The following is a 132,218-nucleotide window of genomic DNA, read 5'->3' on the forward strand; positions in this document are numbered from 1 at the left end:
AACCTATCAAGTTTGGAAGCATATGATATGCAGTTTGGAAAACACAATCACTACCATTTTTGAACATGGAGGAACGAACAGCAGTAGCTACATAAATACATTTGTATTCAGTATATTTACTGGTAACACTTTACAATAAGGTTCATTAGTTAACATTAGTTAACTACATTAGTTAGCATGACCTAAGAATGAACTGCACTTATACAGTATTTATTAATCTTTGTTAATTTCAACATTTACTAATACTTTATTAAAATATTAACATTAATGCACTGTGAAGTAACGAACAATCAACAGCTGTATTTTTATTAGCTAATGTTAACAAAGATTAACAAATACAGTAACGAATGAATTGCTCATGGTTAGTTCATATTAGTTAATATATTAACTAAATGTTAACTAATGAACCTTATTGTAAAGTGTTACCCATTTATTTTTGTACAAATGTGTTGGCTAACGATATGCGGTATGAAACTGAAATCACAACACTCAGATCCACAAAAGTGTGTCGCGGTGTGAAGGCACAGAAGGCACACCCCTTCCAACTCCCAGAGTTATCCTTCCCGTCCAGATCCAATGCTACCACATCTTTAAATTACTATTAGTATTATTTGAAGTTAACATTATAAAATAAAATAAATTTATAAACATTGTTAATAAATAACACTATTAACAACTAGTTAAGGATAAATTATTTCAAATTGGGCAATTCCAGCGTTATGGACGTTACATATGCAGTCAAAACTTGAAATATAAATTCTCCTAAAATGCATTTAATACCAGTATACTGAAACGTCTGTTTATATCCATACTCCCTTAATAAAGGAGTCCAGGCATTAGAAAAATATCAGTCTACACATGCGTTTTATATTTAATATGACGGAAATACACATCCGTAACGGACGTGACACAAAAAATCTTTAACTTTTAGGTGGCAAAATATGTTTTAGTAATCCTGTGAATTACACTGCGCAAACCAAAAGTAAAACTACCCACTGGATGAAGAAGGGTTGGCTCTCAACAGAACATAAAATATTCATTTTATTTTATTTAGTTCGCAGAGGAAAAAAACAATGTTACAGACATGACCGCTCTGAAAGCGGCACTAAAAGACTGCTTCAAAACTTTCACAGAGACCTCAAACAGAAAGCACAAAGCCTTTCTTTAAAGTGAATTTCGTTTTGTATTAATTGTATCTTAATTTTAATCAATGTTTCATCAACCAATTGCCTGGATTTTATAAATAAGAAGTAAATATAGCAGACAATGGATAGGCTATAATCACGACACGGAGGCACCGGCGCGTGAACTGGAGCTCCTCTCATAAATGAACCGAAACTCATTAGCCTATTAGCCTACTTGCCTCACAGACCTGAGAAATATATCTATAGAAAGCTTGAAATGTCTGCTTTTAAACAAAACAATTCAAAACGAAAGAAAACAGACTGCTCTTATGTAATCCGTATGAAATGTGCATTTCTCTCTGGCGCGTTCACTACTGCGAAGATCGCGAGTCAGCATCGTCAACTTCATCTTTGGCACCGGCACTGACACAGAAAACACTTATTTATAAATAAACAATTAAAATGTCTCCTTGCTATATTTGATATATTCATAATCATTACTTTTGCCGGTTCTTTGTGACAGCTTTTAGGTGCTTTATTGGCAGCGCCACCCGTCACATGAACGCGTCACCACCGCATCAGCAAATGCGCTCCTTTTCGGTTGTTGAAAACAAGGGGTTCAAGTATATACTTAGTGTGCTCGAGCCCCGTTATGCATCACCAAGCCAGGCGCATTTCTCTCAAAATGTGCTACCAAAACTTCTGGAGAAAACAAAGGATAAGGTGGAGGAAGGCTCGAGGAAGGTTTGAGTAAAAAAAAGTACTGTATAAATGAAAATTTTCTTTTTGACTTTTTCCAGTCAATTTTTACCTACTGTTAAAATCTATCTAAAAAGCTCAGTGATACACAAGAGTATTCAGCTAGTCAAACCTGACATCCTTGTATAGTATAGAAAGCAGTCAGAGTCAACAAAAAACGTATATAACAAATATTTCCATGGTGGAAAAAAAACACAAAAAACATCTAAACATTTTGACCAGTGTGGCAAAAACACTTTATTTTGGTGACATTGCATGGCCAAAATACTGACACAATAACTAGGTCTTAAAGCAGGGTTCACCAATCTCGGTCCTGGAGGGCCGCTGTCCTGCAGAGTTTAGCTCCAACCCCAATTAAACACACCTGAACCAGCTAATCAAGGTCTCACTAGGCATACTAGAAACTTTCAAACAGGTGTGTTGGAGCTGGTTGGAGCTAAACTCTGCAGGGACAGCGGCCCTCCAGGACCGAGATTGGTGAACCCTGTCTTAAAGCATGAATTAATGTTTTGGGTGTGCAACTACATTTTGCTGACATGCAATAGAGATCTGATGTTCCAGCAAACAGTTGTGACAATTGCACATACAGTTTAGAGGAGGGGTGTCCAATCCTGCTCCTGCAGAGCCCAGCTTTAATCCCATTAAACACACCTGAACCAGCTAATCAAGGTCGTACTAGGCGTTCTACAGTAGAAAATTTCAGGCAGGTGTGTTGAGGCAAGATGGAGCCAAACTCTACAGGACAGAATTTGGACACTCCTGGTTGAAGTCGCTTTTGACATTTTCGAAACAGTAACATGATAGGTAGCCTACTGTAATGGCCAATTTCATTTGTTTGATTGAAACAACGTTATTGTTGGGAGAAAACCAAATTACTATACAGCCGCAAGCTGCAATCATCAGGGTCCAAGCACCAATAGTCCATGTGAATGATTAGCGATCCAATTCAAACATATCTTATGGTGTGCTTTTTATAAGTCCATCTTGAATCTTCTCTGAAAGTTAGAGTTTGATCAAAATATATTTGGTGTGTGTGGACTCATATTCATCATTTAAATTAATATGAAACGCATGGTCAAAACCATTTCAAATGAATGTGAAGATCTGCAGCTCAACACTTTATCAGAAACATGTCTTTTTATTGTTATAATTTATTTCCACTGTACATATATTCAAACCTTATGCTTGCATATACCCCACAAAAATTTGAATGCATATTGTGAAAAAGAAAAAAAAAGTAAAATTGTAGTAGCAGTATTTTTATGTAGCAGTTTTTTATTTATTTAAGTTTTTATTGGGAAGGGATACAATTCATGTCTGATCACATTTGTCACTTTTACAGCTTTACGTTTTCATAAACATTTGTTAAACAGGACTAGCAAAACTCTCCAGGCAGTGGCAGTGACAAAAAATAAAACACCTCAACATATCCCTTTACAGTTTTCTTCAGATTTAACACAGAAACTATTTACAAAAGAGGGGGGAGGTAATCTCATCACTCCAAAAAAACTAAAAACTAAAAAAAACTAAAAAGCACAAAACAAAGACAAAACTCTAAATCAAAAAAGTATTTGGTTCAATAGGAGTTATGTAGGCTACTCAATCCATTTAGACCAGAAATTGATAAACAAATCCTTCTGAAAATTCACATAAAATGTAATTCTCTCCATATTGAAAATACATTTTAAAACATTAATCCAATCCTGTATTTGTGGGGGATTAGGTTTATACCAGCATCTGGTTATTGCTTTTTTGCTTGATGCAAGAATTATTCTAAACATGTATTTGCTCCTCCTTTCCCAGGAGACCATCGGCACAATGCCCAAATAAGTCTCAAAACTGCAATCAACTGTGATGCCTAGAATCTTTTCTAGTATACTGTGTATATCTTTCCAAAATCCTCTGATGTTAGGGCAATCCCAAAATATGTGAAAGTGGTTGGCATCCTGAGAACCGCACTGTCTCCAACAATTTGCGCTACCTGAAAATTTGTTTTTCTGTATTGGAGTAATAAAAAAAAAGATAATATTTCTCCAGCAAAATTCTCTCCAGTATAAGGAGCGGGAAGTTGCCCATTGTTGTTTGCATATTTTTTCCCAATCCGCAGTTGTTATTACCAAACTGCTTTCCTTTTCCCATCTCTCCTTAATATATAGGGATGAATCTCCTTGTAAATCTGTCAATGCTTTATATAATTTAGTAATAGTCTTCCCCATTGGTTGAGCATTATACGCTGAGGTGATTATTTTAACTAAAGCAATCTCATTTGGATCTTCATCAGATGCTTTTTTAATTTTCTGATATAATTGTTGTCGCAGTTGAAGATATCTGAAGTAGTCCTTAGATTCTAAATTTAATCTTTCTTTCAAGGACTGAAAATCTAATAACTGACCTTTATCCATTATTGAACAATAGGCTGTAATCCCTTTCTTAGACCAGTTTGAAACAAGTGTCTTTGCTCTAAAGTCTGAGTCATATGTACTCCATTTCAGTATTCTCACACAATCCTTTATTTTATACTCCTTAATAATCTTGTGCCAAATTTTCTGAGTTACCTTAATACATTGATTTTCTCTTTTGTTTTTGATTATAATTTCATCTACAATTGTCGCTTGTACAGGAATCTCCCCAAACCAACCAATCTCAATATCTTTCCATCTTGCTTGGTATTCTGGGTTGCTCCAACAGACTATTGGTCTCAATTGTGTAGCCCAGAAATATGTTTAGACATGGAAGGGCCGCCCCTCCCTTTTCTTTACTCAACTGCAGGGTTTTAAATTTGACCCTTGGCCTCCTACCCTGCCATATGAATCTGGAGATCAATTTGTCCCATTCTGTAAATTGTTTTTTGGGCAAGGCAATAGGCAGAGACTGAAACAGATAAAGTAATCTTGGTAGTATGTTTTGCTTGATTGAATCAATTCTAGATATCATATTTAAAAAAGGTAATAAATTTCATCTTGCAATGTCTGTTTTGATTTTTTTATTTATGGGATCATAATTAAGTCTTTCTAAGTCCTTTATATCTTTGGGGATATGTATTCCTAAGTATTTAATATATTTAAGATCCCATTTTAAACAATAGTCTTTTTTAATTTATTTCGGAGGATTAAAGTTAAAAGTTAATACTTGTGTTTTTAGAATATTCAATTTAAATCCTGAAAGGGATCCAAAGATTTTTAATGTTTCCATCAACTCCACCAACGACTCTGTTGGATCCTTTAAATACACTAATATGTCGTCGGCAAATAGAGCTGCTTTGTGTTCATCGCCATTAATATTGATACCTTTTATTTTTGAATATTGTCTGATCCACTGCCCCAAGGGTTCAATAAACAATGCAAAGAGGAGAGGGGACAGAGGGCACCCTGGTCTAGTACCTCTCCCCAGTGTGAAGCTCTTAGACAGATCATGTAGCAGTATTTTTAATCATGTCTAGCAACTTAAAAATGTGTTTTTATTGGTTTCTTTAACAGTTAAATAAACATTGCATGACCTATAAGCATTTCACAGATTTCTATGCACACTAATTTTATTAAACAATAATGTCAGTCAACCAGTTACACAAATGAACTGAATCAATGCACTTATTTCCATTCAAAGGGATGAAAATGGACAGGAGAAAAAAAAAAAGATTAGGCTTAAAAGATTCCTTATTCTGTGTCGCCCTCTAGTGGACAACATCAATATCACAGCCTTCATCTTTCAGTTGAAATGTCTGATAGTCAAGCATAATTCATGAAACTAAGCATGTTTGCTCATAATAACTTGTTCTCCATAATGTACAAAGGGTTTCACTTTATTGTGATGGTCTCTTTAACACATTCTGTTGACTATAAATAACATTGCACCTACATGTCTACTAACTCTACAGAGTGTTAGTAGAGTATTAGTAGACTGTTAGGGTTAGAATAAGCTGACATGTAGTTGCAAAGTTACTAAGACATGTTGGGGGACCTTTACAATAAAGAGTAAACAGATATTAAGCAGACAGTCAGCTAGTTGACATGTAGTTGCAAAGTTACTTATAACAGAATGCTCAAAAGGGAACATCAAAATAAAGTGTTACTGTAAAAAATTGAGAAGTTTGGATTTTGTGCACATTAACAAGAAGGGGAGGTCTTAGATCACTGAAATTATGGGTTAATCACTTTTATTTGTTGCAGATCACTTTCTTGCTACTTTTTCCACTTTTCCCACACATTTTAGTTTCCCACCAATGTTCTGTGCACTGGGCATCTGGGCTGCCAAAGACTATGGTGGAGTACTGAATACATTTCACAGGGAAAATCTTTTAAAGGTTGAAGGTGAGAGAATAGCAACCCAAAAAAACAAAGCAAAAAACAAGATATAAAAAAAAAAGAGAAAAAAACACTTGTGTACTACAAACGTGGTGCGCCATAATCATCTGGCATTCTCTCAATGTTATACCTGTAAAATAAATGTCATAACAGTTGCATTAATTTACATAGGTTAAAATAAATTCTACTGTTACAAATTAATACATATACACAATTTATATGCATTTACAAACACACGAACATAGAAGTCCAATCTGACAACAAAAAAAACTTCATAGAACAGGGTATCTGCAGGTATTAGTACTAATAATTCTTTATAATACCACAACCCCCCACCCGTAACAACCTTTTGGTATGCTGTTTAGAAAGAAAAATGAAAAGAAACAAAATTACAATAATTTGGGGATAATCAATATATTATGAACAATGTACTGCTATTGTGTGAATGACATGCAATCAATAAAAAAAGTATCTAATTAGATGAATATTTTCTGCCTATACGACATCACAATACAGATAAGACTGATCTCATTCTCAGAAACTGGCATTTAACATCTCTCGTACCTGCCATTATCGCATTCGCCAGCACTATACTACATTTTCTATTTGGGATTGTTTGCTTTGTTGAAATTATATGCTATATCCTTCCATGGATATTTTGCAGGAGGCAGTTCATGGATATCGGTTCAAGGCAGCCATGACAGTTATGTTACATCATTAAGGCAGTAGGTGGCAAAAAGTGATCATTTTGAATATTATAAATTAATCACTGAATCATTCAACTTAATTGTAAAAAAAAAAAAAAAAATCAGAAATGAAACATGAGGATTCTGTGCTGCACTGCTGATCCTGCTTTGGCTTTGTTTTGAATCATTTTTGTTTGGGTAAGTAAAGCAGACAAAATAACTGGTAGGGCTGCACGATATTGAAGAAAAATGCGATATGCGATAACTCATTAAATAATGCGATATTCGATACAATAATGCTTAAAGTGTGTAAAATAAACAAATTATCTTTAAAATATATTTAAAATTATATGACCTACATACGTTTCACTTTTTTGTGACAAGAAAACATCCCTACAACTTTTGAAAGTGAACAGCAGTGTTTTACTGTAACATAAGAAGTGTTATTTTAACATCAGTGTAAACAATGGGGTTTAGGGTATCAGGAAGGCCTACATTAGGGTTATTTAACAACAGAAACTGAATAATCAAATGTAAAAATAAAAAACAAAGTTTTCACTGTATGAATTAAATATATACTGATTCTAATTACAGCTACAAAAGTTATTCAGCCAGGAGCAGTGAGTGATTTTCTCTTTGTCATTTGTTCATGACCCCAGTTATTGCATGCCGTTGTGATATGTATATTGCGATATTTTGATAATTTCGATATATTGTGCAGCCCTAACAACTGGCAACTCAAATTTAGGTTACTCTTGTTTACCTTCATGTTTAGTAAAAATATAAGCCAACCAAATAGTAGCTACACCATTTCCCACTTGATAAAGGCTTTATTCAATTTCTGGAGCTTGCACATAACCTAGGCTCTCTCTCTCTTACACTCACCAACTAGTAAGTGAAACCCCTACCAACCTCACCCCCCACCCTCCAGGACCCCTCATTAGTAACACATTAATGCTAGGCTTAGCTAAGGGTCAATTCATACATTGGTAATTAAACCAGTTCTTAATTAAACCAAGCAGAGCGAGAGCTGGTGTACCTGTGATTGGAGATGTACATGATTGGGACTCCTGGGATCTTCCGAATCCTCCTTTTTAGGTCCCTGTCCACCGTGGCCACAATGTAACACTTGTGCTAGTGGAGCAAAAGGGAAACATTTGATCAGAATTTAAAGCAAAATATAAAATATGTATCGGCTCTGTGGTTAGAATCGTTTCATAGTCCCAAATGATTAATTTGACATTGAAATCACAAATCTTATTTATTAATTTTTTACTTCAAACATACGGTATGTTTCAAACATACATTTGGTATCTATTAACACTCATAATGCAATTAAAATATGCATATGATTTTTACATTGGAACGTAATCTTATAAAACAGTCATAAATTAAAAATGTAAAAAAAAAAATTCATGAAAAATCAAGAAAATATTTTTCAATATCCAGAATTAAAAAATATATCATATTTAATTTATAACATAATTATTATAGAATTGCCAGTATCAACTCCTTTGAAATCAATGAATTTAATTGAATTAATTGGAACTTATGAGGCATGACTGCTCAAAAATAGTCCAAAATACATGGTTCCAACAAAACATCAATATTATTCTGGCATGTTTTAAAACAAAATATATTAATTTTACTTGCATAAACTTTAACTTCCAGATGAAAAAGAACCATTGCAGCATGAAAAACTAATCAATAGGTGTGCATAATTTAAAAAAAATACAGCAACAAAATTCGGTTCCGCTTTATTTTGATAGTCCACTTTAGACATTCTACTAACTAGAAGTAACTTTGCAACTACATGTCAACTAACTCTCGTTAGTATTAGTAGGCTGTAGTAGACTGTCAGGTTATGGTTAGGGGTTCGGGTTAGTAGAATACGTTTTTATGTAGTTGCCAAGTTACTTATAGTCTGTAGAATATCTGTTTGGGACCATCAAAATAAAATGTTAGCAGATATTAAGCAGACAGTCTACTGACACTCTAATGACAGTTAGTTGACATGTAGTTGCAAAGTTACTTATAGTTAGTAGAATGTCTAAAGTGGACTATCAAAATAAAAGTGTTACCCAAAATTCAATCCCAAAAGTGTGAGAGACATGATGAATAACAGCGTCATCCTACTTCCAGCATCTACTGTAAATGTAAATCTAACTCAAATTCCTCAGGTGATACCTGGGTCAAAATGGAAGGTTTATTTTTTTTACTGGTTCTATCCAAGTGCGCTGCACAAATCCTGAAAAGTTAAGCCAAAACGTTTTGATCGCCCCCAGGAGGCTGGACGCAGTTTAGGCCATAAACCCCACCCTCTCCATGTAATCTAATGGGACAGGAGACAAACTAAACGATCAAATTACAATAAAAAATGTTTTTTCAAAGATCGTTTCTGTCATTTTAGGTAGTTTTAATCACGCTGATGCAAGTTCAAGTGTTCGTTTTTAAAATAAGTTTGATTTTAGTGTGAAGTCTTCTCTCAGCGGCATTTCCATAACTTTATTTTACACCAACATAAGGTGTTGTTCTGCATTAAACTGTACAAACCGAACCTGTGGGAGTGAGGGCGGGACCTTGATACCACAGCTTCACTTCACGCTCACTACTGCGCAGACTCAGGCTCAGAATCTGCGTAATCAGCGCAAGATGTAAGCGCCATATTAGGACATTGGCGGCTTAACTTTTCTACAATGGAAGAGAGTGAAGGTGCGTCATCCACCTTTTTTTTTCCACCTTTCTATCTCTTAAAGGTGACATATTATGCCCCTTTTCACAAGATGTAATATAAATCTATGGTGTCCCCAGAATGTGTCTGTGAAATTTCAGCTCAAAATATCCCCACGGATCATTTATTATAGCTTGTCAAATTTGCCCCTTTTTGGGTGTGCCCAAAAAACGCACTGCTTTTGAGTGTCCCTTTAAATGCAAATGAGCTGCTGCTCCCAGAAGACGGCCGATCATTTACACGAGTTTCGGATACTCTGGCAATAACAAAACACCTTAATTTCAGGCAAATATCCAGTAGCGGAGTGCAGCCTTACGTAGAAACTCAGGAAGAGGTTGCAACTTTTAGACGCACATGGATGTTTCTGAATGGTTAGTGGATATATACATTTATGTAGTTGTTGTGGAGTTACATTGATTCATCTCATCGACTTGCATGTATCGTCATGTTTATCTTTTACACAAGTTGACAGTTCCCTGAGGTCTCATTTTTCGGTCAAATAGTGTTCTGTTCTCATCTATGCAGCAACGACAGAACAGTTTGCTGCTTTGCTCAAACTTTTGCCATTGCATTAGAACTGGTTACACTGTTGTCGTTTGCGAAAACCAAATGGCGGCGCCGTGAGTGGAAACGTGCAGATTACGTCAGAAGGGGAGCGAAATCTGATCGGCTTATTTGCAAAGTTGCAGTACTAAAAACAATATGCATTTGTCTCCCTGTTGTATTTGTGAATCTTTAATTTATTAGGGAATACGAAACAATTTTAACCCCACAGCTAACAAAGTTCTCATACCTGTGTTACTCTTTGTACCAAGCAGTCATCAGCATACGTTCCTTTGTGTGAGCAAGGCAAGCGATCAAAGCGGGGATCTTTGGCAATCCTGCACAAAAAGTTAAAAAAGCCATAAAAAGCAAGGAAGAAAGAGTAGCAATTTTCACAAATGAAAACTGCAGTAAAATTGCCTATATTACATTTTCTGGTAAATGCACCATATCTACTTTTCATCTTTTATCTTTTAACTATTTTGCTACCATTCACAAATCAGCAAAGAAATGCTGTTGAAACTGTGATGATAACAAATTGTAATTTTCGGCAAATGACACTACTGCACACAAATGTGGTTAATCTAATGTGGGATAATCTATCTTATCCCACCAAATTGCTGAAGCCAATCTGCAAACATTTAAAAAAAAAAAAACAGGCCCTGTTCACACATGAAAAATGCCTTTAAATACACCTAAGGGCAAACAAAGCTAGTTCCAACAATCAGAGAGGACTAGAACAGAACAAATCTCAGAATCAAATGCTTGAGAAAAAAAAAACATAGCTCCATAACATAAATCTGCAAGATATTTATCATTTTCAAAACCATTAGATCTATCAAAAATTGGATTTTGTTTTGTGCTGTGGAATATTGTTTTTACAATTCTGCATCGATTTAAAAATTTTTTTTTTTTGTAAGTAAAGTACTGTTATTATTAATAAAAAAAGTTGCGCATGTGTGTCGGAAGTGTGTCGGATGCATCTGATGTTCGTAGATATTGTATCTAACTTCTTGAAAGCAGATATCTGGGCACATTTCATTTTTTATGAAAATAATATGCATGAATGAGAAATTAGGTCTTAATATAATAAATCTGTTGCTGTTTGTTAATCAAACATCAAAAGAAAAGATGGGATCACTCACTGCTTTTGACTGAATAACTTTTGTAGCTTTAATAATAATACATTTCATTTTAATTAATACACTAAAGACTATGCAGTGTTTATTTGATTATTCATATTCTGCATTCCAATGTTGGGTAAGGTACTCTAAAAAAGTAATTACTAGCTACATCTTCAACAGAGTAATTAGATTATTCTCTCTAAAAAGTATTGCATTAGCCTATACATACATATACATATACACATATATACATAATATATATATATATATATATATATATATATATATATATATATATATATATTTGTATGATACAGCTGCAAATAAGTATTTGAACACCTGTCTATCAGCTAGAATTCTGACCCTCAAAGACCTGTTAGTCTGCTTTTAAAATGTCCACCTCCACTCCATTTATTATCCTAAATTAGATGCACCTGTTTGAGGTCGTTAGCTGCATAAAGACACCTGTCCACCCCATACAATCAGTAAGAATCCAACTACTAACATGGCCAAGACCAAAGAGCTGTCCAAAGACACTAGAGACAAAATTGTACACCTCCACAAGGCTGGAAAGGGCTACGGGGAAATTGCCAAGCAGCTTGGTGAAAAAAGGTCCACTGTTGGAGCAATCATTAGAAAATGGAAGCAGCTAAACATGACTGTCAATCTCCCTCGGACTGGGGCTCCATGCAAGATCTCACCTTGTGGGGTCTCAATGATCCTAAGAAAGGTGAGAAATCAGCCCAGAACTACACGGGAGGAGCTGGTCAATGACCTGAAAAGAGCTGGGACCACCGTTTCCAAGGTTACTGTTGGTAATACACTAAGACGTCATGGTTTGAAATCATGCATGGCACGGAAGGTTCCCCTGCTTAAACCAGCACGTCAATAGCAATATAGCATGTCAAGGCCCGTCTTAAGTTTGCCAATGACCATTTGGATGATCCAGAGGAGTCATGGGAGAAAGTCATGTGGTCAGATGAGACCAAAATAGAACTTTTTGGTCATAATTCCACTAAACGTGTTTGGAGGAAGAAGAATGATGAGTACCATCCCAAGAACACCATCCCTATTGTGAAGCATGGGGGTGGTAGCATCATGCTTTGGGGGTGTTTTTCTGCACATGGGACAGGGCGACTGCACTGTATTAAGGAGAGGATGACCGGGGCCATGTATTGCGAGATTTTGGGGAACAACCTCCTTCCCTCAGTTAGAGCATTGAAGATGGGTCGAGGCTGGGTCTTCCAACATGACAATGACCCGAAGCACACAGCCAGGATAACCAAGGAGTGGCTCTGTAAGAAGCATATCAAGGTTCTGGCATGGCCTAGCCAGTCTCCAGACCTAAACCCAATAGAGAATCTTTGGAGGGAGCTCAAACTCCGTGTTTCTCAGCGACAGCCCAGAAACCTGACTGATCTAGAGAAGATCTGTGTGGAGGAGTGGGCCAGAATCCCTCCTGCAGTGTGTGCAAACCTGGTGAAAAACTACAGGAAACGTTTGACCTCTGTAATTGCAAACAAAGGCTACTGTACCAAATATTAACATTGATTTTCTCAGGTGTTCAAATTTGCAGCTGTATCATACAAATAAATAGTTAAAAAAATCATACATTTTGTTTTCTGGTTTTTTTTTTTTTTGATTATGTCTCTCACAGTGGACATGCACCTACGATGACAATTTCAGACCCCTCCATGATTTCTAAGTGGGAGAACTTGCAAAATAGCAGGGTGTTCAAATACTTATTTTCCTCACTGTATATACACACACACACACACTACCGTTCAAAAGTTTTAGATCGGTAAGATTTTTAATGTTTTTAAAGAAGTATCTTCTGCTCACCCAGGCTGCATTTATTTGATTAAAAATACAAACAAAAACAGTCATATAGTGAAATATTTTTACAATTTGAGACAGCTGTTTTCTATGTGAATATATAGTTAAGTGTAATTTCTTCCTGTGATCAAAGCTGCATTTTCAGCATCATTAATCCAGTCTTCAGTGTCACACGAGCCTTCAGAAATCATTCTAATATGATGATTTGATGCTCAAGAAACATTTATGATTATGATTATGTTGAAAACAGTTTTTTTTACATTTTTATAATTATTTCATAATGCTATGATGAATAGAAAGTTCAAAAGAACAGCATTTATATATATATATATATATATATATATATATATATATATATATATATATACACACACACACACACACACACACACACACATACATATATGTATATGTTTATGTGTGCGCGCATATATATATTCAATCTGAAAATGAACAACAAACACAAATAGTGCAGCAAGTAGTGTAAACAATTGTGAAAAGTGTCTTGTGCAACAAAAATACAAACAATGCAAATGATTTCCACAAGCTATTAGTAGTATTTACAATACGAAACGGAACTCTTGGCTGTGCCAGTTATCTCAGTCGGACGCAATTCCACTGGGACATTGTGTAGCGACTCATTTGAAAACACAAATTTTAGTGCCTCATCCGATGTGTACCGCTGTTTTATATTTGTTTTTACATTGTGTTATGCTTTGTCAGAGAGTGCTCTCATGCAAATCTGTTATTTTGTGTTTGTTTTCATGCACACAAATATGCATGCACTCACGCAACTACTTTCACTTTGCGTCAAAGATTCAAAGTTTTATTTGCCATTTGCAGAGCACAAAAAGAATTGTACACATACATAGGAAATGTATGTCAAATCGAGTTTCCAACGAAAGATGCTAATTGGTGGATGTTGTTGATAAACAAAACCTATGTTTATTGTTTGAGTAGGTGATAGTTCAACCAATCTGGCCATGGTGGTTGGAATAAGCATCAACAGTCGTTCCTGTTTGGCTCAGAGGAACAAACCGCATGGGTTTTTTTGACAAATCAATGCTGATCAAAACTTGATGACGCAATCACATTCACTACAGGGCATCTGAATGTACAAACACAAAAACCGCGTTCTTTTTACAAGACTTTTTAAAGCATACAGATTAGATTAGCGGTTCAAAAGTTATTAAACATTTAAGAAAAATAGTTATTTTTGGCCGTGGCCGGCTGTATTGGTCTTTAAGGGTTTACTGAGCTGTTTAAATTCGACATATTAGGCAAATGATTAAGAGTGAATGTGTGCATATTTAAAGATGAAACTTATTTTCAAATAGTTAAAAATGTATTACTTTCAATTGGTTTGGTCCAAGACACTATTTTTACATGCATGTCATTTAAGAGTTTATTACCGCAAAGCCACTCGAAACTTCATTCCTAATTTCTCAAGCTCAGCCATCACACAGTCTGTTATGCAAGGAACACCTGTAACGCAACAAAAGAAGTTTCCACACATTACTCAAGTAATCATGAAAAAAAAATGAAAAAAAATGCATAAAACATATTAGCTTGAAAAGTACAAATGTATGTGTTATTAGTTTAGTCTGATTGTGTTGGTCTGTAATTATCACTGAGATCATATTTAATCAGTAATCAATGCAGAAACTGTGATTCCAAAGGGTTCACAAACATTTTCTTGCAACTGTTCCCTATTCAAAGGATCATGATCCATCACTTTGACTGACTGGGTTGTAATTTTTCCATCATGTTATTTTTTTTTCCCTCACTATCGCCATCTGTAGTTAAAATTAAACCAAGACCCACTTCAGAACAATTCATGTTATTCATTCAAATTATGTTACAGGTGAATGTACCTTCAAAAAAGCTGTTAAATTCTATTGCCAGTATATATATATTTTTATATATATATATATATATATATATATATATATATATATATATATATATATATATATATATATATATATATATATATATATATATATATATATATACACACACACATGCTGTAAACTGCATTCCTTGTGTGGCATGTGTACAGAGTGTATGCTGTAAACTGTGTGTTGCTGCATAGCAATCCCTACAGTCATCAACACATCCAAAATACATTCACTCACTTCACATTAACATTATTGTAAATAATTCTGAGAAAAGAATGTGGGGACTTACATTTAGCATAGAGACAGTCCATCATTGACTGGACAACATCTAATTTGGCCTTAATAGAAAAGTTGATAAAGTTGGTATCAACAAGGATGTAATATGGAGGTCCAAGCTGGGTGTTGTATTGAAAGAACAGACAAGATGGATACTTTGCTCTGAAAAAAAAAGGGTTGAGGCAAAGATTATTTCTCCTAACATACAATAACTAATGCAAACACTCAACATATTACTATAAATATCTCTATAAGAATTACAATGATCATTAATTTTATGTTGCTGCAAGCACACCCTGAATGTTTTTTGTTTTGTTTTTTGTTTTTCAAAGAGCTCAATGCGCTCTCTCTAAATTCATATGAAATGAGCATAAACCCAGAACTCGACAATGCAATATAGTAAACTCAATGAGGGTTTGTCATTTCCTGACTTTAAATAATTGTATCAAGCATTTCAGATAAGACTGCTAAAACCTGGGTTAAACCTGACTCTCCTGTTCCATGGCGAGCTCTAGAAACAAATATAACCCATTCTGTTCAAGTGTCTCAAAATGCTCTTTTGAAAACTGATGGACCAACCCTAGAACATTCCCTTGATGAATGGAAAAAGATTGAAAAAAATAATAATGGGAGGCCCATTTTATATAAAGACAAAACCCCTATGGCATCATTGTTTATGTATCGGTAAAAAGCCATTTGTATTTAAGACTTTGGCATTCACACGTTGAATGACTTTTGTGAGGAAGGCATTAAATAATTTCAGTGTTTTTTTTTTCTTTCTCTCTTATACTTAACACCTATACTTTTCTTATACTCAGCTCTGAAAGCCGATGGCAGGTCCTCAAATAGCAGACTGTGGTACAGTTCCGGTCCCTGGCTTGGTTCGAACTGGACCATGAAACAATGACAAGGGTAGCACCATTTTACTGTTTCTACAGTTTAAAGTGAGCAGCGTGTCAAAACAACAGAGCTGTACACTCAAGCACTCAGGGTCGTTTATGGTAATGATCTTTCGGCGCTATATCCTCTAATATTTTTATCTAGAGCCAAGCACGCTTCATTCAAGCCATTTCCATTCCGTGGGCTTTGCTTCTCTCTCCTGCTTAAGAGCCACATTAAGTGATGCAGGTGATCTGGTTATTTTAATAACCGTGTCAAAAACACAGTGAACAGCAAAATAGAGGAATACTTTTACTAAACCAAGGCACAGAACGAGAATGCAGCAAATACAAAAAAAATTTTGTTACCTCTTAAAGGCACACTATGCAAGATTTGTTCCTTAATATAACAGCTTCGAAATCCTTTCAATGGTAAATTAACTCGTAGTAAGGAGAATCATCACAATAGCAACGCCGCTGGCAAAATCAGCAATGCAAGTTTGAGAGGTGGCGCTCCGCCAAATCTCGCGAGAATCACGACTTGCTTTACGGCATGACGTCACATGCATCAACAACATTTGAAGCAGCCTCTATGGAAGACACTAGCACGAATCCAGCTGCAGCCCCGCAGACTCACCTCCGGCTAGACACCACTGGCTGGACACCAGTGGATAGACAGCCTACGTCATTTCCATTTTCTCCGTCATTTCCGTTTCGGCGCTAATTTCCGTTTTCACCGCTGGATGGACAGCAATTTTATTTCCTATTTTCACCTCTGGATTGACATATATTTATTTTATATTTTCATACTAGTATCGGAAATGCCGCCGATACCAATAAAAATTCTGGCATCGGTATCGGCGAGTACATCTACCCATGTACCGATCCGATACCATTTTATTAAACAATACCTAGTTATGCACGCTAGCTTTGCTTAACGCTGCAAAACGGAGATCAATTCTTCTTCGCTGCTCTAAACAGTGGTTGCTTGTGGCAACACAGGAAGTTGTGCTGTTGCCACAAGCAACCACTGTTTAGAGGAGCGAAGAAGAAATGAAAACGCGCGCAGTATGAGTATTTCAGACTGGACCAACCAGCCAGTTAGTGCAATAGCATCCAGCTGCAGCCCCGCAGACTCACCTCCGGAACATCCGTTTTTCTGAGGTGAAAGACTTTTTATTTCAGCGTACACATACGTCACTGCCTGGTAGTTCCTATTGTGCTGGGTTTTCTGAAGTAGTTGTGATTCGCCTCTCATAACATGCTCTAAATGCACGCAGAGTGGATTTTTTTTTTTTTTTTTTAATCGTGGCATCCATAATCGGAATCGCGATTAGAAATTCGATTAATTGTGCAGCCCTAATTCTGGTGTATATTGTGAGCCAGTGTTGTTATGTCATGCCATTCACATAAGCAGATTTCAATTTCATTTGATGTATGGCAAACTCTGAAAGGTAATAAACACAATATTAGAGAGAATTCAAACTTACACTTCCTGTTCTTTAATGGCTGACGGATCTTCTTTCTTCTTCTTTTGTGTTTTTGCTCTGTCCTGTTTTTTTCTAGACAAAAAAAAGAAAAAAAACAAGCAAAGTTTTTATCAGATGTTCAAATATCAACACAGTGATGAACTGTTTAGTGATGCTGTTGCCGATAATCTACTGTTTTTACAGCATTTATACATTTTTTTTATTTTATTTTAGGATTACACCATTGTGCTGTTGAATGCTTGATTATGATTGGTTTACAGACATTCTAATGTATGCAATTAAGCACACACTTTTTCTACTGCTCTCTCTATCTCTCACATGCACAGGCAGACAGACGAGAGATACACATTCACTTTTGTCAGTGCTACCCAGTTACTTTACAGATAAAAAAAAAAAAGTTTCACAACTAAAGTCACATGACATTCTACAGAGGAGTTAGCTTTGAAATTTTGCAGATGCTGCATACTGCCCAACATTGATGACAGCTGCACAGATGCAGGTAATTCACGCAAAATTAAAGTCAACATGAAATCAAATCTCTTCTCTGATCACGTGTATACTGAAAGTGGGCTGAGCAATGAGGTTGTCAATTGGCCAGACGATTCTCAATCCTTCCCCTCCAGCAACCTGTCACTCACATTAAACGCAAATGACAATGATCAAATCAATTTCTGATTTCAAAATCAAGTCCTGCCCCTCATTCTTTTCATCATTTGAGGAGTCGTTTCACACGGATTCTGATCACAATTTCCGTTTTATGCTGACTTAAAGTGATAGTTCACCCAAAAATTTAAATTAGCCTATGCCTTACTCACCCTCAAGTCATCCTAGGTGTATATGACATTCTTCTTTCAGACGAATACAATCCGAGTTATATTAAAAAATATTTAAAAAAGCTTGTCTTCCAAGCTTTATAACGGCAGTGAATGGCCGGTTTCTGTTTTAGTCCATAAAAGTGCATCCATCCATGATAAATGTGCTCCACACAGCTCTGTGGGGTTAATGAAAGGCCTTCTGAAGTGAAGCGATGCAATCGTGTAAGAAAAATATCCATATTTAAAACTTTATCGACTAAAATAACTAGCTTCTGGCAGACGGCCGTACGCATCGATTTACGATTAATAACACTTGACCTGACGCATCGACGAATGCGGGAGTGCAGAGAATAGAGCAAAACAAAACACCATTCACAAACTGGAAGTCTAAACGAGAATTTTTAAAGAGAAATGTCGGAGGAGCTTGAGTTTGTTGCCCATCGCTATTTGTTTGAACCGCGAGAGGCGTCAAAGCTTGCTCTATTCTCCTACACTCTAAAAAGTTTAACTATGATTTACTTTAATTTTTTGGTGAAACATTTTTACCCTCAAAAAATTTTAGTAAATTTTAAAGCTGTGAAATCAATGAACTACTGTATGAATTGAGTAAATGCAAGTAAAAAAAATAAGTAAATCTGAGTAACTGCATCTGGTACATTAACAAATAAAATTGAGTAGAAATAATTTAACATTTAAAAACCAATATTTATGAGTAATATTAATTGTTTTTATTAATGAGTAATATTAACTTTTTTTATTTCCTCTAAACCTTTGTAAAATAGTATTCCATACAACCACCAGTATACATGACATTGGCCTTTATTGTCGATGAGTACAGCAATAGAGCTGGTAAGCCCATCCGTAAAACCCCAAGTGGACCTCTAGGTTGAAAAATCGTCAATGCAAGTGAATGTGAGAAAATAATTATTTTCTGGTCCCGTTTGAATTGTGCCATGAATGTGAACATATGTTGTCTGTGAATTTTTTATATAATTTTTCATGTTACGAGTTTGACAGTATATTGTATGATTCTTTGGCTAGCAGTTGTGGAAAAGACATAACGAGAAAGACTACATGTCGCCTATGTGACGTCACCCCATAACACATTTTCCCTCCACTTGTCAAATCACGGTGCTAATGCTGCGATAATCTGTGGAGACAGATCGAGATGCCTGTGTGTTTTGTACACAAATGTCACCATTCAAACCAAATGGGCTGTTCTTTCTTCAGATTCCCGTCTGATGTAAAAAGAGTTGTAGTCCACAAAGTGCTCTAACCGATAAGTCTAACCGTATCAAACTTCTACCCGCTAAATTGTAGCATTCTTCACACGAAAAATTATATTAAAAATTCACAGACAACATATGTTCACATTCATGGCAAAATTCAAACGGGACCAGAAAATTATTATTTTCTCACATTCACTTGCATTGACGATTTTTCAACCTAGAGGTCCAGTGGGGTTGGCGGAAGGGGCGGGACTTACCAGCTCTATACAGCATATTTTACACTGTTTTAACATGTATACAATATTGCCTACATTTAAACTCATTTAACAAACATTTTAGAAGTAAAAATTAAACATTTAAACATTCAGGTAGCCTAATTCAAGTGTAATCAACCGGTTTGTTATCCAATTTCCACCGGATCAGCGCTGGTTCTCGTGCCAGAGACAGATTTGTGCTCTGCGGGTGAACTTCGAACTTCAGACCGCCGTCCTGCGTTTCACTCATAGCCGAAAGATACTGCGAGCGACTGACTCCATAACCTGCCAATAAACAAACAGCGACAGTTCTGAGGACATTTTATAATCCAAATTAATTATATTCATTATCATTAGGAATAAAGTTGTGGTTTTTATGCAAGGCGTTTCAGTCACGCGAAAAGACAGGTGCGACTCTCGTTTAGGAATCACATTACGCCTCTGTATGTTGTTTTGCATTAAATAAAATGTCACAGTATGATTTTATAGATAAAATAAAACATACACAAACCTGAATTTCACAGAGGAAATGCACCAATTCTGTGATGCTGAGAAGAGAGAACTGTTCTGGAGACTGGAGAGTTCAAACAGCCCGCGCTCACTCAAACGTTGAGTTGTCGTCACGTCAGAGGGTGGGAGGGGTGCATTGTTTTAATTGAGTAAGCTTACTCAATTTCTTAAGAGTGTGTTAAATATATTACTAATATTGATTTGAATTAAGTAATATTTTTGTTTCTTGAAACAGATCAGTTTAATTCTCCATTCTCAAATATTTTGATAGAAATTTCACAAATATATTAAGTGTATTATAAATAAATAATTGGTTAGTCAAATACTAAATTCTTTTAGTGAAAAATAAATAAATATAACTGTAAATTTTAGATAAAATTAACGCATCGCTTCAGAAGGCCTTTATTAACACCCCAGAGCTGTGTGCACTTCAGGACTTTGTCTGAAAGAAGAACGCCATATACACCTAGGATGGCTTGAGGGTGAGTAAATCATGGGGTAATTTTTGGGTGAACTAACCCTTTAAATCAATGGCTGAAAAAAAATGCTGCCTCCACAATTAGCATAAGAAGGTAAGAAGACAATATGTCAAATCCCAAATCTAGCGCATCACATCCTGTCTACAGGAAAACATTCATCTGATCAATTTTAGAAGGCAGAATAGAGGAATTCTTCGGTACCTATGGTATCCCACCACCCTACCTATAATGCCTACGACATGATCAGCAATTGTAATCTAAACATGGAGTTGCATATTGTGTGGCATAATAAAACACATAGGAAGGCTATAATAGTTTGGTCAAATATTGCATTTTGGCTGTGGGGAACAGTCTGGAAGAGGGACAAAAATGAAACTCAGCCTTTAAGAAGCTGCTGCTAGTAATCATGGTATTACTACTCATATGATGACTAAAATGAACCATGGTTCAGACCTAAAATAACTGTTTAATACATTACTTGGTGGGATGTATATCACAAGATATTAATAATGCACTAACAATTTATTATTTTGAAGAAACACATAGAAATAACATTATTTGTCAATATTCCAATCAAAGACAATATTTTGGGCGATTTACCCGTATGAGCTGAACAATGACTGAACACTGGTTAACTGAGGCGCTTTTCAACAGAGGTGTTCTGAACGGCTGTGTTTATCATGTGTAATGAAAGTACTTTGCAATGATTTTCTAATACATTACATTCCCTTATTTGTAACACACTTACTTATAGATAAAATAACAATAATACAAATACTCACATCCTCTGATCCTTCAAACTGATCATTCTTTTCATGGTAGCATATTTTTTCGTTTTCTTCTGTTTTCCCTAATTCACACAAACACAAATTGTCATTCAACCAAAAAAGTAATAAAGCAATTATGTTACGAACAAACGCTGTTGAACATTGTTGAGATAAACCCTTAATTTTACCATGACGGCAGAATATGCTCGAATATGCTTTTCACTCTCTAGCCCTCGTGTGTTAAACTCATAGACAGTATGGTTAAACTTTGCGACAAAGCGTATTTCGACGTCATTATCATGCGACACAATCCACATTTTACTTACGCTGCGCCATTTCCTACGTCATTTCTTGCGCTAGATACTGCGGTGTTTCCGGTTCTCAGTGACATCCATCAAGGTAAATATCTAGAAGATAATACTGCAGCTGTTCGCTAAAGATTAATTGCTATATGAACTCATACAGTACGTCTGGGTTTGTTGTTTACTTTGTATGTCAGTGTTGGCTCTATGAATGACATTGTTTGATTATTATTTTGCGTCGCATATTTTCTGTTAATGCCACTGTGATACTTTAAGATATGCATGGTTGGATTGTTGTTTCATTAGGCAACACACACTAAAAAATTCAAGGACGTTCTTCTCTGTATTTTGCTTCACTAGTATGCATCAGTGCTGTATAATATTAAAGCCTGTACTGATATATATTTATATTTGAATGTTTAAAGACCAAAATGACTTTTTAACGGTGGAGCTACAGTCATTTTTTAACAGAAGCCTGTCACTCGGTGAAACTAGTGCACGTGTAGATCTGCATTCTTGCCAGAGGAAGACAGACGCTCTTTAAGGGCATGAGAATGGATGCTAAGTTGTTAGTGTATTCTTAAATTACTGATTAAACACATGCTCATCTCGAAAGTTATAATATCTTTAAAACCCAACACAAAATAATAATTATCCCTTTAAATCTTTTAGTTGAGTTGCAGCATGCTTTTTTCAAATGTCTAGATAACAGTCCTGTTTCCCAACTCCTGTAACAACTTCACTGCTTTCAGAAAGTATTCAGACCTCTTCATTTTTTCTCTCTACATTTTGTTATGTTGCAGTGTTATGCTGAATTGCTTTATTTTTCCGCTTCAGTCTACACTTTATACCCCATAATTACAAAGCAAAAATCAGATCTGTGATGTGATAACTTTGCAAATTTATTTAAAAGAAAAACTGAAAAGGCATACCAGAGCAAAAACTATGCCATGAGGTCAAATGAACTGCCTGCAGAGCTCAGAGGCAGAATTGTGTCGAGGCACAGATCTTTAGAAGGATACAAAACATTGTTTTTTACCACATTGAAGGTTCCCAGTGCACAATGGCCTTCATAATTCTGAAATGAAAGAAGTTTGAAACAACCAGGACTCTTCCTAGAGCTGGCTGCCCAGGTTTGTCCATACAATAGAAGTCAATGGACTCCAATGTTGTTTGGTTCCCAACGTTCTTCAAAATATCCTTTTTTGTGTTCCACAGAAAATCCCTAAATCCAGGCGTGCAGAGCTTGTCACATCATACCCAAAAAGATTGAGGCTTTAATCGCTGCCAAAGGTGCTTCAACGTAGTACTGAGTTAGGAGTGTTATTGAAATATTTCTGGTTTTTTTTTATTATTATTTTGTTTATAAATTTGCAAAGTTATAAGAAATCAGTTTTTTGCTTTGTCTTCGTGGCGTATGGAGTAGGCCTATACATTGATGTGAATGAAAAATATTTAAAGCATTTTAGCAAGTTTGCAATATAACGAAATATGAAAAAAAAAAAAAAATCAAATGGTTCCAATACTTTCTGAATGCTTTGCTCATGTTTGTACATTTCAATTGAATATGTTCATGAATTGTATGTATCCTGTCCTTTTTCCCGGTAGGAGAAGACATGGGAGAGGTGGTCAGGACCAGATAGGACAGCAGAAGTCAAGGCAGACTCTGAGCTCACAGAGGTCTGAGCGGAGGCTGAACATGGTCTGATGGACCGCCTCTTTTTGCTGACCTTCTTCTTCTGTTCAGTCTTGTGGGTTTTGTTCTGGGAGGTGCGCTGGAAGAAAGGCAAGGAAAGTCAGATTGAAGAATGGCTCCTGGGACACAGCCTATCCGAATACAAGTATTTGTTTGAAGGTTAGTTAAATGCTTAAAAAAAAAAAAAAAAAACTTTTTGTTCTTGAGCATGTGGGTGATTATATATTATATATTATGTCCTGGTCATATTTCAAGTCAAGTCAAATTTATTTCACAATACACATTGTGTCAAAGCAGCTTTACATGAATGCATAGTGTAATGTCTATAATGCCTTAGTGCTTTACCATATAGCATGTTTTAGGACTGGTCGATGATGATGTATAACGATGACATAAGTGATCCTCCGGATTAAGATCTAGTAGCCATATAATGTTTTTAGTGTTTTCTAGCATATATATCAGTGACACAGTGACTCATGCACACGTCTGAGCTTTTTTATTTATTTATTTTTACAATTAAGAGATTTAAAGGGATAGTTCACCCAAAAATGAAAATTAGCCCATGTTTTACTCAACCTCAAGTCATCCCAGGTATATATGACATTCTTATATATATATATATATATATATATATATATATATATATATATATATATATATATATATATATATATATATTATATATATATGACATTCTTCAGACGAATACAATCGGAGTTATATTAAGATACACTTTTATGGGCACCAAAACAGAAACAGCCATTCACTGCCACACAGGACTTTTTTTTTTATTTTTTTTTATATGTTTTATTGAGCACCAACCATACAAAGTGTACACAATGTTAAACAGTACTTATAAATATGAAACAGTGCTCACATTTTTTCTCTTTTTTTTTCCACACCCCCCCCCACCTCACAGGACATGTTTTAATATAACTCGGATTGTATTCATCTGAAAGAAGAATGTCAAATACACCTAGGATGACTTGGGTGAGAAAATCATGGGCTAATTTAAATTTTGGGCGAACTATCCCTTTAATAGTTGGTAGGATTTGTTCCAAGCGAGAATAAGCAACAACAAAAAAACTATTCATGAACATATAATCAGTTGCTGAAAAAATACTTTAATAAAGAAATAAGAAATTACAAATCTAGGGTAACCTAAACCTAACCTTGTTTACATTTGCCCTGTTCCAAATGGCACCCTAAACACTTGCGGTCTTCCTCTGAGTCCGCACTTTCGTGACGCAACGACGCTTTGACTGTTGGGAAAAAGTCTGCTGCGGACCTCGCTTCAGTGCAGACTCTGCAAAAGTGCACATCGAGGGCGCATATCGACCGCAAAGGGGGCACTTGCGAACACCCTTCTGAAACCTATAATGACAAAATGGGACACCCTACTGGACTTAACGGACGTGCGTGCGCATGGCAGCCATTGTTAGTCCATGAGACTGAAAAAACTGAAGTGTGCCATTTTGGGAGGGCCATTAATTCAGTAACTTGCTAACTAATCTTTTTGATATAGTATAAGGCAGGGAGCAATCACACAGCTTGTTTTATTTAGTTCTGATTGTTGTCAAAAGTACTGATACTCTGGTACCAAGTTGATAGGTGTCAGTTGAAATTGAATGATATCATCCTTTCTGCAGTACCGGTACAAAATACCTGGTCAATCTGGTACCTGCTTTCAAACATTCCCACTCATATTTGTTTCAGCACCATGTCATGGCCATAAACTGTACATCCTGTAAGACTTATGTAGAGAGCAGTATATTTATTTAGGGCGTGATGCTTGTCTTTTATTCCCTTGTTACTTGTATTAACTACATTAATAAATATTAAAGTAAATAAAAGATATCCGAACTGAACCAAAAAGTAACACTCCAAAAAACATAAAAATAGATACATCCAAAATGAATCAAAAACACTTGAAATAACACAAAATTTGAATTTGTATGAAACAGGTGTCCGTTATGCAATAAATCGGAAAAAGTATATAAAATAAGCACCACCATAACAAGAATAGCAATGTACAGTGAGAGATTCACAAGATTATTTTCAAGTCATTACTTTTACAACAATTTACATTTCTTAATGTAGTCAAATCTTAATGCATCATGCAAATGTCTCTCGTTACCTAGTGTAATATGGTCTAAACTTGCCTCACAGACCTGAAAAATATATCTATAGAAAGCTTAAAACGTCTACTTTTAAACAAAACAATTCAAAACGAAAAGAAACGGGCTGTTCTCTGCTTATTTAGGCTAATTCGTAGCAAGTGTGCATTCACTGCGAAGATGGCGAGTCAGCATCGTCAACTTTATCTTTGCAGCCGACACTGACACAGAAAACAATAGTTTATTAATAAACAATTCAAATGTCTCATGCATAATTATTACTTTTGCAGGTTCTTTGTGGCAAGCTTTATGCGTGCGCTTGAGATGCGGAATAGGCAATATATCATGAAAACGCTAATTATAGTTTAGTATTCTCTCCCATAGGCCTTCATATTTAAGTAATTAAATTAATATAAATATGCAATTAGAAAAAAAACATAGTCATGCATGGGCAGCCCTAGCCTACTTGTTTTTACATATTTTCGAACCAGCATGTCACAAAGGGCATTCTGGGTTGAGCGAGCGGCCCTGAGCAGAATGAGCGAGCGGAGCGTAATCTTCAGAAAGGCGCTCTCCGCTCTGGAGGAAATATTACCACTCCGCTCAAATGCTCTGGTGTGAGACTAATGCCTCGTTTCCACTGAGCAGTACGGTACGGTACGGTACGGAACGGTACGCATTTATTTGCGTTTCCACTATCAAAAGTTGTGAATGGTACCAAAATGCCGAACCGTACCGTACCACTTTTTAGGTACCCTTCCATTGGGGTACCTAGCACAGTGGAACGGTACTAAAAGGTGGAGCTAGACTCACTGCAGGACGTTGATTGGTTGACAGAGAATCGTCACTTGCGCGTGCTACAAGGGGAATGACAACATAAGAAGCGCCATTTTTTAATATACAGTTTAATATAATACTACTGTTACTGTATCACGAAATGTAATTTTAAGAGTTTTTCAGGCGAGAATGTAGTTGTTTAAAGCTCAAATCTGTGGTTTATTTATAAAGATGATTTTTTTTTTCCCCGGTTGTGAGATCCATGCGTTCAGCGGGGCTCGGCGCTCATGTTTCCCGGCTGGATGAGCCTTTCCTCGGCTAATCTTCTGACGTTCGTCGCTTACTCCGACGGTAGTGGTTAAACATGAGATATAATTCGTCTTGTGTAGACCTAACGGGCGATCTTTGCTCTCGTGAATATATAATGAGTTCCCTGTCAATCGTTTTGGCTGAGGGCTAAGTTTAGTTTCATATTAACGTTATAGGCTATTTATATTTAACTTTACTTGTAATGTTAGACTAGAGCGCTGCATTTGGATATTTGACTGAATTGTTTGCTTTATTTCTTATTGTATAGCTTCTTGTACCTTTTACTTAAACTTTTATATAGGCTATTATTGATAAAACTGAAATTTTACAAAAAGAAATATGGTTTCTTGTCATTTTTTTATTACAAGATTATCACTGATGTTTATTGCAACATTTGTACAAACGCATATATTGCCTGGAATATGTTTTTTTTTTTTTTATTTAAACGAAAAGAGGTAACGTTAGGGTTGTGTTTTAAATTTCGTTTTGTTATAAATAGAATAACGTATAACGTGCAGTGAATAATGAATATGCGTTGCGCATGAACCACATTTGTGTCCCTATAATGTTTAATTTATTTAAATGAAAACGAAAAGAGGCAGAGTGGTGTTTTATAACATATTTCGTTTTATTGTTTCTTAAAATGTACATACAGAGCAAGTTAACAGAGATAACCGGAGTAGCAGAGCAAGCTGAGTGACGCTTTTAAAAACGCTCTGTACCATTTGCATGTAGGAGTCGCACATGGCAAGTACAAACTTTGCGTACTTGATATTGAGAAAAGCCTAATGTCGGCGCTTGTCTTCTTGTGACAAACATGTCGAGGAGCAAGAACAAGATCTGCTGCATGTCATCCATTGTAGCATGTTCTACATGCTCTATGTTCTTCTTCGCGCGAAAATGACGTTGATCGAAACACCACGCCTATCAAGTAAGGGTACTGTTGGCAGTGGAAACGCTAGCCAGATCATGGTTAACAGACCCGAACCGTACCGTACTGTCCCGTACCGTACCGTACTGCTCAGTGGAAACGAGGCAAAAGTGTATCTTCTTCTGTTGTCTGAGAGTTGATTGACAGCTTTTAGATGCATTATTGGCAGGGCCACCCTCTGGTTACATGAACGTGTCACCACTGCATCAGAACCGAAAACATGGGGATTTTTTTAAAGACAATAATCGCACAACCTATTCGATATTCTATAATAAAATCAACAAGTCGAATATTCGAAAATCTTGACTCATCCCTACTACCTGGCGACAAAGCGTGAAAGAGTCACAATAAAAGCCAGAACAGCCACATGTCAAAAACATGTCAATACTTACATTAAGCGCAAGAGAAACATGTCACATGCTAGCCAGTGAACCTAGTGGAAGCCATGCAACTAGCAAGTGTACTACTGGGGCGGCGCTGACGCCCTTAGCATCAGTCAACTGTAAGCATGCCCATATAAACTCATGCAAGCCAAGCATTGCTCTGAACAGGCATACAAAATCGGAGCGGCATCAAATGCTGGTGCACAACAGTACTCAGTAAGTCAATAAAGAACTGATGACAGCCTCGCTGGCATTGACTTGACGACATCAATATTCAGCATATCGCATTTGCACACACAGCAGTACAGTGGATATGAATGTCGTTTATCAGCTATACGATCTAGTCAAAACTACCTCTCACCAAGAACAGGTGTTTGTCTGTTATAGGACAACTTAGTTTGAATAAAATGAATATTTGTGTAGTGTTCAATGTTGTTATCGATAGAGATGGGGTATTATTTCATCCGCAACCGCATCACAAAACTCATCATCCGCACCAGCGTTTTTTTACCAGATTTCAAAGCCGCACCCGCCTGCCATCCGCTGATTGTTTTGCGGTCTATGGATGATGCAATGCTCTGCTGATGCGAGCCGCAAGAAAGCCCTTGTCTGTTCTAGAAAGGATGCAGCAAAGATATTTAATGCTAATGTATGAGGCATAGGCCTACGCTGAGTTTCATTCATTTACGATGAGATGCGCTCTAGTTCAACTTCACAATGCAATGCAAGTGAACGCGGCGCACAGGCACCTCCATGTTACGGTTATTATATTGTCTCCTATATTTGCTTTTTATTTATTAAATACATGCAATTGGTTGATGAAACATTTATTAAAATTAAGATACAATTTGTACAAAACGAAATTTGCTTTAAAGAAAGGCTTTCTACAAAGCAAAACTTAATGAAGTGGTAAAAATCATGTCTGACGATTTACAAAACAAAACTTCATTAAGTGGTAAAAACCATGTCTCCCGATTGCAAATGTTCATTGCTAATGTTTATTATTGCAAATGTTTTTCATTTGTTTAATAAATCTCATAATGATGGCACATCACTATATCATAGCTTTTATTTCTATCTCAAATGATTGGCGGTCGGTCAAGGGGCAAAGAATCAAATACAGTTGTAAACGATGTAGACCATTAATAACACAGACTGTTAACAATTGTTTTTAATTAGTATTTAAACATTCTCTATGATAAAAAATGTTTGTAAAAAATATTTTAATAACACGGTTTTGGCGGTTATAGAGTTCTAATGACGGTGTTCAACTATAACCGTCGGTCTCACAGTTATATACTAACCGTCACACCCCTACTGAGAACGCCAGCCAGAGCCACACAGTGCTCGCATTCTCCGTGTTCATTAGTTTACGATCTGTCTAACAGTCCGGTCTAATACGTTATGAGATAGAACTGTTATACATAGAAAGTATACAGAAATGAAAAGTTATTAGCGTATGCCATTTGGTTGATGTCCAGTGTTGCTAGCTGAGCAGAAATACATAATCATGTTTCGCTTGGTCCCCTCAAAGTTGTGTTGGATTTGCTCCTCAGCGTAAAGGTTAAGAGGTCAATCTATCACTGTTTTCCATGTTCATAGAGTTAATTTCTGGAGTAAATATATAGGCTATAATCTGTGTGTTTACACAGCTTTTTAAAAAATGGCAGGTGCTGGTGTTTCGCGTGCGTTCGGCCAATCAGCGTACACTAACGTCACTGGTAGTTCCTATAGTGCTGGTTTAGACCCTACTCTGAAGGAGCTACATTAGTTCCTCCAAAAGGAGTTCCTAGAACTAAAATCATTCCTAGTTCCTGTGGTGCGAATACGCCAAAATCTGGGTATTTCCACCAATAGTTCTAGGAACTATGAAAAGGTTCCTTCGGTGCGAAAGCCCCTAGGCATACATGGTGAGCCAATGGCCGCTTGGCTCGAATGCCCTTGCACAGACAATACATGCAGTGCAAAAGAAGGGATTTCTTGATCGTAAAACCTAGCAAAGGTATTCTGATAAGACAAACCTGTGGCAAATCAAATATCCTGAATAGACATACCTCTTGTCCAAGCCAACAAGGACAGCATTCCACTAGTGGAGTGGGGCTGAACTAGACTGGGTAAACCCAGCCTGATCTGCCGGCGATTTGATTTCGCCCTGCAGCTCAGACTGGAAACCTGTACATCTATCTTTCCTGCTTCCTTTGCAAACTTTTGGGAACCAATCACAAACTGGCTTATCCACCTGCCGTGCTATTGGCGGGTTTAATCCAATCCAATTCCAGAGCCGTCACGGCTCTGTCCAATTCCTTTTAACTTCTCTACAATGCTCAATGGCTTCTTTTTAGCAAACAAATCGCTGAAGTGGGTGTAAATACCACACATTTCCTGCCTGGAGTTTTCGCGTCGCTCTGCAAAGTACTTCACCCGGATCGTTGGTCTGATTGGTTGAAGGACTATCCAATTGCATACAGAGTCATTTGAATTATGCCCGTTGATCACGCCTCTTGTGCAGTAGAAAATACATAGCAGACTTCCCAGGCCAGTGTTCAATCTTAAAAGATTGAGTTTGGTCTGGTGATAGCCAGACTAGGGCTGAACCCCATTTTGGAAAGTTTCACCTTGCAAAGCGTAAGCTAAATCAATCGCCTCCACAATGCAGTGAGATAATCTCTGTTTCAAAACTGGCATACCCTTGGTACTGCCTCCAAAACAAATGAAGAGCTGCTAGCGCGAAACTGGCTGGAGCGCTCAATATAAACACACAACGTGTATACAGGACACAGCAGTGAAGCAGTCGTGGCCTCCATCGTGACCCCTCCAGGGCAAATTCTTGCAGTATTATATCTTGGACTTTGAAAGGTGTTGTAAGCACCTTAGGGACATAGCCACGCCTCGGCTTCAGCCTGACTACACAGTCATTCTGTCCGAACTCCAGACAAGTGGGGTTAATGAACAGCATTTGCAGGTCTCCCACATTCTTTCAATACTCTAAAGCAAGCCAGAGCGCTGTCTTCAACGAGAGCACTCGCAGCTGGGAAAGTGCCCTCAGGCCCCGCTGATCTGCCAGACATGAAGATCCCACAGATCCGTCCTGGGGTGCTAAATGATACCCTTCACAGAACTGGTCATGGAGGTGCCATTAAGAGCTGAATCAGCTCCGGGAACGATGGCTGGTTGGGTCATTTTAGCGCAACCAACAGTAATGCCTCCCACTCCATTTTGTGTTACTAGTTTAGAAGGATTAAATTGTGTTTGTTTATAATTGTGAGTTAAATTAAAATCATTTTATGATTAATCAATGCAGAAATTCAGATTTCTGCATTGATTAATTCAAAGGGTTTACAAACTTATTCTTGCTACTGTATTTATAAATCAGTGATCTCAAGAATGTAGAACGTGCACCTGGCTCTATCCATTGGTTGTTGATTGGATTTTTAGATGTAGGCGTTGTCCTCAAAAATTAAGTCAGATTTAAGGCCTAATTCGCTCCGTGCACAATATGGCGACCGCTGACGTTCGAACTTGAGTGTGTGGGCCAGTACTTCTGGTGAAAACTTCCGGTGATCTGACAGCGAGAGCGAGAGACAACAGCAACCTAGTTCCATTACCAGAGAGATCATTTTTCACAATGAGTGTTTTTAGGATTCAAGAGAGGCGACTTGCCTTTCAGAGGGTGACAGCCTCAGCACTTCATTGTTGTGTGCCGTTATGTACCGTTTCATCACGTTACAACAAAGAAGTCAGCTTTCATGCATTCCCCGTTGACGCTGCGGTACGGGCTGAGTGGATGCAGAAGATCCGGAGGGATGACTTCAACCCGACCAAATTTTCAGTGTATTTCACCTGTGCGTTTCTATGCTTTCTATTACTGCATTTATTTTATGCAAGTGAGACAGATAACATAAATCATTATCTGTCTGGTGTTTATAAGCAGCGCATACAGTATTTTACTATGTGTCCTTCGGATGAGACGTTAAACCGAGGTCCTGACTCTCTGTGGTCATTAAAAATCCCATGGCATTTCTCGTAAAGAGTAGGGGTGTAACCCCGGTGTCATGGCCACACACCATTGGCCCTTACCAATCATGGCCTCCTAATAATCCCCTTACATTGAATTGGCTCTATCACTCTCTCTCCTCTCTCCACCTATAGCTGGTGTGTGGTGAGCGCACTGGCGCCGTTGTACTGTGGCTGCCGTCGCATCATCCAAGTGGATGCTACACACTGGTGGTGGTTGAGGAGAGATCCCCTGACATGATTGTAAAGCGCTTTGGGTGTACAGTAGTACATATGAAAGCGCTATATAAATGCCCTATTCTATTCTATTCTATGTGTAAAATATACACAAACTTAGCTATATTAAATTGTTTGTGGTACCTACAGTTAAAAATGTAAATGTAAAATATGTGATGATAATATTGATCGAGCAATTGATGTAAGTAAGTGAAAATATATGCGCAGAATTGAGAAAACATTGTTCACGATGCATTTTATGCAAACAACTCTAATCGTAGTTGTAACTCTATATTTACAGTAGGCATAATTGTCATTGCGTATGCAGCATGAGTCAAATACAATCTTCTTTTCGTGAACAGTTGTATTTCATTCATCAGTCTGACTAAGCATCCGTGCATTTAATTGCCATTGGCTCGTGTGATAGTAATATGGATCTTAGTAGTATTTTAAGTGATGTAGTTGTTTATAGAATCAATTATAAGAGATCATTTTCGGCTTTCTCCGGCTCCCTGCACCGGCCGTAATGCAAAACCGCAAGTGTCTACCCCCACACTCGCTGATCGGAAATCCAACATGGCGGCCACGTGCAACTAGCCTATTTCATGTGCACTTGCGATTTTGTGAATTTGCAATGGTCACTACATGTGTGTCTATGAAGTCAATGATCCATAGGGTAAAACAGTTTTAAATGCTAAAATAATCAATGAAATGTATAGAATGTCTGGTCAAATAATAAAATACTTAAAAGCAATTTTATTTCCTTGTATGATGAATTATACACTTACAAAAAGAAGTGTCATTTTTGTTTATTCATTTTAATAATCAGGAATGCTTCAGGAAGGGCATCTAGCATTAAAAAAAAGGCTATGTGGATAATTCCTTTCTGTTGACCTCTAACTGGAGGCAGCCAGAAGAGAAAGAGAGAGATGCATGAAGAAAAAAGTAGAAGAAAATATAATTTCAAAACTTTTATGTTGGGCATACACTGATTTCTGCTGTCATGGGAGCTCACAAGCAATTTCCCAGCCGTAGTTTTGTGTAAAGGCAGGTGCTCAGGGTATGTGATTAAAAGTGTGGTTGTGATCAAAACATGTTGGTTGGCTAGATTACAATTCGTTATGCATTAAAAAATTTATGTTTTAATGATCCACTTCACATTGAGTGGTTCTTTGTCTCCACAACCATAAAATGTGTAGTTTTCATTGTGATTCTTGTCACATAATTCTAGTTAAGTCAAATTAAATGCATTATGTATAAATCATTTAAAAATATTTTGTACAGCCAGTATGAAATTCTCTTATGGAACACAAATAGAGATTTTAGGCAAAATGTTAGTTTGATTTTCCACTTGCTTTTATTGAGTGCTATTAACTATTAAATTGATAGGTAACTGAGGCTGAAAATAGTAAGTAGCCGGTTCACAATACTTTACTTGTAAATAGGAAGATACATTTCTGTAGCTCTGATTAATTTTAAATTGTATTTTTGGCCACCCCTGAAATGGGTAATAGGAATGACATAACCTTAAAGGAGAACTCCGGTCAATTTTAACATTGAGCTCATTTTTTGTAAATTTGGAGTGCTGTCAATACAGAGAACAACGACAAAAATCGGTGTTGCCTACACCGTGTTATCCTCTTTTTAAAATTTGCACTCTGTTGACTTCAATGGGGCAAGTTTTAAACCTGCTTTTAGCCTCTTAACATCCTTGATGTGTCATTACAAGTGCACAGCCAATGTAAGTGATTCCTTCAGAGTGAACACGGTGAATCTGACTGCAGTAGATGTGAAAGATATGAATAAAAGTGATGTTATTTCAGCCAGCGCACATACCTGTATTTACATCCTGTTTTCGGTCGAAGTCCACAGTAGTCGATTGTCGAGTTCTCCACTGTTGCTTAGTTACCTATGATCACGTGCGTGAACTCGACAATCGACTACTGTGGACTTCGACCGAAAACAGGATGTAAATACAGGTATGTGCGCTGGCTGAAATAACATCGCTTTTATTCATATCTTTCACATCTACTTCAGTCAGATTCACCGTGTTCACTCTGAAGGAATCATCTAACATTGGCTGTGCACTTGTAATGTGAGAGTTTACAAGTGGAGTTCTCCTTTAAGGAAATGCGCTAAAAAAAAACTCATTAAAGGACATGCATTTATTACATGGACAGAGCAAGAACATAACATAATTGTCTCAAATGCTAAATAATAAAATGTACCCTCTTTAACTTATTACTGTTGAACTGAATGCAAAATTTCTGCTGAAATAATCAGACTGAAATAAAAGTAAGCAATTTATCTGTCAATCAGATGTGAGTGGAAGTTGTGTTTGCTACGAGCAAACAGTAGTCATCATTGGTCAATGGAAAGAAAAAGTAAAAACAAACAAAATATTTTTGTAAATATTTTGAATGAAAGACCAACAGGATAGACAGCAAAGACATTTTTTCACAGCCGTTTGCTCGTATACCGATGGTGGCAATAATAGTGGAGGGCACTGTATACATGAGGCCCTTGGACTTTGTGCTGACTTTATCGCTCAGCCCGCACCTATGTGCCACCGAGCAAAGTGTTGGAGCACTTTAACTGTCTGCCTGGTCACATCTTGCTTCCATTTGTCTCTGTTTGTTTATGAATGTGTATAGATGTTCAGACTCTGGAGGAGCTGAGTTTATGTGTGCTGTCTCGACTGGAGGAAGTAGTAAAGGAAAAGCATCACTGGAGGAAGATCACTGAGGCCCACGTGCAGCTGCTCAGAGACTTTGCCTTCCAGGAGTGGCTTTGTTCCCAGAGCCTGGAGCACTACTATCACACGTGAGTTCACATACACATTATTGCCAATCAGGTTTTTTAATGTTTTTGAAAGTAGTCTCACCAAGGCTGCATTTATTTGATTATGAATACAGTAAGAACAATAATACTGTGACCCGTTTCGTTGCTTTAAATGATAATGAGCAACGGCTTACCCCACCCCTCTCTTCCGTGGGGCGTGTCGACACAAGACACATAAAGTGCTGCCTTGGCGGACAGTATACAAATGGCTGAGGGCGGAAATATGTTAATATGGGACAGTCCGTCAGCGGTCGTGGCCAGAGCATGAGCAATATGACATCATATTGCTCAGAAAATCCAAACGGCTTGATCATTGAGAGTGTTTAGGCTTTTTGAGGATAAAAAAAAGGAGTGAATGGATTTTTTTCATTGTATGGTGGTTGTTTCCACACACTGCAAAGACATATTTATATGCAAACACCATATAAAAGTGAATTTTGCATCCGATGACCCCTTTAATGTTTCCAAACTTTTGAATGGTAGCAGGGCGCGATTGCTAATGAGAGACCACATTAGCTAATCCCGATTGCTAATCCCAGCGCCACACGGGAGTCCCGGTGAATATAAAGGAATGAGGACATTTCATTCTACTGGACTACCCTCAATTGCTGAATTACTACTCATACAGGTCATGCACGACCGCCCACACTGTGATTACGTCATTTTTGCCGCGCACACTTTCACGCTCTTGCGGAGTAAGTATAAACCAGGCTTAAGGATCACACGTCCTCCAAGTTGGAAAAAAAATTACCATCAAACCTTCCTATAGCCATCTCTGACATGTTTGATAAATGTCAGGAACTTCTGGAGTTCTGCAAATATGAGCAAACATAATGGGCTCCCATTCTTTATATTTTGGCAGTCTGAAGACCCTGGGCTGCACAACCCTGGATGATCTAGCCCAGTTTGACAGCCAGCTTCAGCTCTCTCTGGCAGCGTGGGGCTATTACTACGAGGATTACATCAAACTGTCCACAGGCGTGAGGGTCCTCCAAGCATCTAAGGGAAGCAGAGATCAAGACTACGAGATTCAGCTGGTGCACAGCCTTGCTGAGAGGCGACTGAATGAGAAGTGGTCTTTTGGTATGTGACGTACTGTTGGAATTTATTCACATTTATATCAAGCTACTAAAAGAGGGAGCGGTATGGAAGTAAAATAATGCCAAATGTTTTTTAAACAAAAAACCTTGTTGAATTGCACTAATTGAAAAAAAAAATGCATTGCATTAACCGTGCTTGCATTTTAATGCATTGTATTTTAAGGGCTTGCATTTTTATGGACTGAAATTCAACATAGTTGAATATTTAAGCTCTGAATATTTCAACTCAAAACATTTCACACACATTTTCATTAATAAAAATTCTATAATCCATATTCACCTTTCAGATTTCACTCCATTTTGTTGTATAATACAACCTATAATATTCAACAGACAATTTTCAGTCCATTTTATTTTGCTTTACAAATTCGCTTCCACAAATTTAGTGGTTCAAATTCGACAGAAAATTCAACATTTCACATCTGGGAACTGCAGGAATATCAATAGATTGCCGATTCATAATCTCAATCTGCTGTTAGTCGACCTCACCAGCAGGAGGTGCAAGCGGCTGTTGACGAAGACTAGAGCAAGGAGTGAGAGACTCATTCATTCATAAAAACTGATTTACTGAAATGGAGCAAGCGGTAAGTATTTGTGATGATTATCAGGGCCAGTAGCTATATATGGAAACGCTGATAAAGACACAAAAGCACTTACATTTAAGTCTTTGCGGTTACTTTTGTACATGTAAGCAGCTTTCTCTACCGTGAACGAGATTAAAACGTTATTCCCCGATGCTGACGTACAGATCAAACGTTAAATCTGAGTTAGTAGACATATATTTCTCTCGGTTGTTTAGTTTCCTTAACTTTATATGGCAGTGCTGCACTGGGGCTTCCCTCAGGATTCCCCTGCCAGTCTCCCTTGAGACTCATAGCTTAATAGACTTAATACTGTGATATAAAATACCATACTTGCACCTTATTATGAATGTAGTAGGCTATACTATATAAGATATTGGATATATTATAGGTTGTGTTTTTAAACAGAATGAACATTTTGGAAGTGAAATCTGAAAGGTGAATATGGATTATTGAATTTGTAATAATGAAAATGTGTGTGAAATGTTTTGAATTGAAATATTTGCAGCTTAAATATTCAACCATGTTGAATTTCAGCCCATAAAAATGCAAGCCCTGAAAATACAATGCATTAAAATGCAAGCACGGTTAATACAATGCTTTTTTTTTTTAATTAGTGCAATTCAACAAGCTTTTTTGTTTTGAAACATTTGGCATTACTTTACTTCCATAGAGTATTTTGCCACTGCGGGTTACCAGTCACCCTCATCGTTTCTGCGGCAAATGCATTTGCAGCTTTTTACCAGTAAGTGGCGCTTAGGATGCTAAATTTGAACTATATTGAGGGTGCTAAATTGCAAATGAATATCGGATATCTCAAACTGTGTTGCATGTTGAGTGATTAAATTAATGACAACAAAGGAGTAATTAAGGGCACTAAACAGTATTCACCTTTAAATGATACACCATTTTTTTAAAATAATACAAATATTAGGGAAAAGATTATTGCAGATTTATCTGAAATAAATATAATAGAAATAAATCCGAGAACACTTTACAACATTATCTAACAATGAGCAATACATGTCTTACAGTATTTATTAATCTTTGTTAAAAGTTAGTAAAAATACAACTCTTTATTGATAGTTCATGTTAGATCAGGTCTACTAAATAACAGATAAAACTTTTTTGATTTTAATAATGTATTAGTGAATGTCTAAATTTGCAATGTAAAAATCTATCTATCAATCTATATATAGAGATATATATATATATATATATATATATATATATATATATATATATATATATATATATATATATATATATATATATACATATATATACATACACACACACACACACACACACACACACACACACACACACACTGTATAGTACCGGTCAAACATTACTATTTTTAATGTTTTTGAAAGAAGTCTCTTATGCTCATCAAGCCTGCATTTATTTGATCAAAAATACAGAAGAAAAAAAAAACAGTAATATTTAGAAATATTATTTCAGAAGTTATTAGCAGAAATGTGAGTGCAGATCTTCGCACACTGCATCTTTAAAATAAGAAAACATTTATAAGAATCCTGCATTATGCGTTATAATTGTCCCAAAGCCTTCATCCTAGTCTGTAAGATTGTACATTTGAATAGAAATAGTGCCAATATTTTAAGTTGATTTTCCATCATTTGTAGCACAGCTCTTCCTCTCCGTTGACGGCAACCCATGTTTTCACGGTTATATGGTAAGAGGGGCTATTACGCATCTTATGAAAGAGGACAGAATATCTGGATCAAAACATGTTTGATAAAGAATTAGAAACAAGTGATAAAAGCATTGCTTATGCACATGTAAAATAACATGATCATCAAACATTAAACAGCATATAGATCGAAATTGCCTAACGCTACCGAATGAAATGTCGTCTCAGCACAAGGTATATGACTGTGCAAGCACTGAATGCCACCAAACCATAAAGGTACAGTTGCCGTAAAAATCGGTCTGCCTCACTTCCCTGAAAGCAAGTGAAAACGCTGTCAAACCACAACCACTCAAACTCACACAAAAAATAATGCACAGAACACACTACTTGTATGTGAAAGGTGAAGACGCAACCACAACTTCTGTTGCAGCAACTCTTATCTGAAACTTATCACTTGCTGTTTTAATCATCTATCTATCAATCTATAAATTACAGAAACGTCTGTATGTCTGTCTGTATGTGTGTGTGCCTGTTATTCGCATATCTCTCGAACCGTTAGTCCGATGGATTTCAAACTTGACAGGTGTCTCGCTACGGGCACGAGTAAGTGCAGTGCCAAGTTTGACGTTGTTTGGATGAGAAATGCAAAAGATATCGTTAAATATATCATTTTTAGAAGGTTGTGGTTTAAAAATAAACATTCTGACATAATGGGTTGTGGTTTAAAAATAAACAATAAACAAACACTCTCTGGATGTTAACTGAATCTGTAAGTCACGCTGTTTACTTCTTAATATTTAGGGTCCAAGCCCTGAAAGGGCGAAGGCCCTATTGTTTTCGTAAGGATTATTAGGGCCCAAGCCCTGAAAGGGCGAAGGCCCTATTGTTTTCGTAAGGATTTTTTTTTTTTTTTTTTCATTAGGGCCCAAGCCCTGAAAGGGCGAAGGCCCTATTGTTTTCGTAAGGATTATTAGGGCCCAAGCCCTGAAAGGGTGAAGGCCCTATTGTTTCCGTAAGGATTATTTATTTTTATTTTTTTTATTATTATTTTTTTTCCACCTTTCTGCCACTTTTGGGGCCCTTAACATGCTCAAAAACTCTTGAAATTTTGCACACACGTCAGAACCTGCGGCCATCAGGGCCGGACTGAAGCTGGTACCCGGGCGTGGCAGGGGGGCTCGACAGCGCCCCCTGGAATGGTGTCCGAAAACTTGGTCCATATAGACCAATTTCGAGCCTACGTCACAGTTACGTCACAGCGTTAGCTGGTGGCAAAACGAATGGAAAACTGGAGGCGGCCAATACAAAGCAGCACAGACTCGGCTACATAATAAGGAGCTTAAATTATTATAATTGTTATTAAATGTCATCTTGTTGTGTTGTTGGGTGCAAGAATCGACGGAGTACAGGCTCCAATTTGAAATTTTATCGCATGTTTTCTAAATGATTGTGATTATTTGTGAATCATCATTGTTTTGACTGATTGTGACTATAACAGTTACTTTTTGAGGAACCTGGTAAGAAAGGGTAATTAAATACATAGTTTTAAAAATGAATATGCTGTATCTGGAATTTTTATTTCTAGAAAATATTCACATCGTTAAAATTGCACCGTAATGTCACTCTTTACATTCATTGTCGTCTTTGTGCCTGGCCGTGGCGCTGGCTAGGCAGAACTGCAGATCGTAGGCTAACTTACCACACAAGTCTTGTACGTAACGTGACCATTTAGTACAGTTATAGGCATCTAAAGATTTATATGCCCTCAGTTTCTCTTTACGCTCAGTTTCTCTATCGGGCAGGTGTAGAAGTCAGGCCACTCAACCGGAGGCAGCGTTAACATTAATCCTGTCAGATCGTCCATCCATTGACTGAGCGTGTCCGTTAAAATTAACTTTTGCAAATAACAATCGCGGCCCTGGACAGTGAGTGACCTTGCACATTAAGATAAAATCGGATTTTCTCCAGTCATTATTAAAAAACAAGCTAACAAAACTTGCAAACTAACGTTAGTAAAGCGGCCAGAGGAATCGTTCTGCCACCACCTAAGCTCCGCCCACAAAAAAACGTCACCATGTTTACCAACTGAAAATTGGTCTATATCAAACACGCTTGCATGTAATAATATGAAACTCAGTACACATATAGATCTCATCGGCCCGAACAACTTTCGTGCTCTAAGTTTTACACCAGCCCAACAGGAAGTCGGATATTATACGTTGTTTGGAAAACGCATACAATGGAATGTGAAATACTCCTCCTAGGGAATTCATCCGATCGCCACCAAACTCGGTGTGAATGAAGTCAAGACATTGAGGATGAATTCTTGCGAACGGATTTTTGATATCTCGAACGGTTTGGCCGTGGCGAGGAAACAAATTTATGGCGAATAATGGGACACAGGAAGTGTTATAACTTCTGCATACATTAACTGATCTTGATGAAACTTCAGCAGTGTGTTCGTTGTAAGAGGCCGATCACATGGATGTGACTATTATGAGTCAAAGTTATAGCGCCACCAACTGGCAGCAGGAAGTTTGTCACTTTCAAAATGCTTTGAAATCACTCTCTTATTTTTACCCGATTTGCTTCAAACTTTATGTGTATAATGTACACACGGCAGATGTAGACCTGTGAAAGGATTATTGATATCTTAGATACTGTTGCCATGGCAACGCATCGAACTTTAATATAATTTTTTGATGCTTTTGAGACTCTTAGCATGCTTGAAATTCGATGAAACTCGACAGACACATCACATTTATTAGCCAGTAGACATGTGCAAAGTTTCAGAAACGGGCGTGGCAGGGGGGCTCAACAGCGCCCCCTTGAACGGGGTCTGAAAACTTGGTCCATAGATCAAACACGCTTGCATGAATTAATATGAAACTCAGTACACATATAGATCTCATCGGGCCGAACAACTTTCCTTTGGTCAAGTTTTACGCCAGCTCAACAGGAAGTCGGCTATTATGGGTTGTTTGGAGAACGCTTGCTGTGGAATTTGAAACACTCCTCCTAGAGAATTAATTCAATCCCCATCAAACTTGGTGTACATGAAGTCAAGACATTGAGGATTCTAAATTGCCGACGGATTTTTGATATCTCGAACGGTTTGGTCGTGGCGAGGAAACGAATTTATGGCGAGAAAAGAGAAACACGAAGTGTTATAACTTCTGCATACATTTACTGATCTTGATGGTCCATATATCAAACACGCTTGCATGTAATAATATGAAACTCAGTACACATATAGATCTCATCGGGCCGAACAACTTTCCCTGGTCAAGTTTTACAAAAGCCCAACAGGAAGTCGGTTATTATACGTTGTTTGGAAAACGCATACAATGGAATGTGAAATACTCCTCCTAGGGAATTCATCCGATCGCCGCCAAACTCGGTGTGACAAGACATTGAGGATGCTAAATTGCGGACTGATTTTTGATATCTCGAATGGTTTGGTCGTGGCGAGGAAACGAATTTATGGCGAGAAAAGAGAAACACGAAGTGGTATAACTTCTGCACACATTAACTGATCTTGATTAAACTTCAGCAGTGTGTTCGTGGTAAGAGGCCGATCAGATGGATGTAACTATTGTGAGTCAAAGTTATAGCGCCACCAACTGGTAGCAGGAAGTGTGTCACTTTCAAAATGCTTTTGACAAAAGTGAGGGGGTTAATTTTATGTACAGTCACAAAAATCAGTACACATATTGGTTTCATCGAGCCGGACAATTTTCTAATTTTCAGTAATTAGCTCCGAGCAACAGGAAGTCAGATATTTTGGTTTGAATGTGGATTTCTTTGCAAAATCAGCCTCTGAATTTTTACCCACTCCTCTTAAGTGGTTTATTTTATTCCCACCAAACTTTTTCAACATGATGAAAATACATTAAAGATGCTAAATTGTAAACAGATAATAAATATCTCAAACGGTTTTGCTATGGCGAGGGATTAATGTCAAAAAAGGAAACACTAAAAACCTCCTATCTTCTAAAAATGTAATTATACACCATTTATTTCTATATAAAATTATACAAATATCAGAACTAAACCCATTTTATTCTTTTTTTCAATTTAATAATTGTTTAAGTTTAAAAACATCCAGAATGTTTTTTTAGTCCAAAAAATAAATAAATTATGTCATTCATAGTGCTATACTGCCCTCTTGGGTATTTTTGGGTGTACAAAGGTCTTAGTAACACAGTTTCTACAACAGTTATAGCCAGACATTAATACCCGCTAGCTTTAACCGAGGACCTCGGCCAATGTTTCATATTCGCGTCGTGCCTAACAACGCCCTTCAGCCGTGACTTATTCAGATACAGCACTAGCCTGTATCTGTCCGCTGTTTAACTGTTACGTGTCTTTTGGTTATTTTAAGTTTGTGTACAAAAAGAATCACAATGCTGATTTTCATTTCCAGTAACAACTTCTGGATGAGAGAAAGCGAGTCTACCTGCATTTACAGTAGGCTAGATATAGCATTTTCCTTCAGGTCAGTCCTATATTCATAATAAAAATTCCGTTTGAATGTCCGGTGTGATATCTTGTACTTTTAACAGTTAATAGGGGTTGTCCGTGCCTATAGTCATGTCAGTTGCGTCTTTCTTCTCTGTGATCACAAGTTTGAGTCATTTCAAAAGTCTTCTCTACTGACTGACTGACTCACTCATTAAGACAGTCTTTGTCTCCATCTAATGGAGAAATAATGTAACTTCTTCTGTTGCTTTACGGTCAGGGACTATTTTTTTTTTTCTCCAGCGGAAGGAATTGTCTTTTAGTGATTCATTTTACTTCATGAAAGTTGCATAGATACATATGTTTCGGGATTAATATTTGTATTGCGTGGTAACCGTTTTATAAAAGCAATAAGGTACTCTAGGCTAGTGCTGTATAGTGGTGGAAATTTTGATTCTTTCCAGAGACTCGTTCATTTTCAGTTCGTTCACCAAAATGATTCGTTCAGTGATAATTTCTTCATATTACATATACTGCAGCAGGTGGCGAAAAAGAGTGTATTTTATGCTATGTTTTAACGAACGTATTTACTTGTTACAAAAAAAAGTGATTTGGCTTTGTTAAAATGTGTGCCTTATTTACTAAATTAATAACATAAGTATAAAAAAGTGGTTCAGATGACCAAACCAAGGTTTTCTTGCATAATTAACATTTTAATTGTTTAGTCGGACATACACATTCATAAATCTGGGATTATAAACGTTGATGTTCTGTATGTTGTTGAATATGAATATAAACAATTATATGTGCACACCTATAACTGCGCTTTGAATGAGATTGAATCACATGCTAAATGACCGATCTACCCCAGTAGGCTACTCTCATTCACGAACGAAAGTACCAGTTAGTTCAATTCGTTCACGAACGAGATCTCTCTCTCTCGTTCAGACTCAAAACAGAGCGATCTCAGTCAGTGATAGGCATATTCGTTCAGTAGATCCAACCAAATACATGCCACTTCACAGCCCGAACTGAAATGCTGCTGACGTTACGCAAATGAGACAATACTGTCATATTTTTTTGGTTTGTTTTAGTTTTTAGAGAAGTGCATATGACATGAATACAACGTAATGAATTCATTTTTGATAATACAAAATGAACACAAGTAGTCAAGTAAATTGTTCAAATTGCAAAATACCACAAAACTAAGACTAAAACACACAAACAAAATATAAGAAAAGCAGGTAACGAGAAGTGTAAATTTAAATCAAGTAAACAGTCAAGTGTACCCCCCTTAGCTCAAACCAAGTAAAAAATGACGATGTTAATTTGTCTTTGTTATATTTAACCATTAGCTTGCGTTATTAACCTGTTTTCATTACAATGGTAAAGTGTAAATTTGTTTCTTTGATGCAAACATGCTAACTACACAAACCTAGCTCTATCGGTTCGCCATTATCGTTCAAACAACTGGTTATTTTCGTTCATGAACGACATGTACCAGTTCGTTCAACTCGTTCACAAACGATAAGCTCTCTCTCTCGTTCAGACCAGAGAATGTCTAATATGGCGAGAAGTTTCACTCTCACTACACTTCCGGCTTCTGAACTGGTTGCAGTTCCACTCTGATTCCATATGAGGGCGCTCACAGGACGAGTGCAGAATGAATGGAGGTCAATGGAGCTATACCAATAAAAATCCACTTTTCTCAGGATATAATTTTTTGTTTAGTAATTTGAATGTTGTATTCGAAAGGAGATGCAAAGAAATTACACATTGCTGGGTGTTCGATTTTTTAGAGTCACTTATTTGCTTTAAAAAGTCTTTCAAAATGTCAATGACGTCAGAATGCTGACGTCATTAGCAGAATGCTAGCGTGTTATGGGCAACAACAACTCAACCTGTAAGAAATCAAAACGACATAAGTACTCGTTCATTCAACTTTCGACCTAAAACCCATGTTGAACTTGCAAAATCTACAATCAGATCTGAGATTTCTCAACGGCAATCGGGTGAAAGAGACAAATTTAGCCGTCTAGCCCCATAGACTCCCATTCATTTTGCACTCATGGCGAGCGCCCCCAGTGGAACTCTGGTGGTACTACAACCAAAATTCGGTACAATAGGGCTTAATAGGGAGTGGGCAGGCTCTCCGTAGACGGGCTCTGTTCAGACCTATGGTTCAAAAGCAATTCGGTCAGTCAGTGAAGGGCGTATTCGTTCACTACATCCAACAAATCACATGCTCCGTCACATCTCATACTCGAAGGCTATTGGCTCGAGGTTCATTCTTTGACAGGTTGAAAACACCGGTTCACTGAGCTGCGCATGCGCTGCTAATAGCGCCGCGCTGCTGGAGGGACGGATTTCAGTGAACGAGAAATATGAGTCAATGGATTACGTGAACGAGAACGATTCGTTCACCTAAAGGATTCGTTCAAAAAGAACGATTCGTTCACGAACGTAACATCACTAGTGCTGTATCTGAATAAGTCACGGCTGAAGGGCGTTGTTAGGCACGACGCGAATATGAAACATTGGCCGAGGTCCTCGGTTAAAGCTAGCGGGTATTAATGTCTGGCTATAATTGTTGTAGAAATTGTGTTACTAAGACTTCTGTACACCCAAATAGTTGAATTTCCAAAACAGCCTAATACATGAATGAACCTCATCGTCGATTATGGTCTAGTCTGAGTCTAACATCATAATTAGGTTATGAATTCTAGCTTTACAGAAGGCGTGTCTCAGCGCTGTTACTAGAATAAGCCACACCCACTCATTAACATAGAATTTGCATGCAGGTTGTCTTTGAAAATGAAAACGAAAATGAAAACTGTGAAATAAAAGAGGAATTAAAATGAAAACGAAAATTTACATTTGTATTTGAATTGCGTCACTATTATTGCGTGAGCATTACTAAAGAGCATTGTAAAAACTGTATTTGCAGTTTCTTTTTCACGTTTGGCTTTTCATTTTAATATTGGCAGTCTTGCCTCGAGACTGTAGTGAAAATGAAATGTGAAATCACCAATTGCATTTTATTTTTCAATTTGACAGGGATAATGCCGTGAAAATGAAATCATTTAATTTCATTCTCAATTTTGTCACATTTTTGCATACAGTTTTCTGTAATGAAATCGTTAATCTGGTTTTAATTTTCATTTTAATCATTTTATTTATTTATTTAAATTTGGCAGAAAATGCCTTCCATAGCTCTAGGGCTAGGAAATCAGCTCCGTAATACGCAATACGCCCCCAGCGGACGTCGTACTACACCGTTGAAAAGCTTCGGAGGCGAGTAGAACAAAAATGGCGGAGAGATTACCGGTTGATTTTGTCACTGTCAGAATGTACAATTCTGTATGATCTCTCTGTTGAGGGGGTTAGAGACAGGCTGCTGCGTGGAAGAAAGTTCCCCAGGACGTTGACATGTCAGGTCGGCTAAATGTGATATAGTGGTATATAGGGCTTTTAATTGTATTAACTGCCCCAATAACGTTAGAAAATCATGAAAATAAAAAAATGACATGACAACTTATCGTTATAAAATCATTATTTATTTTATTAAAAGTTAAGAATTCAGGTTTGTTTATCAGTACCATAGCAACGCTAACTTCCGCTGGAATTGTCGGATAGGAACCGTCCGTAGCCTTTCGCAAGAGTTAAATTTTTTGAACGCATCCGGATGACCAACGGACACGATTTTTTTCGCACCGCTTCGGACCCATTCGCATGCGGTCTGCGAATCTCCATAGGAAATGAATGACTTCCGGTCGTTTCGTAGCCGTATCGGAGCTGATTTCAACTGCCAGTGTGAAGCCTTGTTTATACTTTCGCCTGGCTCCGTAGCGCGAGTCTCCGCACACTGCGAGCGCACCTCCCCAAACGGACGAGGCGTTTATTTAGGCGTTTTTATGAAAACGCCACGCAGACGCTATGCTCTATGGCAAGCCAAGTATTCATAAACGCCTGGTCAGGCGTCTGATTGCACACTGACACGTCAAAAGCGTGCGTTTTTGCCATAAAAGCGCGCATTCTTAACGTGCGCTTTGTGGTCACGGAAAGCACGTCAGAAACGCACGGTTTTTGCATCAAAACAGGCGTCCTAGACGTGTGATCTGCTATTTAAAACCCACGTTCTCGACGTGCGCTTTGGGGTCACCGAAAACGCACGTTTTTGACGCGCGTTTATCGTAACAAAAATGGGCGTCAAAAACGTGTTTTGAGTAGGACAAAACGCACATTATGAACGTTTAAATAGGTAAACCAAACAGGCAGTGCAAACGTGTGTCAAGTATGGAAGGCGAATGGGGCCAAAAGTCTTTAAACGTAACGCGTGAATTTTGACCGCGTTAACGCAGCAATTTTTTGTGTTTCTTTTGTTTGTGTAGACACGCACATTTTGGTCCTGTTAAGGCGTCAGTTGTCGTCGCGTTACTTTAGTACGTGTAAAGAAGCATTAGTTGCTTACATTTAAAAAATGAGCATACAATCGCATAAGTATTTTTAATGAACATAAAGGTCCATGTTTAATAAAAAATGTTCACGAAACTTAATGAAATGTTTAGTGAAATTAGAAAACATGTAAGAGATTGTTAATTTAGTTATATTGTATACACGTTCTCATATCCATATATTTTGTTTTAATGTCATGAGTAATAATCTCAGGGTTTACTGGGTTTTACACAATTCTTTTTGTAGTGTGGTATTGGTGGTGGTGTACTAAAATAAACATTGTCACGTGTGTATAGCTTTCTTCTCACCGCTGATTCCTGATGGTTAAGAGGACATTTACTTGAGTCGCCCCCTGTCGTTTCACAGAATAGTACAACGGCGAGCGCATCGAGTAACACACACACACACACACACATAACTTTATTCACTTTCACATAATAATGTTTTTGTAATTTGGTGTTCAACCCAAAACCTTATATTTTTTTGTCAGAGCTGTTGTGTAGACAAATTAAAATAAAAGTCAAATAAGACAGCAGGTCTATGTCCTCAGAACAAGAGTAAAGTGTCTGTTTTATCAGTAAAAGCCAATAGCCAACTGGATAGAAACAAACTTCTTAAAATTCATTTTCACTTTGTGAATCACAAGTGGTGATAAATGTTTTAAAGTCTAAAAACTGTAACTATTTTAAACACAAATGGAGACATGAGTTCTGACCCTATAATTTGTTTGTGCTGTTCTGTCTCTGTGTTGTTTACAGTAAACATTGTCCTGGATGCTGCAGGCTGATGAGTGCTATAATGAAATTAGTACATCATATTTAAAATATGTTTTGATATGTATTACAGGCTCGACATTTACGCTTGTCCGGGACAAGTGGATTTTTTGAAGGGGCAAGTGAAAGAGAATTTTACTTGCCCAACGGGACAAATAGCCTGATTAAAACGTCAGTAACAAAAAATTACTATTCTGCATTCATTTAGTGTAAGTTGCGACTGATAGTGAATACAATAGCCTAATATAGGCTAATATATAATGTAGGCTACTGACGATAACACGGTTGTGCGTGCCTAATTTGGAAACAAATGAAACATTAAAAATGTGGAGTTTTTATAACAAATGATAAAGTTAAGCAACATCACACGACCAAGAGTGCTGAATACCATCACGATTGAAAATGTGACACTGATTTCATATTACAGTTCAATAAACAAGTAATTAATATTAAGTCAGTTGAATTTTAGACAATATTGGCATTTTTTGTTCTATTTCAGCAGCGAAAATAGTTCCACAGCGCATCTCAAAGGAAAACTCAACCGTTTGAATGAATCGTTTGAATAAATGACTCAATGACTCACTCATTAAGACGGTCGCCTGCCGCCTCCTACTGGCGGTTTTTAAATATTTCTATATACAAATAATGTTTCTTATTTGTATATTCAAAACATATTTAAAATAATCTCATTACATGATTTAATGCAGTTTAATTTGATTGTTAACAGCCCTTTAGCATCTTATTCTATTTTAATTTATTGATCAAATTTAAGAATTTTAAATGAAAGATGAAGCATATATTTAAAACGATTAGGGAAAAATGCCCTTTATAAAGGTAAAAATATCATAAATATGCCAATTTATATATGTTAAAGCTGACTGAACAGTGATTAGAATACTGATTCGGAGTAAATTATATTTACAACACACACAAAAAAAAAAAAAAAATCAAATTTTTTTCCTGGACAAACAAATGTTTTTACTCTGACAAGTGAATGACCGACCGAAGGACAATCAAATGAAAAGGCCCTAGTATATTTTTATTATTATTATTCATTTATTTACCCATAAACCTGTCTTTAGGAAGCCATAAGTTACAGTGGCAAGAATAACTTTGTGAAACCTTTGGGGGTGGTGGACAGGGTTTAAATTAAGACAGGAGTATGCCTTAATCTAGTTAATAGTGCATTTCTTTTCTTTTATTCCACAGCTGATGTGTGCAGTTTTTTATTGCTTGCATTAAAATAATTTTCTCTTGTTTTGTTTTTTAATTGCAGTCTTTTTCTTCTGCCATTCATGCTTATCAGCTCCATGCAATCTTAAGCTTTTCTTGGTTCAGCTGCATGCAGTCTGAAAAGGTATTTTTGGCAGTTTGCTAAAATAAAAGAGCCATTCTAAGAGCCATCGTTTAAGCTGTTGACTTTTCTACATTGAGAAAGAACATTAAACGAACAACTTAAAAGGGCATGACAAATCATGACATAAGACTGACATCACTCACAACGTACCAATGCATTATCCCTCATGAACAAATATAACGTCTGATGTTTGCATACGTGCATACCAGTATACTATTACGACATCCTTCATGAATAAACATGACGTCTGATGATTGTATACATATAGACCAATACCATCACGTCACATATGCAAATGTAGTCTCAAATACAACAATTTCATTGGCTGCTGTACGTGTTGTCACGTTAACACGGACAAACGGTGCGTGTTGACACGGTCAAAAATCACGCGTTTCATTTAAAGACTTTTGACCCCGATCGCCTGCCATTGTGAAGTGTCCAAACAGGCGAAAAGAACATGCTCGTTCCCTATAGTGTTCTCGAAATCGCATGTCAAAGGCGTCATTACTCGAGTCTGTCATGCTTTTGTCCCTATATGTGGTTTAGGACTCTTGTATTATCATTAAACCCAAGCAAGACAGCATGGAATTATCTATGGCAAATTTGACAGAGGAGAGGATTATAATTGGTGAGTTATTATAATCCAATAGTTATAATTTAGGTTAAAAAAAAAGAAAAAGAAAAAAAAGAGAGAAAACAGACAGTTTTTTATTTCAGCACCTCGGACAGTCCTCTAATCCCTTCGTTCGAGACACATCTCGCAAATTTTCCAGTTGTAATTTCGGTAATGGGGTGCTCCAGAGTCATGTATTTAGACCAGTTACTGCTGTTTTAATTCTCTAATACCGTAGTAATGTATGTATTGCAATGTACAGTATGTCATGTATTACACCTCTGTAGATGCTATCTTCAGTCTAAAAAATGTATATAATCAAATAACCAAGACCTGGAGCTTGTAGGTGGTGTGGCCTAAATAACTGCAATTAGACTATATCAATTATTGCTACTACACATGTAGTACACATACACATACATTCAAAATGTAGTTTTGTGGATTCAGATTTCGTGAAACTCAAATCACATTGTCTACCATTTCAATAAAACTTTTCACACAATTCAAGGAATAAATATCTGAATTTATGATTAATAAAAATGTTTTTAACCACTATTTTTAAGACTGCCCCTCCCTGACACCCGTGGGACACTTGCCATTCTACATTTATAACAATAATATCTTAGTCTAAACCTAAAGTAATCTTGACTAACTACATATAATTTAAAAGCTTTCAGACTCTATTATTCATATTTGAAGACTAATTATCAAAAGAAATGACAGCAGTAGATAAATACCAATAGATTCTTCATTTGTGATGTGGAGGCAAACTATAACACGCGCTTTGATTCTTTCCATACATTTTTATAAATGTTTTAGAGATTGAATTCAAATCAAATATTAACATTACTGCCCTAACTATTTCTGAATAGGATGTCTACTTCATAAATATTTGGACTAGTATGGAAATATAAGGTTCAGATCACTAAAAACACATATGAAAATCGAAGAGTCATCGGTGGAGTCTGGATGTCATCTAGTGGAAAAGTTTGGTACTGCGCACAATAAAATCTTTCTTAAAGCTCATTTATTGAGACATCAACCTAAAATCTGGCCCAGAACTTGTCCAGATATTTAGCATTGATTTTCTTGAAGTTTTAGGGTTGAAAAATAGTTTGTAAATATATATATATATAAAACAACAATATGTATTTTATATATTTAAAATGTTCATAAACTTAAACTTCATAACTTTTTTTAAACTTTACTTTAACAACTTTGTTTTACTTCTTTACTAATCTGAGAAGTGTACCCTGTTAGTTCGCAGTGCATTAAGTAATGTTAACAAATACAACTTTTGATTTTAATAATTATTATAGTAAACGTTGAAATTAACATTAACAAAGATCAATAAATGCTGTAGAAGTGCATTTCATTATTAGTTCATGTGAACTAATGTAGTTAAATAATGTATGAAACATTATTGTAAATTGTTACCGAAATTACAACTGGAAAATTTGCGAGATGTGTCTTGAACGAAGGGATTAGAGGACTGTCCGAGGTGCTGAAATAAAAAACTGTCTGTTTTCTCTCTTTCTTTTTCTTTTTCTTTTATTTTTTATTTTTACCTAAATTATAACTATTGGATTATAATAACTCACCAATTATAATCCTCTCCTCTGTCAAATTTGCCATCGATAATTCCATGCTGTTTTGCTTGGGTTTAATGATAATACAAGAGTCCTAAACCACATATAGGGACAAAAGCATGACAGACTCGAGCAATGACGCATTTGACGTGCGATTTCGAGAACACTATAGGGAACGAGCATGTTCTTTTCGCCTGTTTGGACACTTCACACACGTTTGCACTGCCTGTTTGGTTTACCTGTTTACACGTTCATAACGTGCGTTTTTGTCCTACTCAAAACACACGTTTTCAACGCCCATTTTTGTTATGATAAACGCGTGTCAAAAACGTGCGTTTTCGGTGACCCAAAAGCGCACGTCGAGAACGTGCGTTTTAAATAGCAGATCACACGTTTGTCTGTCGAAACGCACGCTTTTGACGTGTCAGTGTGCAATCAGACGCCTGACCAGGCGTTTATGAATACTTTGGCTTGCCATAATGCTCACGCCACGCAGCCTTATTGTTCATGATCACTCTTTTCCATCTCTGTGGCTGTGCATTGATGTGCATAAATTATTATTATAATTCAAATGAACTATTAGTTATGAACAGCAGCCAAATTAATTATACTAGTATTTAATAAACTTAATCCCCCACAAAACCATGATCAGCCTCAACCAAGAAAAGCTTTATTTAAAAAAAAAAATTTTTTTTAAGAAATTCCTGTTGATCACATAAACTCTTTGTCTATGGTGACTGACAATACCCATCAACCTTCATCATGTTTTGCTTCTGTGATTTGTTCTTAAATAAATGTCCTGTTTGTTAAAACTGAGAGCAAATAAAAAGGAGGTGTTGTTAATGATCTCATGAGGATGTGATTTATATAATTTTTTTATGTCTCACTTCTCAGCAGGAGCTCTGATATTTGGCTGTACCATTGCCCTGTGCTTTCTGATAAGGGACCTCATGTTTTACGTGATTGGTGAGTCAATTGCCTGACGCCATTACTTTAAAGCTTAATTATGTAGTTCCAAAATGTGTGTTAATGGCTTAGTTCATGCAAAAAATATCTATTTATGTCATTAATTACTCATGTCGCTCCAAACCCGTAAGACCTTCGTTCATCTTCAGAACACAAAGTAATATATTTTTTATGAAATCTGAGAACTTTCTGACCCCAGTCAGTCTATGGAAAGCTCTCAAATTTCATCAAACATATCTTCATTTGTGTTTCGAAGATGAACGAAGGTCTGGTTTGGAACGACATGAGGGTGAGTAATTAATGACAGAAATTTCGTTTTTGTGTGAACTAACCCATTAACACAAATATTTGTGTTTGTAAATGAATTGCTTGATAAATATGCATAAAAAATTATCAGTAAGTCATGGCAACTTAAGTGTTTACATTAAATCAAGCAATTTTAACAATTTGTATAAGTTACATGATTTTCACCTTGATTTTCTAAGTCAGTGTAATATAATTTAAGTTGAAATGACTTGTACAACCAAGTAGATTCTACTTAAAATGTAAAACAGTAACTGAATTTACAGTGTACTGTAATCACAAACAATTAGATGTTTTATTGTTATTTTAAAAAAAGGTTATCTTTTACTATACTGTGCTAGTAGGAAATATAATTTTATGTTTTAAAATATTATTTTTTCCTTCATTTGTAATGATCCAGTCAGATGTTTGCACAGCATTTTTGGTAAAGAATCTAATGTCCCTTAAAGTTTTACACAGTACTATGTGTGTGTGTGTGTGTGTGTGTGTGTGTGTGTGTGTGTGTGTGTGTGTGTGTGTGTGTGTGTGTATATATATATATATATATATATATATATATATATATATATATATCTATATATATATATCTATATATATCTGTGTGTGTATATATGTATATATATATGTATCTATGTTCTTTTTCTTTTTCTTTTATTAGTTTAGTTTACATTAACTGTTTTCTGGGTTCATTGCATTAATGGATCATTAAAGGGTCAATTCACCATTTATTCACTGGTATGTTTTTTTCCAAACTTGTATAACTTTTTTTCATAAAACACAAAAGGAAAAATGTTGAACACTGTTTACATTGTTCATTCCTATCCAGCATACGCATGCAGGGACCAGGGGCTGTTGAGATATTGGTTTAAGGGGTTAATGATTTAATAATTTTCATTCATTAATGTTAATGATTGATGCTCAATCATAAAAGTTTGCAACCATTTAAATGGTTATTTGTTTAAAGTCAGTAATTTCCCCTGCTTATTAAAAGTTATGTTATTCTTCATTAAAGGAGAACTCTGGTCAATTTTAACATTGAGCTCATTTTTTGTACATTTGGAGTGCTGTCAGTACAGAGAACAACGACAAAAATCGGTGTTGCCTACACCGTGTTATCCTCTTTTTAAAATTTGCACCCTGTTGACTTCAATGGGGCAAGTTTTAAACCTGCTTTTAGCCTCTTAACATCCTTGATGTGTCATTACAAGTGCACAGGTCATGTGAGTGATTCCTTCGGAGTGAACGCGGCTCAATGAAAAATGAGCTCAATGTTAAAATTGACCGGAGTTCTCCTTTAAAGCTCAGATCAGCTGACAAACGATTCTTCACAATGGCTCTTCTGAAATCTGAATACAGATTTATGCTTTGTAAGGCATGTGCATACAACTTAATTCGCCATTTACACTTATTCACTGTGGATATGTTATTATGTAAACAGTATTATACTGTTTTTATTCATACAGTAACTAAATGATTCAACAGTGTTTTCGTTGACAGCATGTATTTCGAAGCATTAAAGATAATGACTTAAACATTGGTTAAATTAATAAGTAGCTCAACAGTATTAATAATGCTTAGTTCAAATGCAGTCTGAAGTGCATGTTGGTCAACAAAAGACTTAAGGAAATAATATACACTCTTCACAACTTATTCAGAGAAATTACGCTGACTGTACGTATGGATTTAAAGACATGAAGGTTTGTTTCCATGCAGTTATACTGTCGCTCTGAGCAAAATTATGCATTTTAAATATACTATAGTGCAATTTTAGTAATAGCGATTTTATGTTTTGTAATATTTAATGAATATTCTAATCAATTTCTGCTAACAATCAGTTATGCTATACAATCTGCTAACAATTTATTTCCTGCATGAATACATACATAAAGAAATCTATTTTGTGCTAGTTCAGTTACCTGTGTCGGAAGTGTGCAATAGACACACCCATCTTCTTTATATATTATTTATCCTGCCCGAAAAGACAATATACATTTCAGATAACGTTTTAAGTATCAATTAATGTACATAAATATATCTTAAAAACTATTCATGTGCGACTGATATGCTTCAAATCCGGTGATTATAGGTCAATGTTTTGGCTGTAAGTCAATGATGACCTCTGTCGGTAGGGAATCGTAAGATGGCCACTCGAACTTCCGGTGGCTTCACCGCCCACTTGCAGTTTAGAACACAATGAGCAATACAGTTATTTATATAGATCAGTGGCTGCGCAGCTTAATCGCCATTTTGTCGCACTTTTGGAGCATCAGCAGTGTGGTGGAATTATTGGGAAAATATGCAGTGTGGTGGAATTATCGGGAAAAGTCCCAGTGCTCCGAGTCAACAAATATAAGGGTCTAGCCTAGCGCATGTACGAAGCGCATTCAGCTCTCGAGGAAGCTGATTGTATTCATTGTAACTCCTTCGCCGTTAGAAGCTCCGGTCTAGCATTTGATAATATGGCGTGTCTAGTTCTGAGAGATTATATGCAGAAAGAGTTGAGGCAGGTGTTATAATAATAATCTGCTTCTTCCGCTGCCCCACATATAAGTGTGTATGAGCCTTGTTCTTCCTAGATTTTCACATTAAGGTGTCGAGGTAATGGAGGAATTTGCAATAGCGATATGCAAGGATACCCCAGTTGAAGAGCTGTTTAAGAGCTATCTCTTTCCTGGTGTTGCATACTCTGTGATGGCTCCCACCTTACCAACAGAGCGAGCGTGTTCTGCTCTTGAGGGGGTTGAATGCACTTGCTGTTGTGAGCCACTGTGAGGGAGCTCCCCTTTACGGTTCAGGCCCAGTGTCTGCTGAAGTAGCAAAATGGCAGCTGCTATCGTTGGCTCATAGGTGGGCAGAGTAGAGGCAGATATTATCAAAGCGTGCTCCTCTGAAGCTTTAATATAAAAGCAACCATTGCCACTATATTTTGCCACTGTCGTATTTGCATCCCTTCGATGCATTCTCCCCCTGGAAGTAATGCTAATATCCAAGGTCGTAGTTGAAAATATTCTCCCTTTGATGGATACTCCCTAAGGGCTGTGCCAAGGCAAAAGAACAGCTGACATAGCTTAGCCATTTATTCCTTAGAGCTTTGTTCTTGGGCCCTCATAAGGCTAACGCTTAGCCTGCAAGGGAGGCCCCAAAACATCCCTTGTAATAAGAGCAAACATAGAAGCTTGGGAAGATATTTTGGAAGATAATGGCATAGGCAGGGGTATTCAATTTAAGTTCCAAGAGATCCGGTCTCTAAATTTACTTCCCAGCGGAGGTCCGGACAATATTTTTTTAGAACAGTTATACATTTCCATTGGGGCAGCCGTAGTGCTTTGTAAAAAAAAAAATCCTAAACACACAAAATAGTCATCAAAGATGAGAATCTTGGGTCTAAGAATTTTTTACCCATATTTACCAATAAAAGTAAATATTTCTCCCAACTGGAAATTAATATAAAAAGGTTAGATCAAATTTTTTATCAGGCTATTTTTATTTATTTTTTTACATTTAGACACCTACGTGGATGGCACATCGAAGGCCCGCTAGTGACGTTATGGACTGCAGTCGGCCAAGAAAATTGGCGTGTCTGTCACTCGTGCTTCAGACACCAGTCACATTGATGGCGTTCTAATCCAAGACGCAGTGTCTCATTTCCCTTCTCAGGGAACCATGGTTACAGTTGTTACCTGAGACGATTTATTTGGAGACAATTCAAGACAAGTGTGTATTTCACATGAGCTTGATGATTAGTTAATTCTGAACATAGCCACATACCTAATTATGTGCAAACTTATGCAGTTAGGTTACTTTAAACTTTTATTTGTATGTTTTCGTTTTGTTACGCTCTGTTTGAAGGGTCTGCTGTGAGACTTCAGTGTAATCACTGCTGTGATTGGCTGACATGTTTGCATATGAAATAGCCAGCTTTACATTTGGAAATCTCTCGAATACTTTTTTACTATTAAGTTTTTACTATTTAGCTATCGAGATTAACAAATCGTGAAAAGTATTGATTAAAGCATTATATTACGATCTATTCCATCAGATGAAAGGTTGCAGTGATGAGCATTGAGCAGATGACAGACTTGTTGATCGCTTGAATGAAGTGATCACATCTTCAATTTCTGCACTCTCACGAATGCTTTCACCAAATAACAATGCAAACACGATGTAAATAAGTAAGAGCTTCGTTGTGCAGTGTAACAGCATCATTGATTTCATAAAGAGTTTTGGCAAGTGTCCAGATAAACTCGCGCTGTGTGATTTGACAGCTTGGGCGATTGGAAAGGGAGCGCTCTTTAAACGCTTTCTGTATATAATTTAATCACAGTTTAAATAAGATTAATTTCATCCTACTAAGAGAAATGATGTGAAGTTGATCATTTAGTCATTAGCTTGATTTACTGATGCATAAACAGTATTGAACGATTTTGAGAGAGAGATTATCTCTCTGAACTTGATTACGCATCAGAAATCACTGATCACAGATCAGGCATTAGAATGAACATGGTTACTTAGCCTACATGTTTGTGGCATTGCTGGCAGATCCATATCATAAAAGTCTGTTTGCAAAGCCTGCGTCGAAATTGCGACTGATTCACCAAATAATCCACAGTGAAATGCACCCGATACAGACAAATAATGCACTACTGAGCCATTCACATTGTTGAAAAAAAAAAAAAACTTTCTTAGCATTAGGATCCTTTGGAAGGTTATGGTATTGATCCTGTGTCAATTTTTCCTCGTTCTCATGTCACTATTAAAAGTAGAGGGTACAACACTCCAGTGGGCCAAAGACGCGGTGATGTAGACGTAGGCGTTGATATTCTTCTGCAAAGGCGGTCTTTCGCTGCCTTGTGACGTCACAAGTCTCCACTTTTGAGATCCTGTCGTTTTCTGGCCTTGGTTTCAATAAAAGCAGTTTTTGGAATAACAAAGAAGTTTTGAGTTTTAAAACTTACAGGCTATTTTTATAGTATAACAAACTCTTACCTGTCAAAAGATCAAGGAAAATTTGTCCCCTTTAATGTAACTTTGATTTTCAGTGGCATTAGCCCTATTGGGACTAGTTTTCTAAACGACATTTGAGTTACAATTTTTATTACTCGTCATCTGTGATTTCTTGTACCGATTCGGACAGAACTAACATCTATGCGTTTATTACAGAGGTGGGATTGTGTGTTTTCTAGACATGGGCATTACAGAAGGTCATGAATTTTAATTTTATATAAAAATAAAAATAATAAAAATGGGTAGTCTTTGCATTTTTTTTTTCGTTTTGGCTCTATTTATTAATTTTATAATTAAATTTGTTTGTCGTAGACCATTCCTTTTTAAATTTAAAAGAAAGCCTGCTGAATATTGGTGTGACATTCGCATTCAGACGGGATTAGATTTCCTGGAGGACCACTGAGTTTGCCGAAAAGCAATAAGAGCAAAGGTAATTTGCTCAGGAATTTTTACAGAGGTTGTGTAATAAAAACACAGACGTGGCAGATTCTGACGGGATTCAAATCGCAAAAACTAGTCCTGTCCGAATAGGGCTATTGATTAGGTTATATGTTCCTTTACCAATTTTATACAATAACTTTCAGTTACATTATTACTGTTTTACTAACATTTATCAGTCAGTTATTTTTAATATGGTGTGTTTTGACAGCTGTTTTATAGACAGCATTCTTTTTATGTTTTTTCATGCTGTTGGCTTTTGTGGAAAAATAGTTTACCATTTAAAATATTTAAATTTATACATTCTCAGTTTTTAAAGGCTCATTTACTCTCTTTAGGTGGAATAACTGTTTCCATCATTGCATTCGTCTTCACCATCAAGTTTCTGTGTGAGCTTGCTGCTCGTGTGGTCAGCTTCTTACAGAATGATGACCCTACCCGTCATGGGGACCGCAGTATCTACGACTATGTGCGGGGTAATTATTTGGACCCACGCTCATGCAAGGTCTCCTGGGACTGGAAAGAGCCACAGGAAGTTGGTCAAACCATGAGTTTCCGAGTGCAGGTAACAAATCATAAGCTTTTCACAAACACACACTGTTTTTTTTGTTTTTTTTATCACACTTTAGATTAGGGTTCAATTCTTACTTTTAACTATGACTTTTGCCTCAAAGAACTCTTATTTACTGCTTATTAATAGTTAGTAAGGTAGTTGTTAAGTTCAGGTATTGGGTAGGATTAGGGATGTAGAATATGATCATGCAGAATAAGGCCCCGATCAGACAGAACGTGTTTTTCAGGTTTGAAAACGCAAGGTGCACAGCACTGCCTTTTTTTGTTGATTTTTTTATTTTATTTAGAAAAGAGCAGTGCGCTACGGTTTTTTTATGTTGCTATGCAACCACCGAAACAGCTGTCCTCAGTCTATCAAGGATTATAGCGCAAGCACTCTCTGGTTTGCGGTTAAGTAAACTGTCATATTAGCGTTTTATTAAATTTATTTACTTTGTGTTAACATTGTGGTAGTTGTAGTTCGTGAAGTCATTCAGCTCCAGGTAACCCGCGACAGCCACCACAAGTTTCTCCTCCATCATTGCAGTCTCCGTATGTTCAAAGCAACTGTAAACTTTCGTCACTTGACTCACTACAACGGAAGGCCCTCCTCTCCATTCATTCGATTGGAAGTGGGGGAAAAACGCGATGACATAGAGCACTTTTCTGCTCAGAGTTGATTTTTTTTCAACTTCAGGCTCTCAGAGCGCTCCTACAAAAACGCGAGCCACAGCAGGCGGTTAAAATGTGAGTCGCCCGGGGCGCATAAACAGCACGCAAAACGCTCACTGCCAATAGAAAACAATTTTAAAAAGGCGCCTCTCACTGCAAAAAACGCGTTCTGTGTGATCGGGGCCTAAGGCATTAAAATTTGCTTTACTAATAAAAAAACAATATCCTAGTAATATGCACACTAATAAGCAACCAGGTAATAGTGAGAATTGAACCCTAAACTAAAGTGTTACCTATTTTATTTTATATTTTTGTCAAATATTTTAAATTTTGTACTGACTATACATTGGGTACTTCATGCAGCTCAATTGAAATAAATGCAGTATTGTGTATTAGATGTTTTGAAATCTTTCTCACAGCTCTTCTACAAAAATGGCCAGCCATTTCCTGCACATAGACCTGTGGGACTGAGGGTGAACATCACTCACATAGAGCTGGCTTTAGAAGTCCCTGTCACCCAGGAAGTCCTTCAAGAGCCTGAATCTAATGTAGTCAAAGTGGCCTTCACTGTGCGTAAAGCTGGACGCTACGAGGTAGCTGTAAAACTTGGAGGCTTGAATGTGGCCTACAGCCCTTACTACAAAATATTCCAACCAGGTAAAATGCAAGTACAGATTCCTAATGCTCACTTTTATACAAGCCTAACAAGCTATCATCCTAGAAGTATGTATACACTGTAATGTCATAATTTGCATACAATTCATATTACTCATAATCCTTTATACAGTATATGCCTATTAGCAAGATTGATGCATGAGCTTCATCGCATTTTGAAAAATATGAAGAATTTAGACAATAAAATCAGAATGTAATTAATTGCATATAAACAGCTCATGGTTTAATTATGAGCATTATGAAGAATGTGAACATTCACACAGTACAAATAATTTTTAATGTAAACGTCTTTAAACATATTCAACCAGCACAAGAGATCATTTTGAACAATATAAAGATTTTAAACTTCAACACAGCACCAGAAAACGTTGAGCAATTTGAAGAATTTCAATATACACACAGCACATTGTGATGTAACAGCATAATGTCTTTAAACACATTCAACCAATAATAATTAACAGTTTATTGAATAATCTTAAAGCTTCTTATAGCACAGTATAGTATAGAAGTAATACTATATTACTTGTGTGAACAGTCTTGTGACTGGTCTTGTGTTCTGTTCAGAAAATGCAGATCTAGAATTGGCACAAAACCCTGTTCTTTTTTGGGAACCCAAAAAATAACCACTGTAGAAGCCAGACTCTCTTAAGGGAAGGGAGACATTTTTTATGGGCCCTTTGCCTAAAAAAAGATTGTGGTTCTAGCGTTAGTATTGGGACCTGCTCCGCGCTTACCACAGTGGGGAGCATGCCATTGAAACGCTGTGAATGAGTGTTGAACTGAATCCTATACCCTTTAGCTATGGTCTGCTGGACCCAATAAGAAATATTTGGCAGAAGTTGCCATACTGCCAGATGCACTGAAATAGGTGTACATTTGTCGATATTGAGAAGAGGGGTCTCACTGATATTTGATATTTTGTTGGGGACTCATTGAGTGGGGAATGCCTGACACTGTCAATGGGGGAAGACTGCCCTAACATCCTTGTGTGTCCTGAAAGTCTCTGAAGAAAGGGTGGACACCACACTCGGGCAGCGTCATTGAACAGTGATTGGACGGAAAACCTGCCGGAGATCACTGCTCCCCGACATATGGCGGGGTTCGCAAGCCAACCTCCTGAGAGCATCAGGGGAGAAGAGCCACACAATGTAGTGGTGCGACACTCCCTCCCAAGGGGGCACACCTTCAGTGCCCTGCGCACACTGGCGTCAGGACTGTTTTTCATAGCCGCCCATGCAGCGATGATTGTCCTTAGATCCAATCTTCACTTTGGCGGGGTGAATTTGTGTGTGGTGCTTCCGCGCCCAGTCTCTGCAAGGGGGGTGGGCATGGGCAGCCACACTGGTCCTCTGGTCCTACCTATAATAGCTCGGGTCAGGCTGGGCTGGCTGGTCGAGGCAACCAGCTCCTGGAAATGGTGAGGGATGAATTGCCTGAATGCCGCCGACTGACTCTTGGCTTCCTGGAACCTGGCAACGACAGCATTCACTGCATCGCCAAACAAGCCAAGTGGCAAAATCTGGGTGTCTAGGAGAAAGACTTTTTCTTTTTCCTTAATGCCTGAGAGATTGAGCCACAGATGCCTCTTCTTGGCAACCATGGCATGCATAGAATAGCCGATGGTGCAGGCCATCTGCTTGGTGGCACAGATGCTGAAATATGTGGCCTGGCAGAGTTCCTTAACCACCTCAGGGTCTAACCCCTTATCGGTGTCCAAATTCTTCAGGAGGTTGGCCTTGTAGGCCTGCAAAATCGTTGTGCAGGGATGCAACAGCCTGACTTGCTGCAGCATAAACCAGGCCAGATATAACCCTACAGGGCCTAGAAGGCAAAGCCTGGCCCCTCCAGCATGATGCTGAAGATGGTAAGAGACAGCTAGTTAGCATCTCTTCAGCCTTGGATAGCGCCCCATACCCATGCTCCTCCAACCCTACAATGGTCGAATAATTAGACGTGGCAGGGTTGAATACATGGACCAAATATGGGCTTTTGCTCATGTGTGGGGGGTTTGCTCCTGGCCACTAGTCAGGAAGCACTCATTAATTTGCTGCAAGCCGCTTCCTGTTTCTCCTCCATCCATTCCAGACTTAATTTGGCCACCGCACAAGTTACCATTTCGAGCAGGTCCTCATTATGTGTAAGAGTCAGAAAGTGGCTCATCTAAGGCCCCCACAACAAAAGTTTTTACATCCACACCCAGCTCCTCGGAGCTGGATGCTGCCAGCATTAGGACCTCAATCGGATCTGAAGAAAACGCATAGTGAGCTTCCGAATCCAAAATGGGGACCTCAGGGTCAGAGAAGTGAGCAAGAGAAAGGGGAACACCCGACTCAAGCTCTTCCACCAACTAGGGCTGTGCGATTAATCGTATTCTGATTTCGATTTTGTCTTCCAACGATTATGAAAACGAAATAATCGAGGTAAAACGAGTATTGTGCCGCTGCCGCATTCTGTCCAGCGTTCCTTCCTTTCCTTCACAGCGGTGCGCTTTCGTTCCTCCCTAAGCCAAACTTAACATCCAAATCAGCTGAATAAGTGAGTGATGAGAATGCAGTCTACTGTTGCTAAACTGCGGGACGCCCTTGATATTAAACTGTTATTAAAAACATATTAAGCCATGAAAGAGATGATGTTCCAGCTTCGAGACGGGGCGGAAGGCGCATAAGCTAAGTATACTTTGGGCTTCAGATACGCAACTAAACAGTCAAATAGCCTATATACAAATATGTTGAAATGCCGTTTTGGTAAGTAACCTCGTAAACACAGTCGGTTATGTCTTAAAAGTGGTATCAGCGATTTCAGGCCCAAACATAAATGTTCACATTCATCTAATCTTACCTAACGATCCGCTAGCTGCCCGCCCCATAAGCATGCCGTCAAAAAAACGCGTCTCTGTAGGCAGCCTAGGCTCTGAGATCTGCACACAAAAACAGTTGTTTTTACCCGGTTTAGCCAAACACTCAAAACCAAAATAAATAGTGTTCCAACCAATTTGCGCTCGTGCACGGCTGCCTATGACGGCTGCACACAAAAACCTTGCAACACCCGCCCCTGTCGGTGATTGGTTGGAACACTATTTATTTTGGTTTTGAGTGTTTGGCTAAACCGGGTGAAAACAACTGTTTTTGTGTGCAGATCTCAGAGCCTAGGCTGCCTACAGAGACGCGTTTTTTTGACGGCATGCTTATGGGGTGGGCAGCTAGCGGATCGTTAGGTAAGATTAGATGAATGTGAACATTTATGTTTGGGCCTGAAATCGCTGATACCACCTTTAAGTGATTGAAACATTTGAGAAAGTACGTTTGAAACATGTGTGGACACAGTATATTGGGTTTGTGCGTTAGCTCTTAAAGTGACAGCAGCCAACATTAAAGGGTAACTAAACCCCTGGTCAGAGCCTGACTCCACCCACTGGCAATATTTGAAAAACGCTGGAAAAGTAGGCAGAGCCCAGCGGAGGGGGGGGGCGTGCATCTGAGACGCGTCTCTCTGTAGGCAAGGGCGTGGTTAGCTGGTACCCTCTGACGTCAGAGGGTACCACAACTTTCAATAAGAAAATTCAACTGCAGTAGCCACCGTTCAACCTGAAGAGGGCAGCACGTTTTTACACCATATTTTGTAGAATTAAAACACTTTAAACACAAATGTCAAAAAAATTACTTGAATCAATGAACAGCATTAATAAAGCCCCAGTCTTACTGATCATCAACTAAAAAAAGTTGTTTTAGGGTTTAGTTACCCTTTAATGACTACTGCAGTCATTAATGTTAATCAAACAAGAAAAGACAAAGATAAAAAATCACTTACTGCTCTTGAATGAATAACTTTTGTAGTTTTAAATAAGGATTAGTCTATATTTAATGTATACAGCAGTGTTATTTTACATTTGATTACTTTATTCAATATCTGTTGTAGGCTATTACTTATCTGAATACCACTGTTAGTACATCTTCCTGAAATACTTAAAGCACTGTTTATTTAATTTGTATTTTTGTTCTGTTGAATTTTTTGTCGGTTTTCTTTGTTATTAGTTTCTTTGTTCTTATTTTATTGCTGACTGTTTACTTGTCTTCTGAAACTGTTTTGAGGACTTTTTACTTACATTAACCTAGTATTAGTTTTTGCTGAAGTATCGATAATTGTGAAATTTCACTGACATTAAAAATGACTCATATCATAAAGTAAGACTTTGATCATATCATCCACCAATAATCGTGTTAAATAATCGTGATTTCAATATTGACCAAAATAATCGTGATTAAGATTTTTGCCATAATTGAGCAGCCCTACCACCTGTGATCCCCATGACCGAACACAAAGAGCTGACTCGGCAGATGCAGGACATGAACAATGGAGCGCAGATGCCTCATGCATGATGTCAGGCATGAAACGTTCACAATTAGGACAATCAGCCCACTCGAGGGCTGACTGGGCATGTTCCAGTCCCAACACATTACAAATAAATCATGCATTTCATCCTCCATAATAAAACAGGGTACGGCGACGCACAATTCCTGAGCTGTTTTCTGGCCATGTAAAGAGTGAGATGTCACAATAAATCCCACTGATAACAGCAGACTTGCAGCTTCCTCAAGACAAAGAAGCTGATGACCTTTAATGCAGGTGGTGTTATGTGTTATGGTCTTAATGACGCTCTACGCTTCGTCACCTAACATCCGACGGCCAATAGAATTGGCGTGATTTCACACAGCGCTGGAAGTGTTTCCATATCATCAACACCTTGACACAGCGTTGAGCTCCTTTGAAAGGGAACCCCTTATTATAGCACCACTTAGTGTCAGACGTATTTGTGTCTGTGTATTTGAGTATATGCACACCTTTAGAACCATCCTGCCAAGTTTGGAGTCTCTACAATTTACCTTCTCTGACACCTATATGCTTTTAGGGCAGAAAATAATAGAAAGAAGATTGTCCCTTTGGTGCTTAAACCCCTAATAATCAGAAAATTGGAACAAATACAATAAGGTTCCAGCACCTTTGGTGCCTGCTGTTCCTTGAACAAACTATTGATTTAAAACTAAGCTGGTACATGTGTAAAAAATATCTTATAACAAAATTCCTTTCACAACACCATCAAATATCAAAGATAACTAAAAGCAAAATAACAAGAAATAAATAAAAAAATGTTCATTTGTATCCTTATTTTGAAACATGCTGTTTGTCTCCCAGTCTAAGTTCCCAAACAGTGTAAGTTTGTACAGTCCCAAAAACAGGCTTGCTCTACTGTATAGAAGCCAATGAAAGACCTTCAAAAGAACCAGCATATCCATTGTCAGTCTTCCCTCTTTTCTGTTAGTAATGTAAAATGATAACCAGGTAATATGTTGTTATATTTAAGCTTACATTAAGCTGTGCATTCCAAGAAACTTACTCTCTTAGTCAAAATGAACAGATGTAGATGACTCATGATATGAATTGCATGTGTATTGCAGGTACAGTGGTCCCATCCAAAACAAAGATAGCATACCACTTCTCAACACTGGTGCTGACTTACGGCCAGCAGCACACGCTCCAGATAGAACCAAGGGATGAGTATGGCAACCCCACCAGTAACTCCGTCTCACTGGTGGATGAGGTCAATTACAGCGTTCATGTCCACCCAGTAAGGGCACTTACTGCATACTTACTGTTTATAGTTTTTAGTTCAAACTTTAGAAGTTTGTGTATTAGCATTAAAGAGGTTGCAGGTCCAATAGAATTTGCTGAGTTTGTATTTAAATATCTTTTTCTTACTGTTCCTACAGTTGGGCACAGTGGAGGAGGAGGAGAGCTTAGATGAATGCTACAGCACAGCGGTATCATTAAACAAGCCTCAGTGTCAGGTTCTGATGAGGCTCACCTTCAGGAAGAAAGGCTGCTTTAGGGCATGCATCTCATACAGGGACCAGCCCCTTAGCAATGGGGAGTTTGACATCATTGTACTCAGTGGTGAGTTAATCTTGGTATTGGAGATGGTTGTTGGGGAGATTTACTAAAACAACTTATGCAACACAGAAACTCTTACAAATCAAAAACAATTTTTGACCCATTAATGCATCTCACTCACTGTATATAATCTCACTGTTTGAGATTTTCAACACACATAACTGTAAAAATCTCCGAAAATATAGTTTAGGATATCGTGAGCCTTTACTTGCAATGTATCAAGGGTAACAATGACACCTCTCAAAATGCATTTCTATAACCTTTTCTCAATGTCTTTTTGCCATTATGCACTTACATAGAAAATGAGAAGAACTGTGTGGAGAAAAACGTGTCAACTCCAGGCATCTACTTTGAAGCCTACCTCTACAACACGGGCACTTACAGTAGCTGTCCTTGGCAGTTTCTAGCATCGTCCCAGCCAGTCCTACAGAGACGGCCCTCCATGGTCGATGAGGAGGAGGAACATGACTCCCCTGTAGAGGGCCAGTCAGAGAAGGTCAAGAAACCAAAAAAGGTCTATTGCTATATCTCACCAAAGGTAAAATATTTTGTGAATAGGTTAGTGCTACATTTGTTTGGTTAATTTTGTTTGTTAATGTTGGTTCTTTGTTAATTTGGATACTGACTTATTATATTGTGTTTCAGCAATTTTCTGTAAAAGAGTTTTACCTGAAGATTATTCCTTGGCGCCTTTTCACTTTCCGTGTGTGCCCCGGAACTAAGGTTATCTTTTCTTCAGACTAACTCCTTTTCTGAATAATTTACAAAAAAACCACCATTATTTTGCTGCTTGCAAAAACTATTATTTGATTCAAGAATATGTACACTTGCTATCAAAATTGAACCCCCCTAACTTGCAAGACATTCTTGTTTTATGAACAAAATGGCATCTGTAAACTATCATAGAAATGTTATTAATACACATTTGAGTGATTCTGAGAATTTAAAGTTGAGTTACTGAGTTTAAATGAAAATAAAATCTACTTGGCTCTAAACATTCATATATACACAATTATTCAAACACCAAAAATAACATTTTGTAGAGAATCCTTGAATCTTTATAACGTCAGATACATGTTGCCTGTAAGCGCTTACAAGCTTCTGACACCTCTCTACTTGAATCTTAGGCCATTCCTTGTGGCCTAGGCTTCCAGCTCACTTATATTGTTCCTTTGGTTTCTGTGCTGCCGCTGCTTTCTTCAAATGTCACCTAAGATTTTCAAGGGGATTTAAATCTGGAAACTGAGCAGGCCACTTCAGAACATTCCTGGACCGATCCCTGAACTAAGTTTTGATAGAATCGGATTTATACTTGGGATCATTGTTCTGCTTGAACGTCCAATGATGCAGTGAAGCTTCAGTTTACGCACTGAAGGCATCATAATCTTTGCCAAAATGGCATTATACTTCAAAGAATCCATGACGCCAGTCACATGGTCTAGATCACAGGTGTCAAACTCAGTTCCTGGAGGGCCACAGCCCTACAGAGTTTTGTTCCAACCCTGCTTCAACACACACACACCTGCAGTTTTCAAATAAGCCTGAAGGACTTGATTAGCTGATCAGGTGTGTTTAATTAGGGTTGAAGCTAAACTCTGCAGGGCTGTGGCCCTCCAGGAACTGAGTTTGACACCCCTGGTCTAGATTATCACTTTGTGCAGCAGCAAAGCACCCCCATAACAAGACTGACCCACCTCCTTGTTTGACACTGGGGTCTTGGGGTCATAAACTGTGCCTTTTTTTGTGCCAGACATACTGCTGAATCCAAAAAGTTCCAGTTAGCCTTTTTTGTTCTCTTGGTCAAGAATGGCATTCGTTGAGGTATCCAGGCATGAAGTCAATGCTCGTTTAGTGTTCTTCTCATAGTCTTCACTGAAATATTTTCCCCCCCTTTCATCAGGTCATCTAGCACAGTGGTTTCCAACCTGGGGGTCGCTAAAGATTTACGAGGGGTCTCTAAGCTCACTCTAGGTTGGAAGATTTTTTATCATTATTTAAAACAGCACGATAAATAATTCCACTTTAAATATTTTAATAATAGTTTATAAATTAAAAGAGTATACATTTCCTTAAAGGGGCTATGTGTAGGTTTTTACTTAAAAAAATCTTTAAGATAGATTTTTCATTTGTACACGTATGAGCCAACCATGATGTAATAAAAAGAATGACACCTTGACTGTCCACCACGGTTGCCTCTGTCAGCCTGTAGGCTCAATTGTGTGTGGAGGAGTCGGGCCCGAATCGGCGCGAAAATTCACAAAATGTGACGTCATGCGCGTTCTCGTCTACTTGGGTTTACATCCGTACGGTACGGCAGCCATTATTAGTAAGCAGCGGCAATCGGTAGTGTTTTCAAATGGTGTTTTCTTACCTTAAACATTATTCTGGTGAATCTCGATGAGCCGTCAGTGGTTGCTGCGGCAACCCTGGTTGATGTGGTCGTGCTCGTACGAGCGTGTGCGCACCGAGAACGAGCATGAGACTGGCTGCAGTTCCTCTAACGGCCACTGGTGTCAGTAACTGTTAGAAATACGCAATGCTCCTTTAACATCGAGAATTTTCAGCTGTGTATCGCGAGAGTGGTGAATAGACAGAAGCAGCTTTTTTTTAAAAGACATGGCAAAGCGCCAGGGAGAAGAGAGAAATGTATGAAGAACACTAAAAAGAAAACAAGGATTTATTTGAACAGTTATCTCAAATTTGGTTTCATTGAAGCAATGGACAAGGTGAGATTTGAGTGTGTAATCTGTGGTGAGAGACTAGCGAATGAAAGCATGAAGCCCTGCAAAATGAGGAGGCATCAGAGCACCAAACACCCACAGACGGTTGGTAAACCCAGATAATTTTTCCTAAGGAAAAAAGTGCTTGTTATATCAAATAGGCCCCAGAACACCAGAGATGCGTTGACTAGAGCTGGAAATGAAAATAGACAGGCAACGGTTGCATCATTCGAGTGCGCTCTCCTCATTGCCCAATCCAAAAAGCCGCACACCATCTGGGAAACTCTGCTCAAACCCACATGTGTAAAAATGACAGAAATATTGTGCAGCACACATGCTGCTTCCAAACTTAAAACTGTACCTCTGTCCAATAATACAGTAAAAGACAGAATCGTCAGGATGGCAAATGATGTTGAGAACACTTTGGGTGAAAAGTTAAAGATGCACCTATTTTCTATCCAACTTGATGAATCTACCACCGTGGCAGATGAAGCTGTATTGATTGCATATGTGCAGTACATTGAAGACGCTGAAATAAAGCAGGACATTCTTTTGTCTACTAATTTGTCCAAAATGACACGAGGAGAGGATGTTTTCCACGCAATTGAAATGTACAAGCAAAACATTCCCTATAATAATTTAGTCGCATGCTGCACAGATGGAGCTGCTTCAATGATGGGAAAAAATAAGGGCTTCAATACACGTTTGAAGGAAAAGGCTCCCCACTGTCTTGTGTTTCACTGTATGATACACCGTCAAGCCCTGGCCAGCAAACACCTCTCTGATGAGCTGAATTAAACGCTCAAGACGGTTGTAAAAATGGTCAACTTTATTAAAGCCCGTCCTTTGAACAAACAAATCTTTGCCGAGCTGTGTGAAGATGAGGCGCACCAGACACTCCTCATACCGAAGTGTGCTGGCTATCAAGAGGCAAAGTGTTAGTTCATTTTATTGTACTGAAAGAAAAAATAAAGGAGTTCCTGAGACTGAACAACCTGAATCTGCTTGACGAAATGACAGACAAAAATATTATTAGAACGTCATACATCTCTGGCAGTTCACGTACCATGGACCAGACCCTGTTCATAAATACCTAACACTGGTGGTAGATGATGGGATTCAACCTCCAGTACAGCTCTGCTGTAAGGACAGAAATATCATGGCTGCCACCTTTATTCGATTTCCCCACAAGAACATCGGTTAGTATGAGTCTTGGTTGTCAGTAAATACAATCATATGTAGACATGTTGCTTCTCAATCAGACTGTGGGAAATGTACCTGAATCCTTGAGCAACAAGTTCACACATCACATAGAACTGATACAGGAGGAGATGAAATCACGACTCTCGGATGTTGATGAATATGTCTCCAAGTGCGCATGGGTAATCCATTCACCGCAAAGGAGGAGGACATGGAGTATGTAGAAGCAGAGGACGAACTCTTGGATGTTAAGTTAAATTCTTTTCTGACGAGATTGTTTACCGAACACTGTTCTGGCTGGTGAAAGGACCCGACTTCATGCCTAAGCTTGTGCATTTTGTAGTTACACGTCTTTAAGGTATAAAATGGATATATTTGTTTGATAACATGAGGTTATTTCTCTGATTAATTGATAGTTTACATTGACAGATTATAATTAGCTTCTGTTATTTGTTCATCAGTTTTAGAAAAAAAGAGGAACCTGTTGTTAGAAAGAAAAAAAGATATCCTTATGAATAATTGCCTGTTGCTAATTGTCTTCATTTGTTATTGCATCTATTAAAAACGTAACTGAATGAGTTATTAAATGAAATGTGTCTGCTAGTGTGTTTGATGGGGATGGGGGGTCGTTAAAGATTTTGAATGTTAATATATAGGTGTCTCCTGGAAAAAAAGATTGGGAACCTCTGATCTAGCAAGTCTTTGGCAGCAAATCGAAGCTTTGGCAGCTTTAATCAAACATCTTATTCCCCTTTGAATGAAATTTAATTGAAATTGTGCTAGTTCTTGTCACAGCTAAAGCTAATTAAGTGTTGTTATAGAGTTCCTAAAAGCTTAATTGTGTTTTAACACAATTTTGTACCCTACCAAACTAGTAAGTGATATATCAACAGCAATGTTGAAAGGGGGTTGATTAATTATGGCATAGCTGTATTGTGAAAAAAAACATAGAAATATTACATTATATATTAACATTAGCACTTTTAATATGTCAAGTGTTATACATGTTTTTTTGTTTGTTTGTTTTTTTAGCTTTAGAAAAGCTTGCATTTGTAAATTTCTGTGGGGTTGAATAATTTTGATTGCAAGTGTTTGTGTGTGTGTGTGTGTGTGTGTGTGTGTATATATATATATATATATATATATATATATATATATATATATATATATATATATATATATATATATATATATATATATATATATATTCATTATTATTTTTATTTTATTTTATGGTATTCATTTCTACTCTCCTGTCTCTGGCAGTTCACGTACCATGGACCAGATCCTGTTCATAAATACCTAACACTGGTGGTAGATGATGGGATTCAACCTCCAGTAGAGCTCAGCTGTAAGGACAGAAATATCATGGCTGCCACCTTTATTCGATTTCTCCACAAGAACATCGGTTAGTATGAGTCTTGGTTGTCAGTAAATGCAAACAAATGTAGACGTGTTGGTGTGTTTGATGTGTTGAATGTTATTTGTGCATCTTCTAGGAGGATCAGAGACTTTTCAGGATAAAGTGAACTTCTTTCAGCGGGAGCTGAGACACATTCACTCAAAAAGACCTCGCACTAAAACCTGCCTGAAAATCAGCCGTCCTTCTCTGCTTGAGTCGGTGAGCAAATCTGGAAGATCATTACACACGGGCCATATAAAACAAGTTTCAGAACAATATAGAAAGACCTAAGTTCCTAAATACTTGTACTCACACAAACCTGCTCCATTTATTTCTTGGAATCTTTTATTTCTTTTGTGTAGTACAGACACAGAATTTTATGGGAATTAAAAGAGATGTTTTCCCCCCATTTTTAGTCTCTGAAGGCAACACGGAACTTTTCTGTGTCTGATTGGAGTAAGAACTTTGAAGTTGTGTTCCAGGATGAGGAAGGTTGGTTAACTGCTTGGTGTTAAACACAAGTGTTAATAAACAGTGTGAATAAATATAAATCCTATTTAAAGGTTAATTTGTTCTGTTTGTGTTCGGCTGTGTTTATTAGCTCTGGACTGGGGAGGGCCAAGGCGTGAGTGGTTTGAGCTTATCTGTAAGGCTCTGTTTGATACCAATAACCAACTTTTCACACGCTTCAGTGACAACAACCAAGGTTTGGTAAGTCAGTATCTACCTCTGATTAGTTTTCTGTGAGCAAAAAAACTTATTCCCATTTCTCTGTGTTCTGTAAAGATTATATAAAGAGTTCTGGTATAGGAGAAAGTAATTGTAAAGGATAAAATTGCACCCATCACCTTTAGTGAACTGCAGTAATATAGACATTGACTTTTGAATATTGTGAGCTGTTATCTGATGAGCTTTTTTTGTGTTTTTTGGGCAGGTCCACCCAAACGCTGAGCGCCCCCCTCATCTTAGGGTGAAGATGTATGAGTTTGCAGGACGAGTGGTGGGGAAATGTCTATATGAATCAGCTTTAGGTGGGGCCTACAAGCAGCTAGTACGAGCCCGATTCACCCGCTCCTTCTTGGCTCAGATTATTGGATTACGAATGAACTATAAGGTGACAGTTGATTCATAGCCTTCTAATAAATGTTTATTTTAACCTGTACTGATACATTCTTCATTTACAATTGAATACCATTTTATGTGTAGTCATGTGTCCTCTGTTTGGGAGCAAATTTTGGAAATCATACCTGTAAACTTTTGTCAAAATTCACTGTTCTGACATGAAATCATTGGGGAGCTCTACAACATTGGCACTTACAGAAGCTGTCCTGACTGTCTTAAGAAAAGTTTTGATGGCGTTTTCTTTTCACCTTACCTCTGTAAAATAGTGTTTATTTGTGTACAGCGGAAACCGCTGTATTTCTGCTTTTCCATAAGCACTTTTCATTCAGCCTGGCTGCTGTTTTTGTTCAGATCAATTACAGTATATATCAGGGGTGGGGAACGTCCGGCCCCCGGGCCGTAACCGGCCCGCAAAACAGTTTGATGCGGCCCGCGAGTCAATTCCTCCCAAAAAAAAAAAAAAAAAAAAAACTTCAGAAACAAAAATCTCAGCAATTACTTTTCCTGTGATAGAAAACACAAAATAGGCAAAGTGGCAAGCAGCACGAGTCCACGAGCCGTGAGAGCAGGGCGTGGCCAGTAGCGCGAGTGTTAATGAGTCACCTGAGTTCAAGTTCAAGCACCGGTTTCAAGTTTCTCACGGATGAACTTCGGGGGCGCGCGCGCCGCACCGGTTTAAAAAAAATAACGCAGTCAGCAACGCCGCACAGTCTTCTGTCAGACCAGATGTTGTCAGGCTATATGTCAGTAAAACTCAGAAAAACTAACTTACTTACGTCGTGCCCGCCTTTTGCTCGCGGCGCGCACTCTTCAATGACGCAAATGCGGCGCGCCCTGTATCACGCAAAATAAACTACGAGCATGTAACGTCGTGTTCTGTCGTCAATTAAGTATTGAAATAACCAAAAGGGAGATTAAAGCTGCGTCAAAATTCTATGTCTGGGCTTTTGTATTCCTTTTTACGCTATATAAATGTTACACATTTTGGCGTAGCCCTACTCAATTTTCATTAATAATATTCTAACATTTTATCAATATTGCAAAGTCATCAAAACTGACTAAATATGTGACCAAAAATGTGAAAAATAGGCCTACATCTAGCCTAAATGATCGTTCATGACATTCTTTTAACTATAAGCAACCCAGTTTGTCTAGATCTGTAGCCTATTATTTCCTTTGTATAATGAGCTTAAATATTGCTGCGCAGTCGTGTGATTTAGTCTGCTTGATTAACACTATTACAATGTATTCCTATTTAACTCTGATATGTAGCCTATATACAGTGGTGGAATGTAACGAAGTAAAAATACTTCGTTACTTTACTTAAGTACATTTTTCACGTAGCCTATCTGTACTTTACTTAAGTAGAATCAATAGTGCATACTTTTGACTTTTACTTCGTTACTTTTTGAAGCAATTATTATACTTTCTACTCCACTACATTTCTACAACGTTTCATTACATTTTCGTTACATTTTCTGATCAGTTTTCCCCTTGCCAAAACAGGGATTGAAAAAAATCTCCATGTTTTCGCTGCTGACGCGTTCATAACATGTAACTGTGGCGTTGCCAATAAAGCACCTAAAAGCTGTCACAAAGAACCGGCAAAAGTAATGATTATGAATATGTAAAATAACAAGGAGACATTTTAATTGTTTATTAATAAACAAGTGTTTCCTGCTGTGTCAGTGTTGGCAGCAAAGATGAAGATGACTATGCTGACGCGCGATCTTTGCAGTGAACGCGCCAGAGAGAAATGCACATTTCATACGAATTACATGCAGAGAACAGTCTGTTTTCTTTCGTTTTGAATTGTTCTGTTTAAAAGTACACATTTCAAGCTTTCTATATATACAGTAGGCTATATACGTCTCAGGTCTGTGAGGCAAGTAGCGGTTTCGGTTCAAGTTTCGGTTCATGCGTTTCACCAGTACACGCGCCCGCGCCTCCGTGTCCTGATTATCTATTGTCTGCTGCTATTTACTTATTTATTAAATCCAGCCAGGCAATTGGTTGATGAAACACTGATTAAAATTAAGATACAATTAATACAAAACGAATTTTTTTAAAGAAGGGCTTTCTGTTTGAGGTCTCTGTGAACGTGCTCACTGGAGAACTGACACGTCCGTAACATTGTTTTTTCCTCAGAAATGTGAACACAAAAAATAAAATTAATATTTTATGTTCTGTGGAGAGAGCCAACCCTTCTTCATCCGGTGGGTAGCCTATATTACTTTTGGTTTGCGCAGTGAAATTCACAGAATTACTAAAAAATATTTTGCCACCTAAAAGTTAAATATTTTTTTTTGTGTCACGTCCGTTACGGATTTATATTACGCATGTGTCTGTAGACTAATATTTTTCTAATGTCTGGACTTCTTTATTAAGGGAGTAGGGAGTATGGATATATAAACAGTTTAAATTGGTATTAAATGCATTTTCTGAGAATTTACATTTCAAGTTTTTACTGCAATTGTCACGTCCATAACGCTGGGATTGCCCAATTTGAAAGAATTTATCCTCAGCTAGTTTTGTGGTATAGATCTACGTATTGTATAATGTTATCTTCAAATAAGGGGTGTGTCGCGATTCTGCCTTCTCACACTCACCGCGACACAGGTTCGTGGATCCGAGTGTTGTGTACCGATTTCGGTTTCAGATTGCATAGGCCTATTGTTACAGCCCTAATTATTAGAATATAGACATTAAGAGAATAAATTGTTATGCAAGTACTTTTACTTTTAATACTTAAAGTACATTTAAAATCAGGTACTTTTTACTTTTTACTTAAGTAAGGTTTTCATTGTGGTACTTTTACTTTTACTAAAGTAAATATGTCTCTGGTTATTTGTACTTTTACTTAAGTACTGAGATTCAGTACTTCCTCCACCACTGCCTATATATAAGGTCCTCGAATGTGTTTGAATATTTCACCAGCGTCAGCCTTTTCACAGTTTCTATCACTCCGCTTGTCTGTGTTTGCACAACTTGCATCATTAAGCCAGTAGGTGGTGACAAGTGACTGTCTTTATGAGTGAACAATTGTAATTTAATTTAACTGATTTAATAGTGCCACAAACATTGATTAACTCAAGAAAGAAACAAGTCGCTGAAACCAATCTTTAATGCTAAAAAGTTTACATCTATGCAAAATAATCCTTGAAAGATTTCTCATATAAGGCCATTCCTGTTTGGAATATGTGATTGTGTATTGTCAACAATAAGCAGAAATATTTTGCATTTCCATTTTCTAGTGTGCATCATTCATTTCAACATTTATCCTCATTCTCATGTTTAAGAATCTGTTATCTGCTTGACAAATAATTTATGCTACTGCCCACTGACATGCTTTTAAAGCTATTGTTATCAAACACCTTAAAATGCACATATGTAGGTCCCCCGAACCCCCCTAACTGCCTCACATTTGAATGTGTGTCTGTGTGGTAATATGGGCTGGTGTGGCTACAGTGCCAGGCCCAGGACTGAATTTTTTAACCAGTCTGCCCCCTGCATATAGGCCTAAAATATACATTATTCTCTGTATCGAATCATGTTATCTTGTTACCCAGCCCCTGATGTTTCGGGCTCAGCCCCTGGTGTTTTTAAAACCTAGAAACGCCCCTGCTCATTACAATGGCCCTTAAAGAATGTTAAAAAATTGAAAATGGCCCTTGATAGGAAAAAGGTTCCCCACCCCTGGTATATATAATATACAAAATTATTTATTAGGCTGAAATCTGAGTTTTATCATTTTATAAAACTTTTAGTTTTTGTCAAAAATTGTATTGCCTGAACTGTAAAAATGAACTGTAAAATTGTTTAAATTCTAGTTTTTATGGTCATTTTACAGCTTAGAATGTTACCATAGACATTGGTGTTGTTTCAAATAATGTTGCTAACGACACGGCATGTAGTTCTATTCTAATATCAGAATTCTTTTTTCAAACTGCTGATTCTAAGAAATCCCCCCCCCCCCCCCCACACACACACACACAATATCTTTTTCGTTGGTCCAGAGTTTGCAGGTATGTAAATACATCACTTACTCTCCTTTGATTAATTTATATGAATGTTTGTTTAATTTTTGTTGTTCTTTGCTCTGCCAGTACTTCGAAACAGACGATGAGGAATTTTACAAAACTAAAGTCTGCTTCATTCTGAACAATGATGTCAGTGAAATGGACCTGGTGTTTGCAGAGGAAAAATATAGCAAGTCGGGGCACCTGGAAAAGGTAATCCTCATTAATTCAATGACAAATTGATTTAAAAAATTAAATCTGTTCCATTTAAATCTTGATTCCAAATATCATACAGTTCATTGCATGTATGCATGGAAGTGCTCTTAAGGCAGAAATGTCCAATCCTGTACCTGGAGCGCCAACGTCCTGCAGAGTTTAGCTCCAGCCAACTCAGGGTGCTTTCACACTGGGCTCATTTGCTGCGGGCCGAGCTTGAGCACGATTGTTCCTGGCGCCCCCCGCAGCGTTGGTCTGGATTCACACTCAACTTGATTCTATCGGACCCTGGTGCGTTTGCATAGAAATGATAGAAAACAGAACGTGGGTCAATGTATTGTGTTTTTTATTAATTTGGTGCTATTATGCGCAGGTGAGTAAACGACACAGGTTTACTGTTACTTAAGGTGGCCTTCTGCTGCCTGCGAACGGACTCTTTTGAGGAGACAGTGGATTTCCAAATTTGTTGCCCTGATTGCACACGCTATGCGCGAATACACTGCAGGCTCGTTCTCGCTCGTATCCAAGGTAAATCATCAACACTATCATCCCTTACATGTGTTTAAATACATAATCAGCTAAAACGCATGTGCAGGTCACTTTACTTCCTGAACAAGTGCGTACCCGAGTCCGTGTTGCTTTCACATTCGCACGAATCGCGGCACGGTTCGGGAGCAACCAAACTCAGACCACCTCCTCTCGGGTTCGGTACCCCAGTGCGCACCCGGGTCCGCATGACAGCGTTCACATTAGAGATTTTTCATGCGAACCGTGCCCCGAACTAAACTGCCAGTGTGAAAGCACCCTCAAACACATCTGCCTGGATGTTTCTAGTTAGTCTGAAGACCTCGATTAGCTGGTTCAGGTGTATTTAATTAGGTTTGGAGCTAAACTCTAGGACAATGGCCTTCCAGAATCAAGTTAGGACACCCCTATTATTTGAAGATACAGGTGAATGTTAGTTGTGCACCTTCACTGAGAGTAATAATGTTACAGGTAGTGGAATTGATATCTGGTGGTGCTCAAATTGCTGTGACCAATGAGAATAAAATTCACTACTTAAGCCTGTTGGCCCAGTACAGACTAGCCAGTCAGGTACGAGATGAAGTAGAGCACTTCCTCAAAGGTAAGAGCCCATGATCAGACTCTTGAATTCAGTGTCTTTATGAAAAGACAATCTCAAATGAACTAATTGACCTCTTCTGTTCAGGTTTGAATGAACTGGTCCCTGAAAACCTTCTGGCCATATTTGATGAGAATGAATTGGAGGTGAGAACAATAGTTAACATAGCTGTTTTCCTTTATCTAAGTACAGTTCAGTTGACATGTTATATATCTACATACTAACCATATCTCTGTATCTTTGGATTTCAAACCACAGTTTGATGAGCTGTTCCATAAACATCCCCTGATAAACATTCAACCAATACTTCCTTTAGGGAAATCAAAACTTTTTTTCAGTCTTTTAAATGGGATCATTTTGTGTCCATTCTTAAGTTGCGGTCACATTTGCAAATTTAATTTAGCGAAATTTATCAAGATTTCATGGCCAAAAAGATCCATTGTCAACAGTATTTCCAACTTACCAACTTTGTTGCTAATTTGGCGACTTTTCAGACCCCTTTAGTGTCTTTTTCCAAGAAAGAGTCCAACAAAACTAGGGACAACTTGAACAAACCTTATCTAGTTTCCAAGACTCACCAGTAGTGCCCCACGAGCATGAGGTCTTGCTTACCCTTCTGTTTAGTGAGTGGCAGAGAGGAGCAGTTAATGATGTTATCTGTCTGCGAAAAAAAGTTTTTCTTTTGCACAGTCATCGTTTGCTTTATCTTTTGTCTGTGGAGATTTTGTCTCAATTATAAATCAGGATTTTAGTCAAGAGAAGTGATTGGAAGTGATTGTTGATTTAATATGTTGTCTTAATATGCTGCATTTCAGTCACTATTTCATAATCATCCCATTGTCTCCAACAGAAAAATATATAAATGAGAATAGTTTCATTGGTAATTCGGCTGTATTGAAATACAGTATGTAAGCACAGGGAGTAGGAGAAAAGCAAACAAATGTAAAAAACTGACAATAGCCAGAATGCGAATATGACGCTATTATGTCATGAATATTGCTTTTCAAGCAGGCTTTAGTTACTTTCCACTGAAAGTAGTTGGCAAAAGTGTAGCTATGTATGAAGTTTAGCAAGTCACAGAAGTCAAACCAAGCAGCTTTTGTTGGTGAATGGGGCGAATCTTGACCAATTTGAACACGACCGAATTCTGCTCAGAAAAAAATGTCGCCCTCACTCTGAACTCCTGATCGGACACATTCCTATTTTTCTCATGAAATTTCACCAAGCAATGGTAAATGTGACCTCAACTTTAACAATCATTTGAACCATTAACAGTTGTTTTTTTTTACAGACTCCCCAAGTCGATGTGTAAAAAGTTAAACGTTTGACTGTTCTGTCCTGTTCTCAGTTGTTGATGTGTGGTACAGGAGATATTAACGTACAGGACTTTAAATCTCACGCTGTTATTGTTGGAGGGTCATGGCACTTCAGAGAAAAGGTGAGTGATTTAACATTTAAAAAAGAATGTATTTCATTAGTTTTTCAAGGTATGCAGCTAACATGGGTTATATACACAGATTAAAAATAAAACCACTGACAGGTGAAGTGAATAATATTGATTGTATCATTACAATGGCACCTGTCAAGGGATGGGATATATTAAGCAGCAAGTAAATAGTCAATTCTTGAATTCCATGTGTTGGAAGCAGGAAAAATGGGCCAGCAAAAAGATCTGAGCGTCTTTGACAAGTGCCAAATAGTAATGGCTAGATGACTGGGTCAGATCATATCCAAAACAGTCAACAGCCAATAGTCTTGTGGGGTGTTCCCAGTATGCAGTGGTTAGTACCTACCAAAAGTGGTTGGATAACCCGGTAAACCGGCGTAGGGGTCATGGGCACCCAAGGTTCATTGATGAATGTGTGGAGCGAAAACTAGCCACTTTGTTTTGGATGTTTCAAGGGCAACGATGCCCTGTTTGTGCTTTTTCATATGTGTGTGGAAGGGATGCACATACCAAAATATTTTGAGGTTTTGCGAGCCTGCATAACTCAGCAGCACTGAATAAAAACTCTGGCGTTTTGAGCGGTGAGACTCTGACTAACTTAAATACCTCTGGTTCGCCATTGCGTTCAAGAAATCAACTGTCTGTGAATGGTTACATTGCTCACCGCTGCAAAAATACTTAGAAAATAGATTAATTTGACGTTCTCCATAGCGCAAAGACAAATGCATAGGAGCATTTGCCAAATCTGTTTTGCCAATATATTATTACATTATCAGCTGAGGGTGCTCTTGCTTGAGTTTGAGGGTGCATAGCGTTTGAGTGTGCTTGGCGCTTTGAGGGTGCAACCCATAGAACTGGGCCTGGCTGAAGCTGTGGGTGAACATGGCATGGCTGCAGAGTGTGAGTTGCTCCGTCTCACATGCAGCCTCGGAGGGAGAGAAATTCTCTGGTACAGAAACAGAATAGATAACGTCGGAGCTTATCTATGCAATGCATGCCAAAGGACTGCATACTATACGGATCCATTCTGAATTATTAAACACACCAAAATACAAATGAAAAATAAAAACATTCTGAATGTGTGGAAACTAAGCGATCTGAAGGTCTATGTTATCAGTGAACAGTTTTTTCTGTCAGAACAAGCAATCGTGTCTATGTTTGGATCGTCTGATGTTCACGTGTACATAAACACCACACTGATCCTCACAAACTTCTCTAAAACATGCTTCATCGGCGAGCAAACATTATAAAACACCCACAGAACATTTATTATGACAACTACGCAAATATATTGAACAGTGTTGATGCAGAAATAAGTTATAGCGATCAGTGAGTCGAGAGCACACATACATGGTTTGTTTGCGCATCAGTAGTAACGGGCTCGCGCATGCCTATTGTACGACTCCTGTATGTCACTGTAATCGTCTTCACCTTTATTACAATCGTAATAAAGTGGGCCGTGGCCCTTAGGTTGAAAACCACTGTTCTATGTGACTCTCAGGACACGCCTCAGTCTCTGTAGTGTTGTGAAACGTCATATTCACGTAGCAGCAGTGGTGATGAGAGAAGTATCCACTTGAGAAACAGTTTAGAGAGGAGAAATCAATCTACATATAAAATATTGGTCACAAATTATTGGTCACTTTCTAAATAATAAAAGTATAGCGCATCTACTAATAATTTTAAATAAATAAATTGTTTTTTACAGATGCAAATATATGTTAGAAACAATGCATCGCGATTTCAAAGCCAACTTGTATCCGATGCACATTTTTTTAAATCGATGCATTGCATCATTAACTTTTATGCCGATGCACTGATGCGAATCGGTGAATCTTACCATCCCTAGTTGGTACTCAACACGACTGCTGATGGGTGTGAAAAGGATTTGATTAAGAGCCAAGAACAGCATGGTGATTCTGTTCTGCAAAAAACAACTATAGTGTGTGTTTGTGTGTGTCAGTTTATTTGCACACTATATGGCTGCCAAGCAGCCTAGCCCTAGGCTAGCCTACACTGTCCGAAAAAAATCTGAACAATTTTTACGACAGCTTGTCACTGGATCCGCTCTTCACACCATGGCACTTCTCCAAGTTTATCAAGTCAAAATCCTCTGCCTGCCTTTAAAGAGCTGTGCGGCGCAACCAGCCTCACCCTGCGCACTACTAAGTCCACAGCCCAGGCAATGGCATGAGCAATGGCCAATATGGTGGTCCTCAAGTGCCACCATTATTTAAACTTAATGTCTTGAAATGCCATTTGTCGTGCACAGACGTGATCCAATCAGGCTTCAGTATTCTGAGACACAGAGTTTACCCCATAGCATCAGCAATAACTGACGTAATGTTTGTTCCCATTATCTCACGGAATTGAGGTTACATTAGTAACTGATATTGAAGCTAATGGGAGTGTAGCTACTTATTGGCTCTTAGGGGGCAATCACTTATTCACATAGGAACATTGGGTGTTATATATTGTATATATTTAATGCATGACAGTTTTGTGTTTTTGTTTATGACTGGTCAATTAAATGCATTTAAGGCTGTGCTTGAAGACTGAAAAAATGCGTTGAGTTCACATTAATATGCTGAGAGATCACAGCAGGGGATGAAAGTGTGAATTTATCCTGATTCTCCTGTTGTTTAGGTGATGAAGTGGTTCTGGGCAGTAGTGTCATCCTTCACACAGGAAGAACTGGCACGTTTGTTACAGTTCACCACTGGCTCCTCGCAGCTCCCACCTGGTGGCTTCAACACTCTCTGCCCCTCCTTCCAGATCATAGCAGCTCCCACACACAGCACGCTGCCCACCGCACACACCTGGTGAGAACACACACACCAAACATTCCCTCACTTCAACAGAGGGACCAAAATCCAATTCCCAGAATTAAATGTGAAATTAATAGTCTAGAGAGGAACATTTTGCTAAATATATACAGCATATCAACTGTTCTTCAGTATTTCATGTATGTAATCTGTCAAAATAAACGGACGGCCTTCAGATTTTTCCATCACTGCTAAAAGCATTCAGTCAATGAAAGAAAATGTACGGTTAATGCTACCCCTTGATGGAACAGGTTTCCTGAGAGCCAGTATCCTGCAGAGTTTAATTCCAACTCTAATCAAATACACCTGAACAAATTAATCAAGGTCTTTAGGATTACAATAAAATGACAGGTAAATGAGTTTGATCAGGGTTGGAGCTAAATTCACCGATGCAGAACCGAAACTATCAGTCTTATAACCGTATTTAATATTGTTAAATATAATTATAAATTTCTTGCAACATGAATATAATTTTGTCAGAAGTATCTATAGGAAAAAAATATCTGTTTAAATTAGGATTGCATGTTTAACTCCTCTCCTGTTCAGTTTTAACCAGCTGTGCCTCCCAACGTATGACTCCTACGAGGAGCTCCACAAGCTGCTGAAGCTGGCCATCAGTGAGGGGAGCGAGGGCTTTGGAATGCTTTGAACATCAGTCCAGCTCTGGCAGAAACAGAGAGTAATCTCCAAACCTTTTTTTATGAACATCTCACCCCAGTGCACTTTACAGTGTGCTGTAAATGACGGACTTTGATCACAAGATGCCTCTGGCTGGATTCAGGAGTTATGTACATATGTATCAAAAGATTGTTCTACAAGATGAAAATAAGAAGAAAAGCAAATTTGAGGGTTTTTTTTGTTTGTTTTTTGTTCAAATAGTTGCCTATCTTTCTTGTAAGTGAAGACATAATTAAATGGCCTAAGTGTCAGGATTCTTGTTTTGCATTTGGCATAAATATAACTTTTTTTATGGAGCGTAGTAGACTATGGGATATTGGGAATGACTGGATAACCTCTGCACTTGGGCCTTAACTGATCAGGGAAGGTTATGAATATAACTTCTGTTTCATTGTATACTTTATTTATACAGTGTATGCATTTCCCCTGCAACTGTTCAGTTGATATTTATGAAGAAGGGACCTTAGACACGTTGTCACATACCACATTACCATCTTTTTTCTTTTTTTTAGTGAAATTTGTTTAATGGGCATTTCATAAATCATAAAATTGCTTTTCTCAGAAATGTCGATAGTGTTTCAGTTGCAACTGTTTTGGCGACTGTTACCCGAAACAGTTAATGTTTTGATGTTTTTTCAGACAGCTGACTTGCACATTTATCAGATGTGGTCTTTGCTCTTCTCTTGAGCTCCTTACTTTTTATTTTGAACATTTATTATTAATGATCATATCAATGATCAAATTAAGGTAAGATGTACATTTAAAATATTATTACAAAAACGTATTTGTACTACTTTAACTTCTCCTTTCTACTGTTATTCTGAAATATTTGAGTAACATCTATGCATCATACCAACAAGTCCCCAAACAACAAACACTGGCTTTGCTTGTTTTATAAATAACTGATGCTCTTTTTATCATTTGGTTCAGTTAATGCCGCTACAAAATTGAAGTTAATCATATGGGAAAAATCATAATGCACAAAGGCTGACTGTTGAATATTAGTGACCTTTTTTCTATTGTATAGAGCCTGTAGCAATATTCTATGAGGTCACATGCTAATCTGGAGTGTCCTTTTGTGACCACTACAAACCATTTGCAGGGATTAAAAAAATGCTAAAACATAACTACCCTGATGTTACACTGTGCTCTTGCCTTTGTCTTTATCTATCTATCTATCTATCTATCTATATCTATCTATCTATCTATCTTTCTCTATCTCTCCCTCCCTCCCTCCCTCCCTCCCTCTATTTCTCTCTCTCTCTCTCTCTCTCTCTCTCTCTCTCTCTCTATATATATATATATATATATATATATATATATATATATATATATATATATATATATATATATCTCTCTAAACACACACATTTTCTTTTTCCATGAAGTTAGACTAGAGTTTCAAAATTAACATTTCTGTGCATTATATGCACATTATATGAACATTATTCATTAATTCATTCATTGTAAATGTCATAAAAAATGTTGGGTGATGCACAATCTAAAGCATAATGCTATGGATCAGCTTTAGTAAAAGCTAAAATTCCAAATTTAGTCCAGCATTACGAAAGCATATATCAGTAGCCAGAAAGAAAGTTTTGAGTGTGCTAAGGGAAAAAAAGGTTGTGCAAGAAATGAAGTGTAATAAAGTGCCACATACCATTATAAATCATTGCATTGATGTCTTTTAGCTCTATATTTAGACTTGTGTTACTTTATGACTGAAATATTCAATCTGTAGAGTAGTTATCTCTACTGTGTTAGTAAATATTGTGTTATGCATATTTATTCATGAAATCTCAAATTGGTCATTATTATAGTGCAAAGTATTAAGCATATTTTTGAGAATAATAAATTCATGCCAAAAAAAAAAAAAAACCACACCAGTGTTTACATTCACTGGCTCAAAAATTTAATTACCGGTAGGCTATGGATGAAAAATAAGTGCATTGTGTAAAACTTTAAATTTTACATTTAATTCAACAATTTATAAAAATAACAATTTGTGCTATTTGTCTAACATGCTAGTAAGAAGCCAGATAATTTGTACTCAAATTATTATAGTTCTCAAAAAAATGTAAGTAGATTGGGCCCACCATCGCTGCTCGTAGCTATATTTATATTTTATATATAATTTTATTTATTTATTTATTTATTTATTTTTAAGGGACAAGACACAGAGAATATTACTTGCCTGGCCTGATTAGAACAATGGCAAAAAATGAACTAGGGAATCAATAAAACGTACTCGGTTACCTAATGTAACCTCGGTTCTCTCTAGAAGAGGGAACGAGTATTGCGTAAGTAGCTTACGCTGCGGGAAAGTTATCTTTCTTCGAGATCTGAAGCCAAAAAATTATCCTTTAATTTTGTATTCATTGTCAACGCAGTGCGGCAGCCGGCAGACCATGGCAAGCTGTATAAGCGTGCTCATTGGTTGCCCGGCGGCAACTGCTTAAGCCTACCAGTGAGCCCTGTGTGACGTCACACCCTATCAGGGCGCTTCGCGCCCTCCACACCCTTCTAACCGTCAAGGTGGGTGTGGCCAGTGTGTATATAAGCAGGGATCGTAGGCTAAAATTCTGGTTTTCACAGTCTGAAGCGCAAAAGCTCGTGGCGCGACACGGCCGGTTACGCAATACTCGTTCCCTCTTCTAGAGAGAACCGAGGTTACATTAGGTAACCGAGTACGTTCTCTTACGAGAGGTTCTCTCGTATTGCGTAAGTAGCTTACGTTGCAGGAACCCATTGTCAACGCCGTGTGCGCCGAGCATCAAGTGCATGAGTCCCAGGGAGACCGGGGAAAACAGCATGCTGAACAGGTGGCCGGTCAAGAAACGGGCCAATCCATGTACAAAGCACTTCACTTCATATGTAAATAGAGCGGCACAGCCGGTCCATATATATCAATGTGAACGATGCAGCCAGTAGCACGGGCCCGCATAGTACATAAGCACATAAAGGGGAAAAATAGAGCGGACACACCGGCCTATATGTGGAGATAATAGCCTCAGCGCAACCGAGTGTAGGACAGGTGGCCAGCAGCGCGGGCCAGCACTGGTACACAGGCGTGGTGAGGAACAGAGCGGCATAGCCGGTTTGTGTACAAAAACACTCTTCCCTAGTGCCATACCAGAAATATTTGCCAGTACGTGAATGTGGTCTGCGCATGAGCGACTGGGCAGAACATACATGCCACTTATACTGACAACAGTTCAGCCTGCAAGGCGGGAACTTCCAGGTTATAAAACCTCACGAATGTTGATGGGGAGGCCCAGCCCGCCGCCATACAAATATCGTGGATAGAAATTCCGCTGGACCAGGCCCACGAGGAGGCCATGCCTCTAGTAGAGTGGGCTCTGATACCCAAAGGGCTCTGATACCCAAAGAGCACTGCAGGTGTTTGGAGGCGTAAGCTGCTGCGATCGCGTCCACTATCCACCTGGACAGGCTCTGTTTCGAGGCGGCGAGACCTTTGGTGCGCCCACCGAAAGAAACAAAGAGCTGCTCGGAACGCCTGATGTAAGAAAAGCTGGCCGCGAGCTTGGAGAAGCGAACAGCATAAAATTTCATCTGCCGCGAGAGCCGGGATCGAACCCGGGTCTCTGGCGCAAAAGCCTAAGAATCTGCCACAGGGGAGAATACATTAGGTTTCGGTTAGAGCGAGCATATAAGAGCGTCATGTCTCGTGACGGCGTTAGCTTGCAGGCGTGCGTGTATTTATAACAGGCTCGTATACTGCAATATGAACAATTCCAGTCGCCTGAACTCAAGAGGGGACTGAAAAATGTGTGAGGAATGGAGGTAGGTCCGGCCAGGGCGGGACGAAAACACTCTGTTCTCCTTTCGCCGGTGAGTGACGCGCGAGGACGGAGTAGCTTTCTTGTAATGTAAAGAGAGCTCCAGGACCGTCCGCTTCTGCCATCCCTTGTGAGCGGCGCAGTAGCGCGGCTCGAACAGAGGGAGAGGAAGCTCGCTCCGAGACCGTCCAGTTCTGCCATCCCTTGTGAGCGGTGCAGTAGCGCGACTCGAACAGAGGGAGTGTGTCTATCTCATTCGCCTCATCCCCTGACGCGGCGGCGGCGCGGGCGAGAGCCGGCGGTTGAGTGGCCGGGAATGGGGGCGGAGAGGGCGAGAGAGAAGCTCGAGGGAAAGGTTCCGGCAAATTCCTCCGTCACATCAGTCTCCGGTGGTCTCTGCGAGCGGCGCTTCTTCTTGCGCGGCCCGGCAGGGACAGGCGGAGCGACAGCTTGGTCGAAAACTTCAAGTCGAGCCCGCAGGGTCGACATTGAAAGTTCTTCGCACTCGGGGCAGCCGCCCGTATTGAGTGCGGTGGCGGCGTGCTCGCGGCCCAGGCAGAGAGCACAGATGAGGTGGCGGTCTCCGTTGCTGAGCGGGGCGCGGCACAAGCCGCAGGAAAAACGAGGCATTTTTAGAAAAACGCCTCGTGCTCTTTTAGAATGAGAGAAAGTGTGTGTCGCAGTAGGCGAACACACACAGCAGTAAAAGGATATATCGCCGGATAGCGTAGCAGGCACGGATGGCTGAAGGCGGCGAAGGCGGCCGGCTTCTTCAGGCGCTGTCCTAGGCTTGCTGGTCGCTGGTTTCAACGGCGGCGGCTCTCAAGATCCAGCGATGCGAAGAGCTTCGCTGAAGACAAGAAAATCAGAATTTTAGCCTACGATCCCTGCTTATATACACACTGGCCACACCCACCTTGACGGTTAGAAGGGTGTGGAGGGCGCGAAGCGCCCTGATAGGTTGTGACGTCACACAGGGCTCACTGGTAGGCTTAAGCAGTTGCCGCCGGGCAACCAATGAGCACGCTTATACAGCTTGCCATGGTCTGCCGGCTGCCGCACTGCGTTGACAATGAATACAAAATTAAAGGATAATTTTTTGGCTTCAGATCTCGAAGAAAGATAACTTTCCCGCAGCGTAAGCTACTTACGCAATACGAGAGAACCTCTCGTAAGAGAACGAGAGAATTATTCTGATTTTGTGATACACTCAAAATATTCCTCAACAAATCCTTTAAATTTAATGATATTCAGAACAACAAGAATAAAAAAATAACTATAAACAAGCCAAAATGAAATAATTTACAGCAAAAGTGAAAGTAAGCAGTGTTGGGCTCACGTAACTCTCTCAGAATCAAAATGTTTCAACATTTGCTATGTATTTGGATGCTGAACGATTATTTATTATAGGCTTTGTACACTCACGTTCCAATATCGACGGGAAAAAAATCATCCTCTTCACATGCGCAAAAATGTGCTTGGAAACAACACAGTGGAGCAGTGCTTACTTACTGTGAGTGGTACGAATTGTACTACTGTAGTGATACAGAGACGGATACAGTTGCAAGTAAAAGAATGTTTATTGAGATGGTCAGAGAAACACAGGTCGGGGAAACAAACACTCAGATGGCGAGATGACGCAGGGACTTCAATGGGCAACCCAGTGATGATGTGTGGTGATCGGCGTGCTCAGGAACCAGGAAACAATAAACAATCCAGACAGCGTGAAACACAACGAAGCGGGTCCACGAAGACAGGAATCCACACGAGGAGATAAGAGCGAAACACGGGAACAGAACACGACACCGGGGAAGCCACAACGATCTGACAACATGAGATGGGAATTACTGCACATATAAAGGGAACGGGGATTGAACACAGCTGGCAACAATAATCAACACAATGAGTAACCACAGACACACACACATCAGTAATGAGACAGCTGATTCATGAACCGTGACAGTACCCCCTCCCCTAGGAACGCCTCCTGGCGTTCCCAGACAACCTTACCTGTCGATTGTAATCATCGATAAGGGAGTGATCCAGGATGTCTCTAGCAGGTACCCAACTTCTCTCCTCCGGACCGTAACCCTCCCAGTCCACCAAGTACTGAAATCCGCGTCCCCTCCGTCTCGAGTCCAGAATACGACGTACCAAATAAGTAAGTTCCCCATCTACGAGTCGCGGCGGGGGGGGAACCGGGGCTGGCGGATTAATGTGAGAATAAAACACGGGCTTGACTTTAGACACATGAAAGGCGGGGTGAATTCTCCTGTACGCTGGAGGAAGTTTGAGTCGGACTGTCACCGGACTAATAATTTTGGTGACAGGAAACGGGCCGATAAATTTGGGAGCTAATTTGTTAGAAACGGAACGGAGCGGAATATTTCTGGTAGAAAGCCACACTTTTTGACCTACGACGTATACGGGAGGCTTTGACCGGTGGCGATCGGCCTTGGCCTTCATGCGCCCCCCCGCTTGGAGTAGAGTCTCACGGGCTCTAGTCCAAGTGCGGCGACACCTCTGGACGAAAGCGTGAGCAGAGGGGACCGCGACTTCGGATTCCAGACTCGGAAAAATTGGTGGCTGGTAACCTAAACTACACTTAAACGGAGAGAGGCCCGTAGATGACACTGGTAACGAGTTATGGGCGTACTCCACCATAGAAAGTTGTTGGCTCCAGGACGAAGGATTCTTGGCTACCAAACATCGCAACATTCTCTCCAGATCCTGGTTGGCCCGCTCAGACTGACCATTGGTCTGGGGATGATAACCCGAAGACAAACTGACCGTAGCCCCCAATAATTTACAGAACTCCTTCCAAAATTTGGACACAAATTGGGAACCCCTGTCAGAGACCACGTCCGTCGGGAGGCCATGTAACCGAAAGACATGATCAATGACCGTGACCGCTGTCTCCTTGGCTGAAGGTAATTTGGGCAAGGGGATGAAATGTGCCGCCTTCGAAAACCGGTCCACTACGGTTAAAACAACCGTCATGCCCTTGGAAGGCGGGAGGGCGGTGACAAAATCTAGTGCGATATGGGACCAGGGTCTCGAAGGGACAGACAGCGGTCGAAGTAACCCATCCGGAGGTCGGTTGGATGTCTTACCAGTGGCACAGACAGAACAAGCCAAAACAAAATCGTGAATGTCGCGAGCCATTAGTGGCCACCAGAATCGTTGCTTAACTAGAAAATTGGTGCGAGTCACTCCTGGATGACAAGCCACGTTGGAGCAATGACCCCATTGAATAACGTCGGACCGTAACCCCTCCGGAACAAACAAACGATTCGGTGGGCAACCGGGCGGAGGCGTTACCCCTTCTAAGGCCGTCTTGACCTTCGACTCGACCTCCCATACGAGTGTGGAGATAACTACTTTCTCAGGTAAAATGCACTCGGGAGTCACCGGGCGTTCGGATGGATCAAAAATACGAGATAGAGTCGGGTTTGATGTTCTTGGAACCCGGGCGGTACGAGAGAACAAAGTCAAAACGTCCGAAAAAAAGTGCCCACCGAGCCTGCCTGGAGTTGAGTCTTTTAGCAGATCTAATATATTCAAGGTTCTTGTGATCGGTCCAAACGATAAAGGGAACCCCTGAACCCTCTAACCAATGACGCCACTCCTCCAACGCTAACTTGACTGCCAACAACTCTCTGTTACCAATGTCATAATTACGTTCAGCAGGCGATAGTCGATGAGAAAAAAACGCGCAGGGATGCATCTTGTCGTCTGAGGAAGCGCGTTGTGAAAGCACTGCTCCTACTCCCACCTCTGACGCGTCGACCTCCACCACGAACTGACGTGTGGGATCAGGGGTGACCAGAATGGGAGCCGAAACGAAGCGACTTTTGAGGTTGACGAACACTGCCTCGGCAGTGTTCGACCACCTGAACGTCGTTCGGGGGGAGGTCAAGGCAGTCAGAGGTGCGACTAGTTGGCTGAAATTGCGAATGAAACGCCGATAAAAATTGGCGAACCCCAGAAACCGCTGTAGGGCCTTACGGGAATCTGGACTTGGCCAGTCTACCACAGCCTTAACCTTGTCAGGATCCATGCGCACTCCCTCAGAAGAGATGATGTACCCTAGAAAAGGAACAGACTGTGCATGAAACGCGCATTTCTCCGCCTTGACAAAAAGCCCATTCTCTAACAATCTCTGGAGCACTCGTCTGACGTGTTGAACGTGTTCCTGGAGAGACGAAGAAAAAATCAATATGTCATCCAGGTAAACATATATGAACTGATCTACCATGTCTCTCAACACGTCATTGACGAGTGCTTGGAAAACCACTGGGGAGTTGGAAAGCCCGAAAGGCATAACCAAATATTCAAAGTGCCCCCTAGGGGTATTAAAAGCGGTTTTCCATTCATCCCCCTTCCTGATGCGAACCAAATGATATGCATTACGCAAGTCCAGTTTCGTGAAAATGGATGCTCCCTGCAACCTCTCGAAAGCTGAAGACATTAACGGCAAAGGATAAGAATTCTTTACCGTGATGTTGTTCAGCTCTCGATAATCAATACAAGGTCGCAGAGAGCCATCCTTCTTCCCAACGAAAAAGAACCCCGCCTCCGCAGGAGAAGAGGAAGGCTGGATGAACCCAGAGGCTAGAGAATCAGAAATATATTTCTCCATGGCCTCCCTCTCGGGAACAGAAAGAGAGTAAAGTTTGCCCTTAGGCGGAGATTTACCTGGCAGTAGATCTATCGCACAGTCATAGGAACGATGCGGAGGAAGAGACGCAGCACGAGACTTACTGAACACCTCCTTCAGGTCGAGGTACTCCGCGGGCACGTTAGACAAATCCGCTGCCTCACTCTGAAACACAGAACCAGACACAGACGAACAGGCAGACACCAAACATGACTCATGACAACGGTTACTCCAAGTGGAAACAGAATTATTGTGCCAGTCGATACGGGGGTTGTGTTGAGTGAGCCACGGGTGCCCTAAAACCACTGGTGCTAGTGGTGAGTCCATGAGTAAAAAGGAAATGATCTCAGTGTGATTGCCAGAAGTGATGAGTGTGAGGGGTTCAGTAGAGTGGGAGATTCCTGGAAGTTCTTGTCCATTGAGTGCGTTGACGGAAATCTTGTGAGAAAGAGAAGTGATGGGGATTTGGAGTCTGTGTGCAAGTCCAAAGTCCATAAAATTACCCTCTGCTCCCGAATCCAGCAGTGCTTGAGTGCGGTGCGTGGAGGTTGCCCATTTCAGTCTTACCGGGAGGAGGGTTGATGATGGTGATGAGGTCTTCTCGGCGGAGATCCCACCCGATAGTAGCCTCATACTTACTATCGGGCTTGCTCTTTTACCGGACAGCAAAAGAGAAAGTGGCCAGCCTTGCCACAGTAAAGGCAGAGTCCCTGGGATCTCCGCCTTTCCCTCTCCTCCCGGGAAAGCCGAGCTCTCCCCACCTGCATGGGTTCATGATCTGAAACTGGGCTGACCGCGCTCCCGCCGCTGGCCCGTGGATCCTCAGTGTGGTACTGGAGTCGACTCTGCTGTACATGAGAGGTCATACGATTTAGACGAGCATCGACCCTCAGCGCAAGCTCCACCAGGCCATCCAGGGTCTTGGGAAGGTCCAGGATGTAAATCTCTCTTTGAACGCGGTCAGCCAACCCATGCAGGAACATGTCCCACTGCGCCTCCTCGTTCCATTGGCACTCTGCAGCCAGGGTGCGAAACTGGATGGAATAGTCCGACACCGAGCCATTTCCTTGGCGTAGATCAGCGAGTAATCTGGCCGCCTCCTTACCCGCCACCGCTCGATCGAATACTCTTCTCATCTCCGTGGAGAGTGCCTGGAACGAGGCGCAGCAGATGTTTTGGTTCTCCCACACCGCCGTTCCCCAGAGAGCCGCCTTCCCCGACAGTAGTGTCAACACGAACGCCACTTTAGACTGTTCAGTGCAAAAGGTCCGTGGCTGCAATGCAAAGTGCAGAGAACATGCTGTGAGAAAAGCCCTACAATACTCAGGCTCACCTGAATATTTCTCTGGCATGGGCAGACGAGGCTCCAGCTGATTCTCTTGCAGAGGCGGAGGGGGCTGAACGGGCGGTGTGGGCGGCGCAGTGGGAACTCGAAGAAGTTGTAGCTGTTGGGTGAGCTCGGACACCTGCGTCACAAGTGCTTGAACCGCGCGACCTGTGTTAGCGATCTCCTCTCCTTGTTGATCCATTCTTGTGACGCTATGCGTGAGGAAGTCATTCAAACTGGCCGCACTTGCTGTATCCATGATTGGTCAGATCGTTCTGTAGTGATACAGAGACGGATACAGTTGCAAGTAAAAGAATGTTTATTGAGATGGTCAGAGAAACACAGGTCGGGGAAACAAACACTCAGATGGCGAGATGACGCAGGGACTTCAATGGGCAACCCGGTGATGATGTGTGGTGATCGGCGTGCTCAGGAACCAGGAAACAATAAACAATCCAGACAGCGTGAAACACAACGAAGCGGGTCCACGAAGACAGGAATCCACACGAGGAGATAAGAGCGAAACACGGGAACAGGACACGACACCGGGGAAGCCACAACGATCTGACAACATGAGATGGGAATTACTGCACATATAAAGGGAACGGGGATTGAACACAGCTGACAACAATAATCAACACAATGAGTAACCACACCCACACACACAGACACACACACATCAGTAATGAGACAGCTGATTCATGAACCGTGACAACTACTGACTATTTAAACAGAGCAGTGTAATTTTTATATGTTAGGTTGACTATTTTATTATTATTATATTTTATTACGGCTATAATGAATAGGCTGCGATGTCAATATTGCAATGCACAATATATTGTGTGTGTGTGTGTTTGTGTGAGGCCCGATTGAACAATGGAGACATAAATACATACTCCGTCATTTTGTTCATACAGGACATCATTCAAACTGCAAAGTGTTTACTTATATTTGTGTACACTCGCAATAAAACACAACATTGTGCTTTTGTCAAACTATAAACTCTTGTCAAACTGTAACCTACAACTGTCACCCAAACAAAATCACACACGTGCACACGCACACACAAACATTGTTTAAAAGCCATAAATATTTATCCAACCCCATTTAAAAACAGTCTGTCGGCGCCATCTTTTGGACATTCATCATATCGCATTGGTTTTCATTTTTTGGTATTTAGGATTGGGCATTTGGTATTTAGGATAGGGCATTTTGTATTTAGGATTGGGCATTTGGTCATTTAGGATTTAGGATTGGGCATTTAGAGATTTAGGATTGGGAATTTGGTATTTAGGATTGGGCATTTAATCATTTAGCCATTTAGGATTTAGGATTGGGAATTTGGGGATTTAGGATTGAGGAGTGTATGCAAATAAGGAGGCGTGGCCCAAATACTGGAGGCTGGGTTTGAAATGGCTGGTGCGCAGAGGCACCTTATGGACAGCAGAGGGAGCTCCCAGTGCTAAGGAGCACTGTAATGAAACCAAACAGAGCGAGTGAGCAGGGCTGGAGCGAGGACTGTACTTTATGTAAGGGATAATGTATAGCGAGGCGGTTGTTATAGCGAATAACAACCCCGACAGGCTGAACTTGAATCAGCCTGTCGTCGGGGTTGTTATTCACTATAACAACCGCCTCGCTATACATTATTCCACTTATTACATGGCTACCTACAAAATACATAAATAATTTGACACAAAATATTGATTTAAAAAGGAGTTTATTGATTTAAAAACGATTGTATTGCTTCCGCTAAAGAAAATAGTCCGTTCCGCGTCCATAGCAACGCTCTGTTTTTCATGGCAACGGTGTGTTATACTTCGCAGCGGTCTGTTATTCTACATTGGAATTCAACCAAGCCAAGTAAAAAAATATATATATATTTTAATGCAACGCATCAGAAAAAACAAGGTTAGGAAACAGTAACTGTACGTTCACAATGCCGCCGAATTGAGCCGAATTGAGCTGCAAAGAAGCTCTGGCCGCCCTGTCAAGGACGCTTGTCAAAAAGTACGGGGAAGCTTGTTGACGCTTGTTGACAATGACAACAGTTGTTGATAGTGAGTGCGCGCGCGCAGATCTATTGTAACAGTACACAGTGATATTGTGAAAGCCGTGGCAAGAGACAAGCTTCTTTATTACTATACCTGTGCTGTGTGCTGTCTATTACAACGTATGCTTAAACAGGTGGTTCCTATCATTATCGGATTAATTGCACAGTTTAACCATCATAGAGTGAAAGTTTATCATTTGCATGTCAGTTTAACAAGGGCGCGCTTGACAGGGCATATATAAGAACGAGCAGAGAGAGAGCCTCGGCCGCGCGCGTATGCGCGCGCACTCACTATTAATAATAATAATAATAATAATAATAATAGTTATTCTCGTCGTCAGACCGATAGCACTCCTTTCACTGGTGACTTTGTGTGTAAGGCCACATAAATGTTACAACGCTGTCATTAAGTTGAAGTTATCACATTGTAAAGTACAGTCCTCGCTCCAGCCCTGCTCACTTGCTCTGTTTGGTTTCATTACAGTGCTCCTTAGCACTGGGAGCTCCCTCTGCTGTCCATAAAGTGCCTCTGCGCACCAGCCATTTCAAACCCAGCCTCCAGTATTTGGGCCACGCCTCCTTATTTGCATACAATCCTCAATCCTCAAATGCCCAATCCTAAATCCCCAAATTCCCAATCCTAAATCCTAAATGGCTAAATGATTAAATGCCCAATCCTAAATACCAAATTCCCAATCCTAAATCCCTAAATGCCCAATCCTAAATCCTAAATGACCAAATGCCCAATCCTAAATACAAAATGCCCTATTCTAAATACCAAATGCCCAATCCTAAATACCAAATGCCCAATCCTAAATACCAAATTCATTTTCGACTTAGACTTTTAGTTTTCGAATTAGACTTTTAGTTTCAAATTTAGACTTTTAGTTTTCGTTTAAGACTTTTAGTTTTAGACTTTTAGTTTTAAATCTGACCCAATAATCCCTCCATAAAGGACAGACAGAGGAAGACAGAGACAGAGAACATTTTAAACAAATAAATAAACTCCTAACTGTGACAAAGTAGACTTTGATCATGTACATGGAATTCCAAATACATGGAAATGCAGTGTGTAATAAATGGAAATGTTTGCAGTTCAAAACATAGTTTAACAGCGAAAAAAGGTTTATCCAACCACATTTATACATAGTATAAAACACTAGATGACACAATATACCTATTTTTAATAGACGCATTCTGTTTACTTGTTGACATTACTTTAATCCCTCGCTACAGCAAAACTGTTTAAGATATTCAAAATCCGTTCACAATTTAGCATCTTTAATGTATTTTCATCATGTTGAAAAAGTTTGGTGTGAATAAAATAAACCACTTAGGAAGAGTAGCTAAAAAGTAGAGTCTGAAATATCCAAAAAATCCACATTCAAACCAAAATATCTGACTTCCTGTTGGTCGGAGCTAAGGACTGTAAATTAGAAAGTTGTCCGGCTCGATGTGTCAAATTCAAATTCAAAGCACTTTATTTGTCCCCAGGGGGAAATTTAAAAGGGCACATTAAAGTAGCTTACACAGGCACACTGCACAACCACACACTACATACCACATATCATCATACATAAAATCAGAATGCGAGAAAAAAAGAAAAAAAAACCAGATAAAAATCATTTGTTCCTGTTAACGTTCTTAAGCTGGACAGCCCTCGGGATGAAGGTTGCTTTCCTCCTCTGTGTCCGACAAAGCGGACAACGGAGTCTACATCCCGAGGGTAGCAACTCAAACTCCGAAAACAGAATGTGAGAGGCGTCATTAATAATCCTGCTTGCCACCTTTACAGTCTGTTGGTCACATAAGGCAGTGAGAGTTCGGACGGGCTGGTCAATGATTTTTGAACAGACCTTAAAGGACAAGTTCGGTATTTTACACTTAAAGCCCTGTTTACAGATCGTTTCTGATGAAATAGAACGGTTAAGATTAAAATTTGGACACATGCTCCTGTCCCGAGAATTTTAGGTTTATTTCGCTTTCCCCAAAACCTCTAGAATGGGTGTATAGGTGCACTGGGACAATCCTTCATAAAACGCATTAAACTTTCGTTTACAAAGACGTGAAACTCACCGAGTGGTCAGGGGTGTTCACTGATATGCTCACACAAAAATCGCTGCAAAAGATGCTTTCCAACAGGTTTTATCGTAGTTTTTGTCCAACTCCATTGACTTGTATTGAAAGAGCTGTGTGAGGTACGGTATTACTCCGCCGCTTCTTCTTCTGCTTCTTCTGTGTATTCAATGAAATGCCAGCGGTTTGCTTGCATTTGGCAAAGGTGCATTATCGCCACCAACTGGGCTGGAGTGTCTATTATTCAAGCTCTCAACGGAAGAATCTACGGGTGTGAGACGTTTGGAAAAATAGATCCACAGTTTTACAACGAATGGTAAAACACCTGTTGGAAAGCATCTTTTGCAGCGATTTTTGTGTGAGCATATCAGTGAACACCCCTGACCACTCGGTGAGTTTCACGTCTTTGTAAACTAAAGTTTAATGCGTTTTATAGAGGATTGTCCCAGTGCACCTATACACCCATTCTAGAGGTTTTGGGGAAAGCGAAATAAACCTAAAATTCTCGGGACAGGAGCATGTGTCCAAATTTTAATCTTAACCGTTCTATTTCATCAGAAACGATCTGTAAACAGGGCTTTAAGTGTAAAATACCGAACTTGTCCTTTAACCACACTCAACAGGCGGTTTCTGTTTTGCAGAGTGATGGAGTGGAACCAGCTAATGAATGAGAAGGTTATTACATTTTCAATAAAAGCATAGTAGAATGTGTTAAGAATGACTTTGTTAACCCCAAATGACTTCAGCTTCCTAAGTAGATATTGTCTCTGATGACACTTTTTAAGGATCTCCTCTATGTTAGTGGAAAACCTTAGCAGATTGTCAAAAGTTGATCCCAGGTATTTATATGTCTCCACTATCTCCACTGGCTCCTGCTGGATGATAGTGGTGACAGCCTCAGCTAATTGTCTCTGTTTGGGTGAGAAGGTTACAATCATGTCCTTAGTTTTATCTATGTTCAGCTCGAGACAAGACTTTTCGCACCAAACTAAAAAGTCCTGCAGGGCTGGGCTGTGATGTTGTGTATTATTGGAAAGCAGAGACAGGAGGACTGTGTCATCAGCAAATTTCACACAGTGGCAATTTGGCTGGGTGGATCTACAGTCATCAGTGTAGAGGATGAAGAGAAGTGGAGAGAGGACACAGCCTTGTGGAGAGCCCATGGAGGTGAAGAGGTTGTCGGATAAGATGTGGTTCACCAACACCCTCTGTGATCTGTTGGTGAGGAAATCTATAATCCACAGGATGAGTTGGTGGTTGAGATGGAAGCGTGTGATGAGCTTCTCTGCCAAAATGTGTGGCTGCATTGTATTAAATGCTGATGAGAAGTCTGCAAAGAGAAGTCTGGCTGAGGTGTTTGGTATTTCCAGGTGCTTGTGGATGATGTTTAAGATGAATATGTTTTGCATCATCGACACCCCTGCCAGCCTGATAAGCAAACTGCAATGGATCCATCATCGAACTAGTTGCCTTGGTGATGTGCTCCTTGATGATCCTCTCCATGGCCTTCATGACCAGGGAGGTGAGAGCAACTGGTCTAAGATCATTCAGGACCCTGGTGGTGCCCTTCTTGGGGATGGGGATCACTGTGGAGGTTTTCCACATCGCAGGGACTGTGCTGCTGTTCAAAGAGCCCTGGAACAGATGCTGGAACACACCTCCCAGCTGCTCAGCACAGTGCCAGAGGGTCCGCCCACAGATGTCATCTGGCCCTGGAGCTGTGTTCTTTTTTGTCCTTTTGAGGGCACTCACCACCTCTGATGTGTTGATGTTGAGGCCGTAGTCATCCGGTCTGAGAGTGGAGATGATTGATTCTAGCTGGATGCTGTTGTCTTTTTCAAATCTAGTATAGAAGGAGTTGAGGTCATTCGGGAGTGAAGTGGAGCTGCTTCCTGCTACCTGGATGGGTTTGCAGCTGGAAGAGACAGAGTTCACTGCTGCCATGTTCTTGATGCCCTGCCAAGCCGCACGGAGGTTCCCTTTTTCAAAGGTCTGCTCCACTTTGTTCTTGAATTTCAGCTTGGCAATTTTTATGGCTCGCTTGACCTCTCTATTTACCTCCTTCTTCTCAGCTTCAGAACCGGTAAAAAATAATCTCTTTTTCTTATTCAATATGTTTTTTAGATCTTTAGTCACCCAGGGTTTATTGTTAGGGAAAATTGTAACCTTCTTGGAGGGGATAATACTATCCACACAGAAAGTAATGTATGCTGAGACTGTATCCACTTGCTCACTGATGTTGGTGGAGCAGGATGTGAGGGTATTCCAGTCCGTGGTTTCAAAGCACCCTTGAAGCCTGTCAATACTGTCCGGTGTCCACTGTTTGATGTCCTTGATGACTTTCTCTATTCTCTTAACCACAGGTGTGTAGGCAGGAGCAAGCAATATGCTGCTGTGGCCGGCAGAGCCTAAAGGGGGAGGGGGACGGCTCTGTAGGCGTCTGGAACTGACCCATAGCATTTGTCCAGTGTTTTCCCTAAACGGGTGGTGCAGTTGACGTACTAATAAAATCCTTTAATTGATTTGTCTAAAAAACAGTTATTAAAATCGCCCATGATGAATTTGGGGGCATCCGGAGATATCAGCTCGAGTCTATCGAGCGTATTTCTTATATAATCTGTAGCAGTGGATGCATTTGCCCTGGGGTGGATGTAAACCAGAATGAAAAACAGTTGTGGAAATTCCCTGGGAAGGTAGAAGGGATGCAGGGAGACAGCCAAGAGTTCGATGTCAGGATTGCACAGTTCTTCTCTGACAACAACTGTTTTGCACCAACGTGGATTGATGTAGAGACAGACACCACCACCATGGTGCTTGCCAGTCAATTCAGTATCACGGTCTAACCTTACAGGGGACCCGAAGCCATCTATGTACATACTGTCACTGTTGTCACTTCCAGTTAGCCACGTTTCAGTGAAAGCAAGAATGGAAGCAGTCCGGTATTCATACATGTGATAAACGTTAGCTTGCAGTTCATCAGTCTTGTTACGCAGTGAGCGCACATTAACAAGAATCACTGAGGGGAGCGCACGGTGCTTATTTCCTCCTCGCCTAAGTTTTGCTTTAATTCCACCCTTCTTCTTCCTCCCCCGTCTCGTTACCTTCTTTTTATTGTTGTGCAGAGTGTCTGTCCTGTCGGTTGGGAGTTTACGTTGTAGCTCCTCTGGCAACTTGTCAGTGCCTTGGTGGAAGTGAAATTGCAACTGCAATAAAAAATCCCTGGAATAAGTAATCCGTCGGGTGTCCGGAAGAGTATATCCATATGAAGCAGTAGGCAAATAATCCAAAACGAAAAGTAAAAGCATAAAAGTCCATAGTGTCCATGTAAAATCCATACTTTGGAGCAGTGAGCGCAAAAGCTAGCTGGTTTAATTAACGTCGGCTTGTTGATCCCAGTATGTGAGGAGGTGGCAACACCCTCACAAACACACCACGAAAGTGCTGAGCTAGAACTATACGGTAGTAGTTGACAATCGGTCTATACCCGAAACAAAACACTCACAAACTCACGTTACGAAGAGACAAACATTCAAAAGCTACTTTCTGCACCGGCCGGTCAACCGCACGAGCAGTGACCCGGAAGTGGAACCTCTGTTGTACCAATGATGAGATGAGAACAATATACGTACTTAGTTTTGTTACTGTAGATAAAACTAACCCCCCCCACTTTTGTCAAAAGATGGCGCTACTGAGCCCCTGCACCACGCCAGTTTTTGAAACTTTGCACATCTACTGGCTAATAAATGTGATGTGTCTGTCGAGTTTCATGCAATTCCAAGCATGAGAAGAGTCTCAAAAGCATCCAAAAAGAATATTAAAGTTTGATGCGTTGCCACGGCAACAGTATCTAAGATATCAATAATCCTTTCACAGGTCTACAAAGGGGAATCCCAGCCCTCACCTTGTTTGGTAAGTTCCCTCAACAGTAACCTTCCTTGTATAGTGACAGGACCAAGGAATCCAAAAGGGTCATACAAGCCATTCACGGTAGATAGGACGCCTCTCCGACTGAAAGGCTTGTCATCGTCTGAAACATGAAATATGAAGGAATCTGTTGGAACATTCCAGGACACACCAAGACTACGTAGGATGGGAAGGCCATTTGAAAAAAGTTGCAGATCTTTAATGCCCTCAGCACGATCTTCAAAAGGAAAGGCTTCAATCACATTCAGACAGTTAGAGATAATCTTGTGCAGTCTAAGGTTAGACACTGCAAGCATTTCTTGTGTACGTTTGAGAAGGTCGATCGCTTCTGCCTTTGTTGCACATGATTTCAGCATGTCATCAACATAGAACTCCTTCTCCACCAGCTTTCTGGTGTCACTGCCGAATCTCTCTTCATGTTCTTTGGCTGCTCTCCGTAGGCCATAGATAGCCACTGCTGGTGATGGGCTATTCCCAAAAACATGCACACGCATTCTGTGATCCACAATTTCGCTGTCAAGGTCGTTGTTTCTGTACCACAGGAACCTAAGATAATCCCTATGATCCTCCTTAACCAGAAAACAATGAACGTGCTGTATGTCAGCAGTAATAGCCACAGGCTCTTTACGGAATCTCATCAGGACCCCTAGCAGGCTGTTATTCAAATCAGGGCCTGTGAGAAGTACATTGTTCAGTGAAACTCCCTCATATGGCGCACTTGAATCGAAGACAACTCAAATTTGTCAGGTTTCTTAGGGTGGTACACCCCAAACAGCGGCAAGTACCACACTTCCTGACCTTGCTGAAGAGGTGGTGCAATTTCTGCATGCTAATTTTTTAGCAAGTTATCCATAAAATCCAGGAAGCGTGCTTTCATCTGTGATCGTTTGTTCAGAGTGTGTCACAGAAGACGTTTGAATGCATAGTCTCTGTTGTTGGGTAGACTTTGTCTGGGCTCACGAAAGGGAAGCGGAGCAACCCAACTGTTGCAGCTGTCTTGAAAAAACTCTTTTGTCCATGATCTGAAGAAACCTAGTGTCTTCCACAGATGGAGCAATCTTTTGATCATTTGCAGTGTAGGAGAAACTGAATAACCAACACTTTCACCATCTGGCACTAACAGAATGGAGTCCTCGGATGTGGTTTCTAGAGGTTGTTGCCATTGTGGATTAATATCCAACTTCTCTTTTACCTTGATTTGACTATAGCATGGACTCAGAAAGCTGTGACGGCCATTATCTAAGATGAAAGTCTTGAAAGTATGAACTGAAGATGGCCTATGAGCTCCTCTGAGACACACATCCCCAACGACAACCCAGCCCAAATCCAGTTTTTGAGCAAAAGGGCTCTAGCACTACAAAAACACATAAAGTGAAACCCCATTGCCTTATCTACTGCTTTTCTTATTGTTGTGGGCTTTATAGGGTGAGTGATATTTCTTATAAGACACAAGTGAGACAGACTAGTGCAAATATTATAAATAGGTTGTTGTCTTACCTCCAAGCCACGCTGGTGGAGTTTTTCGCCCCGTAAAGAAATGCTGATTTTCAGACCGCAATTTAATAAATTGAGCTGTCTGCTCCTTGCTCCCTGAAACAATTATTAAACTAATATTAGCACAAGTTTTGCCTCAAACCACCTGAAAAATGAAGCCATGCAATGGTGACGATGACGAAGGAGTTAAGATGAAGTTTATAAGAAAGAAAAACTTGTGGCTTTTAACTGTGGTTTCGCTAGCTATTTGAGAAAAATAAAAACATAATACTTACATTTAAATGTGAATTTGCCGTCCACCACCGAACTCTCTGCCGCAATTTTTTTAAATAAAAATGCTGTCGTCAACGGTGCACAATGACTTATGGGGTAGGATAGGCCGCTAACGATCCATTTATGTATCCTTTTTTTCACGGGGAAACGAGGGGTACATTTGGCGTCACTTTTGAATCAGGGTAGCCTTCGTCGCACTGCGATGTCGCAACTGGCCTTCGAATACGGCCTTCGAAGGATGCAGAATTGATTGGGACATCCTTCATTGCGCTGCGTTGACGCAATCGGCCTTCAAATACGGCCTTCGGAGGATGCAGCCTTCGCATTGGGACACAGCTCAAGTCAGCCGGAACCGGGAGCACTTCCTATAACCCCTTATGTACTCGTTACATCATAAGAAGAATGGCATCTACGCTAATGTTAGTCTATCTGTTTATTCCGAGTTTTACTGTAGTCCACTGGATCCGGGTCGAATCCAGATCAGATGGTGGAAATGCGCCTAGACACGACCCCAACGCATGATGTAGTCAGCTGGATCCGAGCCGAATCCAGATCAGATGGAGGACCTGCGCCTAGACACGACCACAACGCATCCCTAAAGTGTCAGCAGATATTGCATCAACTAGACTCTCCCCTGTGAAGGCCTCATCAACACGATGACACTGATCCTCAACAAACCCGTCTCCACACCGCCGTGATGACCACGACCTTCATCCAGTTGGAACTGGATAAATATTCTGAATGTTCTGATCCAATCTGACTTCTGACCTGTAATGCTGCCTGAATCATAATCATACACTGTTCGTTCGTTGGCCAGAAGAGAACTGGCCCCCCGACTGTGCCTGGTTTCTCCCAAGGTTTTTTCTCCATTCTGTCACTTGATGGAGTTTAGTTTTTCTTCGCCACTGTCGCCTTTGGCTTTTGGCTTGCTTAGTTGGGGACATTTAATATTCAACAATATTATTGATCTGCATGCATTGACACCATTATATGAGAACTGAGCTGGACGATGACATCAAGGTTTTCTCCAGAGCGACTATATATATAAATTAACTAAATTAATAACTTTTTTACAACAAAAAATGAAACATCACTGAACTTAAGCTGGACTGTGATGCTATTTTTTTCTGGAAACAAACTTTGTTGCATTATTTTCTTGTTAGTCTGTAAAGCTGCTTTGAAACAATCTGTATTGTAAAAAGCGCTATATAAATACAGTGAGGAAAATAAGTATTTGAACACCCTGCTATTTTGCAAGTTCTCCCACTTGGAAATCATGGAGGGGTCTGAAATTGTCATCGTAGGTGCATGTCCACTGTGAGAGACATAATCTAAAAGAAAAAATCCAGAAATCACAATATATGATTTTTTAACTATTTATTTGTATGATACAGCTGCAAATAAGTATTTGAACACCTGTCTATCAGCTAGAATTCTGACCCTCAAAGACCTGTTAGTCTGCCTTTAAAATGTCCACCTCCACTCCATTTATTATCCTAAATTAGATGCACCTGTTTGAGGTCGTTAGCTGCATAAAGACACCTGTCCACCCCATACAATCAGTAAGAATCCAACTACTAACATGGCCAAGACCAAAGAGCTGTCCAAAGCCACTAGAGACAAAATTGTACACCTCCACAAGGCTGGAAAGGGCTATGGGAAAATTGCCAAGCAGCTTGGTGAAAAAAGTCCACTGTTGGAGCAATCATTAGAAAATGGAAGAAGCTAAACATGACTGTCAATCTCCCTCGGACTGGGGCTCCATGCAAGATCTCACCTCGTGGGGTCTCAATGATCCTAAGAAAGGTGAGAAATCAGCCCAGAACTACACGGGAGGAGCTGGTCAATGACCTGAAAAGAGCTGGGACCACCGTTTCCAAGGTTACTGTTGGTAATACACTAAGACGTCATGGTTTGAAATCATGCATGGCACGGAAGGTTCCCCTGCTTAAACCAGCACATGTCAAGGCCCGTCTTAAGTTTGCCAATGACCATTTGGATGATCCAGAGGAGTCATGGGAGAAAGTCATGTGGTCAGATGAGACCAAAATAGAACTTTTTGTCATAATTCCACTAAACGTGTTTGGAGGAAGAAGAATGATGAGTACCATCCCAAGAACACCATCCCTACTGTGAAGCATGGGGGTGGTAGCATCATGCTTTGGGGGTGTTTTTCTGCACATGTATTGCACACGACTGCACCGTATTAAGGAGAGGATGACCGGGGCCATGTATTGCGAGATTTTGGGGAACAACCTCCTTCCCTCAGTTAGAGCATTGAAGATGGGTCGAGGCTGGGTCTTCCGACATGACAATGACCCGAAGCACACAGCCAGGATAACCAAGGAGTGGCTCTGTAAGAAGCATATCAAGGTTCTGGCGTGGCCTAGCCAGTCTCCAGACCTAAACCCAATAGAGAATCTTTGGAGGGAGCTCAAACTCCGTGTTTCTCAGCAACAGCCCAGAAACCTGACTGATCTAGAGAAGATCTGTGTGGAGGAGTAGGCCAAAATCCCTCCTGCAGTGTGTGCAAACCTGGTGAAAAACTACAGGAAACGTTTGACCTCTGTAATTGCAAACAAAGGCTACTGTACCAAATATTAACATTGATTTTCTCAGGTGTTCAAATACTTATTTGCAGCTGTATCATACAAATAAATAGTTAAAAAATCATACATTGTGATTTCTGGATTTTTTTTTTTAGATTATGTCTCTCACAGTGGACATGCACCTACGATGACAATTTCAGACCCCTCCATGATTTCTAAGTGGGAGAACTTGCAAAATAGCAGGGTGTTCAAATACTTATTTTCCTCACTGTAAATGTGACTTGACTTGAATTGACTTACAGGTTTGCCATTTATGGCTATTTATTATTATTATTTCTTGATTTATTCCTTCTAATTCTTGAACACATGGGCTTGTATGAATATTAGAAAACAGTGCCAACACTACTGCAAACTTTCTATTAAAGGTGGTATACTATATGTGAACTTGTATTCTTTGTCGCACATTAACCTCAAGAACTTAAAATATTAGTCAGGAAAAGATAAATGAATAGCCATAGACCAGCATCTTCTAATCCTTATTACTATGAGCTCCAGTACTGCTCAAAGTCCAAATGCAGTCTCATGCTGACCACAAACCAGTAATGGTAACCTCTTTTAAAGTTTGTTACTTTGTCCTGTTCATACTGTCCATTTGAAATCAACTCAAAGAGATCTGTCACAGCCTGCATTTCTCCAATATGGCAAATGAAAAGGACAGGTCACCTGACGAGTTGAAACTAAAGACTGAAGTAGGGCTGCTGGGTGGAGTGTCTCTCATTGCAGGGGTCATGGTTGGTTCTGGAATCTTCATGTCTCCTCAGTATGTGCTGCTTTATATTGGGAGTCCAGGTGCTAGTCTGTTAATATGGGCTGCTAGTGGATTGTTGGCCATGCTAGCTTCTTTGAGCTACGCTGAATTAGGAACTGTTATTCGTGAGTCTGGAGGAGAGTATATTTACATCTTACGCACTTCTGGCAATATCATGGCCTTTATATGTGCTTTCACCAATAACATTGTGATGAGACCAACTGGCACGATTGCAGTGGCACTCACCTTTGCCCAAAATACCCTTGCACCTTTCTATGATGATTGCCTACCACCAAATGGAGCAGTGAAATGTTTGGCAGCCCTAGGGATTATGGTATTGACAGTTTTGAACTGCTTGAATGTGCGCTCCTCCATCAGAGTCACAGTGTTATTCATGGCTATGAAGGTGCTGGCACTTGTAATAATTGTGATTGGGGGAGTTGTGCTACTTATTCAAGAGGACACCTCCAACAGCCTCCAAATCTCCTTCGATGGGACCAAGCTGAGCATCAGACCCATGGGAATAGCATTTTACCAGTGTTTGTGGTCCTATGATGGCTGGAACACTTTAAACCATGTTACTGAAGAGATCAATCATCCTGAGGTAATTATGTCCTCAATGTTTGCTACACAGTGACAACAGCAAGTAAGCTGACTTTGATAGTTTTGCAAACAAATTACCAAAAAGGAAAGACATCTACATTATTATAAATAGTTAATATGTAAAATGTTTAAAATAAATATACAGTTTTCATTCCATTCCTTGAGCTTCATGCTCATGCTGTGATTTGAGGGATTGATTCATTCAGCGTCTACCTTTTTTTCAAATTGGTCCGACTCTGAACAGACAAATTGCATCCGAAAATCAGACCAAATTCGTGTTGGTGTGAACAGGCCTTTAGTCATGTATATCAGGAGCAGGGTGCATTTATTTGAAAAAAAAAAAAAAAGATGTATGGGAATAATGTGACCAAAAAAGTTAAACCCATAAAAACCTTGTATTTTTGTGAGCAAGGTTCCTCTTTCCTAGATTACAGCTTTGTACACTCTCAAACAAGATTTTCTCAACCAACTTTATGAGCTGATACATTGCTATCTTCAAAATATTGGACAAATTAAATCCAAAACAAATCACTTTATTGTCACTGCACTATATACACAAAGTTAAAGCAGTTCAAAGTTAAGTTATTTGAATTGCATATAAAATTTCCATCCATTTCGATTACATAGTTTTAACATAGACAAATTAATAATCTGAATGTGATTCATATTTTTCAGTCCAAAATAAATTAAACAGATAAGATATGTGTAATTGTATTAATAAACTGAATGTGATTCATATTTGTCAGTCATACATAAATGAAACGGGTAAGATTTATGTAATAGTACACAGCAAAATGCCCATTTTAAATTAACACTGCTCAGTGTTCATATGTTTGCACACTACAGAGTTAAGGTACCATTGAAGCAGTGTTGAAGTTAATGAGATAATTAAGTGTTGATTGAGCATTAATGATGAACACCTGCTGTTAACAAGCAGAATCACTGAAGAAAAGAGAAGCACAAGAACTACAACTGGCTTCTAGCCACAACCTAATGCCTGGTTCAGATTACACGATTTTTTTTGTCTGTTACGATAGTCACTGTGTCAGATTACCCGATTTTGACTCCTAAAAATCTTGTCATGTCGTGGACAAGAAACATGTCAGACTACACGTTGCTTTCCGACCAGTCATCGCGAGCCGTCTCACACACACATTCACTCGCACATATACACACGCACTTACTCACATACACGCACTCTCACACACACACACACACGTGCACATATACACACGCTCTCACACACACACTCACTCACGCTCACTCTCTCACACACATTCACTCGCACATATACACGCACACACACACACTCACACATGCTCTCTCACTCACACACTCACTCTCGCTCGCGCACACACACAGTCACACACACTCACAGTCACACACTCCAACCGTCGTCGTGGAGGACCGAAAAAAAATTAAACATGCTAGTCTTTTTATCGTGATGTCGTGAAGCATCGCAGACGTGACGTAGGTTGTCGCCCACTATGACACACTATACGAGATGAAACGATCGAATCTTGCGTCCCGACACCCGTTGTCGTTTGCGAATCCCCACGACACCCTACGTCAAACGGATTGTGCCAAAATCGGGCTAAAATCGTGTAATCTGAACCAGGCATAAGATAAAATCAACTGAAGATGAAAGAACACATTAAATCTCTCGAGATTTCAGCAGAGAAGGATTAACAACTCCACAAACAGCATTACCAGCTTCACTTATTACTAACCAGATTTACTTTATTTATGTTATTTCCGTTGTAATCAATAGTTTCATTTTAAGTCACCATGATGGTGGTTAGTGTTTGCTTTAGTTGGGCTCTTGACCCTTGACTCTTTAATATTAGATTTTGGCTGCTGTAATTATGTGTTAATAAAGCACATTTGTTGTGGCAAGCCAAAAAAACAAGCCAAGAGAAAATGTGATCAGGTGATGTTGGCTGTTTACTGATGATGACATAATCATCACCCCTCCTTGAACTGCCACTTTACCGTGGTGGAGGGGTTTGAGTACCCGAACGACCCTAGGAGCTATGTTGTCTGAGGCTATATGCCCCTGGTAGGGTCTCCCAAGGCAAACATGTCCTAGGTGACGGGTCAGACTAAGAGCGGTTCAAAAACCCTTTATGATGGATTTAAAATCAAGGACCGTGACGTCGCCTGGCATGACGCAGCCGGGGCCCTGCCCTGGAGCCAGGCCCGGGGTTGGGGCTCGAATGCAAGCGCCTGGTGGCCGGGCCTCCCCCCATAGGTTCCGGCCGGGCTCAGCCTGAAGGAGCGACGTGGGGCCGCCCTCCTGTGGGCTCACCACCTGCAGGAGGGACCGTAAGGGGCCGGTGCTTAGTGGATCGGGCGGCCGTCGAAGGTGGGGGCCTCGACAACCCGATCCCTGGACACGGAAACTAGCTCTAGGGACGTGGACCATCACCTTGCTAGCGGGGAAGGAGCCTGAGATTGTGCGTGAGGTTGAGAGGTACCGACTAGAGATAGTCGGGATCACCTCCAAGCACGGCTTGGGCTCTGGAACCACACTCCTTGAGAGAGGATGGACTCTTTACCACTCTGGAGTTGCCCATGGTGAGAGGTGGCAGGCTGGTGTGGGTTTGCTTATAGCCCCCCAGCTCAGCCGCCATGTGTTGGAGTTCACCCGGTGAACAAGAGGGTCGCTTCCCTGCGCCTTCGGGTCGGGGATAGGTCTCTCACTGTCATGTGCGCCTACGTGCTGGAAAGTGCTCCGAAAGTGCTCCGACTGGGGACTCCGTCGTTCTACTGGGGAACTTCGATGCCCACGTGGGCAGCGACAGTGACACCTGGAGGGGCGTGATTGGGAGGAACGGCCCCCCTGATCTGAACCCGAGCGGTGTTCTGTTATTGGACTTCTGTGCTAGTTACAGCTTGTCCAAAACGAACACCATGTTCAAGCATAAGGGTGTCCATCAAAGCACGTGGCACCAGGACACCCTAGGCCGGAGGTCAATGATCGACTTTGTGGTCATTTCATCCGTATGTCTTGGACACTCGGGTGAAGAGAGGGGCTGAGCTGTCAACTGATCACCACCTGGTGGTGAGTTGGATCCGATGGCGGGGGAGAAAGCTGGACAGACTCAGCAGACCCAAACGTACTGTGAGGGTCTTTTGGGAACGTTAGTCCCCTGTCAGAGATCTTCAACTTCCACCTCCGGCGGAGCTTCGACCGGATCCCGAGGGATTCTGGAGATATTGGGCCCTATCTTGTACCCAGCGCAATTGACTTTGTACACCGACGCATGTATCTTTCCTATTTTGCACCCGACGCACAGCAGACTTTTCCCTCCACAAACGCACGTCGGTAAATTAGAGAATACATGAACTTTTCAGCGAAAAGAGGCGGCGTGTCCTGGCGCAAACGTGTCCTGGTGCTATTTTGCAGTTCCAGAAAACAGTTCTGCCACAGACCAGGAAAAACCTAGTCTAAAGTCAGTGGCGCCTTATTCAGATGCTATTTTAAGGGAATTCTGGAAATGTAATTTTAGAGAAACAACAAGAACAGAAAAAAAAGAAGCGGAGAGCAGAAACACAAGAACTACAACTGACTTCAGCCACAGCCTTAGATCAACTAAAGATAAAAAAAATCTCTCAAGATCTCAGCAGAGGAGGATTAAACAACTCCACAAACAACATTACCAGCTTTACTTATTAACCAGATTGACTTTATTTCTGTCATACATCTACAGTTCTGTTTGAGAATAAACAGAAGTTTAGATGTTGATGATTTATTGTTTAATTTGAAGTCACCATGATGGTGATCAGTGTTTGCTTTATTTGGGCTCTTGACCCTTGACTTTGTAAGATTAGTTTATCTCTGGCTGCTGTAACTCTGTGTTTATAAGACACTAATTCAAAATGCCTGTGCAAAATCAGTTTTTGTGTGTGTTTTTAGTAATTGTTGGTTTGGTGTCTGTGAAAGAGACTGTGAACGCATTGAATTCAGGGAGCAGGCTAGGTTACTACAAATGATGGCTGTGAATAAAATATAATATTCAGAAGTAAACAGTGTAGCTGACTGAGTGTTTATGTCAGAATGTTTATTTTTAAACCACAACCTTCTAAGTGCTTTTTTTACCGATATATTTAAGAGAACGCTATGCTTGAGCAAACAGTTTGTGAATAGGCAACTACAAATGATGCCCGTGAAAGAGACTGTGATCGCATTGAATAGGATATGTTTAGTTGGGGAATAGCATAGGCTACTATTACACAGTAGCGATAACGTTAAGCGCACCAGAATCTAGCTATAAATTACAGAAGTAAACAGCATAGCTGACTTATAGATTCAGTTTACATCCACAAATGAATATGAATTACATCCACAATGAATTACATCCACATCCGTCGATTCAGGGAGCAGTGCAAAGTGCCCGTGCAAAATCAGTTTTTGTGTGTGTTTTTAGTAATTGTTGGTTTCTTGGTAAAGAAACAAAATCAGTTTTTGTGTGTGTTTTTAGTAATTGTTGGTTTCTTGGTAAAGAAAACTATAATATTCAGAAGGAACCAAACTATAATATTCAGAAGTAAACAGTGTAGCTGACAGAGTGTTTATGTCAGAACCACATCCTTCTTGGGGCTTTTTTGACCGATACAACCCTCTAATGTCAGAATGTTTAATTTTAAACCACAACCTTTTTAAAATGATATATTTAATGATATCTTTAGCATTTCTCATCCAAACAACGTCAAACTTGGCACTGCACTTACTCGTGCCCGTGGCAAGACACCTGTCGAATTTGAAATCCATCGGACTAACGGTTCGAGAGATATGTGGTTAACAGACACACACACAGACAGACAGACAGACGTTTCTGTAATTTATAGATAGACTAGTGCAAAATGCCAGTGCAAAATCAGTTTTTAAGTGTGTTTTTAGTAATTGTTGGTTTGGTGTGTTTGAGTGCACATTGTTACAATTACACAGCAAAAGTTCAGTGACATTTTTATTTGTGCATGGTAGAAAGCACACAGTGAACTCCGAGAAAACGCTATCCTTGAGCAAACATTTTGTGAATAGGCTACTACAAATGATGCCCGTGAAAGAGAATGTGAACGCATTGAAAAGGATATGTTTAGTTGGTGAATAGCATTTACACAGTAGCGATAACGTTAAGCGCACCAGAATGAAATATAATATTCAGAAGTAAACAGCATAGCTGACTTATAGATTCTGTTTACATCCACAAATGAATAAGCGTGTCGATTCAGGGAGTGCCCGTGCAAAATCAGTTTTTGTGAGCTGATCGCTGAACAAAAAAGTTCAGGAGATATTTCTTAGCGATGGCTGATTTCAACAGTTTCAATATGATAAAAAATAACTTTTATATTGATCCAATGGATTAATTGCATTTTGGGAAAAAAAAGTGTCATGAATTTATTGCATTTTTGGGGGAAAATAATCAGTTTTTATAATAAATCTTTGAAAATCAAAATCTGGATTTGAATTTATGTTATTATAACCTATAGATGCTATGTGAAAGTTTGAAACAGAAAATAGTGGTTTTCATCTTGCCACTTTCTTGGTAAAGAAAACACATTTTTACTCAAATTAATCAAAATGGATTTATCATGGATTTATCACGTTTTGGAACCAAACTATAATGTTCAGAAGTAAACAGTGTAGCTGACTGAGTATTTATGTCAGAATGTTTATTTTTAAACCACAACCTTCTTAGGGCTTCTTTGAACGATACAACCCTCTAATGTCAGAATGTTTATTTTTAAACCACAACCTTCTAAAAATGATATATTTAACGATATCTTTTGCATTTCTCATCCAAACAACGTCAAACTTGGCACTGCACTTACTCGTGCCCGTAGCGAGACATCTGGCGAGTTTGAAATCCATCGGACTAACGGTTCGAGAGATATGCGAGTAACAGACACACACACACACACACACACACACACACACACACACACAGACAGACACACAGACAGACAGACGTTTCTGTAATTTATAGATAGATGTTGGTTATAGCAAGAAAAACAGAGAGAAAATGAGTCAGGTGATATTGGCTATATATTGATGTTGACAATCATCATGTAGAGGCCTGATTCACTCAACTCATATAGAGTCTTACCTTTGATTATATAGTTCATTAATTTTACATTATTGATTGTATATTATTGACAGCCTTATGATTCTACAACATGTGATCCACCAGTGTTGTGATTATCTGAAGAATTAAAAAAAATATTGTGCAAAATAAAGGTTTGAACTATGTGTATCTTTCAGACACACACAGACATCAAGAATCAGCATATGAATCTCAACAACGGTGATGATAAAAGTGCAGTGCATGATGGGAGCCATCATTCAAAACTCATCAATATCTCCCAGCATGCTTTGCAGCATGATTAAATTATGTAAATTATGCAACTTTTTAGTAGCTTGTTTTGTGATGTTCAGAGTTTTATCTGATTATTTTGTTGATTGTCACCGTTGTTGAGATTCATACGCTGATTCTTGATGTCTTTGTTTAAAACCTTTTTTGTACACCATGTGTTTTTAAAGTTTTTCAGATCCTCAAAAACGTGAAATATATTAGTATTAAACATTCCTCGTACAATGAAAGATATAACTCTTTATGAGATCAGTAAATCAGGCCACTACATGACAATTATGATATCATCAGTAAATTGCAAACAACACCTGATCAGAGATTTTTCTCTGATTTTCATGCCATAACAAATGTGTTTTATAAAACACAGTTAAAGCAGTCAGAGAAAGTCTAATGTTAGAAAGTCAAGGGTCAAGAGCCCAACTAAAGCAAACACTCATCTCCATAATGGTGACTTTAAACTTTATTATTTTCAATAAAACAACAACGTCTGAACCTCTGGTAATTCTCAATAATAACTTTTATGACAAATTGGTTTGTAATACAATCTATCTATAAATTACAGGAACGTCTGTCTGTCTGTGTGTCCGTCTGTCTGTCTGTCTGTCTGTCTGTCTGTGTGTGTGTGTGTGTGTGTTGTGTGTGTGTGTGTGTGTGTGTGTGTGTCCGTCTGTCTGTCTGTCTGTCTGTGTGTGTGTGTGTGTGTGTGTGTGTGTGTGTGTGTGTGTGTTAACCGCATATCTCTCGAACCGTTAGTCCGATGGATTTCAAACTCGCCAGATGTCTCGCTACGGGCACGAGTAAGTGCAGTGCCAAGTTTGACGTTGTTTGGATGAGAAATGCAAAAGATATCGTTAAATATATAATTTTTAGAAGGTTGTGGTTTAAAAATAAACATTCTGACATTAGAGGGCTGTATCGGTCAAAGAAGCCCCAAGAAGGTTGTGGTTTAAAAATAAACATTCTGACATAAACACTTTGTCAGCTACACTGTTTACTTATGAATATTATAGTTTGGTTCCAGAACGTGATAAATCCATTTTGATTAATTTGAGTAAAAATGTTTTCTTTACCAAGAAAGTGGCAAGATGAAAACCACTATTTTCTGTTTCAAAATTTCACAAAGCATCTTTAGGTTATAATAACATAAAAACTTCAAATCCAGATTTGGATTTTCAAAGATCTATTATAAAAACGGATTATTTTCCCCCAAAAATGCAATAAATTCATGACACTTTTTTTTCAAAATGCTATCATATTGAAACTGTTGAAATCAGCCATCACTAAGGCCGGTGACACACTGGATGCGTGGCGTAAGCGTCTCAGCTGCGTGGCGTGTCCATTTTTATTTTGGCTCCCATGTTAACAGGTTAGAGCTTGCACACTGCCTGCATGACACGCGCGTCTCAGGCGCGTACATGCTAGAAATAGAACCGACGCCTATTTTTCACGCGACACGCAAGCGTCTTGGAAGCGTTTCCATGCAAAATTGAATAGGAAAAGATGTTTATATGTGATTTTGACACGAATACATATTAATACATGTCATTTTGATGTTTGAAAGTGTCTAGGTTTTATGCAAATATAAATGTAATGTAAAAAAATATTATCGATTTTCAAATACTGCACCTGTCAATACAGAACGAAATATTCTATAGCCTATTTTGACGTCAACACTGCCGACGATGTCTTTGCTGCTATATATTTATGTTTAATATGAAGTATAGGCCTTCCACAACTCTCTCCCCATATGTCAAATATATCACCAATGAGGCTCATCATATGTCACCTAGCAGCAGCAGCGCCGCGTCAGACACGCTTCTGGTGTGCAAAGACATGGAAAACGCCACGCAGCTGACACGCAACAGAAACGCCACGCTCACGCCACGCAGCCAGCCTAAGAAATATCTTCTGAACTTTTTTGACTGCGATCAGCTCACAAAAACTGATTTTGCACGGGCACTTTGCACTGCTCCCTGAATCGACACGCTTATTCATTTGTGGATGTTAACTGAATCCGTAAGCCAGCTATGCTGTTTACTTCTGAATATTATATTTCATTCTGGTGCGCTTAAAGTTATCGCTACTGTGTAATAGTAGCCTATGCTATTCACCAACTAAACATATCCTATTCAATGTGTTCACAGTCTCTTTCACGGGCATCATTTGTAGTTGCCTATTCACAAACTGTTTGCTCAAGCATAGCGTTTTCTCGGAGTTCACTGTGTGCTTTCTACCATTCACAAATAAAAATGTCACTGAACTTTTGCTGTGTAATTGTAACAATGTGCACTCAAACACACCAAATCAACAATTACTAAAAACACACTCAAAAACTGATTTTGCACGGGCATTTTGCACTAGCACTTAGAAGATTATGGTATACATAAACACTCAGTCAGCTACACTGTTTACTTCTGAATATTATAGTTTATTCACAGCCATCATTTGTAGTAACCCTGAATTCAATGCGTTCACAGTCTCTTTCACGGGCACCAAACCAACAATTACTAAAAACACACACAAAAACTGATTTTGCACGGGCATTTTGCACTAGTATTTTTAAATTACAGGCAACCACAGCTGGCATGTTTTTTTGTTTTTTTTTCATAAACTGGAGTTCAATGCCATAAAACCTAAAATATTACTACCATATTTATTTATGGTAAAGCACTTGCAACCAGCTGCCATTTTTTTACCGTAAACTTTAGTTCAGTGCCGTAAAAACAAAAATATTACTACCATATTTTTTACGGTAAATCGCTTGCAACCAGCTGCCAGTTTTTTACCGTGAACTTTAGTTCAATGCCGTAAAACATAAATATTTCTGTACTGGCAACCACAGCTGCCAGTTTTTTTTACCCTAAATTTTAGTTCAATGATGTAAAATATAAAAATTGCTACCATACTTTTTACGATAAGGTACGGTAAATGCAACGGTAAGGTTTTTTTTTACAGTGTACTTCCAAAATCCATACATTTAACAGTATTTTACTGTAAAATTACATGAAATGTCCCGTGAGAGCGATTACAGTTTTTCACTGTATATAGTAAGGGTACATACTGTGGCTACATGCATACAAGCAATTAACATATCTTTTCCGTTGCTTTTTACAGTTTTTTACCGTTAAAATTACGAACATTTTTTACAGTGACCATCATGGTGACTTAAAATGAAACTATTGTTTTCATTAAACAGAAATTACATAAATCTTACCCGTTTCATTTACGTATGACTGATAAATATGAATCACATTCAGTTTATTAATACAATTACATATCTTATCTGTTTCATTTATATATAACTGAAAACTATGAATCACATTCAGATTATTAATTTATGTTAAAACTATGTAATCGAAATGGATGGAAATTTTGTATGCAATTCAAATACATAAATCTTATGTTTAGACATAATACATTTTTTGGGGGTGTGGTTAGGTGGTTGGGTTCTGACAGTATTACAAGATGTACATTATACACATAATATAGTGGAGGAAACCATAATAAGCCATGTACCCACTTGTACTCACTTTTATTGTGATATTATTTGCCTCATAGCAATGCACGTTTATTTCAGTCATTGGTCCCACTTCATATTAGGTCATATTGATAAAATATAATGTTTATGACACATTTCCTTAGGAAAAATTGTTTTAATTTCTATTTATTTATTTTCTATTTAGGGTGAGGGTGAGTACTGAATGACATAATTTTCATTTTTGGGTTAACTATCCCTTTAAGGGGTAGGAGTCGGGTTAACAGTGTTATTATAGGTGTAATTAATTACAGATGTAATTACATGCAGCTATTTTTTGGTAACACTTTATTTTCCTTCTTACATGTTACATGTACTTACCATAGTAATAGCAGTAAATTATGCATTATAAATAATTACATGCAACTAACCCTCAACCAAATCCTAATCCTACCCTAACCCTATAGTAAGTACATTAAAATAAAGTGTAACCATAAAGTGTTACCCCATTTTTTTATAGTAGTAAGTACAATGAAAAAATATGTATTTACACAATAAGTGCACTGTATCAAATGATTCATTTAAATGTTATTAGGAAGCCACTTAATATAAAGTAGGTTTCTGTCATTTTACTCTTTAATTGTATGTTGAGTTATTTAAGATCCGATATTGTGTTGCTATTGCTATTGTCTGACAGTCAGTGAAGTCACATCAAAACTTGCTGTTTGAGATGCTTCATCTGGTGACAGTACTATTAATATGAATTTAAAAATGTGAAACCTAATATGATTTATTTAAATGAATTTCAGCAAGTGCACTGCCCTTTTTGAGTGATGCTCACAGTTCTAAAACAGCAAAGCACACTAACAACAAAATCTGTAAAGTATGGTACGTGGAGGGATAGAAATGTGTTGAATGGCAAGAGAAATGACAGCTGGGGAAGAGATGGGTAGAGAGATGACAGCTGGGGGGAAAAAACTGTTCCTGAGTTTACTTATTGCTTGATTGGGCCTACTTGGGGCCATCATGAAAGGCTCAACACCACTGCTAATTTCCCATGTTATCATATCAGGCTACCAGTTAACATGCCAATTTAAGACATATAAATAAATGTTCCGCTCAAAGATAACTTCTAATTGTGATCCGATTGGGATTCTGATCACTCTATGAGGCAGATGCTTTATGCAATACTAAAAGCTACTTATGCTAACCATTGCCATAATAAATGCACATATGATTATAGAAAATACCAGAAACTACTTGAATAAATCATGTATGATTGTAATCATGTATTTATTTGGTTTCATGTTTTATCTGTCTCTTGTTGATGGTGGACATCCATATGTCATAAATTACATAATACTGGTTTGCTCAAACCTCCTTAAATTGCATAATTTATTGGGAAAATAAATAGAAATGCTCAATTTTTCCTAAGGAAAAATTTTCTCCATTGAGAAAATCCCACAGTGCACAAGAATACAACAGTTTTTATAGTATAGAGGTATGGCATAAATGTCAGGCTGCATTACATAATTTCCCCACTATTTGGTTGGTTCTTCATATGCAAACCCCTCTGTTACTAGGTAAAGCAAACTTTGTTTTAATGATGACTTCATTTGTTAATCACAAGATTCTAACAGACTGTCTAGTTTCATTTCCCAAACTATGTTATTTATACACACACGCACACACTCATTTTTCATTTCAAATTTTCCATTGGTTTCGTACAGTACATCCTGTTCAAATGTTAGATGTTAAATAAGGTTAGATGTTAGAAACATGGTTAGTTTAATACAGTTTAAAATTTCCACGACAGTAAGCATTGGGACTAAAAGCCTAATGGAGTTGTTTTGTGCATTCCTGTGATCACAAATAAATAGAAGCCTGGCTGAAAGGATAACAGTATGGTTTGCTCAAACCTCCTTAGATTGCATAATTTCTTGGAAAAATAAATAGAAATGCTCAATTAATTTTTCCTAAGGAAATGTGTCATAAACATGATATTTTATCAATATTTTTCTAAATGTGTAAGCATTGGAACCAGGGGCGTCACTAGGCCCTTTTTAGGGGGGCTTCAGCTCCCCTAAACTTCTGCCCAGCCCCCCTAAAAAATATTTGATTAATTCATTTTTGATCGCTTCAGTCCCCTTTAAAAAAAACTCATTTGAAACGGCGGCAAGCTGCGTCAAGTTTCGGCTCCTCCCCTTATCTGAGTCTGCTTGGATTTAGCGCATTTTTCAATCTGCAGTGGCGCCGAGCAGAGCGAACATCAGAGAGTACAAGGTGTGTCGTGAGTGCATTTATTGATAGATTGCTATGATATTACATCTGCATCGGTGCAGTTCTTTGTCATAAATGCATTGCAGTTTACATAATGTAATGTTACTGGAGCATTGGGAGCAACACGGGACGGTTCGGTTTCTCATCCAATACCAATACGTTTCGCTGCGTTCACCTTCAGCCCTTATCACAGTGTGATAGTTGTTTTTTATTCCTACAAAAATGAAGCGATTAACACCCATGAAAACATACTTTAGAAAACGATCGTGATTTATTTTAATTTACTTTTAAAACTTTAAAACATATTATTTTGTATTTCGGCATTACATTATGCTGCCATGCACAGAAATGATTAAAGACACACATCATTGTCTGAAAGCACTAGATGGCCCAGAGAGAGAAACATCATTATTATTTTGGAGTTTTTTGGAGTTATTTTGTTTTGTATTAATAAATATAGTTTTGTATTAAATAATAATAAATCAGGAGGAGTGTACATACATATATTAGAGTAAGAGTAGAGTAAAGGGCAAAGTGAAGTGGGCGAAGTGGCAAATTGATAATTCATGTTGTTATTTTTAATAAATAGAAATAAATATAGAACAGATAAATCATATTGCCAATAGACAGTTACATTAATACACGTTTAGCTGGTTAGTTAAATGATTTGAAATTAAATAGATTTTCACGGGGTGACTTGATGAATAACCAACCGTATTGTTGATTACAAAGGCTAAAAAGCTTAAAAAATAAAATAATTTATATTTCATTGTAGATGGACTTAGTTACCTAGCTTTCCTGGTAGCTTTGTCTGAGAAAATGATTCATAAATCAACCTATCAGTTGACCCTATGTTTACTTTCTTCACTGACAGACAAAAATAAAAAGCCTATATCAGTCAAAGCTCAGCTTTAGGAGGGAAAAAGACAGAGCAAGAGAAAAACAAAGAGAAAAAGAGTGATGCTGATGAGGTGAGAAAAAAACAGCTGCCCGCACATGGTTTTAAAGCTATTGTCATCCAATTTTTTTGGCCTTCAAAACATCTTAAAATGCACATATGTAGATCAGAGAAATCAAAAGCATGCCCCCGAACCCCCCTAAATACCTCACAATCGGTACCTCAGTGATTATAAAACCGTGCCATATGCATGTTACTGGATGAATGAATGAAACTACTTAATAATGAGCATTAGACCATAAACTAACTTTTTTTTTTTTTTTTTTTACATCATACCCTCATTGGGGGCTGAGCCCCCCTAAAATGAAAATCCTAGAATCGCCCCTGATTGGAACTAAAATCCTTAATGGAGTTGTTTTGTGCATTCCTGTGATCACAAATAAATAGAAGCAGGCGCGACTGAATAAGAATGTTTATTCTCTATTTATGTGAGATAATGATAAATACAGTTTGATTCAGGATGATTGATGTGTAGGCTACTGCTGACACAATACATAACTGTCACAGTAAAAAAAAAAAGTATTATAAAACATTGGTTAAATATCGATGCTGGAGTTTTAACCCTTACAAAAAAATAAGTTTATTCAAGTGTGCCATTAGTATACTTCTTTTAAACTAAAAATAAGAAAGTATACTTTCATTCTACTCTTTATGCATGCAAAGTACAGTTAAAGGTATATTTCAAGTGTAACGAATGGACTTAATCCAGAATGCTCTAGGCCTCATAAAACCTTCCCCCTCTACCCTGTTGTCATCGGCCCTCAAACCAGTTCTCTTCAAAGGCCGTTATCACCTCTGCTCTCCTGGGGCCTGTTTCAGAAAGGAGGTTAAGGGGTTAAGAATACCCGTTTATACTTAGAGTTAAACTTAGATTCTATAGGCTACTCCACATAAAAATGTGCAAAAATCTGAATGTGTAGATTGTTTGATGTGTAGACACATAATAATAACATTACCTCTGTAGGCCTCTCTGTGGCAGCAGAAACTCTTTATCCCCATCGTCCTGTGAAGATGAGCATTTGGTTGAGTACACTTTATAACACTATTTGTCATAATTTCTGGTGTATTGAGTAGGCTACTTACAACTGCCTTGGGTTCTGTTGGGACAGGAGGCTCCAAAAGACAGATATTACCATCAGAATCTGTTGCGACCAACAAAAAATCCAACCCAAAGTAAAATAAATGGAAATATAAAAAATAGCCTATATAAAAAAATAACACATATGTAAACCTCTTACATTTTTGGAAGGCCCTTGGATCTTTGGGAGTGACTGGCTCTGAAGTCCCTCCAGGAATTCCCTCAGCCAAAAATGCTGCTGCATTGCTAGACACTGGATGCTATTTAGTTATTTAATATGTCAAATGTTTGTAAAGTCAGGTAGCCTACACCCATGATATGCTCAAGCCTTACCTGATTGAATTATGTTTTTTTATTTAATTTTCAGCTGCTGCCATGTTCTTTTAATACCTGCAGGATTGCACCTACATGAAAATTAAAATTAGGTTGAATAACACCTCTGATATTATAACAGTTGGGTAAGTTACTCTAAAATAGTTATTAATTACTAACTACAAATGACATCTTCAACAATGTAATTAGATTAATGTAATAATGACTATCTTTAGAAAGTATTGGTCTACTTATTACTAATTACTAAATCCCATATCAACCTCAACCACTTGAACAATACAAGGAGAGACAAGAAACTGCACTTTTAATGCTTTCAAATAAACAATATACAATTGCATGAATTATTCTTGAATTGACCAAAGTGTGTAGAGGGAGAAGGTTACATTAAAAATATACTTTTTGAAAATGTATGTTAAATATAAAAAATTGTTCTATAGTCTAATGCAATTACATCAGATTTTACTTTAAATTACAGAAGAATTAAGAGTAATCCTTTTAATTAAATTACAGTATTTAGATTACTTGGTAATTAATAACACCCAACACTGTATAAAAGTAATTAAAATGTAAACTTACGCATTGACTTGAGCAACTATTTTCTCCCTAGCTAACTCTCAGTCCTTCACTGCTGCATCTGATATTTAAAAAATAATAATAATATGTGTTCGTACTCTCCATATGCTTGCAGAAGCACATCCAGTTCTGCTGGTGAGAAATATGCAGACCTCTTTTTGTCTGGCGCTGTTGCCATGGTGACTCATAATATCTGCGCTCCATTGTTAATGGCTTTTTATAGTTGTGGTGCACACGCTTAACTCAGAGTCAGTCAACTCAGAGTTGATTGAACTAACTAATTTCAGCTGTTCTGTAACCGAAAACTCAGAGTTTCCCATCTCAGGGTAAGTCAACTCAGAGTTCAAGTTCCCTGAACGAGAGTTCAAGGCCCCTGAATGATCTGAGCAAGAGACTGTGTCTGCCACCCTCAAAGAGAGCATGAGAGTCCAGACGGCACTAGCCATTTGGTTAAAAGACTATAGAGAATAAACTCCAATACACAAAGGGCACTTACTCCATTCTTACCCACAAACTTTCCCAAATGTTTATAGTATTTCTCCTGTGTTTTTTTTAGTTATGACTAGTAATGATTCTTTAGTTATGTTAGAGTAACTTCAAATGTTGATAGCCAAAGATGGTGTATCACTGCTTTAATGTCTTCAAATCCCCTTTCTTGGTATCAAAAGAATCCTCTTTTGATTTTATAATCAATGGTGTACAACATGTTTTGATAAATTGCATCATAAATATTTGTACCATACTTGTGTGTAAAGACTGCACAAATTCTCCATGCCAGCATGAACATGCAAATGGGGATAAGATGGAGCAAAGACTTTCTCCCGGTCATCTTTGATTGGTCACCTCAACAAATGGGTGTGAACTGATAAGACCTTTAAGAGTATCTGATTAGTTCAGATCTTTGCTCAAATCTCATTGAGACAACATTTTTCCTGTCTCCTTCCGGTAATTTCATCTTCAAGTTAACTTCTTTGGATTCAACGTGGGACCAAGTTCATTTCTTTGGATCTTTGGACCACACCAAGAAACCAAACAAATGCTTCAGCGCACTCCAGGCGAAATCATCAAGAATCTCAAGAATCTCCTGCATCTGGACTTTTTCAACAACCTAAATCAATGCAAGTACCTGTTCACAGCCATTAGATGCGTTTCTAAGTTATTGTGCCCCTTTAAGGCGACCCTGATTCTCTGTTTCTCGTAGGTTGTGGTTAACTGATTGTAATCTTGCCATTCTCTTTTCTTCTCTCTCTTCACTTTCTTGATTCTGTATACAATCTTTGCCTAGTTTAGTTGTGTGTGTAGCCTACCCTAGTTTCATTTATTAAACCATTATATCAACGCTTTATTGTCTCTGTGTTTGCTACATATCGAAGTCACTTAAACATCTTGATCTATGCTATTACCCTGCTAGTACTTTATTTACTCAAGTTGGAAAAGGTTACTCTCCTAGAATTAATAACTGATTATGCTTTCTGTTCTATTAATTCCGCTATAGTCAAGTCTAAAAATAATAAAAATATTTATGATTAATTATAATCCGTTAATTTTTTATATATTATATAACAGATAATTAATGTCACACTCAGACAAAGGCAGACAGGATTGAGGTGAATATGCAACAAGTTTATTTAATGTGCAGAGGGTGAGCGGTGCAGGGAGAATAATGGAGTTGCGATGAATATGATATGGCGATGACTTAGCTGACCGGGAAGGATGTCTTTGCAGGAGAGAAGTAGACAAGATGAGCCTGGATGAGGAAGAAGGACAACGACGGGAAGATCGGGACTTCAGGTAAGTAGTATGGATGAAGATCACTCAGGTGAGCAGTCTGTGGCGCTTGTCAACAATGAGGTCAATAAACAGGAACAGCGGTTTCTCAGATGAGTAGACAATAGCGCAAGTCATAGTGCAAGTCTAAGACGAGACCAGACAATGAGACTTGAGTCCTTAAATAGAGCTGTAGGATTATCAATGAAGCTGGGTGACAGGTGACGGTGATCAGTGAAGGAGGTGCAGGTGAGTGCCAAGGAGGATCATGGGAAATGAAGTGCAGACAGTGGAGATTAGCTGGTGACTGTGACAGTACTCCCCCCTCCCGGCAGGCACGTTCATGTGCCGCAGATGGCAAAACTAGGGAGTGGGGGCAGGCATCCTGGAGTCTTCCTCAGGAGGGTCAGCCGGATTAACATGGACAGAAGACGGTACCAGCAGTTCGAGAGACCAGGGCGGTTCAGGCTGAGCAGATGGCCAGGGCGGATCAGGCAGTGCAGTGCAGACAACCCTTCGGGCGGCCATGGCGGAGACGACCCTTCGGGCGGCCATGGCGGAGACGTCCTTTTGGGCGGCCATGGCGGAGACGACCCTTTGGGCGGCCATGGCGGAGACCTATAGGAACTACCCGTGACGTTAGTGTATGCTGATACATACGAACGCACGCGGAACACCAGCACCTGCCATTTTTAAAACAGCTATAATGTAAACACACAGATTATAGCCTATATATTTACTCCAGAAACTAACTATACAACATGGAAAACAGTGATAGATGGGTCTCTAAACCTTTATGCTGAAGAGAAAATCCAACGCAACTTTGAGGGGACCAAGCCAAACATGATTATGTTTATCTGCCCAGCCAGCAACACTGGACATCAACCACACGGCATAGGCTAATAACCTTTTTTTCATATACTGTCTACTTTCTATAACAGTTCTATCTAATAACATATTAAACAGTACTGTTAGACAGATCGCTAATGTTCACGTCACGTCTGCCGATCCAGAGACTGTTCACGTCACGTCTGTTGATCCAGAGACTGTTCACATCACGTCTGCCGATCCAGAGACTGTTCATGTCACGGTCACGTCTGCCGATCCAGAGACTGGTCACGTCTGAAGATCTGCCGATCCAGAGACTGTTCACGTCACGGCCATGTCTGCCGATCCAGAGACTGTTCACGTCACTTTGGAACAGTCTTCCTAACATTGTCCGGGAAGTCTGTGTAGAGAGAATGGTGTCATCTTAGCGGCCCCTAATTTAATAACAAATGATCGTTGCGACGGAAGCAAATCAATCAAAACTAACTTTAGCTGGAAAATAACTTTATTAAAGAACTGCTATAAAGCCAAAACAATCTCTGTTACCTTAAATTATACGCTTATCTCTGTAAAGCTGCTTTGAAACAATCTACATTGTTAAAAGCGCTATATAAATGAAGATGACTTGACTTGACTTGACTAATATAAGTTCCTGTAAATACTTGTTCGGAAAGCGGCTAATGTAACCTTCTCCCTCTACACACTATTGTCGTAATCATACTCTAGATCTAATATTATCACATGGAATAAATGTTGATGCTGTTGAAATTCTGCAGCAGAGTGATGACATCTCAGATCATTATCTAGTCTTGTGTAAATTACATTTAGCCAAGGCTGCAAAGCCGACTCCATGTTATAAATATGTTAGACCTATCACTTCTGCCACTAAAGATTGCTTTATCAATAATCTTCCTAATCAGTTTCATCATCTCAGCATCCCGGATAGCTTAGAAGAACTTGATATTGCAACAGAAACTCTCTCTTTTCCAGCACTTTAGACACAGTTGCTCCGTTGCGCTTAAAGAAGATTAAAGAAAATAGTCCAACGCCGTGGTACAACGAGCACACTCGGGCCCTTAAGAGAGCAGCCAGAAAAATGGAACGCAACTGGAAGAAAACAAAACTAGAGGTATTTCGCATTTCATGGAAGGAGAGCTCGATTACTTACAGAGAGGCTTTAAAAGCTGCTAGATCTGCTTATTTTTCAACCCTATTAGAAGAAAATAAACATAATCCTAGGTATTTATTTGAAACGGTGGCTAAACTAACGAAAAATAAAGCTTCAAGCACCGAAGTTTCCAAGCAACACAGCAGTAATGATTTTATGAACTTCTTCACTTATAAGATTGATAATATCAGGGACAAAATTATAACTATGCAACCGTCTACTACAGTATCGCATCAGGGAGTGCATTGTAGTCTCCCGGAGGAAAAAATTGATTCATTCGTTGCTATAGGAGAGGAAGAATTTACTAAACTCATTAAATCATCTAAATCGACAACATAGACCCTATACCGACTAAGCTACTGAAAGAGATTCTTCCAGAGGTCATAGATCCTCTTCTTAATATCATTAATTCGTCTTTGTCTCTAGGATACGTACCAAAAAACTTTAAGCTGGCTATGATTAAACCGCTTGTTAAAAAACGCAACTTGATCCTACAGAATTAGTCAATTACAGGCCGATCTCGAATCTACCTTTTCTGTCAAAGATATTAGAAAAGGCAGTATCCTCACAACTGTGTTCCTTTCTTGAAAGAAATGATATCTGCGAGGATTTCCAGTCCGGATTTAGACCGTACCATAGTACCGAGACTGATCTCGTTAGAGTCACAAATGATTTGCTCTTATCATCCGATCGTGGTTGTATCTCTCTATTAGTGTTACTCGATCTTAGTGCTGCATTTGACACCATTGACCACAACGTTCTTTTAAATAGACTCGAACATTATGTTGGCATTAGTGGAATTGCACTAGCATGGTTTAAATCATACTTATCTGACCGTTATCAGTTTGTAGCAGTAAATGAAGAGATGTCTTATCGATCACAAGTTCAGTATGGCGTACCACAAGGCTCAGTACTAGGACAGCTGCTGTTTACTCTGTACATGATACCATTAGGAGATATCATTAGGAAACATGGAATTAGCTTCCACTGTTATGCTGACGATACTCAGCTGTATATTTCTTCAAAACCTAACGAAACTTATCAATTCACAAAATTAACGGAATGCATAGCTGATATAAAAAAATGGATGACTCGTAATTTCCTACTTCTAAATTCTGAAAAAACAGAGATTCTAATTATTGGACAAAAAACTTCCTCACGTAATAACCTACAATACTGTCTAACACTTGATGGCTGCTCTGTTAAGTCTTCGTCGTCGGTTAGGAACCTGGGTGTGCTCTTTGATACCAATCTTTCATTTGAAAGTCACGTGTCTAGTATCTGTAAAACCGCATTTTTCCATCTTAAAAATATATCTAAATTACGCCATATGCTCTCATTGACAAATGCGGAACAATTAGTTCATGCGTTCATGACCTCAAGGCTAGATTATTGTAATGCTCTACTGGGTGGTTGCCCTGCACGCTTAATAAACAAACTACAGCTGGTCCAAAACGCAGCAGCTCGAGTTCTTACCAGAACCAGGAAGTATGACCATATTAGCCCGGTTCTGTCAACACTGCATTGGCTGCCTATTAAACATCACATAAATTTTAAAATATTGCTGATTACTTACAAAGCACTAAATGGTTTAGCTCCGCAGTACTTGAGCGAGCTCTTAACGCATTATAGTCCTTCACGTCTATTGCGATCTCAAAATTCCGGCCAGTTAATAATACCTAGAATATCAAAATCAGTGCCGATCCAGAGACTGTTCGACTGTTCTTTTTGTACTGTATGATGTGTTATATGGACCTGTGTCTGCAATAAAGCTTTATTATTATAGACATGCAGTCGGTGAGAGCCCTTATTGGCTACATGTTTGTGTCATGTTTTGTTTGAGCACATGGCTTCTCATGTTTGTTTCTATGTGCCATGTGCTCTCCTGTCTATTGTCTTTACCCTGCCCTTCTTGTTATCTGATTTATTGGTTCATTTGCCCCACCTGTCCCTCCTTGTTACCTCCTTTGTTTGCTCTCCTATTTATTCTCATTGTGTTTGCAGTCCTGTACATCGTCTAACGATTGTGTTTTCCCCCCATGGGGAAGTTTTGTTTGTTTTTCTTTTGTTAAACAAAGCCCATAACTCTGCATCTTGTTTATAATAAATTTAAATATAATAACAGTATGTTGGCTTTCTCAAGTTATCTCATAATTTGATACATTGGTCTTTCCTGATTGCAATTTAGAATTTGAGGCTGCTAGGCAGTTCAATAATATTATATTTATTCTACAATGCTAAGTGATAGAATGAGCTGTTGGTGATAATATTCTAAATAATTATATTTACTGTATGAGTCAATCTACAATTTAGGGTACATTTCATGTCCATTTCATGTCATTATATTTCAAAGTCTGTCTATCAGGCTGATTCCAGTGAGCACCACCAGATATGTCTCCCACCTGAATACTAACTCTCTTACACAACTGTGGCTTGTTAGCTCATCAGCCTAGGACTATTGCTGCATACACGTCCTGTCGTAAATACCGTAGGCTCCAGATGACAATAAGTGATGTTCTATTCAGAGCTGTTCCTCGGAATAGGAATTATGCGTTTCTATGTCAACACAATCAACGCCTAAATTAATCTGCAGCGGTAAGGTGGTACAGAGGTCACGTGGTACAAGTAGGAGCTCTTAGAAAAGTCCCATCTTCGCTGCTGTAAGCTGTCATTACTGTCACAGAGTCAACAACATCGACAGCACCAGACCTCTACACTCCACCCACTCGTTCCCAGTCACCAGATTACTAATCACCGTCACCTGTCACCAATCTTCACTGATCATCACCCAGCACTATTTAACTCTTCTCACTGCAGTTCACCATTGTCTGGTCTCGTCGTTCCTTCAGAGAACACTACCTGATTCCTTACCTTTGTGATATCTTCCTAGACGATTTACCTTCAGCCATCTGTTTCCTGCATCCATCTTCAGTCATCTGCTACGTTCATCTGTCTTCAGTCATCGGCCTCTATCCCCATTTCGGAACCTCATATAAGATCTGTTATCATCCAGATATCCATCCAGTAATCAACATTCTTTAGTTACTTGCCTGCTTCCATGCTTGGAAGTAGTTACTTGCTTAGTTACTTGCCTGCTTCCTGTTTCATGACAGAAGACCAGACCAACATGCAAAGTACTACTGATCCCAGCGATGCAAGCGCTGCTCCCCCGGATCCTTATTCTGATTTCGTTCAAGCCCTTTGACAAGCTCTTCACCCACCAGTCACCAGTCCTTCACCATCTGCCTCTGTCAGTCCCATGGTCCGACCAGCAACATACTCAGGTGGGGTGGAAGAATGCAGCGGGTTCCTGTTACAATGCTCTCTCCTCTTTAAAATGCAGCCGCAGCAGTTTGCCAATGATCGTGCGAAGATCGCCTACATCATTTCATTGGTGACAGGACGTGCACTTCAGTGGGCGCGTGCCATGTGGGACGCTAATGGACCGGTCAAATGCGCTGACTCGCATTTTAAAGGGTCATGAAACCCCCCTCTTTCAGCTCAAGTCTAGCTCACAATCTTTTTGAAAAATGCAACTTAAATGGGCGTGGTGGCTGTGAGAAGAAGGGAGGGGAGTGGGTGTAGTCAAAGCCCAAAGTGGCCCATGCATATCGACTGTCACTAAAAATCAGTGGTAAAACGTGAGGAAATGCTAGATTTTTTTATAGCTGGCAAAGTTAAAGTCTAATGAAATACACTGACACCTTATTTTTGTCCTTTCAAAAGTAACTGAATGCCCTGCTACACATAATAGCCTACTACAGTAATCATAACTCTATTTAAAACATATAAATGTACATGCATATGTATAATTATGCCATTATAAAATATATATTTGTTTATATACACACACTATAAATGCATATATTTGAAATAATAAATTTTCCGCTTAAAAAAAAAAAAAAAAACGTTCCGTACATAGATCTACGCGCCCCATAAACCCACATAATAAAGATGGAAAGTGTCATAGAAATTTGCACAAACTAAGCATACGTTCCATACAATTGAGGTATTATCGAAATATCTAAATTTTAATAACACTCGTGATTATTTAACAAAATGCAAGTAAAACGGTTAGGGTTACATTTTAGACACACACACACACACACACACACCTCTGAAGCGATAGGAAAAGTCCTCGGAAACGCATCACTGCAAGACCGAAACCTGCATTGGTGTACAAGGTCGAAGTCCACCATTCTCCCGTTGAATGGTTGCTACACACCCATAGTTTAGAAGTGTCCGTGGTTGATGGCCGGAGTCCAGCCCGGGCAGCATCGCGGGGAAAGATGCACTGGAACTTTTGCACCACGAAAACAAACGCGTGTCCCATTATTGCCTCTCTCATCTACTACGCGATATCATAGTTTGACATGTCTGTCTTTGGAAAGTTCCACGTGGTGTCATGAATAATTAAGAGACAGTGTCTTCTCATTGGATAAGAAAACTCAGTACATGAATAATTATGAGACACCGATGAGTCATCAAAGTACTATAGTGCTCTGCCACGTCACACGATGAAGATTTTAAACCCGGAAGACGAAAATAGCGTGAAAAACCTAAAATTTAACCATTTTCCCCCTACTATTAAATCTAACAGATGCTAACATTGTCTTCAATGGTGTTCAACACACATACCTCTGTTAAAATCTCAGAAAATTTGGTTTAGGGTTTCATGACCCTTTAAAGAGGTATTTGGTAAAACCGCCAGTTCCATTTCTGTTCATGACCAATTGTTCCGTCTTCGTCAAGGGAGGTCTTCGGTGGGCGAGGTAGTTTGACTGGTTACTATTTCCTTTCCTAATGTCTGTCTGCCCTCTAGTGGTTGGAAGTGTATTTTGTGTCTTATTAGGAGCAGATTCTCTACCGTGTAAGAGGAGCGTGGATATAAGGAGCCCCGTTGTTACATCTGGGAGGCTGGATTGGTGCGGCGGTCGAGTGGCGCTTGTTTTCCCTATTTCTTTTCTCCCCGAAGTTTATGTTATGATTATTGTTTATTAATAAAAAAAACCATTGGACCGAGCCTTCCGTGTTGACCCTCTCTGTGTTATGGCAAGGGCCATAACAGTCAACAAATGGCTATCTATAATGACGTCATTGGCATAGAGAGCTTCATTCAATGTACCATCAGGATATCCCAACGACTTACAACCTGTGCCTTGGATCAACCCGTACTGCATCCTCCGCCCACTTTCAACATCTGTCGACCCTCCAGCACCAGAGCCCATGCAACTTGACTCCACTCACCTGTCTAATGCTGAGCGTCAACATTGCATAGTGAATTGTCTCAACTTATACTGCGGAGCGGAAGGACATCTTCTGGCCACCTGTCCAGCAGTGAGTGTCCTTCAATTACCACCTCCCATATCTACGCTAAAAAGCACTGTTATGTTAATCTCCCGTCAACGATCTCTTTCAGCAAAAGCCCTCATAGACTTAGGTGCTGTTGGTAACTTCGTCACTCAACTTTCTCCGAAAACTTCATCTCCGTCAGAAACCCTTTTCTCAAGTTCTTCATGTGCATTCGTTCCTGGGAAAACCGCTGGGCCGTGGGCACATACGGCACTGTACCCCATCACTGACACTGACATCACTGTCTCCATCAGGAGAAGTTATCATTCCTGGTAATGGAGGGCTACCACCTCATCGGCCATGGGACTGTGCGATCAACCTGCTGCCTGGGGCCACCGTTCCACATGGTAAGATCTATCCACTGTCCAACCCGGAACAGAAGGCAATGGAGTACATCGAGGAGGCCCTTCAGCAGGGCTTCATCCGTCCATCTACCTCCCCTGCTGCTTCGAGTTTCTTCTTTGTGAGTAAAAAGGACGGAGGCTTGCGCCCCTGCATCAATTATCGTACTCTCAACTCTCAAACCATCAAATTTCGCTACCCTTTTCCTCTGGTTCCAACCGCCCTAGAGCAGTTACGTGGTGCTCGTATTTTTATATTTTTAATAGAAAACAGTAGGGGTGTGACGAGACGCTTACTCCACGAGACGAGACGAGACACGAGATTGGGTTCACGAGAATGAGACAAGACGAGATTTTTACACAATTTTTAAGAAATCCTCAATGATGAAATATATGAATGGAAAATAGTCTTTTATTCAACTGAAAATCACAAAATGCAAAACAATTTATGTGCATTTTGAAATCAACTTGTAATGAATGTTATTTTACTTCTATTTTAATGAATTCTATGCAGTAAAGGACATGCAAACACTGCAAAATGTTTTGCTATAAACTCTACTTCTCCCTGTACGATTTCACATGATAAATCTAACTCCTTTCCACAAATCGAACATAAAAAAATAAAACAGTATAAATAAAATAAATATAAATAACTGAAATAACACTTTAAATGCAAACAGTAAGTGTGTATCCATAATCAAAGTACTGCTCTCTCAAAACTACAAGTTCAAACAGAAACAATTTTTTTCTTCAAGCATGAAAAAGAGATAAATTAACTAAGATAAGCCTAAGATATGGTCATGTTCTTTTTCAAGAATATAAGCATGTCGACGATTTCTGGCAGCAGTTGAGACCTTTGGGCAGGGCTGCACGATATGAGGAAAAGCTGCGATGTGCGATAACATTGTTTAATATTGCGATGTCGATATGACTTTAAGCTATAC

At 39.1% G+C, this 132,218-nt stretch overlaps 2 protein-coding genes across 8 annotated transcripts; one reads left to right on the forward strand and one right to left on the reverse strand.

The window, feature by feature from the left end:
• Nucleotides 1–3,365: 3,365 nt before the first annotated feature.
• Nucleotides 3,366–21,990, reverse strand: fcf1 (FCF1 rRNA-processing protein). The gene is made up of 8 exons (XM_084096517.1): nt 21,892–21,990; nt 21,719–21,786; nt 17,650–17,721; nt 15,295–15,443; nt 14,517–14,589; nt 10,395–10,482; nt 7,910–8,004; nt 3,366–6,314 (listed from the first exon to the last, which is right to left on the reverse strand). Exons 1-8 carry the CDS (start codon nt 21,892–21,894, stop codon nt 6,266–6,268), a joined length of 597 nt encoding a protein of 198 aa, XP_083952643.1. The 5' UTR covers nt 21,895–21,990; the 3' UTR covers nt 3,366–6,265.
• A 28-nt stretch (nt 21,991–22,018) lies between these two features.
• Nucleotides 22,019–84,097, forward strand: arel1 (apoptosis resistant E3 ubiquitin protein ligase 1). Of its 7 annotated transcripts, none has more exons than XM_084096518.1 (23): nt 22,061–22,102; nt 23,224–23,298; nt 23,614–23,860; nt 35,103–35,271; nt 36,152–36,372; nt 52,767–52,838; nt 58,922–59,148; nt 60,227–60,464; nt 65,936–66,105; nt 66,248–66,431; nt 66,728–66,966; nt 67,074–67,151; nt 71,615–71,756; nt 71,848–71,969; nt 72,167–72,242; nt 72,352–72,461; nt 72,685–72,864; nt 76,979–77,104; nt 78,104–78,233; nt 78,318–78,376; nt 79,579–79,668; nt 82,324–82,499; nt 83,049–84,097. In XM_084096518.1, exons 3-23 carry the CDS (start codon nt 23,713–23,715, stop codon nt 83,149–83,151), a joined length of 3,060 nt encoding a protein of 1,019 aa, XP_083952644.1. In that variant the 5' UTR covers nt 22,061–22,102; nt 23,224–23,298; nt 23,614–23,712; the 3' UTR covers nt 83,152–84,097. The 7 variants fall into 7 exon arrangements, 6 of the variants coding, with proteins under 6 accessions (XP_083952645.1, XP_083952644.1, XP_083952649.1 ...); XM_084096523.1 differs by having other exon boundaries at nt 52,770–52,838; XM_084096521.1 differs by lacking the exon at nt 22,061–22,102 and adding an exon at nt 22,146–22,167.
• Nucleotides 84,098–132,218: the final 48,121 nt, after the last annotated feature.

This window comes from Abramis brama (assembly GCF_963993115.1).
Source record: "Abramis brama genome assembly, chromosome: 21".
In the NCBI taxonomy this organism is placed as follows: domain Eukaryota; kingdom Metazoa; phylum Chordata; class Actinopteri; order Cypriniformes; family Leuciscidae; genus Abramis; species Abramis brama.

Excerpts from the sequence above, each read along its gene's own strand:
- fcf1 (XM_084096517.1), bottom strand. Across the intron at positions 14,590-15,294 it reads GGACTGTCTCTATGCTAAAT|GTGTTCCTTGCATAACAGAC; the intron begins GTAAGTCCCCAC and ends GTTGCGTTACAG. Across the intron at positions 8,005-10,394 it reads TGGTACAAAGAGTAACACAG|CACAAGTGTTACATTGTGGC; the intron begins GTATGAGAACTT and ends TTGCTCCACTAG.
- arel1 (XM_084096519.1), top strand. The coding sequence starts at position 23,713 with ATGGACCGCCTCTTTTTGCTGACCTTCTTCTTCTGTTCAGTCTTGTGG. Across the intron at positions 66,106-66,247 it reads ACAGCGTTCATGTCCACCCA|TTGGGCACAGTGGAGGAGGA; the intron begins GTAAGGGCACTT and ends CTGTTCCTACAG. Across the intron at positions 82,500-83,048 it reads CTGCCCACCGCACACACCTG|TTTTAACCAGCTGTGCCTCC; the intron begins GTGAGAACACAC and ends TCTCCTGTTCAG.